At 40.1% G+C, this 121,262-nt stretch overlaps 3 protein-coding genes across 7 annotated transcripts; all 3 read left to right on the plus strand.

Annotated features, from left to right (window-relative positions):
- Positions 1 to 1,346: 1,346 nt before the first annotated feature.
- Cenpe (centromere protein E) lies at positions 1,347 to 61,425 on the plus strand. 2 transcript variants are annotated; one of them, XM_048333597.1, is made up of 49 exons: positions 1,347 to 1,425; positions 2,615 to 2,706; positions 4,899 to 4,988; positions 5,109 to 5,227; positions 6,176 to 6,295; positions 6,710 to 6,791; positions 7,433 to 7,500; positions 7,579 to 7,644; positions 8,784 to 8,835; positions 10,587 to 10,674; positions 10,993 to 11,122; positions 12,002 to 12,121; positions 14,056 to 14,214; positions 15,749 to 15,896; positions 16,512 to 16,600; positions 17,801 to 17,968; positions 21,118 to 21,192; positions 21,388 to 21,507; positions 23,232 to 23,354; positions 23,487 to 23,652; positions 24,193 to 24,347; positions 26,525 to 26,818; positions 27,737 to 28,009; positions 28,144 to 28,299; positions 30,535 to 30,741; positions 31,440 to 31,598; positions 33,044 to 33,334; positions 33,441 to 33,596; positions 34,444 to 34,731; positions 35,826 to 36,113; positions 36,247 to 36,405; positions 36,821 to 37,108; positions 38,097 to 38,384; positions 39,364 to 39,522; positions 39,715 to 39,996; positions 41,084 to 41,242; positions 41,880 to 42,140; positions 42,937 to 43,089; positions 44,532 to 44,636; positions 46,898 to 47,116; positions 49,135 to 49,332; positions 50,625 to 50,828; positions 52,917 to 53,135; positions 53,979 to 54,164; positions 54,744 to 54,856; positions 55,992 to 56,089; positions 57,385 to 57,568; positions 58,705 to 58,991; positions 60,925 to 61,425. In XM_048333597.1, the coding sequence occupies exons 1-49, from the start codon at positions 1,370 to 1,372 to the stop codon at positions 61,014 to 61,016; spliced, it is 8,052 nt and encodes a 2,683-aa protein (XP_048189554.1). In that variant the 5' UTR covers positions 1,347 to 1,369; the 3' UTR covers positions 61,017 to 61,425. The 2 variants fall into 2 exon arrangements, with proteins under 2 accessions (XP_048189554.1, XP_048189555.1); XM_048333598.1 differs by having other exon boundaries at positions 58,708 to 58,991.
- Positions 61,426 to 65,205: 3,780 nt separating this feature from the next.
- Bdh2 (3-hydroxybutyrate dehydrogenase 2) lies at positions 65,206 to 89,795 on the plus strand. 2 transcript variants are annotated; one of them, XM_048333501.1, is made up of 10 exons: positions 65,206 to 65,290; positions 69,808 to 69,899; positions 70,982 to 71,060; positions 73,806 to 73,902; positions 75,721 to 75,829; positions 80,232 to 80,292; positions 81,385 to 81,498; positions 85,194 to 85,246; positions 86,204 to 86,296; positions 89,555 to 89,795. In XM_048333501.1, the coding sequence occupies exons 2-10, from the start codon at positions 69,828 to 69,830 to the stop codon at positions 89,606 to 89,608; spliced, it is 732 nt and encodes a 243-aa protein (XP_048189458.1). In that variant the 5' UTR covers positions 65,206 to 65,290; positions 69,808 to 69,827; the 3' UTR covers positions 89,609 to 89,795. The 2 variants fall into 2 exon arrangements, with proteins under 2 accessions (XP_048189458.1, XP_048189457.1); XM_048333500.1 differs by having other exon boundaries at positions 65,209 to 65,290; positions 85,188 to 85,246.
- Positions 89,796 to 91,686: 1,891 nt separating this feature from the next.
- Slc9b2 (solute carrier family 9 member B2) lies at positions 91,687 to 119,471 on the plus strand. 3 transcript variants are annotated; one of them, XM_048333497.1, is made up of 12 exons: positions 91,687 to 92,011; positions 96,324 to 96,458; positions 97,248 to 97,428; positions 102,688 to 102,858; positions 104,810 to 104,952; positions 106,506 to 106,633; positions 108,513 to 108,688; positions 112,807 to 112,913; positions 113,922 to 114,071; positions 115,889 to 115,997; positions 117,196 to 117,332; positions 119,185 to 119,471. In XM_048333497.1, exons 2-12 carry the CDS (start codon positions 96,369 to 96,371, stop codon positions 119,401 to 119,403), a joined length of 1,611 nt encoding a protein of 536 aa, XP_048189454.1. In that variant the 5' UTR covers positions 91,687 to 92,011; positions 96,324 to 96,368; the 3' UTR covers positions 119,404 to 119,471. The 3 variants fall into 3 exon arrangements, with proteins under 3 accessions (XP_048189454.1, XP_048189456.1, XP_048189455.1); XM_048333499.1 differs by having other exon boundaries at positions 115,934 to 115,997; XM_048333498.1 differs by having other exon boundaries at positions 97,251 to 97,428.
- The last annotated feature ends 1,791 nt before the right edge of the window (positions 119,472 to 121,262 follow it).

Below are 121,262 nucleotides of genomic sequence, written 5' to 3' on the forward strand. Positions count from 1 at the left end.
CAGGGGAACAAAACATCAATTAGCATGCCTCCCATGTTTACTTTCCCTTCTTGAATGGAATAAAAATACCTACACAAGTAATACACTTTATGTGGCTTACATCGTAATCCTAGCTACTCAAAAGGCTGAGAGCAGAGGATCATAGGGTTCGAAGCCAGCTCAGACTGAAAAGTTAATGAGACTCATCTCTAATTAACCAGCAAAAAGCAGGAACTAAATGAAAAAAAACGTGATAGTTGGAGACCCTAAGTTCAAGTCCTAATGCCACTACAAAATAATTGTAATTAGTTAAAAAAAAAATGAGTGACTGCAGTCATATGTCAGTTAGGGAATGTGGACAATTCTTGCTACTTTTTTCTTTAAAAAAACAGGACAATTCTTGCTGCTTCTTTAATAATCAATCAACAAACAGGGTAAAAGCAGTACTAAGAAGGCCATTACAGTTTTAGGGCAAAGAAAAAAAGGAAGCATACTTAGGGCAAAGGAAAAACTAAGCACTATTTTGTTGAAATATTAGAATCACTTTCCCTCTTCTGCTAACAGAAATTCTAACATGTTATTAAACAAGTTTTCCCAGCCTTCAGTGATTCTCTTCCCTGTGTCAGCCTCTAAGGAACACGGAGGCAATCGAAACAGAAATTAAATGGGGTTAGGGTGGGACACTAAAGCCAGAATTTCTAAGGGGTGCGGCAGGCTCCTTAGGTGTCTGGGTTTGGCAGTGAGTTTCTAAGTACTCTGAGGCTTTGTCTGGGGAGCATTGGTAGGGTTTTGTTTTGTGTTTTCTGCTAATGTGTCTTATTTTGTTTTGTTAAGTTTAATTTTCCATTTATCAAGACGCATTCATAATCTAACATGTCAAAGAAAAGACAAACTGCACAGATACACAACACACACACACACACACACACACACACACACACACACACACACACACATTCTCCTTTGTTAGCAAACCTCTCTCCACCTAGTTTCTTCTACAGAATGCCAAGTCTTCAAGGATAGGCTGGGGAGAAAGTTGGCATTTGCGATGGCTTCCAGCAGATAATAGCTACTATACCGCTATGCAGGGTCACAAACAGCTGGGAACCAACTCCAAACACCTTCTCTGAGCTCAGGTCTGAAAACCAAACCTTCCAAATCCCTGGACACCTCTCCCCGCCCCCTTCTCCCCCCCGCTCTAGAGCAGTGGTCTCGTCTCTAGTCTCCCTCCTCCCCCTCCCATGTGCCGTGGGTGGACTGTTCCGTGACGTCACGAACCCCTGGTCCAATTAAAAGCGGCGTAGGGGAAATTTTAAATTTAAAGGCGGGGCGGCTGGCAAGTGTTAGGAGTCGCTGCCGGCCGCCGGGCCTTCACCCTCCACCAGACGCCATGGCTGAGGAGGCGGCGGTGGCGGTGTGCGTGCGAGTGCGGCCGCTCAACCCCAGGTCGGTGGACCGATGGCGGCCCGGCGCCCGGGGAGCCCTGCGTACGGCGCGGCCTGGGTGGAGGGGCGTCCACGGCTGGTTCCGGTACCTGGGCGGCTTCCCCGCCGGTTGGCTTGGCTTTGGTTTCCTAACCCCGACTCCCTAGATTCGAATCCCGGTTCACCGACGGGGACGCCTCCCCCCACCCTTTCCCGGGGCCTCCGCCCTGCTCGCCCCGGAGGTGTTGGTGCCGTCCGTTAAACCCGAGGGAGAGCGGCAGCGTACGCGGCAGGCCCGCCTGGCCGGGCCTGTCTGCTCACCCCGGCAGGGCGGCCTGCAGCGGGATTGGTTTTTATGTTTCCTCGCCGTGTCTGCGCGGAGCAGACGCCGCCGCCCTCTCCTGGGGGGGGGCGGGGGGGGGACACGACGTGAACACCCAGGAAAATCCAGGACGAGGGGAATAAGCGAGCTCTGTGAGCCTGGCCACCCTCTGGGCTTCCAGTTTATGTGTCTGAGAAATTGTCATTGAACACGAACTTGGCGTTTAGACCATGGGTTTATGCACATCTGGAAATCTCCTATTAATTAAACAAAGAAGCACCTGTCTCTCGTTTGTGAAAAGCTAGCTACAGTTAGGTAGTCATTGTATTGAACCCTTACTATCCTGGGAAGTGTTACCAGGGGCTGTAGACTGCTTGCCAGAGGGACTGTCGAGAGAGGTGACAGTTTGGGGTGGGAGGGGCCAGAGTCTGGAAGATTCTGACACTTTCTGTGAATGAAAGAATTGGTAGGCTGTGTAGGGTGTCCGGGTATTAAGAAGATTTGCCCTTTAAAGACCTTTAAGTTGGTTGATGGATGTAGTTGTTAGGGGTGCACATAGATGTGGTTGAGCAGAGAAGTGACGTGTCAGTTGTGTATGTCATGCTTAGTACTTTAGAAGGTTGGGTTTTTTTTGTTTTGTTTTTTTTTAAGTGGGAAGGACATAATCAGAGATGTATTTTGAGTCTCTTTAGTTGCTGGAACTGGGTACAATAAGGGGGCGTAGGACTTGATAAGAAACCAATGAGGAGAGGTCACAGAACCCCTTTTTAGTCCTGTGGAGATCGAATCCTTCGGATACAACTTTGTTTACATGTTATCCCATCTTCTTATAGCATAATTTCTGTGATCAGTTGTACCATACTAAAATGCAGTGTTTTTATTGTTTTAGGGAAGAAGAACTTGGAGAAGCTACCCAAGTTTACTGGAAAACTGGCAATAATGTCATTTATCAGGTTGATGGGAGTAAATCCTTCAATTTTGGTAAGCCTATCATAGCATTAGAGTTAGCTTGTGCCTGGTGTGGTCTGTAAACCCAGTATTTGGGAGGCTGAGGCAGGCAACCAAAAGTTCAAGGTTCTGTCCAAGGAAAACTTTTTTTTTTTTAAGTTAGCTTATATCTCTTAACTATTCAAGAAGACAGAAGGCAAATCAATCATTTCAGCTGTGTCATTAACGTTCTGTAGTTTTACTAGAAATAAAAATTGTTTATAAGTGTATATGGTAAAATAATTGATATTTATATTTAGAACACAATGATAGCTCTAATACCTTATTACTGAAACAAATATTTTATTATTTATTAGATTACTTGTAACCTAAAGCTCCATGAACCCAAATATGTTGTATAACATATAACAAATCATTTAAGACTCTTCAATTTAGTATACCCTTTTCAAGTTCTTTCATTTATTTTTACTTATTACTATATGATGTACAGAAGGGTTTTAGTGTGGCATTTCTATATTTTCATACAATGTACTTCAATCATTTATTATTTTCATTCAAACTCTTTAAAAAATAAATGAAGACATTAGTGCCCATCTGTTGCCTTTTTTGAGCTTATCATATGATGAGCATTAAATTTGTGATGATATAAACTTGGTGAGGTTGGTAGTAAGAGATCTAATTATTCCCAGTGTCCAAAAAGCCATTGACCCTGAGACTGAAAACTATCCTAAAGGATTTTAAGGTCCTGGGAGGTAACTAGATTGATTTCTTTATTGATCTAACATGTGTCAGACACTGTTCTAAGCGTTTCCTGTCTTAACCTCTTTGATCTTTCTAACAAGGCTGTGCAGTAGGTATGATTGCTTTCCTCATGTTAATGAGGGATCGAAACCAGAGGCTAAGGTTGCCCAGCAATGTGTAGAAGAATCGGGCTTCAATCCAAGTTATCACCACACCATGTAATTTGCTGTTAAGGCTGCACAAAACAATGTACCCACTCAACAACCTTAGGAATAGCAGTTAGTTTGTCACCTTATTGTTAGTCCAGAAAATCAATAACATTTGAGTGGCAAGAGGTATCAGAGTTACAGTGATTCTCTCGGAAGGACTATTTGCTAATATACACATGTTTTCTTCAAAGGTGACACTGTACGTTAGAGATTACAAACTCAATTTTATGAGATGACCAAGTATCTGGGGTGGTGCCACAGCTCGTTAGCCATACATGCATGTCAAAGATTTGGACTCATTCACCTGCTTGAGATAAATGACATTAGTCTAAATTAAATTTGGTTTATGTACCAACTCCTCACTCTAAAACCATGAATCCTGAACTGCCTTCCACTGGCACTTGGGTTTCTTGTGGACTTCTGCCTACAAGGCAGATACATGGTTACGTGCCTGAAATATGATACTGAATTTCTCCTTGTGGATGAGTGCATTTCCCTCATTTACAAACCTGTTTCCTATGAGCATTTTCACATGAGGTCACTATTGGAAGGACAGCCTGGTTTTGGTGTACTAACACAAACATCATAGAATGACAGATTCATCAAAACAGTGCTCCACTAAATACAGCCATCCGCAGCCAGAAAACTGCTCATCTTTTGTAACATTTGGATCTGGTTCAGGGCCATTCTTCCAAATTTCTGCATTTCTTGGCTGAACTTGAGCTAGGCCTTTTGGCCAGCTACATTACAAAACTTAAAAGTTTCTCAAAGAATAATAATGGTTCACATTTCATTAGAATTAATTATGTGTTTGCAATAATTCTGTAGGGATGACAATACATGCCAATTTTATAGATCAAAAGAAGAAACACACCGTTTATAAAGGATTGACATCTGGACAGTCAGACTCTAGAGTCCTATAGGCAATCATTGTGCTCATCTGCCTTTGGAAGACACATATAGGATAGTTGACTTGTTTTTGTTTATTTATTTATGTTTGTGGTATTAGGGATAAAACCCAGAGCATTGTACCCGCTATGTAAGCACTTTGTCACTGAGCTACATTCTAGCCCTGACGGGGTTTTTATTTGTCAAGAACAACACATTTTACCTTTGGGAAGGATATTTTCAGGAGATAAAAAAGTTGAAGAAAATATTGCTTTAAGTATCTTCTCACTCAAGATCCTGACATTCTTAGTTATTTGGGTAACTACTCAGCTGTGTAAAAATACAGTTGATTTGTTTGATTGAGTTTCTGTGTTCTTGTCTTTTTAGATCGTGTCTTTCACAGTAATGAAACTACTAAAAATGTGTATGAAGAAATAGCAGTACCTATCATCGATTCTGCTATCCAAGGCTACAATGGTTTGTGTTCCCCTCCATGCTGCAGAAGCATTTTAGTCTTAAGTGTCTGTCTGAATAGCTGAATAGCTGAATATTCACTGTAGACTCATGGTTCATCTTTGCCTGTGTTTGTTTTTGTAGGTACCATCTTTGCCTATGGGCAGACTGCTTCAGGGAAAACACACACTATGATGGGTTCAGAAGATTGTTTAGGAGTTATACCCAGGGCAATTCATGACATTTTCCAGAAAATGAAAAAGGTAATTGCGTGGTTCACAAGTAGGTATAGGTAAAAGTAGTGATAATTAGAAGTCTTGGTGTTTCTCTCATGAAAATGAAAAGAAATGGGCTGGGGTGCTTCTCAAGTAGTAGGGCACTTGCCTAATGAGCAGCAAGGCCCTGAGTTCAAAAACAGATGAAACTATATATATACTTTCCCACCACAGACTTTATAGAACTTAACATTCTTTCATTCTTTTTTCTTCTAACAGCTAGTAGGCTAAATTAACTAGTAGGAAAAGCTTATTTGAATGGTTAGCTCCATGTCACTTTAGTTTTTGGTAGAAGTAAAAGAGGGGAAGAAGAAGCCCAAACAATGCAATGTGAGAGTTGGTTTCAAATTAGCATTTTCATTGAAGCAAAGGCATATATTGGGTTTGAAATCCACATTCTCATTGAAGTAAAGGCATCTATTTTGGAGTTTTATTTTGAAACTACATTAGTAGATTAGGTGTTCTTTTTATGGTAAGATACTTTTATTATGTCTGAAATATGTTTTTGTATTTTTATGTTTATTGTTGCCAACATTGATCCATAGGATTTGTTCAGTTTAATAAATAACTTTCTTAGCCAGGTATCAGTTGCTCATGTCTGTACCCTAGCTATTTGAGAAATTGAGATTTATACTAGCAAGACTCAAAAACAGTCCAAGCAGAAAAGTCCACAAAACTCTTATCTCCAATTAACCAGCCAAAAGCTAGTCTGGAGGCTTGGCTCAAGTTAAAGAGTGCTAGCCTTGAGGGGAAAAAAACCTGGTTTTGTTTTTTTTTTTCTAGAGTTTAAGTCCCCTTAATTCAAGCCTCAGTACTGACCAATCAATGAGCCAATCAATAGTTGTCTTTAATTCTAATATTTACAGATAAACATTCAAACATTAGTTTTTATACTGAGTGCTTCCTGATGTTTTATCCTTTTCCTTTTTCTTTTAGTTTCCTGACAGAGAATTTCTCCTACGGGTGTCTTACATGGAGATATACAATGAAACCATTACAGACTTACTCTGCAACACTGAAAAAATGAAACCTTTGATAATTCGGGAGGACATCAATGTGAGTAATAGGATTAAGATGACTTTAAAACACACTTACTGAATTATTCTGAATATTTTAAAGTGTGTTCTGTTTCTGTGTTTGTCTTTCTGGTTTCAATTTATTTAAAATGTTTAGTGATCAGTTTTTTAAGCAACGAATATAGTTTTAAAATACTGGCAGCCATAATATTTTGGTATAAGTTCCTAAAAGTTGCAAGATGTAAACATCAAGGTAAAATTTGGTATTTTTGGTGTGTGCAATAAACTGAATATTCATAAGTGTGTTTGCTGTCCCTCTTCCAAATAATAGGTTTGTTTTTCTAACTTCTACAAATGAACTCAGCAATTGATCTCACTTTTGTTTTTTGTGGATTTTTTTTAAAAGCAAACTTTAACTGTTTCTCTAATCTTTCCCTAATTAAAATGGTTTCAGAGGAATGTATATGTTGCTGATCTCACAGAAGAAGTGGTTTACACATCAGAAATGGCTCTGAAATGGATCACAAAAGGAGAAAGTAAGACTATGCTGTTTTTATTTTTGCTTTTGTTTTTGTTTTGGTGCCAGTATTGGGACAGGAACCTAGAGCTTTACATACTTCCTTAGCTGTTTTACTCAAGGCTGTTGCTCTGCCACTTGAACCACAACTCCACATCCAGCTTTTCGCTGGTTAATTGGAGATAAGAGTCTCAGATTTGTCTACCAGGGCTGGCCTCAAACCAAGATCTTAAGATCTCAGTCTCCCAAGTGCCTAGGATTACAGGTATGAGCCACTAGCAGCTGGCATTGTCTTATGTTTAGACTACTTATAAAAACTAGTTTAAAAATGAATCACAGTGGCTGGGAATATGGCCTAATGGTGGTAGAGTGCTAACCTCACATACATGAAGCCCTCCCTGGGTTCGATTCCTCAGAAAAAGCCAGAAGTGGCTCAAGTGGTAGAGTGCTAGCCTTGAGCAAAAGGAAACCAGGGACAGTGCTCAGGCCCTGAGTTTGAGTTCAAGCCCCAAGAGTGGCAAAAAAAAAAAAAAAATTGAATCACACTTTTTATTGTTATGCTGAACAGGATTTGACTTGTTCTTACTAGCCTAAAATAAAAAACACTGTTTTTCTTGGACTGTAACATATATGTCACTGAAATATAACTTGTGTTTTCAGAAAACAGACACTATGGAACAACAAAAATGAACCAAAGAAGCAGCCGTTCTCACACCATCTTCAGGATGGTATGTATTCTCCTTGCCTGAGGTTGGTCTTTCCAATAGGATTGCACTCATTTCCTACAAGTTGCTTTTCCTTTCCAGATTTTAGAAAGTAGAGAGAAAGGTGAGCCTTCTAACTGTGATGGATCCATCAAGGTTTCTCACTTGGTGAGTGTTAATCATAAGAATATACCATATGGAGGGAGGCGGGGAAAAATGAGGGAGGAGGTAACAAGTTGGATAAGAAATGTACTCACTGCCTACACATAAAACTATAATCCCTCTATACATCACTTTGACAATAAAGAAATGAAAACAAAATGTACCATACAGTCCCAATAAAACTGAACTCAGCTTAGTAAGAACTGTTAACTAAATATGGCAGGGGGGAAAAAGAGTATAGGTTGGCAGTTAGCCTGACCTCAGTGTATCAGATTTCTAGCTGAAATGGTATAAGAATAATTTAAAGGCACTTTATTCTCAATACATCCTGGCCACCATCTCCTAAAACTTAGGTGGGAAGCTTCAGGAGTTGGGGGCTTTTCCTAACCCACAATGGAGTCAGGATTTTTCTGTACTCATCTTTTTCTGTATTTCCCCTTGTCCAGTTATCCCATTATTTATTGAATCCATCTTTATCTATGTCACCTGAATTACTACTTTGGTCTTCTGGAACCTGACCTCCAGGATCTGGCCTTCCTTTCTCTGGTCCATCCTATAGACTTCCAAGATCACAGAGCATTACTTTTGCTATCTCATTTCTTGGACAAAATCTAACCCCTCTTAACCAGTGTGACTTTCTTCCACCCCATCAGGTCTTCTCTTGTACATAGGACTTTTTGATGTCCCAAACTTTACTATGAGGAACATGAGCAGTGGTTTTACTTCTTCCCTCTTTGTTATTTCTAATGTTCTATTCTATCCTTGCTCTTGATATTCAAGAACCAGGGCAAACATTGTCTTCTTAGTGTAGCTTTGCCACCTTTATCCTTCCCCCATACCATGTGTGAATGGCTCCTTTACCCATGAAAGTTCTGTGTAGCTATGATGCTGACAGTTATGTGGAGTGTTGTGTATTGTGAGAAAGAAAACAGGTAAAGAGACCAGTTTGACTCAGAGAGAAAGGGGAAAGCCTGAACAGTGAAAGGAGACAAGGATCCAGATGGGATATTCAGAAATGCCATGATTTTAAGATGTTCTTTCAGTAATTTGGGCTATATTTCAAATTCTACCTCTAAAGATTTCTTTTGATCTTTTTCAAATTGCTGCTTCTAAAGTGTTCCCCTCCCCCTCCCCCTATCCTACAGAATTTGGTGGATCTGGCAGGCAGTGAGAGAGCTGCTCAAACAGGAGCTGAAGGTAATGAGAATGTGTGAAATACCAAGGCTTAATGTCTTCTATTGCTACTAGATATTCTCAGAAATAAATTAGTACTGATGCCTCACACCTGTAATCCTAACAACTCAGAAGTCTGCTTAAATGTGAGATCTGAGGATTGTGGTTCAAAGCCATCCCAGTTAGGAAAGTCTGTGAGACTCTCCAATTAACCACCAAAAAGCTGGAAATAGAGGTGTGGCTCAAGTGGTAAAGCTCTAGCCTTGAGGACAAAAGCCCTATGACAGTGCCCAAACCCTGAGTCCAAGCCCCAGAACCAGCACTAAGTACGTACGTACATACATACATACATACATACATACATACATACATACATAAAGTGAATAAAGTAATCATAAAAAATCTGATAAAAGGGTATAACATAAAAATAAATAATGGTGTCTGGTTATATAATTACTTTGAGTTACTATAGCATCCATTAAAATATTAAAATATGCAGTTGATGGAGTCATGTAACTGGAAAGTCTGTACCAAGTACCATGAAAACCATTGAAAGTTTCTTACTTAGTTAAGGAATTAGGAAAGGTAGTGGAAGGTACTATTCCAGTACTAACTTTCTGATTTTGAGATTCTTAGATATTTATTTACACATGTACAAGTTTTTTCTTGTTAGCACCTCTGTCCTTTCAAACTTTATGTAGATTGATATCAGTTAGAGACCATGGTTAGCAATGAGAAAAAAAAAACAGTAGCTGAAACCACTCTGAAAATTTTCTTTTCCTAGTATTTGAGAAATAATATATATCGTCCAAATATATATTTTTTATTTTAAAAAAGTTCAAATATTTTGTAAATAAAATCACTCCATTTATAAAACCTCAGAGACATGATATCTAGAAAGAAGTTAAACTCCGCATTGGACAAAACTGACTTAAAGAAAACTCTAAATCCACAATTTAGATATAAAACATTCTTGAAAAAAGGAAAAATATTATTAGATAGAAAATTTTAACATCAGGCTTCTTCTCTAAAGAAATTTCTAGATTTAACAATCGTAATAAGAATAGCAAAAGTACATTTTTGTGCTGTTAGTAAACTACATGCTACAGCCTAACTAGAGTCACCCAGCTAAGAGTAGCCCATCCTCAAACCTGTGAACAAGGAATGAATATTTGTTTTAAGCTATTGCGATAGGTAGCAATATTCAGTGATAACTGAAAAATGTCCCTTTGAAATAAATTTGTTCAAAATCTTATGTAGAAATATTTTTTGTAAAAGGAATAGATAGGAAACCTACATGTCTTTTAGTAGCACACAGGTAATTATATTCTGATGCATTCTTGCAGATTTTATTATGTAAAAAGACTGAGCTGGGCATGGGTAGCTCATACCTATAGTCGTAGTTACTCAGAAGACCGAGAGGCTGAGGATCACGGTTTGAAGCCAGCCCAAGCAGAAAAGTCCATGAGACTCTTAGCTCCAATAAACTACTCAAAAACAAGCCAGAAGTAGCATTGTGGTTCAAGTGGTAGAACACTAGCCTTGAGCAAAAGAAGCTTAGGGACAGCGGCAGACCCTGAGTTCAAGCCCCAGAAATGGTTAAAGAAAAAAAAGGGAGAGAGAGAGAAACCAAAGGAAATTTTTTGTTTGAACTTCAGGCCTCATGCTTTGCTGGCTAGCTGGCTGGTTGTCTGGCTGGCAGGCTCGCATTCTATGATTTGAGTCGTGCCTTTAGTTACTGGGAGTCAATTTGCGTATTTGTTTAATAAATCCAGGAATGCGACTGAAGGAAGGCTGTAACATTAATCGGAGCTTATTTATTTTGGGACAAGTGATCAAGAAACTTAGTGATGGACAAATTGGGTAAGTTTATTACATTGTGCACTCACTTATGGCTTATGATTTTATTAGGTTCAAATCTGTAATACCTCAATAATCAGGAATATTGACATCTTTCTTTGAGGATTCTGTATATATATAATATATACAGAATTTGTATTAATTTGGTTATTCCATTAGTTTTGATCTGCCTCATATACTTTATATGATTGCCTCATAATTTTCTAAAGAATTAATTTTTAATGTTGTGGCTACTTTTCAATATTCTATGTTAAAAAATATAGAACACTTTGTATAAAAATTCTCAATATTTTTCTCTCCCAAACTCACTTCTTGCTTAAGTGGTTACATAAATTATCGAGATAGCAAATTAACACGAATTCTTCAGAACTCCTTGGGAGGAAATGCGAAGACACGTATTATCTGCACAGTTACTCCAGTGTCTTTTGAAGAAACCCTTAGTACTCTCCAAGTAAGTTTGAGTTGTTTTTTTTTTCCTCTACTTAGTATTAAGAGAAGATTAACTTTAAAGGGAAAAGAAAATGCTTACTAAATTGACATGTTAGAATATAAATAATATGTTATCTAAATAACATTCCTTAATTTTCCCAGACTTAAATGAATAATTTCTTTAATGGTTTTATAACTTTTGCCACGTAAAACACCATTTTAACTGAAATTGAGTGAATATTTTCTTATAAGAAACTCAATTTCTATACTTAATTTACCATAAAAAGAAATTCACCACACAAGTAGAAAATAACTTCAATAATTCTTGAATTTTTGCTTACTGTGGCCTGCTTTACTCTGAGCCAGAGGCCTGCAATTTCAATAGATAAAATAGCTGTTTCAGTGGAGTATTCAATCTTATTTAATGGTAATCTTCATTTCCTCACTTAAAGTTTTTAGTAGTCATATATAACAACATTGCTTTAAATACCTCTTGAGTAGAAAATAAAAATTCCTGGCCTCACAGGATTTATAGAGTAGGTAAATAGTACCAAGCCATGGTTTAATTATTAAGTGTCTAATAAGTAATCTAGCATTCAAAGGAAAAGGGGATAACTTTGGATTAGAAGTAATCTCCAGAGTAGAGCAAGCAATTCCAGAAAGCCATTGCTTGTTGGATTTCTGTTGGTGTGTATCTTCAAGATATTTCTTCAACTTCTATGAAGACTATACATTACAACGTTGTTAGAAGGATATAGAATATTCCCTGTATGTGCCCAAAAGTATTAAGCCAACAGGGAAAAATTGTTTTGTTTTACTTCCAGATTAATTAAAAGAAATCTAAACATCTTTATAAATTGTTTTACTCTTGAACAATTGCACTTTTCTCTTTTTTCCCTAGTTTGCCAGCACTGCTAAGTATATGAAAAATACCCCTTATGTCAATGAGGTATCAAATGATGAAGCTCTTCTGAAAAGATACAGGAAAGAAATCATGGATCTTAAAAAACAGTTAGAAGAGGTATGTGTCCATCATTTCACTAAAGACTGGAATGAACTAGAATAATGGAGATCTACCCAAGAGATTAGGTTTATAAATATCAAGACTTGCTACAACTTAAGTTTAAGTACAATCAGCATTTTTTTAATGGAGAGGAAACCAACTCCTGAAAATTTAACTTAAGGGAAAAGTTTAGTTTAATAATGGAGTGTTTGCCCTAACACCTTTAAAGCCCTAAACTTAATCTCTAGCAACTCAAAAACTTATTTTTTACTTGAATATGCTGTAAACTGAAAAATTGTTTCTTGAGATCTAGATTTTTATTTTTCATTTTCAATAGTCAAGGTTTTACATGAAATTGTTTTTGTTTTTCAAATGAACCAAGTTAAAATATTTCTAAAAACAAATATTAACAGATTAAAAAGACAGATCATGTGTACTTCTTTTTTAATTAGCATGTATTAATTTTACAAAATAATGAGTTTGATCTATTTTGATAGATATCTATAAAGTACTTCGATGATATTCATCACTCATTATCCTCTCTTGTCCCCCCAGCCCTCTCCTGGGAACCTTCCTCTTCCCAAATAGTTGCCTCTCTTTGAGGGGGGTCTTGAACTCAGGTCCTGAGTGATGTCCCTGAGCTCTTTCGCTCAAGGCTACTGCTCTGTCACTTAGAGCCACTTTGGAGATAAAGAGTCTCGTGGGGACTTTTCTGCCTGGGCTGGCTTCAAACCACAACCCTCAGATCTCAGCCTCCTGAGTAGCTATGATGACAGGCAAGAGCCACTGACATCTGACAATTTTAGTGATCTTTTACAAAGTAATCTAAATTATCAGGTGGCATTCTTAATAAGATAGCATCTCTATTGCCAATATTCAAGTCTCAGCTTTTGTGAATTCTCTGCCTGTTCATAAATCCACAATTAGTAGAATAAGCATACCTTAATTTTAATTGAACTTGCTCTATATTCCCTAGTTTGTCAGTTGATTACAAAATAAACTACAATAAATCACTGACAGTTATTTTTATTATTTCAATTAGGTCTTATTTTATAGTATTATGTGCTGTGCTTTATATGTGTGTGTCTGGTATGTATGTCATCCAAGATGGAATTAAGGTCTGTGATAGATATGGCATTTTATTTTTATTAGATTTAATTCAAGACAAATGAAAGTTAGAATTCCACAAAAAAGGAGCTGTATTCTCCTTCATGTCAAATGTCAGACTTTTTGATACAGTTTATAATGTAATATGTTCTGAAGTAATATGTTCTGAATACTTGGATTCTGAAGAGAATTTCAGGGAATCTCATTAGTAGTTATTAATATTATTGTTAATCTTAAAGAGCTACTATGAATTTCTAATTTTTTTTTGCTTAGTTACAGTTTAAAATGTTTAATGTTTTGGCTGTGAGTGAATTTTAAATAAATACAATACTATCTTTTTTATTTGTTAAAAATGAAATTGGGTCAGGCCCCAATGGTTCACGCCTGTAATCCTAGCTGCTCAGGGGGAGCTGAAAACTGAGGACCATGGTTCAAAGCTGTCCCAGGCAGGAAAGTCCATAAGACTTATCTCCCAGTAACCACCAGAAAAACCAGAAGTGGTGCTGTGGCTCAAAGTGGTAGAGTGCTAGCCTTGAGCGAAGGAGCTCAGGGACAGTGCCCAAGCCCTGAGCTCAGCCCCATGACCAAATAAATAAATAAATAAATAATACAATTATTTAGCAACATTGTTATCTTTTACACTGTATATAGAATAATGACATGAGAAGAAATGTACCCTTTGCCTTCTTTTATGTTTGAGAAATTCTTGATTATGGAAATTGTATATTATGGGTTCTGCATGTAGGTAAATTTTATTGCAATTAAAATTGTCATCGATGACATGAAAATTTGGTATTCTGTTGTTTAAGCTTCTTTTAGGGGTTTAACATAATCTAATCCTGTAGGTAAACATAAGGACTCGAGCCCAGGAAATGGAAAAAGACCAATTGGCCCAACTTTTGGATGAAAAAGACTTGCTACAAAAAGTGCAGGATAAGAAAATTGAGAACCTAACACAGATGCTGGTGACCTCGTCTTCTCACACATCTCAGCATGAACTGAGGGTAACATTTGAAGCCAATAGCTTGAAAGAGAAATAGGGAATGAGGGCAGAAGGATAGATTAAGAATTTCTACATAGTTAATGTAGTTAAGAAACCCAGAACATGGGCTGGGAATATGGCTTAGTGGTAGAGTGCTTGTCTAGCATGCATGAAGCCCTGGTTTAGATTCCTCAGTACCATATGCACAGAAAAAGCCAGAAGTGGGCACTGTGGCTCATGTGGCAGATTGCTAGCCTTGAGGAAAAACAAGACAGGGACAGTGCTCAGGCCCTGAGTCCAAGCCTCAGGCAAAAAAAGAAAAAGAAACCCAGGACATTTCATGGATTTGACTATATACATCAATGCTACCTAGAGAGTTCATTAAAAATAACCTATCAGGGGCTGGGGATATGGCCTAGTGGCAAGAGTGCTTGCCTTGTGTACATGAAGCCCTGGGTTCACTTCCCCAGCACCACATCTATAGAAAACGGCCAGAAAGGGCGCTGTGGCTCAAGTGGCAGAGTGCTAGCCTTGAGCAAAAAGAAGCCAGGGACAGTGCTCAGGCCTTGAGTCCAAGACCCAGGACTGGCCAAAAATAAATAAATAACCTATCCCTAATTCTCAGAGGAAGAGATTCTAATTAAAGAAGTTTAGAAAATAGTTATACTATTGGCAATATGTTTCGTAGCAGTCACTAGAAAATCAGAGACTACTTATTTAAAGACATAGAAATATTAATCTCAAGAAAGCTGATCTAGAGCTGACCAGATGGTATGCACCAAAATGTCAGCAGTCAGCAAGCAAAGGCAGAAGGATCTCAAGTTCTAGGCCACATTGAAGTATATAGTGAGACCTTGACGATAAATACATAAATGAATAAGAAAACTGATCTATAATCGATGTCAATGAATGATCAAACTTGGAGCTTCCAGTTTGCACGCTTTTTGTTTTTATTAGCGTATGGGTTCATGGGTAGAAGAAATATTTTGGGGAGTATGATAGTGTCAAATTTAGGAGAGTAGCCTCCGGAGCTAGACCAACTGGATTTGAATTCTACTTCCTTCAGTTTCTAACTTTAGATCTTAGAAAAAAATCTTGAAAGACTGATTTACTAAAGGAAAATCAAATGGCTACCTGTGCTAAAGCCAAACTTTCTGATTCTTATCAATTAGAGCTGGGTACCTGAAGGAGTAACCATGGTAACACCACATTTTTTAATGGGCTGTGAAGCAACACAAGTTCTTTTCAAATAAATCTCAGAAAAACTTTTAGATATACAAAATTGAAATTTAGAGGCTTAAGGATATAGTTCAGTGTTGGAGCAGATGTGTGCTTACCAGCACAAGGCACTGGGTTTAGTTACCACCACCAAAAAAAAAAAAAAAAGAGAGAAAAAAGAAATTTAAACAGTGGTTTTTATCAGATTTATAACCATACACTGATTTGAAAAGTTTAGGAATGTTTTCTTATCTCAAGATATTATTATACTGGTTCCCTTGTTTTATTGTACCTGAAGCCAGATCGATGGGAAATAATTTTCGTTTCTCTTTCTTTAGGCTAAAAAGAAACGAAGAGTTACATGGTGCTATGGAAAACTTAGCAAAATGAAGGACTCAAGCTATGTAAATGAATTTAGTATGCCAGCAAATGTAACAACAAGAACACAGACAAAATCTTTCAGTTTACTGGGAGAAATTGATGAGTGTAAGTACCTTGTTAAGTGGACCATATTTAATTATAAAAGATCCCATTAAGGCTTCCCTATGTACTCAGTTAATGTGGTAAACACATTTAACAAAATGTGGGATTATTAGATGTGATTACAATGGAGATTACAATACAAGTAATTAACTTTAAGAAAGTAACCATTCATGAAATTCTTTGTTAATTTCAAATCTCTCAGGAGTAAAGCACCACAGTTGAAAACATGAGTTAAGTAGTTTTATTTTTATCCCTGTTAGTCAAGTAAATAAGTACAGTAGTCATATAAGATCTGCAATTTTTTTTAAGTGGCATTTATATAGGAATCTGTTTCAAAAGATGCATCCAGTGTTACAACCTATTCTTAGGGACATTGTAAAACCTACTGTCAGTGATCAGATCACACATTCAGAATTTATCCTTTATACCTGTGTTGTATTAAGAATCTGAATTCTTAGCTCTCTGAATTCTTACAGTAATATAACTAACTGGTCATACCTGTAATATGTAGTTAATGTGAACTTTTTATCATTGCCGCTCTGGTCAGAACTGCTTTTGTCTTCTTTTGACTTTTAGAGAATTTATTCATGGACTAATTTCTTTTCCCTCTAACTATAGCTTTCTGCTCTGAGTCTGATTTCTTCAGTAATACTCTTGATCCATTAAATGAGACAGAGTGGAATTCAGCAACGAAGCTGCTAAGTGAGGTAACTTAATGTATTTTACAGGCCATTTTCCATCTATTCTTGAAATTTGCCTGTATCTATATTTTTAAAGTATTACTGTTTTGAATTCAGAAATGCTGTTATGGTCAGACTATTTTAGTAATGCCAAAATTCTTGGGCATATAGTAAAAGAATGACGCACCAGAGAGAGAAAATAATAATTGCCACATTGTAAATGTATGTAGGTCTTATACTTTAAGAATGTGTTTAAGAGTAAACAATAAAGTAACAAGGAGAAGGTCTATAGTTTAAGTACTGGCACAAACTATTGTAGGCTTAATTACCTTTTGAATCTAAGGAAAGATAAGAGATAATCCATGAATAAGGGACCATAGATGGAGGGACTGATGGTGCAGTCTTACCAAAACTCAGTAATAAGGAATAATTGCTAAACACTTTCAATAAACACTTTCCAGATTGCTTATGCCCAAGATATGTAGTATAGTCATATAAGTCTATTTGTTAAAGACATTTCATTTTAACTTTACAATACAATTGCAGTTTTTTCTTCTATTTCTTATTAGCATTAGTGATGACTGGTATCAAAGATGGTATTTTTGTGTTCCTAAGGCATTTTCTAGGACTCTGTTGTTTTAAAAAAAAAAAATCCTCTAGGTTAGCTTTTAAAAAACAACAGTTTATCTTTTTCTTATGATGTGCAAACTAGAAATGGGTTTTCCTTAAAAATGGTGTGGTAAACATTGCCACCATTAGAAATTTAGGTCAATCGGTAATGTTTTTTCCTTTCCTAAATTTAGAGCCATCTAAGAAATAAGAATTATGCAATGAGCATTTGAATAACTAACTTTGCCTTCCCTATATTGACACTACCTTTCCCAGGTTGACTTTTCCTTTCCATTAGGGATATACAGATTGTGATTTATTTATATATTCCTTTCAAAATAAACTTGTGTTTGAAATTAGCAAGTTTGCCAAAATGTAAACCTTTAGAAAGACATAGAAAAAGAATGACTTGAGGGCTGGGATGTAGCTCAGTGAAAGCGCTTGCCTAGCAAGTGCAACATCCTGGGTTCGATCCCTAGTACCAAAAAAAAAAAAGACAAAAAGAATGATTTGAAACCACCAAGTGGTTCAGAGTTAACTTAGTCAAGTTAAATTTTAGTGAAAGAAACAATATATCATTTGAAACCCCGCTAATTAGAAGTTTGTGTTTTATTCCAGGAGAACTTAGAAAGTGAGTTAAACTCACTCCGTGCAAAATATGATGACTTGATATTAGACTATGAACAACTAAGAAGAGAAAATGAAGAAATGAGTTTGAAATTGAAAGAAAAAAGTGATTTGGATGAATTTGAGGCTCTAGAAAAAACAACTGAAAAAGATCAAGAGGTAAGAAAGAAATATGAAGCTCAAAACTATAAATTCTTAAGTGCATTCTCTTAAATATGTTACTTTCTCTAACATTGAAATCTTGAAGATTAACCCATTTTACATATGTATAAAATACTTAGGGAGTTAAGAATCTATATTGTTTTAAAAATAATGAAATTCTTTTTATTTTTATCATGCCTAAATTGGAGGAGAACTGGAAGTATCTAGAGGGTTTAGTGACCTATCTGTTGATAGATTTGTCTTAGGTACATCATTTCCTTATCCTTCATAATTATTAAGATTTAATTTATTTTATCAAGATTTAATTTATTGAAGATACCTTAAATGCTAACCACAGTATCCCCTTTCCTATTGAGAACAACATGAATTTCAATGTCTACTTTGCTGTTTTATGTATAAATGCTACAAACCAATGAATTTCTGTTGTTATTTTTAGAAAATGTATTCCTATGTATATTAAATATTACCAGAATAACTAGAAAAGCTGATTAATGAAATTAACCAAGTCACTTAAATTTTCTAAATATGTAATACTACCCTACATATTAAGAGAATTAATTCAGAAACTATTTATAGGAACACTAAAAAAAGTCCTAAGATTTTAGGGACTCTTTAAATCTTTATTTACAAAAGATTATCTTTAATTGGATCTCACAGATACTATGAAATTATTTTTCAGAATTTTTTAAGGTGTCTTCATTTTTCTGGGACAAGAACTCCATAGCCATTATCACACTTCATGGCCCTTCATGGATCTCCCAAAACTAAGGTGTCCTTTTTCATCTACATTTTTTTATTGACACCATTTAATTGTATAAGGGTCTTTCTTTTTGACATGTCCTTATGTGCATAAAAGACACCTTGATCTGACTCATTCCCTCTTGATACTGTCTAAATAGGAGCAATTTGCAGCTGCATTCCTGATTTTTCTCTGGCTAACCCAAAGGAACATAGACCTGGTGTCATGAAAAGACAGTAGACTTCAGCCAATACGATTGAGGTATAGGCCATGTTGTGTTGTGGGAAGAGCATGGTATCTAAAACAAAACTTTCTGTTTTTAAGCCCTAGTTTGGGAGTGTAAAGCCTCCATTTTGGAGAAAAGCTTAACCAGAGGTCAAATTAAAACCTTGGAATAAATGGTCATTTCTCTTGTTCTCCTAAGAGTTTTGTTGAAATTATAGAGTGTGTCATATGGTAAACTTTAGAAGAAAGGAATAAAATCAAGTATCATCATGCTTAAAGGACAAGAGAAATCTTACCTATTACCTATTTTGTTTTGTCATTTTTACACTTTGTAGAGGTTTATCTTATGAAAGTTAGTATTTCACCTGCTGAAAATTACAGGTGAAATTTCTACTATTTTCTTTTACCACATATACTTCTCTTGATATTAGTCCTCTTAAACCATAAATATCGCCTTTGGATATTTCCCTTTCATCTTTACCTAAGCTAATCTTTTCCAATTTATGAGGAACAAATATAAAATGAAGAATTACTTCAAAGGAGAAGTGGGAAAAGAGTTAAGATTAATTACTCAATTCTCCCTTATTGGTAAATGTGGGGTTTTTTTACACAAAGCTAGAAATAGGCAGGAATGGAAAATAAAAGATGAAGTCCACTTAGTCTAACCAATGCTAATGTCTAAGGCTATACTGCACAGGTGGGTCTTCACAAACTGTGACAAGTGAGTACTTCAGATACCTCATTATAGTTCCTATTTCATCCCTACACAAGTCCTTAAATGGTCACCTTGGCTGTGCAGGATACCTGATAAGGCGAACTTCTTCCCATTCCCCAGGGCTTGGAAATGCCCTCCTGTTTCTTAGAAAGCACCACAATTGTGTATGTATTGCTATTATCTTCGCTAAACCTTATTCATAAAAATACATAAGATCTGGAGGCATTGACCCTTTGGTCAAGCACTTTCTGAGGGCACTATTGCTTTATAATCATTCTCTCTTTACTACAATCTAGCTTTTGCCTAATTAAATGAATTGCTCTATTGAGGACTCCTTTGTCTACCATTGCATTCGTTCTTCCCTGAGACCCTGACAGATGACACTGACCTGCAATAGGATGTCAACTCTCGCAGTCGCCTGAAATCTAAAATTATTCAGGACTGACTTAAGTATCCAGACAATATTATTTCAACAGGATAGCACTTTATTAAGTCCTTTTATTCCATTGGAATTTATTCCTTGAGTGTTCATCTGATTATGAAGAATAAATCCTAGGAGAAAATAGATTCCTCTCATCACTTACAGTCTGTTTCAGACACGACTTTTTATACTCAAAAATTCAGTGTCGGGCTGGGGATATGGCCTAGTGGCAAGAGTGCCTGCCTCGGATACACGAGGCCCTAGGTTCGATTCCCCAGCACCACATATACAGAAAACCGCCAGAAGCGGTGCTGTGGCTCAAGCGGCAGAGTGCTAGCCTTGAGCGAGAAGAAGCCAGGGACAGTGCTCAGGCCCTGAGTCCAAGGCCCAGGACTGGCCAAAAAAAAAAAAATTCAGTGTCAAAGTTATTTTGATAGAAAACAAAGATGAATACTTTTTTAGGAAGCTTAATATAAAGCAATAATCATCTTTCCAATTCTTCCCTGTAGAATAAGTCAGTAAGGGAAGAGTTGATAATCCCATATCACTATAGCTTGATTGGAAAGTAATAATATTTTAAAGGAACAACAACCAAAAAAAACCCTAATCTAAACCTAGATTCCAAATCATCAGTTGTAATTTAGACTCTTAGAAGATGAATATATTTTGTATTTCCATTTCTCCAAGCAAAAATCTATTGAAAATAATGTTTTTAGATTATGATTATACTTTACTGACTCTTCTAATTGGTGCTTCCTAATTTGCCAATGACATTACTGTAGCTTTATTAGCAGATGACAGTTCTTATTGGGGGACTCACACTGATTTTCCTTCCTTTTTTGCTTGTTTCATGAGTTTGATCACATGGTATTTCTTATACTTATAAATAATGAGGTATCTGTTGCAGAAGTTTGAACAATTGATCTCTTGGTTGTTCCTAACCTGGGGTGGTTCTGCAGTGATGAACGTGTACTTTTCTTTAATTTCTTTTTCTTTTCCTTATTAATTATTGGTTTGCTCTGTTGCCTGTTCACATACTCTTACAGATGCAACTAATTCATGAAATTTCCAACTTAAAGAATTTAGTTAAACATGCAGAAGTATATAATCAAGATCTTGAGGTGAGCATTCATCTAAGTACTGTTATTGATAAATTTCAACTATAAAATGCATATCATATAATTTGATATAACTGCATAAAACATAGGAGTTATTTATTAAATATTAATAAATTTGAGTTTTACTATGAATTTAAACTTAAGTTCATTTTTAATTCAAATAGCAAATTGTGTCTTACTCTTCTTTGATTATTTTAGAATGAACTGAGTTCAAAAATAGAGCTGCTTAGAGAAAAAGAAGATCAGATTAAGAATCTGCAGAAATGCTTAGACTCCCAGAAATCAGAAGACATAAAAATGGACTTGTCATACTCATCGGTAAAAATCACCTTATTTTATTCTATGATTGTTGTGATACTGCTAGTAATCTATCACACTCATCACCATAGCCAATGCTTAGATTGAGCTGACTATGTACTGACATAGTTTTTAGTCAATTTCCATGTATTTCCTTAATTTATCAGTACCCTATGATAAAAAGTAAGTATCATTGCCATTTTACAGATAATGAAACATTCAGAGTTGAATATATCATTTGTAAGTGAACTGTAAAAAAGTTAAGGACAAGCTTCCAGTAAAAATCAGTGATTTGGACAGGCCTGGTAGCTCACTCTTCTAATCTCCACTACTGAGGAAGTAGAGCTGAGGAGGATGAGGATTCAAGGCCATCCAGGGCCATCTTAGTAAGCCAAACCAGGCTTGATGGTGCACACTTGTCATCTAGCTAAGCAAGAAGCCATAATAAGATCACTGTCTAAAATGCTATCTGAAAAAATAACCTAAGTGAAAAGGAGGCTAGGGACATGACTGGGGCGATAGAATACCTACTTAGCAACAGTAATGGCCTGAGTTCAAACCCCAACACTGTGATTAAAAAAAAAAAAATTGAAGCCAGGCATCAGTGGTTCATGCCTGTAATACTAGCTACTTGGGAGGCCGAGATCAGGACATCATGAATGAAGGCCAACCTGGGCAATATCTCTTTTCAAAAAATAGCTGGACAAGGTAGTACACAACTGTCATTCTACTTACTGGAAAAGCTGAGCGTGAGGGGATAGCGTAAGACTTAACTAAGCATGCCCTGAGTTCAAAACTCCAGTACCATTTTTTTAAGAACTTTTTTTCAATTATCGTTTTTTTTCCAGTTGTTTTATAGAAATGCTTATGGAATTATATAGTTAAGGCTTAAGATGAGCACTTAATGTTAGAATTACTGTCCCTATAAAATTAATACCATAAGCAGCTGGACATGATTTCATGAAGAATTTCATTCTTTTCATTTAAGTCTCAGAAGGTAATTCTCAGCACGTAAAGTGCCTGTTTTATTAGTTCATAGAGTTTATGAAACCTGCTATTAACCAGTAACAAATTTGCTATTCTTTTTTTTTTTTGGGGGGGGGGGCACTCCTGGGCCTTGAACTCAGGGCCTGAGCACCATCCCTGGCTTCTTCCCGCTCAAGGCTAGCACTCTGCCACCTGAGCCACAGCGCCCCTTCTGGCCGTTTTTCATATATGTGGAGCTGGGGAATTGAACCGAGAACTTCATGTGTAGGAGGCAAGCACTCTTGCCACTAGGCCATATTCCCAGCCCAAATTTTCTATTCTTAAAGTACTTCTGTATATTGCTTTCTTTTTTTGTACCAGTACTGGAACTTGAACAGCAGGCATCTGTTGCTCTTACTCAGCTTTTTCAGTCACTGCTGATACTGTACCACTTCAATCATGCCTCCACTTTCCAGCTTCTTGCTGATTAAATGGAGATAAGAATCTGGACATTGGAGATTTGTCTATCTGGGCTGGCTCTGAACCTCAATTCTCAGAGCGCAGCTTCCTGAATGGCTAGCTAGTACATTGCTTTTGTAGCATACACAAGTAAACCCAGAATGTCTTAATTATGATTTAATGTCTTAATTATTGATTTGTTTGATTCTGTAGTATATTTTCCCCTATTTGATGAGTTAGGAACCACATCTGCCTAAGTTGTCTATAAAGTACTTCCAGATCTACTAGAACAGATCTCATTCCCTGTGTTGTCTGCCTAGGAAAGCACTGAGGACCTAAAGCAAATGAGAAAAACTCTTTGTGATGCTGAAACTGTAGCCCTGGATGCCAAGAAAGAGGCAGCCTTTCTTAGGAGTGAGAATCTGGAACTGAAAGAGAAAATGGTAAGTAATTTTGGAGAAATTTGTAACAAAACAGTTATCATAATCATTACTCTGTGTGTGTGTGTGTGTGTGTGTGTGTGTGTGTGTGTGTGTGTGTTATGTGTGTGTAATTTTCCAGTGTTTCTCCAATAGAAACAACTTGAAAATGCTTGCAAGCAAATGGAAGATGATATTCATTTATACCAACGCCAATTGGAGGCAAAAAAGAAAATTCAAGTTGATCTGGATAAAGAATTACAATCTGCTTTTAATGAAATAACAAAATTAACCTCCCTTATGGATGGCAAAGTTCCAAGAGGTATTTTATCATTCAGGCATCTCTTTGCAAACTGACTTCTTCTAGAAACTTACCTAAATAATTTGACCACTATATCGCAAAGATTTAAAATCTGATTCTTTTAGTAACTTAATATTCAACTTTAACATTGTTTTTAGTGTTATTAATAGTTACAAATATTTCCATAGCTTCAAATCATCAGCATTTAATGTTCATTTTTAAATGGTTTTGAGAAAGATAGTTCAGGAGCTATTGAAAGTTAGATTAGGGCTGGGGATATGGCCTAGTGGCAAGAGTGCTTGCCACTCCTATACATGAAGCCCTGGGTTCGATTCCTCAGCACCACATATACAGAAAATGGCCAGAAGTGGCACTGTGGCTCAAGTGGCAGAGTGCTAACCTTGAGCAAAAAGAAGCCAGGAACAGTGCTCAGACCCTGACTCAGGACTGGCAAAAAAAAAAAAAAAAAACAGTATTCATACCAAATAAAGACTCACACTTAAAAAAAATAAGTTAGATTATATTTGCTAATGTTGGCTTTCTAATTATCAAACTTCCTAGATTTGCTCAATAGTTCAGAACTAGAAAGAAAGATTGCAGATCTCCAGAAAGAATTAAAGAAAGAAGCTGAAGAAAATGAAGTTTTACAGAAAGAAGTTAATTTGCTCTCAGAATTGAAATCTTTGCCTTCAGAAATAGAAATGCTGAAGAAAGAGGTGAGAAGACTTTTAAACATTTTGCCCTACTTTTGAAATTAAATGCTTGTATAATGCCTTAAATATTTGGTAGTGTTTTTAAGTAGCAGGTAAGAGACACTAAATGTTTGGTTCAACTTGTTATCAATAGAAATTAATGCAGCTCATTTTCTAATTTGTGCTTATGTTACTAGATAGAGGAACATGTTTTCAGTATATTTAATTGTGTATGAGTGTGCGCACAAGAATGTGTGTGTGCGTGTGCACACAAGTGTTGGTAATGGAGCTTATCAGGGCCTCTCACTCTCACCTGGCTTTTTTGCTCTTAAGTGCTCTTCCACTTGAGCCATGCCTTTATTTCCAGCTTTTTTGCTGGTTAATTGGAAAAAATCAGTTTCGGGACTTTTCTGCCTACACTGGCTTTGAACCTAGATATTCAGATCTCAGTCTCCTGAATAGCTAGAGTTACACGGATGAGTCACTAGGGCCCAGCAAACAGTATTCTTAATAGCATAATACATGTGGCAACTATTTCCATAATCTTGAAATATATTCAGCTAGGTGTATGGCCTACCATTAGTATATACTTTTTTTTAACAAAGTAAAGGAGCGACAGCCAAGATAGGCTTTGAAACCAATGTAAATCTTCCAGACAACTGAGTCTATCCATCTATATCCCACTAGCTTTTCCTTTCTCTCTACCTGACTAAAAGAAAAGTTGAAGAATTTGAGTAGTAACTAAACGTCTTTCCAATAACTGCAGAAACAGTATTTTTTTTAGTTATCTTATAACCTTTAAAAAGTAAGTAAGTCTTTTCTCAGTTTTTGGGCTAAGACCAAATACAAAATTAAGTTTTTATTATTTTAGCAGAATTACTGAACTAATAGTTGATCCTCCAGAGCTGCCTCCTTGGCCCATAGCTGTAACCTCCATGCCATGTGGCCTCTTGCTTTTCACTTCATTAGTTCTCCAGTTTCCTCATCTTTCTCTTCCCTTATGGTTCACAGTGATTAAACTGTCCACAAACCATATATGGTTTATTTAAATATTAATTTTAAATAAGCATTACTTAAGTTACTCTTGGATTTATTAAGTCTTTGAAAATCTAAGCTGTATTCAGAAACATTAGTTTATGAAAAAGAAGGCAAGATAACTTAAATTCTGAGAATATCATAAAGTGCCTGTATATGATTTTATGATTTTATTTATATGACTCACAAAAGAGGGCTTTCTCCAGTCTCCATTCACTCCTTATGTGAACCCAAAGATTAGAAAAGATAGCATGCGGGCTGGGGATATAGCCTAGTGGCAAGAGTGCCTGCCTCGGATACACGAGGCCCTAGGTTCGATTCCCCAGCACCACATATACAGAAAACGGCCAGAAGCGGCGCTGTGGCTCAAGTGGCAGAGTGCTAGCCTTGAGCGGGAAGAAGCCAGGGACAGTGCTCAGGCCCTGAGTCCAAGGCCCAGGACTGGCCAAAAAAAAAAAAAAAAGAAAAAAGAAAAGAAAAGATAGCATGGAAGATGACATTTCACAGCTAAATTAGAGAACTGTGACAGTAAGGAAAGTTCCTGGGATTGGAGGTAGCTCAGTGGTAGAGGACATGCCTGGTATAAACAGGGCCCTGAACTCCTTCCCACACTGCAAATAAGTAAACAGAGCTAATGTGTGGATTTTTTAGGGACATGAAAAGAAACAAGTATCTGAATTGGACAGCACTGACGGCACAAAGGATGCTTCAAACAAGTCCAGCTTGCCACTTGTAAATGAGCTAATAAGGGTTAAGCAGTGTTGGATGACTAGGGACCACTGTGTGCACACTGCTTTATATAGATTGCTCTAAATCCACTGTGCTAGTAGAATTGATGCAGACCAGGGCACAGTGCGCCACCTAGTGTTAAGACTGCGGGCTCACCTAACATAAAGCTGACTGTGTGCCCTTTGACCTTTCCCTTGTCAGGGATTCTTCTAGTATCAGCAAACACTGTCAGATTGTGGGAAGGTGGCTTTTTTCCTGCAGTGGGGCACACAGCCTTGATGTACAGAAAACTTGCGTGGTAGGGTAAATGGCCGGGATACCCTACAGATAGTTGCCTTTCTTCATTCAAATCTACCTAATTTAGATGACTTTTCTGAAAATTTCTTCATGGTATTCTATTGCTTATATTCCTAAATGTTAATTCTTTCTTTCCATAGATACATGAGAAATCTGAAGAGCTGTATATAATAACTTCAGAAAAGGACAAGTTATTTTCTGAAGTGGCTCTTAAGGAGAGTACAATTCAAGGTTTACTTGAAGAAATTGAGAAAACGAAAGATGGCCCAGCAACTTCTGATAAAGAATTTCATGACTTTAAAGTCCTTCATGTGGAATTGGAGCAAAAATATAAAATGGTCCTTGAGGAGAATAAAAGAATGAATGAGGAAGTGGGAACTCTGTCTAAGGAAGCAGAGAGCCTTGGCTTAAGTTTGGATGCTTTGAAGACTGAGGTTGGTGCAAAGGAACCATCTTAAGCTTTCTTTAGTTTACTGTAGAGTGCTCTACTTTTTGTTTGGTGGTGGTTGTTTTGTTGTTGCTGTTCCATTACTGAGGCTTGAATTCAGGGTGTTGTGCCCTTGCTTAGCTTTTTTCACTCCAGTCTGGTGCTGTACCACTTGAGCCACTACTCCACTTCCAGTTTTCTGTTAGTTAATTGGAGAACATATTCTCCTAGATTTTTCTGCTTAGGCTGCCTTCCAACCTATCTTTAGATCTTAGCCTCCTAAGTAGCTAGGTTAACAGATGTGAGCCAACAGTGTGCAAACTTTTTTATTGTCAAGGCAGTGTACAGAGGGGCTACAGTTACATACATAAGGCACTGAGTACATTTCTTGTCAAACTTGTTAACTTCCTCTCTTACTTTTCTCCCACCTTCCCTCCTCCCCAATTCCCCCCCACACCCAAAGCTGTACAGTTGGTTTGACAGCATATTGTCTTGTAAACATTGATATTGCATTAGTTCGCCTTTTACCCTTTGTCTCACCATTTTGATGTTCCCTTTCCCTTCCCTAGTTCGGATAAACATATATACAATAGCCAGGGTACCAAAATCAGTTACAATGACATCAGGGGTAAAACCATAGGAAAGAAAAACAAAAAAAGGCATAGTTTCACATAGTACATTGAAAATAACAATGATAAATCACTTATTTCCATAACTTGGAGTTCATTTCACTCAGCATCATCTTATGTGATCATATGTACATAGCTATTGAGTGATCATCTGTTAGGACTATCCTAGAAATTCACTAATTATTACCAATGAGGAAAACTATAGAGTCTATATTTCTTGGAGTCTGGCTCACTTAGTATGATTTTTTTCCAAATATTCAACTTTTACTATGTGACTTGTATTTTTTACTTTGAAGCTTTCTCAGAAGAACCAAGAGCTTCAGCAAAAAGCAACCAAGGATCAAGCAATGTTAAATGACCTAGAACACCTGAAGGAACAAGTAGAAAATAGAGATTTGAGGCTTCAAAATATAGAACAGGAGAATGCACTGATCACTGAGCAACTTCAGCAAACCTTGGAAGAAGTGAGAACATTAACTAAAGAAAAAGCAGACCTAAAGTACCTCCAAGAGAGCCTGCAAACAGAACGGGATCAGCTCAGAAGTGACATCCAGGACACTGTAAACATGGTATGGCTATGATTGATTAAACTTTGAAGAGTCATTACGGGAGTCATTACATCATTTACTAGTCATGATCAAGTAGAAATAGTAAAACTATGTGTTCACATTGTAACAGAAACTGTTTTCTTTCTCTGGCAAAGAATATAGATACTCAAGAACAACTGCGAAACGCTCTAGAGTCTTTGAAACAGCACCAGGAAACAGTTAACCTACTGAAAATGAAAATTTCTGAAGAGACTTCCCGAAATTTACAGATAGAGAACAGAGAAGAAACTACAAGTGAATTTCAGCAAAAGGTAAAGAAAGGGTGTTTCTTCTAAGTTTTTCTATATACCGGTATATCAGTTCAAAGACCAATACTGAAAAAAAATACTTTTAAAACCCTTCTGACTGTTAACAAAATTAGAAAGATTGGTTGCTATTAATTAGAGCTTGCTTCAATAATTACTTTATGTCAGACATCCTATACTAAAGTTGCTTAGCGTTCACAACTCAGTCCAATTTCAGAAGACAATGTTCTTAATTTTATGCAGATGTTATTTCACAGAATTTACTACTTTCTCCAAGTACCTTTAAAATAAATGGATACATGTGTATTTGGGTTTTGGGTAAGGGAGAAGTACTAGGGTGTAAACTTGGATTGCTGCCTGCTAGGCAGGTGCCTTACCACTGAACCACACCTCTAGCCCATTTTGTGCTGGTTCTTTTTAAGGTAGGGTCTCATTTCTTACCTCAGTGCATATATCTGGACTATGACATTGTATTTTTGGCTTCCTACCACAGCGGGTGGTACTGCCATGTTCTCCTTCTCTCCTTCTCCTTCTCCATTGAGATGGCAAGTACTATACCACTGAGCTACATTCCCAGCCCACTCATAACTTGTAATACACAAAAGATTTTTATTCTTCCATCTTTTGTTTTTGTGTATATTATTTTTTGATTGACATGGGATTGCTTATACTTATGAGGTATAGGGCCACATTTCAATGCATGTATATAGTGTGGATTGATTGGATCAAAATAACTGCCATCTTTATCACTTCAGACAAATACATTCATCCTCTGTGTTGGAACATTTAGAGTCCTCTCTAATAGCTATCTGGAAACAGTCACTGTCATACTACTGGCAGTGCTATTGTAGTATAGTAATTGTTAATGCCATAGAAGATTAGGTGGCATTCCCTCCGTCGGCCTGCATGCATTGGCCATCATCTCACCAACCCACTGGACCTCCCTTCTCCCCCTACTCTTTCCATGTCCTGGTAACCACTATTCTCCTAAGAATCTACATTTTTATTTTTGCTTCTTGTACTATGTGGTATCATGTTTATGTTGGAATTGACCATATGAATAAGTGGGTGTTTATGGGTATTCCAGTGGACCCCCCCCCCCCCCAGTCATCTGGGGAACAGAGGGATATATTGGTAGGTGTATGCTGAATGCATTTTGGAGTGCTCACTAAACTGTTAGCTTGGTCTCACATGAAGGACATTTTGCCTTTGTAATTAGAGCTCTTAGATTATACTAGCTCAAATACTTTCTAGACTAAATTCCAATTTGAAATGGTGTCATTACAGAAAACTGTTTCTGACTGGGCTATACTCACGTATTCTATTGCTTTAGATTCTGAATTCTAACATGCTAGAGACCAGTCCCAAACCTGCTCACCACGACCATGCATATTGCAAACAATAAGAATGTAGCTAAATGAAGTATCTTTTACCTACAGTAGAGAGTAAGCAGCTACTAGCAATTATAATTTGAAGAGCATGTAACAGCGTGGAGGATTAGGCTATGTTTTAAATTTTTTTAACGAAGCTAAGCATTGGTGCCTCCCACCTATAATCCTGGCTACTCAGGAAGCTGACATCTGAGGATCACCATTCAATGCTATCTCCACAGAAAGAATCCATGAGACTCTTTATCTCCAGTTAACCAGCAAAACTATAGTATGTTAAAGTGGGAGAGCGCCAGCCATGAGTAGAGTAAGCTAAGCAAAAGTGCAATGGTCTTGAGTTTAAGCTCTGGTAATAGCTCATAAAAACAGGTAAATGTTTGAAGTTGTGAAGTCATAAGGTTATAGTGAAGAATAATTTTGGCTATTTTTTTTTATCATATTAGAGTCGTCATTAACTACTTTACTTTTTCTTTTTTTTTTTTTTTTGGTTTTTTTTTTTGCCAGTCCTGGGGCTTGAACTCAGGGCCTGAGCACTGTCCCTGGCTTCTTTTTGCTCAAGGCTAGCACTCTGCCACTTGAGCCACAGCACCACTTCCTGCTTTTTCTATATATGTGGTGCTGAGAAATTGAACCCAGGGCTTCATGTATATGAGACGAGCACTTTACCACTAGGCCATATTCCCAGCTCTGTCATTAACTACTTTAGAAAGTCTTATTCTATGTACTTTATTTTTATTTTTTATTATTATAAAGGTAATGTACAGAGGAGTTACAGTTACGTAAATCAGGTTATGAGTACATTTCTTTTTGGATGATGTCCCTTCTTCCCTTTCTCTGCTGTATTCTATTTTAGATGGCCAGCATAGATAAAGAGGCAAACTTGGGATCCCAAAGCCCCCAAACACGGATTGCAGATATTAAGGATGAGGAGGTAATTGAGCAACAACAAAGTAAAATACAGTCCTTAATCCAAGAAAAAAATGAACTCCAACAAATGTTGGAAAGAATTACAGCAGAAAAGGAGCAACTGAAGACGGACCTAAAAGAAAATATTGAAATGGTAGGAGTTAACAGTGTATATTTGGCAATGCCTTGTTTTTAAGTTTTCATCAACTTCTTTGAGTACATTTCATGGAAGTACAAGTTTGATAACTTTTAACACATGGCTGCACCTATGTTCTCACCTCAGTGGAACTACTGAGTCCTAAGGAGGCATGCGCATAAGTTGATGAGAATTTGTTAAGGCTGAGCTACAGATTCATTTTTCCATTTACCATTTCCTTTAGTAAATTAAGAGAATTCTGATGGTTCCGTGTCCTCTCTCACCAACACTTTATATTTATTGGGGCTTTTAATTTTAATGAAGATGTACTTTATTTTAATTTGCCTTTCCCTAATGACAGGATGTTGGGATTTTCTTAATACATTTGTTGGCTATTCTGTGTCTTATAATCATGTATTTTGTTGGTGATGTGACACAGATTTTCAGTGTGCAAGCCTTTGTTTTGTTTCTATTCTAACTCTTGTAAGTTTTTCACCTTATTTTTAGTTGTTGGTGTTTCTGAGTACTTGTATACCTAATGTAGTTCTTGTATCTGAAAAGTTCCCTGTGGACCCGCTGTTACTTAAATATTTCCTTAAGAAGCCGTTGTTTCTTGATTTGTGTGCTAAGATAAATGCTGGGGTTTTTTTTTCCCAATTTCATAAATGTAAGTCAATATCTATTTTAATCTTGACCTTTTTTTTTTTTAATTCTAGACCATTGAAAACCAGGAAGAATTAAGAATGCTTGGAGAGGAACTAAAAAAGCAACAAGAAACAGTGGCACAAGAAAAGAACCAAGTCGTAAAGAAAGATGAAGAGCTTGCTAGGACCCATGAGAGATTGAGGGACATTGAAGAAATGCTAGAAGAAAAGGTAAATTTTCAAAATTATCTGCGTGATCATTTTTCCTAGCTAACCTTTCTTTTCTTTTCTTTTCCTTTTTTGGGGGGGGAAGAGGGAGAGATAATTTTAATTACTGTAGACCTAATTCTAGGAATAGCGTATATTTCCAAAATGAACAGATTTCAGACTGTTGAGTTTTTTGGACAATTTCAATTTATACTGAGAACTTAACATTCTTTGTGAGGGTTATATTTTTCTTGCCTCTAGGTAAGAGAAGGCCTTATGTCTTCTACACTAATCATGTAATGTATCATCCATGAAACATTTATTGAGCCCTACTACAAACCAGGCATTGTCCTGAGCACTTGAGATACAGTAGTCAACAAAACAAAGGTTTTGCCTGCATGTAGACATATTGGTGACTTATTAATGTGAGCCTATCACTGTCCCAGAGGCTTTCAGTTCACTGAATCATTCCTTTGTGGAAGTAAGGTGCTCTAGTAATAAATGTCTGAGACCTAAAACTCCTGCATTAACCATAGTCCCCAAGTGATTCTAGCATGCAATCACAGAGCTCCTTTATTTCATCTGAGTTGTGTACTTGCATTCTAGTTAATATATCATTGTGCCAGATCTGTTTTAATTTTAACTGTGATCCTTTTCACTATCTCAAATTAAATTTACTAAAACCTGGAAAAGGTGAAGTCAATAGCCTGTGACAGTTAAAAGCAAATATATTTTTTTAAGTTTTCAAGATGATACAAAATTACAATTATTTGGTAGCCATACACTGTATTTGATTTATCTATTGGCTTATATTTTTATTTTGATCTTCCTTCATCAACCTATATCAGTTTTCTTAAGTAAAATTAAAATTTCCAAGTAACGTGTAAATTTTCTAAGCAAGTCAAGTGAAAATATGGCAAACTAAGTAGCTTACACCAAGAGAAATGGATTTCTTCCACAGTCTACATCGTGTTAAGTCTAACATTGGCATATTTGTAGTACTATGCTCCCTCTGAAGGCTTGGCCAAGAATCTTTCCATTTCTTCCTGCCTCCTGCTTTCTCATGTTTCCCAGTTAAACCACCCTTGCTACTGCTTGACTTATCCTGCACCATTGCCTCTCCCCACCCCAACAGAGCTTGCTTTACTTTCTCCTCATTGTTTGTTTTGTTGTTGTTGTTGTTGTTTATTGTACATAAATTGTATCACAGGGTTTTACCAGGTATTTCTCACTTGCAAATATTCTATTTTAATAAGATTAACTCACTCTGTTTCTCTCCCTTTCCTATCCCTTATTGTTCAACAACATTCATTGAGAGTCTTTATGCCATCTTTACATATGGATGAGTTATTATAAATGCTGCTTGTTTGCTTATCTTGGGGTTATAGGCAGTATTCTATTCATGTTTGTGCATAAAAAATTGGGGAAATACAGTCAAAGTGATAATTATAAAACTTGTACATCTTAAGAGCCAGCAACTCCAAGAAAAACAGAATCAACTTCTTACCATTAAAGAAGAGATGAGTGAGATGCTGAAAAAGATGAATGAAATGGAGAAGCTAAAGAATGAATTAAAGAATCAAGAATTAACTTTGGAACATATGGAAAGAGAGAAGCTGGAATTGGCTCAGAAACTTAATGAAAATTATGAGGAAATTAAATATATAACCAAAGAAAGAAATGACCTAAAGGAATTACAGGGATCATTTGAAATAGAAAGAGACCAGCTTAAAGAATATATAAGAGAAATCGAAACTACAGTAAGTTGTACCCCATTTCCTTCTCTGATAAATGTTCCTTTAAAAACTAAGGCAATTAAAGGAAGGCAATCATGGAATAATTTTTAAATTTCATTTACCAATTCAGAGCCTACAAACAAAGGAAGAATTAAATATTGCTCACATACATCTAAAAGAGCATGAAAACACTATTGATGCACTACGAAAAAGCATTTCTGAGAAAGAAGCTCAAATAGTGAAGACTCAGAACTTGGAAAAGTCAGATAGTGATTTACAAGAAAAGGTTCGTCTTTTCATCTTTCTGTCCCCTGTCACTTCTTCCTTCCTTTCTCTTTTGAATGAAAGGTAAGAAATATATATAGTGACTGAGTTATGCTCGATTCATTGGGTACTCGTTGACTATAATAGCAGGTTCAGTCAGGGTTATAGAAATACAACATGAATGGGTAGAGAGCATCCCTGAAACCCTTAGTCAAATGCAGGAAAGTGAGTGACAAGCAATCAAATGAAAAAGGTAACAGCAAATAATGGTAAACACTGTAGAAGAAATGAAAGATTGGAAAAGTTGGACCAGCCCATGTTAAAAACCTGTGTATCTTTTGAAAGTATGGGTATAAATCAACATTGTTATTATTCATCAGTGTAGATCTTTTTTTAAATCTCACAATTCCAATATAATTTAGCAGAGATACAATACACAAGATTACATGATCAGAGGAAAGAAAAATCAGTGTCCACACATGGGAAAACTGAGAGTAGCTCTCGATCCATCTGAGCCATACATTTGCCGGGATATAGTTCAACTATAATTTTTCTACTGTAGCATTTGGAAACTAGACCCAAAAAAGGCATTTACAACTCACTGAGGTAACAGTTTGTTTGTAATGTGCAAGAATTGGTTCATTTCGCATCTAAGCTGAAAGGAAAGTTTATGTAACTAACAGAAAAGTATGACTAGAGACAGTGCAGTTCAGGAGAAAGGAATAAGTAGGGTTGTAGTCTAAGTCCTTATAATTCAAAGTCATTTTCATTGCTGTGTAAAGTGTCCTGACCTTTTCTCCTTTAAAAAGATGATGATGATGATGATGATTTCTAGATAGTAACATTGGTACTATATGACTATTTACAAGGTATCAGAGCTTCATGAAGAACAAGAGCTTCTTCGAACTGTGCAAGAAGACGAGACTCAGAAAACGGTGAATAAACTCGAGCTACTGGAAAAATACTCCCAAACCACAAATTCAACACTACTGGAAAGCAGTGAGATGGAAATGCTCAAGCTGGCTGAGAAACTTCAAAAAAGTCAGGAAGAGATACAGTCTCTAACCAAGGAAAGAGATTACCTTAAACAGATAAAAGAAACACTTCAAGTTGAATACAACCAGCTGAAAGAAGACATCAAAGAAACATTGGCTAATGTGAGTACTATTTTTTTCCTCCCATTTAATGAGTATTTTATCAGAATCAAGTATTCCGATTTGAATTTTTTATGCCAGTGTTCTTTAAATGCCTTTTAATCATGAAAGAGAATTTAGAAATAAAATAATTCTATGATTGCTGGCAAAAGCTAACTACTATTGAGACTGGGAGGAAAATGTCTCAGAGAAGATGGCTATGAATTGATTTAGGAGCAGCACACCAAATTATTGCGAAGGTAAAGCCCAAAGTGAATGCTCTTATTTAGTTGTTCAAGTTTATTCCTCTACGCTGAGCATGGTGATATGCGCTGTAATGAGGTACTGAGACAGGATGATGATGGGTTCAAGGGCAGCCTGAGCTACAAAGTCCTTGCCTTACGTTTAGAAAGGAAAACTGTTAATACTACAGTCTTTCTTATGGATCCTATCAGAAGCCTGGAAATCATTCCTACTTATATTTTATTCTTCTCTACTCACAATACGTTTACTATCTTACTGCTATTCTTTAAAAAAAGACCAGACTCCTGCACATGGTCTTGGAGAGTCTGGACTCCAGACCTTGCTGTTCTCTAGCCTAGTTCACTCTGCTCTTCCTTGTGTTCCAGCAACACCTACCTGCTTGCACTTTTCATCTCTGGGCTTGCTGGAACTCCTTACTCTTAATGTTCAGTACTTCCACTGTCTCCTTGGTATAATGAATGCTGTCATCCTACACACCTCACCCAAAACTGTCTTATCTCCTAGGGAGTCCCTCCTACTCACTCATGATATCTAGGTGTGACATTGAGACTTGCGAGTTCAATGTCTCTGTAGGGTAGGATTTAGGCATAATGTTAATCTTTACCCCTCAACTGTAAGTCTCAAGAAGGTAAAATCATGTAAATAGTACTATTTTACCTCTGATCTCTTAAGAGAATCATTGACAACAATGATCTTTCAATTTTGAAAAATGTATTAAATGCCTAAATAATGGAAAAATAGAGAGTAGACTCTGTTATTGAGTCATTGAATCTTGTCTAAGTTGTAGAAAATACACTGATTTCCCCCTAAGCTATCTCTAGATGTCATCTGTATTATTTTACATTTCTCTTAAGATCCAAGAAGCTCAAGACCAAAAAGAAGAGTCCTTGAATATGGAAGAAAAAGATCAGACTACTAAAATGATGAGTGAGATGGAGCAGTTGAAGGCACAATTCCATGCCAAAGCTTCCACACTACTCACAGTAGAAATGGAAAAGCTCAACTTGTCTGAGAAACTTGAAGAAAGTCACAAGAAATTGCTGTCACTAGCTAAGGAGAGGGATGACCTACAGCAACTACAGGAAGTTCTTCGGTCAGAATGCAGCAAACTCACAGAACACATAAAAGAAATCACAGCAAAAGTAGGTTTCATCTTTTCACTGTGTATTTTCTAAGCAAATATTTTTTAAGAACTAAACCTTTATGAGGAGTCAGTTTCACTGTCATGATTATAATGTTTCTATAAATTTTTTTAAATTTCCTCTAATACTAAAGCACCTGGAAACAGAGGAAGTACTTAAAGTTACTCAAGGTTGCCTGAAAGAACAAGAGGAAATTGTTGGTTCCCTGAAAATGAACCTGGCAGACAGGGAAACCGAAATATCAAGCATTCAAAAGGAACTAGAGACAGCCCGTGGCAAGTTACAGGAAAAGGTAAATGGGGAACCAGGAAAAGGGGGAGAACACTTGAGCAAGGTAGCTAACTGGGCTACTACTGTTTACATGCCAAAGTAGCTTGGAAAGCAAGCATTTATTTTTCGTTAAATTAATTATGTCTGTGGGCTACTCAGGAGGAGGCTGAGTTCTGAGGATCACAGGTCAAGCTAGCAAGGGCAGGAATGTCTGTGAGACTCCTATCTATAATTAATCACCAAAAAGCTGCAAGTGGAGCTGTAGCTCAACTGATAGAGCATTAGCCTCAAACAAAAGAGCTCAGGGACCTAGGCCCTATGTTCAAGCCCCAGAAATGGCAAAAAGACAATAATAACTAGTGATAATAATAATCAAAATATGTATATGAACATGTGTATTTTTTAACTATTTAACTTATTTCATTATTATTTTTAAGATCCAAGAGCTTTGTGAGAAACAGGAACGACTTATCTATGTAAAAGAAATCAGTGAGACACCAGAAAAACTGAATGAAGACAAAGGATTGAAGGAGCTTCTTGGAACCAAAGATTCAGCCCTCCAAAGTATAGACAGTGACAGGCTCAAGCTGAATACGAAACTTGAAGAAAGTCAAAAAGAAATGAAAGCTCTAACTAAGGAAAGAGATGAACTGATAAGGGTTCAGGAGGCCTTACAGGAGGAGAGAGACCAGCTGAAAGAAAACATGAAAGATCTGATCACCAAAGTAAGTCTTCCTCCTTTAACAGTTCTTAGAAACAAAAATAGGTTAAGGTAGTTGTCATGATAGTGTTTGTTATTAAGTTACTCATTTTTCTCTTAATTACAAAAGAAACAGAAAAGAAACTGAAAATCGCTTGCATATATTCTAGTGAATGCAAAGAAACTGTTAGTACCTGATTGCTTCAGGAAAGACAGAGCCAAAACGTCAAAGGAGTTTAGGAAATTCACATGCTGAATTATAAGAAAAAATAGGTTCTTGGGGCTGGGAATATGGCCTAGTGGCAAGAGTGCTTGCCTCCTACACATGAAGCTCTCAGTTCGATTCCCCAGGACCATATATATGGAAAACGGCCAGAAGGGGCGCTGTGGCTCAGTTGGCAGAGTGCTAGCCTTGAGCGGGAAGAAGCTAGGGACAGTGCTCAGGCCCTGAGTCCAAGGCTCAGGACTGGGCAAAAAAAAAAAAAAAGGTCTTGTTTTGTTAAACTGGAAAGTAGCATCTACTTCAGAAAGTACATACACTAGATTAGATTAAAATGTTTTGGGGAGTGGGCTGGGGATATGGCCTAGTGGCAAGAGTGCCTGCCTCATATACATGAGGCCCTGGGTTCAATTCTCCAGCACCACATATACAGAAAATGGCCAGAAGTAGCGCTGTGGCTCAAGTGGCAGAGTGCTAGCCTTGAGCAAAAAAGAAGCCAGGGACAGTGCTCAGGCCCTGAGTCCAAGCCCCAGGACTGGCAAAAAAAAAAAAAAAAAAGTTTTGGGGAGAATGGTAGAAGGGGTGACATTGAACGGATGTGCTCTACTTATAAACTGACAGGTTGAATCTATACCCCTTTGTACAACTACTTAAAGATAATTTTTTTTTTAATTTGGCCTTAATTTAAGAATCAATCTTGTGGATGAATGGAGAGATAGAGAAGAGGAGAGGGAAGGAGCGAGAGAGACAGTAAATCCTCCTTCCTATTGACCTAACTTCTTTAATTTCTCAGCTCCAAGAACTTCAGGAAAAAGAACACCAGCATCTCATAATGGATGCTACTAATGGAGCTCAGGAAAAGACTTACGAAATGGAACATTTGAAAGAGCAACTTGAGGCTCAGAGGTTAATTCTGGAAAATACAGAAATGGAAAACCTAAAGTTGACTGAGAGACTCCATGAAAACCTGGAAGTAATGAAATCTGTAACCAAAGAAAGAGATGACCTTAGAAACATGGAAAAGACTCTCAGAGTAGAAAGAGAGCAGCTCCAGGAAGACCTTAAAGAAACCAAAACTAAAGTATGTAGCCATTTTTCCCCCATCTAGTAACTCTGCAACCTTGTATCCTAGAAGAACTATGGGCCATGGAGATTATGGATAGAGTATAAAATGAGCCATACCTATCTCTCCTGCAGTGTTTATACAGATATCTGTTACAACAAATTGCAATCATAAAATACAGACAAAGGACTCAGGAAAATTCTGCCTAACCATTAATTAGGAACTAGTTACATAGGCACAAACACAGCATTAATCACTGCTCCATGGGCAAAGAATAAAATAGGTTGGTGGGACATAGGATGAACAAATGCAGCAGTGGAACTCTCTAGACACTATATTGAAAATGAACTATACAATTTGTGGGTAGGGATAAGGGGAAAAACTGGGAAAGAGCACGGGAAGGGGTGACACTGTCCAAGAAGAAATGTACTCATTACCTGACTTATGTAACTGTAACCCCTCTGTACATCACCTTTACAATAACAATAATTTTTTTAAATAATAATAAAGCAGGAACAGATAACTGTAATGACAGGTGTCCTGTTAGAGAAAAGGATAAAGTTGCAGAGTAGTATAACTGGAATATGTCTGAATACATATCTAGACTATGTTTGAAATGCAAAAGTAGCTTAGTGAAAAGTAGAAAGTCTCTCGGAGAAAGGAAATTTTAACTTTGTTGTTGTTGTTGTTGTTGTTGTTGTTGTTGTTGTGGGGCTTGAACTCAGTGCCTGGATGCTGAGCCTGAGCTCTTTTGCTCAAGGCTAGTGCTCTACCACTTTGAGCCACAGCTCTACTCTTTTGAGTGGTTAATTGGGACTAAGAGTCTCACAGGAACTTTTCTGCCCAGGCAGAACTTGAACTGTGATCCTCAGATCTCAGCCTCCTGAGATGAGGCATGAGACAGTGGTGCCCAGCTTAATTTACTTTTTACCATATACTTTTCCATGCTGTTTGAATTATGTTATTCTCCTATATTTATTTTTCTTGAACAATAAAGGATCTGGAAAAACAAGAGCAGCTAAGAATTGCTCATGTGAATCTAAAAGAACACCAAGAAACCATCGATAAACTCAGAGGAATTGTTTCTGAAAAGAGAGATGAAATAGCAAGTATGCAAGAAGACTTAGAAAATGCAAATGTTGCCCTCAGAGCACAGGTAGTATTATTATGTGTTGTTGTTGTTTAGGTAACTGGGAGTTTGAATCAGATCTTCTATGTAATAAACAGTATATAAAGGACTCTAGAATTGAAGGAAGTGGAGATCTGCTTGTTCAATTTAGAAACTGCTATTTGGCTTTCCGTGTGTACCTTTCCATGTATACCTAACTTACTGTCTGCCTATCTCAAGATCCTAGAACTTCAAGAGAAAGAACAGCAACTTTTTAAAGTGAAAAATAATCTCAGGGAAACTGTTGATCAAATGGAACAATTAAAGAAACAGCTAGAAGCCCAGAATTCAGCTCTGGAAAGCATGGAATCAGAAAAGCTCAGGTTGACTCAGAAACTTCAAGAAAACATGGAAGAAATTAGGTTTGTTAATGAGGAAAATGGTTGCCTGAGAACTGTGGAGAAAAGCCTCAAAACAGAGAGGGATCAACTGAGGAACAGCCTTGGGGAAATAGAGGCCAAGGTAAATATACACTCGTTCCTCTTCCTTGTTCTTCAGTATTTTGTTTCCTTACAGCAGTGGCTTACCTTTGAGACATAAGGGATGGTTGGCAAGAGTGAAGAATAATTTTGGATCTTGGCAGATCTTGGTATTCTTCAAAGGTTTGAATTGTACCAGCAGCTGGGGCACAGAATGGAGTCTATCCTACGTATGTCTTAACTCAGATTGTTAAAGAAAACTATACACTTATGTATGCATACATATATATGTACATACATAAACACATATAAATATGCACATGCATACATATACCGCAGAGCTGTTTATTATGATAGTTGTAATAAAAATGAGAAACAATCTATTTGTTCCTTAGAAAGAAGCTGAGTAAATATACGCAATGTTTCCAAATACTCTGCAGACCTTATAAATGCAAAACAGATTTGAATGTCCTATTTCGAAGCCCAGAATAACCCTTAGGAAGGAATAAGACTGCTGAATAGTATGTGTATAAAGAGCTTGCATCTGAAATAGTAGCAGGGTATGAGGAGATGAGGAGAGAAAGAGAAACCACAAAGATGTAGTTTAAAAAGTAAAAGCATAAGAAATGTACTTTCCTTATATCTGAAACTGTAACCCTTCTGTATATCACTTTGACAATAAAGAAGGAAAGAAAAAACAGAAGTAAAAGCAGAGGCACCCTTATAATCCTATAATCCTAGCTACTCAAGAGACTGAGATCTGAGTATTACAGTTCAAATCCAGCCCAAGCAAGAAAGTCCATGAGACTCTTATCTCCAACTAACCACCAAAGAGCCAGAAGTGGAGCTGTGTGGCTCAATTGGTAAAGCACCAACCTTGAGAGAAAAAGCTGAATGGACAATGCCCAGGTCTTGAGTTTAAACTTCAGTATTAGCATACCAAAAAAAAAGAAGCAGCCTAAGGACATAGTTCAGTGGGAAGTAATTGTTCAATGTGCACAAGTCCTTGGGTTCAATCCTCAGTATCACCACCACAACAACAAAAAGTGAAGACATTCTCTTTAATAAGAAAATACATCACATCATTTAAAACCCTGCATAACATAAAATCTGTTCACTGTTCCTGAAAGGAGGTAAAGAAGGAAGAGGAGCTGAGAATTGCACACAGGGATCTGAAAGAGCACCAAGAAACTATTGATAAACTCAAAGTGATTATTTCTGAGAAGACAAAGGAAATAGCAACTATGAAAATGGATTTAGAAAATTTATCCGTCAAATTAAAAGAAAAGGTATTTTTTGTGTGGAAATGGGACTTGTTTGATGCCATACCTGGAGTGTGTGTGCTGAAAACATTTAGGGGGTGCGACCTGGTACATAAACATTAGAAACAGCTGGGATGTTGGCTCCTACTGTTGCTGAAGTTCCTAGCTTGAGGCCCAGCATCTCTAGTCCTCCATATGAACCTACCTAAGAGAAAAGAGTGAAGGACTGTATAAGAATGCTCATAGCAGTTTTATCCCAAATAGTAAAGCAACTCACATACCTACCAGCAGGTGAATAGATAAATACATTGTCCTATATAGGTCCAGAGCAAATGATCCAGGATGATAAGGGGCAGAATATTGGTCATCAGGAGGTACAGAGGAACTTATACAGTACTGGGATTGTTCCCTATTTTGGTGTGAATTAAGCTCTATAGATGTGTGCAGATGTCATAGAAAAGTATACATTATGACATTCATTTCTGGTGGATTTATGCAGACTATTAATGAGAATAACATGGGAAAACTATTTCCTCCATTTAGAAACTGTTCTTTTGTATTTCCCTTGAACATAGGTATGTATATTGTAAATATAACTGTAACAATAACTAGACTAATAAAATTTTAAGTGTTTATGCTAACATTACTCCATGATTATCTTAAGACTCAAGAACTTACAGCAAATGAACATCAACTTTTTAAGTTAAAAGAAGATGTCAGAGAAACACAGAAACAATTCAAGAATCAAAGCTTAGCTCTGGATAAAATGGAAATGGAAAATTTAAGTTTGGTTCAGAAACTTCATGAAAGCCATGAAGAATTGAAATCTGTAATGAAAGAAAGAGATGACATGAGGAGAACAGAGGAGACTCTAAAGCTAGAGAGAGACCAACTCAAGCAAGACCTGCAGATAGCCATAACCAGAGTAAGTTGTGCACTTTTCCTCCTATCCAGTGAACGTTTCTAGTTTTTTATTAGTCTATGTTCATTGTAGAAAGGGATTTTATTTTTATATATCCATACATACATATAGTAAGTATGCTTTATTATTTACTCTCCCCCACTTTTTAAATAATTAGTAATGGATTTCACTTACCCTCTTTGCCTCTTCTTTCTGGTTCTTTCACCCACAGCCAGAATGACATGTCATTCTTTTTTCAGGTCTATATTCCACATCTGAGAGAGAGAGAGAACAGGCCATATTTATTTCTCAGTCTGACTTATTTCACTCAGTGATCCTCAGTTAAAACCATTTACCTTCAGATAACACAATTTTATTTTCTGTGGCTAAATAATTCTCCGCAGGGTTTATATACCACATTTTCTTTACCTATTCATGAGCTGATCATGACACCTAGGCTGATTCTATAGTTTGGCTGAATACAGCTGGTATAAACATGTATATACAGATCTCTATTTTATGCTGACATACATGTATATGCCCAAGAGTAGTATTGCAGGATCATATGGTAGTTCTTTTTAAGGGTTTTTTTGTTGCTTTGTGCTGGTACTGGGGCTTGAACTCTGGAACTTGAGCTTTTGCTTAGCTTTTGCTCACGGCTGCCATTCTACCACTTGAGCTATATACCTCTGCTCTGCTTCAAGCTTTTTGGTAGTTAATTGGAGATAAGAGTCAGGTTTGTCTGCCTGGGCTGCCTTCAAACCAGGATCAAAGGTGATGCTCCATTACATCATTATATTTGTATCTTTTAATAATAAAGGATGTGGAAACACAACAGGAACTGAAAATTGCTCATATGCCTTTGAAAAAACAAGAAACCTTTCAACTCAGTGAGAAAGTTTCAGAAAATACAACTCACATTTCAGATATTCAGAAGAATTTAGATAAATCCAAAGATGAACTACAGAAAAAGGTATATGTTGTTTGTTCTTCTTTGGAAAGTAACTATATCTAAAGCCATTTTGGGATAGGATAATGTAGATACATAGCTAGAAATAACGATCAAACATTCTTAATCCAAAAATCTAAACTCTGAAATGCAACCAGTGTAAAGATCAAAACTTCAAGTGTCAGAGCATTTCAGATATTCTGATTAGGGATTCTCAACCAGTAAAGTTGATATAAATACTCGAAAAACTCGAAGGTTTCTGGATCCAGGCAGAACATTCTGTTCATGTTAGGGATTTTGAGTTTGGGTATGTCTACATGTATAATAGACACTACATTCTTTCTTTGATGGAATTCTGTTAGCATTCTAACTTATAATTATCTCAAGATCAAAGAACTTCCACTTTTTTAAAGTGAAAGATGATGTCAATAATAGTCTCATAAAAATGAATGAAATGGAACAATTGAAGAAGCAGTATGAGTCCTAAAACTGTAGAAAGTATGACTGTGGATCACTTGTACTTAACTAAGAAGTCACCTGAAAACACCGAAGAGATGAAAGTTGTGGCTAAGGGTAATAATGGGCTGAGGATATAAGAATCTCTCAAATTGGAAAGAGACCCCTTCTGAAAAGCCCTACAGATTAATAGTAACTATTGTGTTGGGTTTTGTTTTTCTGGAAATTTCTATGGATAGTAAATGCTGGTTAGAAAACTTGATACATTTTCACACAAATAGGAAACATATATTTAAAGGATTTTTTCAGAAAATTTTGTTTGCTTCATTTTTAAGAAGAGCAATGTAGAAATTGATGGTATGGCTCAGTTGGTAGAGCACTAGCCACGGAGAAAAAGCAGCAAGTACTGAGTATGAGTCCAGTCTCAGACCTAAAACAAAAAAGAAGAGAGATGTAAAGCAGGCTTTTCTTAAGGGAAGAGCAAGTAATAAAAGTGTTTGAAGGGTTAGATTTATTAACATTTTGAAAGGGTTAGATTTGTAGAAGGTTAAATACTTTCTGTATTCTGTACTTCTGTTAGTAAAGTTCTAAGATGATTTAGAAGAATGGGAACCAGAAATAAATCTAAGACCTACTTTGCAGCTATCAAGAATAAATCCTGTTTCCAGAAAAAATAATGTGATTCTCCCAACTTGTCCCCCAGTGAGTTGAGGCCACTCACTGTAAGATTTTTGTGGTACTGTTACTTGTTTTCCTCTCATCATAACATTTTTTAAAATTACAAGTATAATGATTAATTCCATTTTTGAAGCTTTGTATAAAAATATGAGTAAGGTATGGAGGCACAAGCCTGTAATTCCAATACTCGAGTAGCTAAGGCAGGAAGATCACAACTTCAAGGTCAGCCTGAACTATATACGGAGGACCCTATCTCAAAAAAATTAAAAGTTAGAATACATGATTTTTCATTATATGTTAATGTAATTATGCCTGTTTATTTCTTAAACCAGGATCATCAGAATCACCAAGAGGCAGTAAAATGTGAAAGGTTATTATTATGTGATAAAGAACCCCAGCATACAGAAAGCCTGAGAGAAAAGTGCTTCAAGATAAAAGTAAGTATTTCCCGTAGGAACCACCTGTGAATGTGAGCCACCCCTCCAACAGCCTCCTGAAGCCTAAAATGGAATCAGTAGTGTCAAGCACTTTTCTAAACATAGTACCACATGCACGTGTTGGCATAATGCATACACAGATTAAACAATGAGAGCTCATGATTTTCAAATGATATTTGAACAAGCAGCTGCAAAAGGTGAAGGGTTCAGCCAACCAGGTATCTATGGGAAGAGCAATATGCTGGAGAGAGTGGTTCCAGGATGGCAGCATGCCTTGTGAATTCAAGGACAGACGAGGGGAAAGCAAGCTTGTAAGAAGTAAAGCTAGAGTTAACAGGGAAGACTTTGGGTTTTCCTCTGTGGGAGACAGAGATCCACTGGAGAGTTTTGTCCTATGGGAGACCTGATCAGTCTTACATTTCAAAGAGAAAGTTATGGCTTTAGTATTGAAAATTGAATGGGAGCAGAAGAACGATTTGCCATACTGCCAAGAATCAGGTAAAGATGATGGTGGCTTGGCCCAAAGAGGTAGCCATGGTCTAAGCTGTGCTTAGTTTCTAAGCATCCAGTGAAGGTAGTAACAAGTTATTGTCACCCCATCAGAATATGTGATCTCAGGAGGGCACCCGTGGCTCATGCCTGTAATCTTAGCTACTACTCTGGAGGCTGAGCTCTGAAGGACATGATTGGAAGCCAGCCTGGGCAGGAAAGTCTGTAAGACTGTTATCTCAATAAACTACTCACTAAAAGCTGGAAATGGGACTGTGGCTCAAGTAGTAGAGTGCTAGCCTTGAGCAAAAGACACTCAGGGACAGTGCCTGTGCCCAGAGTTCAAGCCTCAGACTAGAAATAATAATGACAACAACATAATACAAGACCCCTCAGAACTCTGCTGCTAGTGTATAGCTATATCATGTAGCACATTCTCCACATACAGTTCAATATGCAGCTCCCTAACTTTGGAAACATGATTATAAGAACATTTTTTACAAATGCAGTTTTATTTCTTTTAAGCTGTGTCTATATCTATTTAACAGATTGGACACATACTTTTTTTTTTACTTGATTTCCTAAAAACCTTGGTGGCACAAATTGTAGTCTCTACATTGTACTTGAGAAAACAGCCCAGTAAATTCCCCAGTCAAAACATGGCACAGTAGCCAGGCATCAGTGAGTGGCTCATGCCTGTAATCCTACTTACTCAGGAAGCTGAGATCTGAGAATCGCGGTTCAAAGCCAGCCTGGGCAGGAATGTCCATGAGATTCTTATGTCCAATAAACTATTCAGAAAAAGTTGTAAATGGTTCCTGTGGCTCAAGTAGTAGAGCACTAGCCTTAAGCAAAAGAAGCTCAGGGACAGTACCCAGGCCCTGAGTTCAACTTTGGGACTGGCAAAAGAAAAACAAAAACCAAAAAAAGAAGACAGATGGAGAACCTGAACTCTGGGAAAGGATCCGCAGATTTTTGGCTGGTGCTAGTGATGTATGAAATAAGGATACCACACTGCTAACTGGGCAATATGAACCTTAGTCACTTGTTTTGTATGCTCTGTCTCACTATAGCTTTTAGCTACAATACATACTACATTGAGTTCACTCAGGATTTTCACTTTGCCATTGCTTGTTCAGTGGCTCACACCTATAATCCTACCTGTGTGGGAGACAGATCAGCAGTATCATAGTTCAAGTCCAACCTAGACATTACACCCAAAACCCATCTCTTCAACTAGCTGGACCCTACATGAGAGGCTAAAATTGGGAAGATCCCAGTTCCAAGGTAAGTAGGCAAAAAAAAATAAAGTGTGAGAGACCCCATGTCAATAGAATAAATTGGGCATAGTAGCATGTATCTGTCATTTAGCTATAATAGGAAACAAAATAGGCAGCTCACAATCCAAGAGTGGATCCTCGACATAAAATGAGACCTTTTCTCAAAATAACCAGTTCAGAAGACTGAGCTGGAGGCATGGCTCAGCACTTGAGCACCTGCCTTGCAAGCACTGGGCCCTGAGTTTAAAACCCTAATGCTTCCCTTCCCCCAAAACACCATTTAACAGAAAATACATCACAATAATAGTGAACATGGTTTTCCACAATGAGTGCATATCATTTCTGTGATCTAAAACAAATAATGTGTTTTGTTTTTGCTTTTGAAACACCTTTTAGTACCTTTAAATTAAACGCATTAAGGCATTATTTGTGTTACAATTCTAGTATTAGAGCTACTTGGTGTTAAATTGCATGCATCGTTATTTCCTTTAGGAGCTTCTAAAGAGATACTCAGAGATGGGTAATGATTATGAGTGCTTGGACAGATTGTCTCTTGACTTGGAGAAGGAAATTGAGACCCAAAAGGAGCTTTCAGTCCGAGTAAAAGCAAACCTCTCACGTGCACACCCACAAACCAGAGAGATTCAAAAACTTCTTTCTGCAAACCAGAGATGTTCCATGGAATTCCACCGAATCTTAAAGAAACTTAAGGTATCACCCTCTTCAGTTATGTCCTTGTGAAATTTCACCTACAAATTTGCAAGTGTTTAAGTCCTGCTTTGGGAGTTGACATATATACTGTTTGGCATACTTAATACCAAATAGAAGAGTGTGTGCATCTATGGATAGTATGTACAGCATTCTCCATGCACTTAGTACTTTCTCATCCAATGAAACCTGAGCTCAGCATTAAGATGAGACACTGTGTAAACTTTTTAGGTACTAAAGTCAGTGTTAGGGATATGTATGGGCTATATGGCATACCATATATAAGAAATCACAGGAAATGAAACAATAGTAAACATTTGGCTGGGATCCCAGGATTTATGCCCAGCCAAGTCTGTGGATAGTGATACTAATTGAAGTAAAGAAAGAAGGAAGAGGAAGAAGGGTGGGTGTAGCCAGAGAAATCATGTGTACAATTCTTTATAACAGATGGTTCTTGAAGAGAAACCAAATTGGCATTCAGCTGTAGTAAGTTGAGATTTTTTTTTAATTTCATTTTATTGTCAAGGTGATGTACAGAGGGGTTACAGATACATACGTAAGGTAGTGAGTACATTTTTTGTCAAACTTGTTACCTCCTCCTTTATTTTTCTCCAACCTTCCCTCCTCCCCAACCCTCCCCTGAGTTGTACAGTTAATTTCCAACATATTGTCTTGTGAGTATCACTATTCCATTGGTTGGCTTCTATCCTTTATCTTGCCATTTTGATGTTCCCCTTCTCTTCCCTAATTCAGATACGTATATGCAATACCCAGGGTGCCAAAATCAAATACAGGATAAGCCATAGGGAAGCAAAATGAAAGAAAAAAGAAATAACTTCACAGAGTACATTAAAAATAACAATATCTTAGAGTTCACGTTACAGCATCATCTTATATGATCATATGTACATAGCTATTGAGCTATTGTGGTCCTATGCTAGGACTATCCTAGACACATACTAATTATTACCAATGAGGGAAACCATAAAATCTGTGTCTGGGTCTGTCTCACTTCGTGTGAGTTGAGATTTGACAAGAGAAAATGAAGACAAAGATTTGGGTTCATAGGGTAACTGGTAGTAAATACAGCATATGTGTGTGAGGTCATATAGAATGCATAGGAGAAGAAGAACAGCATTAGGATGAGAACTCTGGAAAAGATGAATGTCTGAGACATAGTAGTGAGTTCCATACTAAAAAAAAAAATGCAAACATAGAGAAAAGAACCAAGCAAAAGTGTTATCACTCAAGTATATGTAGGAGAGTGTATCCATTACAAAGACACTCAGAGCAGCAAATACTTCTGAGCATTACAACATAGAATAGTGATGACTCCTTAGTTCAGGATAATGGAATCCTTGGCCATTGTTAGAGCAATTTTACTTAAGTAGTGATCATGGAAGAGGTCATATTGTAAGGGCTAATGAGTGGTAGAAGTTAAGGAATTAAGAAGCAGTTGCTGCCTTGCCTTGATAGGTTATTCTTGAGATCTTGATAACCCTTCCCAAAATCCTGGCAATCAGATATCCAGCATTTATTCTTGAGGCTTATGGAACATATGGCATTAATATCATTACTTTAAGCCAGACATCAAAGTATGTTTGACAAGAAATTCTCAAAGCTACTGGTATCCAAGGTGGGCAGAAGAGCATATTGAAAATAGATCTCAAATGTCTTAACTGGAAAATCTAGGTGATTGGCAATTTCACTAACAATGAGACAGTATGTATATTGAGATGGATGGATGGCTAGATGGAGGGAGGGAGAGAGAGAAAGATCTAGATATCTAAGCCAGGAAATCAGAACAATGGAAATTCAGAAGTAGCTTCTGCAAGTTAACTCTCTTAAGATACAAAGAGGAAAAATTAAAGGATGATGAGTAGCTAGTTTCTTCTTCATGTTCCAGAAGAGATAAATAATAAATGATTTTCCTACCTCACAGTTTCAGGGAGTTAATGTCTTCTAAATGCAATTAAAAAAAAATTCACTTTACTATTTATTTGTTTGCTTGCTTCTATAAGTATGTGTTAAGCCATGTTGCAAAAGTAAAGGAAGAACAGCATGATTCCATCAATAGATTTGAAATGGATTATGTCAATGAAATGGAAAAGCAAAGTGAATTGCAAGAAAAAATACAGAACCTCCAACTGAATTCTGACGTGCCATCCCAAGAATTAAAGCTCCAAAAATTAAACCAGAACATGGATCAACACATTGAGGTATAATTTATTTTAGGATTTGAGTCCAGTTAAGCCTTCTTATCAAGTTAAAAAGGTCCCTTTTCATGTGTTTAAAATCATATTTATGGACCAGAAATTTAAAATGATCTTCAGAATAACAGCTGATCAGACATAAAGATTTAGCCTCCTTTCAGAACTCCATAGACACAGGGAAAACACTTCCAAGTAGGAACTAATGGCTTTCCAGATGCTTTCTGTAAGGTCTTACATCTGTGCAAGGATCTTCCACTCATTCTATGACTGGAAGTCAAAAACCTTATTGCTGTAGGTGTCTAGTCAGCAGCATTGTATGGCTGGCACCCAGCTCCTAGTGCACAAGTAAGACCTGCCCTATGCACAAAAAAGCAGCATCTGGGAGACTTCACTGTGTGATAACTACTCACAGGGTTGTCATTCTGATCGACTTTCATCCCAACAGGCAGAGTTTGAAGGTTTGCCTCTATCTCTAATCCAATATAAGACTAAAGTAGAATTATACTTTTTTTTTTTTTTTTTTTTTGGCCAGTCCTGGGGCTTGGACTCAGGGCCTGAGCACTGTCCCTGGCTTCTTTTTTTGCTCAAGGCTAGCACTCTGCCACTTGAGCCACAGCGCCGCTTCTGGACGTTTTCTGTATACGTGGTGCTGGGGAATTGAACCCAGGGCTTCATGTATAGGAGGCAAGCACTCTTGCCACTAGGCCATATCCCCAGCCCAGAATTATACTTCTTAACTTCATTTTCTTTTAATTTCTAGACAAGAGCTCTACCAGGAAAGCCCCACCCCCAGCCCTTTTTTTGTACTGGCTATTTTTGAGACAGTCTTACTTTTTGCCTAGACCCATGCTCAGACTATACTCTGCCTATTTTAAGCTTCCTGTTATCACTGGAATGCTAGGTATGTGCCACCATGTACAGCTTCTTTCCATTGAGATGAGATCTCTCAAACTTTTCTGTCTGGGCTGGCCTCGAACTACAGTTCTCCCAATCTTAGCCCTTTCCAGCAGCTAGAATATCAGATACACACCACTGTGCCTAGCTGCTGGTTGAAAAGTGGTCTCTTGTATATATACCTAGGCTGGCCTCAAATGGCAATCCTACCAATCTCAGCCTCCCAAGTAGCTTGTATTACAGTTGTGAGCCATTGGTGCCTGACATACTTGAAAATATTAAGAATAAGATTCCAATGTGATTTTCATATATTCCATGTCTATAATGATATTTTTGCTTTTCATATAAGTTATATAACATCTTACCTAATGTTCAATCAATTTTAACTTTTGGTTTTCACACAGGAAATTCTCAAAGATTTCTCAGAAAATGACTTCACCAGCATGAAGACAGAATTGCAACAGGTGCTAAGTAACAGGAAAGAAATGACTCAGTTTTTGGAAGAGTGTTCAAAAACTGCGTTTGATATGCAGAAGCTTAAATGTGGCATCCAGGAAGAAAACACCAGCATTTGTCAAGGGAATAACTTTTATAATAACAAGATAAATGTAAGTAACTTTTATGATCCTGCTTCATTTTTCCTGTTATTTGCTTTAGTTTTTCTACTTCATTCCTGACAGGCTTAAAATGAGGTAATTTTTAAGTCTGTTTAATTTATTTGTATATGCCTTTAAGAAAAATTGGTTTGGGCCAGGTGCTGGTGATTCACACCCATAGTCCTAAGTGCTCAGAAGGCTGAGATCTGAGTGTTACAGTTCAAAGCCATCCTAGGCAGTAGTGTCTGTGAGATTCTTATCTCCAATTAGCTACCAAAAAGCCAGAAATGGAGTTGTGGCTCAAGTGGTAATGCTAACTTTGAGCACAAAAGCTGAGGGAGAACCAGGGGGTGTGGCTTAAGTAGTATGCCACCTGCCTAGAAAGCATGAAACCTTGAGTTCAAACCCTGTCCTGCCTCTCTCCCCCCACCCCCCACCCCGGAAAAAAAGTTAAATTCTTGATATGTGATACTGAGTTTCCACTTGACTTATGGTTCTCACCTTTGCCTTCTTCTCACTGCTTCTCAAGGAATTGATCTTTTCCCCAAGTAGTCCTCAGACAGAATGAGATATGACTTTATTTCAGGGCTAAGAGCAGCAATTGTTGTCAAGCTATATTTAATATAGCCTCACCAGCTACATTTTTAGTAAGGCCTCTTGTACATTTCAGCTCATGTTGATCCTGAATTTGAGGTGCAGAAATGTAGAGGTTCTGTGTTAATATAATTTAATCTTGCTGAGAATGATGATGCACCTTTGTAGTCCCAGCACTTAGGAGTCTGAGACAGGGAGATCAAGAGTTCGAAGTTAGCCTTGACTCCATAGTGGTTTCCGGGCCAGCCTGAACAGGTAAACTAATACAGTCAGAATAAATAGATAAACAGGGCATGGGGCCACACTGCTATAATCCCAGCTACTCTGGAGGCTGAAGTAGGAGAGTTATCTCTAGGGAGAATTATCTCTAAGGCCACAGTTCAGGTGGTAAAACACTGGCCTAATGTGTGTGAAGCCCTAGGTTCAACCTCAGCCAGTATAGCTCGGTAGGGAGGGAGGGAGGAAGTTTTTTTTTAAGAGTAATTTTAGTTTCTTAGTAAAAGTGAGCAGAAAATACAGCAAACTGTCAGGTACCTCATCTCCACAAACACAATCTTCTCTTATCATATACACTCAGCACAAGTGACCCATTTTGACAAAGTAAACCTGAATTAACACCTCATGATCGCCAGAGTCCACACTTGACACAAGCGTTTGCACTTGGTGTTGCATATTCCATGTTAGATAACACATAATGACTTCATTCCAAGATCACAAGGAATCGTTTTACTGCCTGAGAACATTCCGAGGGTGCCTCTCAACCCTGCTTCCCTACTCACCCCTGGGAGCTGTTGGCTTTTATTCTTTCTATGGCATCACTGCCTTTTCTAGAATGTTACATGTTGTAGTAACACTGGATAGTTTCTCCACATTATTTTCTCTCATTTAGTAATATGCATTTTACTTTCCTCTGTCTTTTCCTGGCCTGATAGCTCCTTTTCAAAGCTGTTGCATTATGTGAACGGACCCATTTGTCTAGTAGTACACATGATAAAATGACATATTTTGACTACCAAGTCTGGACAGGAATACAGCTGCTCTAAGCACACATGTGCAGTCTTTCTTCAAACAAACGTTTCAGCTCGTTTTGAGAAATCCCATGGACTGCAGGGGCTGGTCCTCTGGGGAAGGATGCTCATTTTTGTAAGACGCTGATAAACTGTCTTCCACAAGAGACTGTGTTGTAGGTATTTGTTGTAGGTATTTGTGATGCCGACAGGATATGTATTCCATGGGAATTAGGAAGTGTAAGTGGCCATGAGTGATTTCAGAATTAGTAGCCTTCAATGTAAAAGATAGCCTTGATGATGATTCTCTGTGATGATTCCAGATTGGTTACCAATCATCAGTGAGTTATATTCCCTATAAACATTAAGGTATGGAAAATAGCTCATAGTACTAGGTCTGCTGTGCTATTAGGATCAGTTAACATTCCTTGTCAGCCATAGTCTGTATCACACTCCGGTAAACTACTTTAGATCGTAAAGGTGTTTTGCTGTTCAACAGGCCACAATAAATGAATTATCAGAGTTTGAAGAACGAAGTGCAGCCAGATGCAAAGAATGGGAGCATGACCTGGAATCAGTGAGAGAGAAAAGTCAAAAACTACTTAACGACTACCAAATGTTGACAGTCTTCCAGGTGCCTGCAGCCCACGTTACCCCTCCCACCCAAGACAGTGCAAATCCTCATGGTACAGCGAGAGCTGTGCAGCTAGCCACAGAGGTATGTGAGTCCTGGCATAGTCAGCTTCAGGGCAAAGCTCCTTGCTGGAGTTCCTGATCACCTCTCATCACATGTATTTGAGTTTTTAACATGTATTTTCACTTTCAATCTCCAAACTAATTAATAAAAATAAAAGGCTAGGAACCATGTGTGAGCCTATAATCTAAGCTACTCAGGCCTCAATTCCAAGGCCAGCTCAGGAAAAAGCATTAGGCCCTATTGGAAAAATGAATTGAAGCAAAACACTTGGCACAATTCAATGGTAAAGCACATGCAAGCACAAAGCCCTGAGTTCTTTCTTCAGTTCTATGCATGCATACATACATAAATACATTCATACATAGATGAAGAGATACATTGTATGTGTGTGTGTGTGTGTGTGTGTGTGCATACGCTGCTTTACAAGCTCTACTTAATGGGTTCCATGCAGATTCAGTTAATTTCTCTCTGAAGGGCATGTCTTATATTTCCAGTAGGCTATATTAACGACACTCAATAAATGATTACTCATTTTAAAAAAGAAAAGAAAAAGGTCAGTGAATAAGTGCCCTTTTTAAAAGCATTAATTTAATATTGGAATGCCTATTTAATAATGCTGAGCACTAACCAAGAAGTCACATAACCATTGTACCATTTGCATAGCTTGATAAAAATATAAAATGTTAGCATTTCTTAGTCTAAAAGTCATGTTCTAAATAAGAGAAATATCATGTTTCCTTTTCCTTTGTTATTATAGCCTGGAAAAAATTAGCAATACCCAAATGTGATCATCTTTTTCTCAAATCTATACACAGTGATTCTGCCGTTAGGGTAGTTCTAAGGAGTTTTTGTTTTCTCTCACAGAAAATTCAGGAGCTGGAAGCTTCCCTCTGTGAAGCTAAAGAAAGTGCTATCCAGAAGGAAAACAAGATCATAAAGATGCAGAAAGAACTAGAAATGACCAATGACATGATAGCACAGCTTCAGGCCAGAGTTGATGAATCAAACAAATGCCTTGAAAAACACAAAGAAACAATCCATACGCTTCAGGTAAATAGAAATACGTTGAATTTAGGGGCTGGGAAAATGGCTTAGTGGTAGAGTGCTCATCTAGCATGCATGAAGCCCTGGGTTCGATTCCTCAGTACCACATGCACAGAAAAAGCTGGAAGTGGGCACTGTGGCTCAAGTGGTAGAGTGCTAGCCTTGAGCACAAAGAAGCCAAGAACAGTGCTCAGGCCCTGAGTCCAAGTCCTAGGACTGGCAAAAAAAAAAAAAAAAAAAAAAAAAGAATTACGTTGAATTTGAAAAATTATTTGGTTCTGTCCCCTTTCTCACCAAAACTTCCTGTTGCCTGTCATATTTGAAGTTTATTTATTCAGGCTCACAAAAAAGCAAGCAACTTAGAGGAAATACAAAATATTTTTCATATCCAATGTCAATCATTTTTTACTATGCTAGAAAAAGGAATTTTTTAACTCATTAATATTCTTCATACGTGGAAAGTCCTTTTTTACATTTCAAAAAAATTTTAACTGTTTTTACAGTCTTTCATTGAGTCTCTTTTTTTTTTAAACTGATGAACTTGAAGGTAATTTTTGTCTATGTTCCTTCTCTCTACAAAACCAGGACAAAGTTGCTCTAGGTGCTCAGCCCTATAAAGAAGAAATTGAAGATCTCAAAATGAGGCTGGTAGAGGTTGACCTTGAGAAAATGAAAACCACCAAGGAATTTGAGAAGGAGTAAGTCTTTGCCTTCACTGAACACATACTAACTGGCTTAACTGTCTGCTTCCTAAATTACATAAATAACCAAGTGATCTATGAAAATGCTGCTTGTTGTATATATACACAACAGCAGATTTTAAATTATTAAATTCTCTTTGTATATGCAAGTTAAGCACAGTTTTGATCAATTAACTCCCTGTCTTTCAGCGCATCCTCAGCCATATAAAGCAATGGAAAAATAGCCTTCCATGCTTATAAGTGAACGTTAGGACACTTCTGTGTCTAAGTGGGGGAGAACAATCGAGTATATATTCATTTAGCAGTTTGAGGATTCTTTTAGTTCTCTTTATGTTTTTTTCCTATTGTGTTTCTGTAAGGATTATGCTTTCTTACTGGACATAATAATGCACACCTGTAATCCCAGCACTCAGGATACTGATCTAAAAGATCATGAGTTCAAGGCTAGACTGGGCTACTTAGCTTTAAAAAAAAAAAAAGATGATTCTGCTCTAGACTAAGAACTTATGTTTTATTGAAATTGACACTATTGGATTCTTAATTGTAAAGGACATTTTTACTTAGAAAATGGAGTCAACAGATATTCTCATAGTTATTAATAAAAGCAAAAAAAAACTTATAATTTGACATTGCAGATTAATGCTTGAAATGTAACAATTTATAAAATGTATGGAATTTGACCTGGGGCTTTTTCACCTTGGACCTCAGTTTGCTAACATCAAGGTTTGCCTTACTGACATTATAGAAGGAAAAAAAGCTTTTCTTTTTCATGCTCTGGTAATTCTACATGGTAACAGCCCAATGGCTTGTTTTATAGTGCCTCCAGATATAATTGTGTTCAGTATTCACTTAATAGCTGTTGAGCTTCCAGAACTTTTCAAAGAATTGGTTTTTCAATATTGAGGAAACTAGACTATCCCCCCCCACAAATGAACAGAATCTTCCACCTGGATGGGGTTATAGCTATAAAGACCATCCACTGCTATAAAAGCTCATCTATTGCTGCTTATGGGAATTATGTCAGTATAATGTGCTGAAAAATTCTTCACCACAGTTCTATTTGCTCCTCTATAAAACTGGTTACTAGACTTTTACATATTGTTACTATGATTGTTGTTATTGTTCTTATTAGAATTCATTCTACCAAAGCCACTGTGGACTATCAGAAAGAAGTAATAAGGGTGTTGAGAGAAAACCTTAGGAGAAATCAACAGGACCAGAATACTTCAAGTAAGTAGAAAATGAAGAAATTTTCAGATCCTTCCCATTTTGCTTCAGCATGCCTGTAGACTGAAAACTCCAATGGTATGTGACATTTTAAGCTAAACTTAATTGAACTACCACATTTAAAATGAATACATTGCAGTATTTTTCTTTTGACATCTCTTTTAAGTTTGCTGTAACTTTACCTGCTTATCCACTGTAAATTCTTTTTAAACCATGAATTTTATTTTCTGCGTTATCAGATCCTTGCAGATTACTGAGATACCTTTGCTAGTGTAGATGAATGATTTCACTATCAAGGTAGAACTGCCCTTCCCCAATAGAAATCAAACACATCTTTTAATAGGATTTAACAGTATGTAACTAGTCAAGGTAATTGGAGCATAGTACATAAACCTTATAATTTATCAACCTATCTGCTCTTACAACTGAAAATGTGTTGATAATTGCTTAGAAAAGTCTTTGAGAATTATTTAGATGCAGTTTTAATTTTTCATAGTCTAATTTCAGCATATGCAGTCCTCGAGATTACTGAGTAGTGTTTGGCGGCACTATTCTAGCCACCCAAGATAAAGTCCTAAGTTTCCCACTTGTATCATCTTTGCTCAAAACCTTCTTGATATCTGAGCATTTCAGATTTATAAGTATTGTACCTGAATCCGACCCCTCTCTCATGAACTGCTGGTGTGGTTGACCCAATGCATTATTCCACTAACAACTCACATTTTTATGCAGTTTTGCCTGCAGTTTGCAGAACATAGTCTCTTACATCACATTCATGCAAGAGTACTTAGTAACGCGTGCCTTCCCCTCATTCAGAGGTGTATATTGAGTACTTGGAACTCACATGTGCACTGTAGAAGCTGGGCTGTGGAGCAGAGACCACCCAGATTGCTCTCCCTGGGGTGACTGCTATTGTTGTGGACAGGGTGAAAGGTTGTGAACCAGATAGGCTAATGGAATTGGTTAAGGCACATTCCAAAGATGCTTGGAGAAGCCGAGCATTAACTACACCTTGTATTACTTACCCCTGTATTCCCAGCTACCACAGAGGCTAAGATCTGAGAATCAAGGGTTAAAGCCAATTCTTCAAGACTATGAGCTCTAATTAACCAGCAAAAAGCTGGAACCGGAGACCTGGTTCAAGTGGTTGAGTGTTAACCCTGAGTGAACATTTTCATGGAGAGTTCAAGGCCCTGAGTTCAAATCAGGAATAATACTAGAGGAAAAGTGTGGCTCTTATTTTGACCTTGGAGGCTTGGAAGTAATGAGGTTCTCATGAGTGCATTTGCCTCCCACAGTGGTATCAGAACACAGTCACTTTCAGCTCCCAAGTAAACCATTGACCTGTGGAGGCGGCAGCGGCATTGTACAAAGCACCAAAGCTCTTATTTTGAAAAGCGAATATATAAGACTAGAAAAGGAAATTTCTAAGCTAAAGCAGCAAAATGAGCAGCTGACAAAGCAAAACAGAGAGCTGTTAAGGTAAGACCTGCCCCCTCGCCTTGTACAGGTGCTGTGTACCCCTCCCCTCCCCCAGCCCAGTGCTGCCCCTCCTGTTCCAGTGCTGGGCTTGTGGCTGCTTCTGAGGGTGGGGTTGTATGGACGTACTTTGTGGGCCTGGAAATTCATCGCTATTGTGGGGCAAGCCATTTTTAGAGGTCATGTGATAAGTGTCTTTTTAAAAAGACTAATAATATGAGAACACCACTCCAGATATTTGCTGTTTATTAGCTGACCTATTTTTTAATGGAGTTATTAACCAGGAAATAGAGACTTTTGGGAGCGCAAGTGAGATAAACCACAAGTCCAGGTGCACTGGCAATGAGGCTCTTACTCAGTGGACAGCTAACTCCTCGGTCCATTAGCTGTAGCCTATTTACTTTATAAACAAATGTAACAAATTTACTTATGTGGCTTCTTACACCATGGAGGACTAGAGTATCTGAAAACAATGTAAGAAAAGAAAACCAGGCAGTAAACAATTTTCAAATAAATAGTTCTTTACAAAATCAAAAAGCCAGGCATACAGACTTGTACCTATCATCCTAGTACTCACATGGTCGAAGGAAGAGGATCAAACGTTCGAGGCCAGCCTGGACTGTTTAGTGAGACTATCTCAGAAAGAGGCAGGGGAGGGAGGAAGACAGACGAGAGAAAGCTAGGCTATGAAAAAGAAGGCTGACCTTACATGGGAGTTGGGCAAGAGTAATAACGAAACAATAAAATACGGTACACCTGGAAAGTGATTAGAAATTAAGCTCGATGAAGAAGTATAATACACTTTGTAAAGGTTCATAAGAGACTCAATTAAGTTGTTGCAGCAAAGTATCAATACATAAACTATTCTGGATAATGAAAGTTCACCTGAAAATCCAGTGTCACAATTTCACGTCCGCAGCATTTTAAGTTATTCCATTTAAATAGACCCATCTCACTTTCTGAACTATAAAAATAGCACAACCAGAAGGCATTACATTGAAATTAAAATGTAATGTGAGGAAGTGGCATGTTTCGTGTTCTGTATATCTTAGGAAAGCTTTTTTTAAAAAACATATTTTTATGTGACTACATTTAAGGATTGAGCAGTCTAATAATATCCTTTTTCCTCTACCCTGAAGCAGTAATCATCATCTTTCCAGCGAGGTCAAAACTAGGAAGGAAATAACCCCCAAGAGAGAGGCTCAGCAAGAAGTACCATGTGAGAGCTCTTCAGAGTCCCCTAAAGTGAGGGGACCACACTCGAAGAGGAGGCAGAACACGTCATCTCATTGCAAGGAGCTGCAAGTGCAAGACACTATGCCAAAAGACTCACCAAAATCGTGGTTCTTCGATAATCGGTCCAAGTCTTTTCCAGCACCGCATCCAGTTCGCTATTTTGATAACTCCAGCTTAGGCCTTTGCCCAGGTGTGTGATTGTACAGGTTACTTGGAAATACGAGGTTAGCAACTGGTACTTCTCTTAAATATTTGATACCAAAGAGTCAGCTCTTCCTAGGAGCAGGACTGAAGAGCTGTCAGGTTTCACCCCATGTGAATCTTATGTTCTGGCGCTTAAACCTTCAGTGTCATAAAAACTTGCTCCTATTGTTAAATGGTTACCTTTTACAGTGGGTAACATTTTCAAATTTTATAATTCAATATCTTCCTTTAGCCCAGCTTAAAATCTCTCAAAGTCTTCCTCTATCTGCTCACAGGACAAGGCACAGTTCATTTATACAATTTAAAAAGTCCCATGTGGGCTGGGAATATGGCCTAATGGTCGAGTGCTTGCCTTGGATTCATGAAGCCCTGGGTTCGATTCCTTAGCACCACATAAACAAAAAAGGCCAGAAGTGACACTGTGGCTCAAGTGGTAGAGTGCTAGCCTTGAGCCAAAAGAAGCCAGGGACAGTGCTCGGGCCCTGAGTTCAAGCCCCAGGACTGGCAAAAAAAAAAAAAAATCCATGTACCTAACTCTTCTCCCACCCATGCAAATCTGTACTTCAAAAAGTTCTTGAAGATAACTTGCATATTCACTACAGTACATACTGCGGTAGCCCACCTTTAACCGTGGGCTTTCGTCCCAAGGCCTGCAAGGATGCCTGAAATCCTGGATAGTACAGGATTCTCTATGTACTATTTTTTTTTCCTATGCATACTTACTTCCAATCAGTTTGACCTTTTCCATGTGAAAGGAGCAGTTCATGGCATCTCTTTGGCACATCCAAGTGGCCAACATGCCTGCTCTTACGGCCGTGGTGCCGTTACTAAGTAAGACACGGTAAGTAAGACATGGTTGCCTCAACACAAGCACTGCAGTGCTGGATGGCCATTTGGATGCTGAGATGCTGCTAATGCGCACGTCCAGTGTGAGTACAATGGACCAAGCTGTGACGCGTGTCCAGGGCAGGACAGAGTAAGATTCCATCACTATTCATGGTGACACCATTTAAAACTCGTTAATTTTTATTTCTTGGAGTTTCTAGTAAATACATTTGGACTGTAGTTGTCCACGGTAACTGAAACTGAGGAGAGTAAACCTTGGATAACAGGGGATTACTATGTTTGTCTGGCATAGCACACCATTTTTTTTCCTAAAAAATAGACTAGTCAGAAATCAAACTTAATTCATGTTTAATTCTCTCACATTAATGTAATCTAGATAAAACTTGCTCACTTCTTGGCTTTATGTATACTACAGTTTTCCTAACAGTTCTCTTCATGACACGGTGAAGAACTAGTTTCTTTAGTAAGGGAATTACGCGCGCGCGCGCGCGTGTGTGTGTGTGTGTGTGTGTGTGTGTGTGTATGTATGTGTGTATGTGTGCTGGAGCTTGAACTCGGGGCCTGGAAGATGTCCCTGAGCTTTTTGGTTGAAGGCTAGCATTCTACCACTTGAGCTACAGCTCCACTTCTGGCTCTTTGGGTGCTTAGTTAGAAATAAGAGTATGTGGACTTCCCTGCCTGGCCTGGCTTCAGCTGTGATCCTCAGGTCTCAGCCTCCTGAGAATTCAGGTGTATTGCAGCCACCTGTGCCTGGCCACCTTTTCAATTACCAAATGCAGTGGACTACATTGCCATTTCCCAATTCTGTGTCCCAGGCCAGAAGTGGCGCTGTGGCTCAAGAGGTAGAGTGCTAGCCTTGAGCAAAAAGAAGCCAGGGACAGTGCTCAGGCCCTGAGTCCAAGCCCCAGGACTGGCAAAAAAAGAAAAAAAAAAAGACCAATTCTATGTCCCAAGCCCCAGGACTGGCAAAAAAAAAAAAGACCAATTCTATGTCCCTTCTGTGCCCATGAACTTTCTGTTTCCAAATGTGATTGGTTTCTTTTTAATAGGGTTTGATTTTTTTTTTTTCTCAGAAGAACAAACTGCAGGAGCAGAGAATGTGGACCCTAAGTGGCTCAGACACACCTCTTCAGGGAAAGATGAGCCTGAATGCAAAATCCAGTAGGCCCCGCCCTCGTTCTCCTGCCTCCGGAGCCTGGTGCACCTCCTTGGGAAAGGACTTTCTGTGCCTCCCCAGTACAACTCAATTTTAGTTGAATTTTCACTTTGCCTCTCACAGAAAGATGAAGGAACAAGATAGTAATTTATTTTAGTAATTTTCAGTGGTGATAGCAGTGCCTTCTTCATGTGGTAATACTTTTAAAAGTTGGACTTTATATTTATTTATATGTATAATAAAGAAGAAACTTACTGAAGGAAATTTCCTGTCTTTCCATGTTGTCATAAAATCTATATTTTTATTAATTTGGAATTATCTATGTAGGATTTAGAAATAATTCTAAAACATGGCACGTAAGTCAATAACATTGACAAAATTGTAACTACGGTTTTAGTACCTTGAACACTCAATAAATGTTAACTTACTTCTGAGTTGCAGCTCTGTGTCATATTGATTGGGGGGGGGGCGGTTGATGAGCATTCTTTTCAGGACTTGGCTGTGAAAAATACACACACTACTTTCTGGGTTTCAGTACTGGCTTTTGTTTTTGTTTTGTTTTGTTTTTCCCAGTCCTGAGGGCTTAGAAATCAGGGCCTGAGCACTGTCCCTGGCTTCTTTTGCTCAAGGCTAGCACTCTACCACTTGAGCCACAGTGCCACTTCTGGCTTTTTCTGTTTATGTGGTGCTGAGGAATCGAACCCAGGGCTTCATGCATGCAAGGCAAGCATTCTACCGCTAAGCCACATTCTCAGTCCTTGTTTTTGTTTTTTTACCAGGTATTTCAGGAGGAGAGGAAAAAATATTCCAGAAAGTTGTACTTTTCATTTTCATTAGATTCTAAGAACTTTTGGATTTCCTTCCTATTTCTTCAATGACCCATTCATCATTCAACAGTGTGTTGTTCAGTCTCCATGTATTTGAATATTTTCCATAGTTTCTTTTGCTGATGAGTTCTAGTTTTATTCCATATGGTCTGATAAAATACAGGGAAGTATTCCAATTTGTTTATATTTCAAGATCTTATGTTCAAGATCTTTTTTAGATCCTTTTGGATGCAATAGATTACCAATATGATGGATTTTAAGAGAAACTTCCACAACAGTTAAGAAGAAAGAGTATGGTGTCTTGTGCAGTGGTGTCAAATGATTAGAGTGTTTGGGTGGGGGACTGTCTCCCCCCGACCCCTAGCACATGGAGCCAGACTCGGGCCCTGAAGACTGAGTACTTAGCTTACAGCACTCAAATTTTGTTGCCACCCTAACCTTAGGCAACGGAGTCACTTCTGACCTAGTAGGGTAGAACCCGGGGTAGCTCTACACTTCTCTGTGGGGCCCTGTTGGGACCTGATGGATCCCATCTCCTCACTTCGGAGGAGATGCCCAAATGTTGGAGTCTCTAGGACCCTCTTCCCCCTATCTCCCCGGGGAATGCCTGAACCCAAATTATGAAAGACACTCAGCCCTACCCCTCCCACCGGCAGAAGGAATAAGGCGTATCTTCATGGGTTATGCTAAGTTGAGGAAAGGTCGCTGATGTCTCCCCTCCCCCGTCCCCTCACGTTTCAGGAGCGGGCGCCGCCTGGGTGTTTGAATGGGTCTCAAAGGATTTAGTTGGGAGGGGGTTTATATAGCGGTAATGGCGGGAAAGGAGGGGAGCTGGCCAAAGGGCCACTCATAGGCTAAAGACCGTGTCCATCAGGTGAGGTCATGAAACTTCCTTTGTGGGCTGGACAATCCCTATCATGGTGGCACACACGTGTTTGCCTCCCCCAGGGGCGGGGTCTTCCCGTTGAGGCCGGAAGGTGGGAGTGGCTAGCCCCAACACAGTCCCAGGGCTGGAGGAAGGACAGCGTCTTGGGAGCTCTTGTCGCCCTTCCCCCATTAAGGCCAAAACTGAGTCCCCAACAGGGCCCAGTGGGCTCTCTCCCTCCCCTCACCAATCAGTGCACATATTCCAGAGCAAGGTGTCCTGTGACTCCCTGAGCTGTGATTGAGGCCTATTCTCAGGCCTCCTAAAGCATTAGGCCCTCCGTCAAGATGGCCTCTTATTATTGCCTCTGAAGTAAGAGGAGCAGTAGAAGTCCTCTCTCTTTGCCAGAGGAAGCCTTCCTCCCCAGATTAGTTGCTGTCTCAGTTGAAGATATATGAGGTATCTGGGCTTTTCCTGAAGCTAGAATTTGGCACCTATTGCCTCCCCTGCCCTCCCCTGCCTCCATCATGGAGAGCCAGGGACTGGCCCTGAGCTCCCACTGCTCTTATGTCTTCTTCCTAATTCCTAGATCTCTCTCCTGAGCTTAGTCCTTCCTGTATCACCATGGGCTTCTGACTCACAAGAGTAAGAATTGCCAATCTTGTCCTGCCATCTTGCCCAGTCATCCGGATTTAAGTTGTTAAGGCATGGAGGCTACATCCTCTTCCTAGCCCCAATCTTCTTTTTGCTTTTGTAATTACAGGAATTCTTTTTCACTTTTCTGTTCACCTGTTCATCCTATTTCCTATACAAACACTCAAAAATGGCTTATTATCAGACTGTTTTTCTCCTCAACTCTCTTCCCACTGGAACAACCTCATAAATCAAATGATCCTGTGTGTGTGTGTGTGTGTGTGTGTGTGTGTGTGTGTGTGTGTGTGTCAGTCCTAGGACTTGAACTCAGAGCCTGAGAGCTGTCCCTGAGCTTTTTTGTTCAATGCTAGCACTCTGCCACTTGAGCCACAGCTCTACTTCCAGCTTTTTAGTGGTTAGTTGGTGATGAGAATCTCATAAAATTTCCATTGGCTTTGAACCATGATTCTCCAATCCCAGCTTCCTGAGTAGTTAGGACTATGGGCATGAGCTACCTATGCCTGCCTCAAATGATCTTTTCTATTCAACCTCTTCATTGTAGAAATAGAGTTCCTATCCAAATAAAGTTTTCTCAATCTGAGGTTCCTACTTGTATATAACGTATACCCGGATGAGTTTTATGTCATCTTAAGAACTTAAGAGTTGGGGCAGGGAATGTGGCTTAGTGGTAGATTGCTTGCCTCATATGCACAAAGCCCTGGGTTCGATTCCTCAGCACCACATAAACAAAAAAGGCCAGAAGTCACACTGTGGCTCAAGTGGTAGAGTGCTAGCTAGCCTTGCGCAAAAAGAAGCCAGAGACAGTGCCCAGGCCCTAAGGCCAAGCCCCAGGACTGGCAAAACAAACAAACAAAAACTACGTGAGCTCTTGTATGTGACTTAGTTTTCTGAGATGCTATGGCTTTATAAAAACTAAAGAACTAAGACAGGTTCGTTGGCTCATGCCTGTAATCCAAACTACTCAGGAGAGATGGGTAGGATCATGCTTCAAGACATGCCTGCCATCCCAGCTACACAGGAAGCATAAATACGAAGATCACACACCAGGCTAATCTAGGCATCAATTCAAGACCTTATTCATGGAATAATGAACGTGAAAGGAACTGGGGATGTAGTTTACATGTAGAGCATTTGCCTGGCAAGTGCAAATTCCTGGGTTAAACACAAGTAACACATGCACAAGTTGAAAGCTATGGTGTTGGGAAGGACCTAATGTCACTGCCCAACAGTCCCTATGAGTTTATTTTCTTTTCTTTAATGCACTGTTACTCTGATAAAGGCCCTTCTCTCTTTGGAGAAGGCTGGGAGAAAAATACAAGTTTTTCATACTGTACTGTTTTCCTTCCTCAAGTTTGGGGCTTATTAAATGACTGGAGTCTGGGAATTCATTAAGAGGCTATGCTTCTCTTTTTATTATTTGGGTTCTATTTTTTCTCAGCTGGAAGTTTTTCTCTGTATACAATTCAAATTACAATTTAGTAGGCATCCTATGGATTTCATTTGTAGAAAATACGATGATGAGATTAGTCAATGACAAGGCAGGTTTACAGAAGTCAGTTTATGGGGGACTATTGATTTCTGCACCAAGATGTGCTGCCAACCATGGCATAGTTTAACTCCAGGACCGTGGTAGAGCAGGTGTTTAGAAGAGTGGACACAGATACGGTGATAAACCCGTTCTCAAAGTGCCTACCACGTATGACTTGTAGCTAACAGTTCCACTGAGTTCCACTAGAGGGCAGCACATACATATCCAAAGCATGTGACTGAAGCCACTTATTTAAAAAAAAAAAAAAAAAAAACTGAAGAAATACTACACAACAAATCTGAACTACAATCCCAGCATGCACTGCGGAGAGCCTGACTTGCTTCTGCACAAAGATCTAAGTCTGTTTCTCCTGCGGAGACCCGAGGACACCATTACTCTCTACTCCAAAGTAAGATTTCCTGGTAGTTTGTTTTTCCAAAAGTTGGATTGGGGGAAAAGGAGGCTTAATGTTTAAGATGTTATGTGTTCTGCACTTTGCTTATTTCAAGATGAATTTAAACAGTTAGATGATGATGTAACAGGTTTTGGCTTTGGGTTTTTCCACAAGTCTTTCTTTCAGAGTAGCCAAAGTAAAAGCAGTTTAACAGTGTCTCTGTTGAGTAAACATTTGCCTTTCTAGTTCATGAAGATATTTAGAGCTCCTGCAAATGTTGTGCTGTTGTCTCTTTCACTGGAACACTTTTAAAGGAACAAAGTCAACATGTTCAATGTCCATCTTGGATTTACTGAGAATTGGCTTAAATATGCCATTTCTGGTCATCTTTGCATAAATTTACCCCCAAGAAATCTGGGTTTGAGGATACAGCGTATCCCCGCTGATCCCAGAACAACCGATGGCCAGCTAAAAGCAGGTTTTCCAAGTGAGCCAATGGGGTGCTTTGTGCTTCCACAGATTTTCAGTAGATGCAACTGGGCAGCTCGTCCATTCTTTTTGCTGGCACTGGGGCTTGGATTCAGAGCTAAGGTGCCTTCTCTAGGCTGTTTCACTCAAGGCTGTTGCTCTACCACCTGAACCGTATCTCCACTTCCAGCTTTTGGCTGGCTAATTGGAGATGAGTTTCATAGAATTTTCTGCCCAGGCTGGCTTTAAACCTTGCTCCTTAGAGCTCAGCCTTCTAGGCAGCTAGGATTACAGGTGTGAGCCACTGCCACAGCTGGGCCATCATTTTTTTTTTTTTTTTTTGCCAGTCCCAGGGCTTGAACATAGGACCTGGGCACTGTCCTAAGTTTATTTTGCTCAAAGATAGCATTCTACCACTTGAGCCTCAACACCACTTCTGACTTTTTCTGTTTATGTGGGACCAAGGAATTGAACCCAGGGCTTCATGCATGCTAGGCAAGCATTCTATCACTAAGCCACATTCCCATCCCCCTAGGTCAGTAATTTTTTTCCAGTCCTGGGGCTTGGGACTCAGGGCCTGTGTACTGACCCTGGCTTCTTTTTGCTTAAGGCTAACACTCTATCACTTGAGCCACAGCACCACTTGCGGCCTTTTCTGTTTATGTAGTGCTGAGGAATGGAACCCAGGGCTTTGTGCATGCTAGGCAAGCACTCTACCATGAAGCTACATTCCCAGCCCTGAGTCATCAATCCTTAAAGAAACCTTTGACATACACCGTTACAGGAGCATGAATCTCTATGGCCTATACAGGTGCTGTAAAAACAGTCTCTCTTAATAGGTCACACTTGGTACTAGGGGAGAGCAAAGCTGATAGGAGTGTTCTTCTAAAGTATAAGTTGACTTTTACCACATCTGAAGTGAAGTTTTGTGTAAGAGGAAAGAAAAGAACACTTAGCATTGGTTTTATCAGACACTATAGAATGTAGAAGCTAGTTCCCTTTGGGAGTGTAGTGCCTGCTAAGCAGAGCTCTACCCCTTGAGCCGATCCCTGCAAGCCTTTTTACTTTGCTTCATTTTCCAGATGGGGTCTATAGATTATTGCCCAAGCTGGCCTCAGGCTTCGATCCTCCCACCTCTGCCTCCTGTATAGCTGGGCTTCCAGTTGTACAGCACTGTGCTTTAACTAGTTCTTAGTGTTATTCTGTCCTAAAAGAAGCAGACACAAAGGTATTAGGGGGAAATGCTGGTGTGGGAGAAAATGCATATGAAACTACAAACAGCTGGGAGAACCATCAGCATGTGAAGGGGAGAGAGAGAGAGAGAACAAGTGGGTGGAAGCTATTCCTGCCTGTTGTGCAGCCTAGCAAGGTAGCAGATTTCTGTAAGAGTCAGCCCTAGAGCTGCTGCGTGTCTGCCTTAGTCTCTTTGGTATTCTTCAGAGCAAACGCCTGACTTCATAATCAGTTACCTCCATGAGTCCAAGGCTTTGAGGTGCAGGCTCTGGTGCATGACGCGGGAACTGAGAGGTCTGCCAGGAGTGGAGCCCCAGTCCTCATCCGATGGCCTAGTTGGGAAACCTACTGCGAAACCCAGGAGGGCACAGCCTCTCAAGAGCCTTGCTGATGACCCAACTCACCTGGGAAACACTGCTCCTGCGTTGGAGCAAGCTGTGGAGGGTTGGATGGACTGGTGCACTGGGTAAAAGAAAGGAGAGGGAGAGAAGAAAGAAGGGAAGGAGGGAGGGAGGGAGGGAAGGAGGAAGGAAGGAAGGAAGGAAGGAAGGAAGGAAGGAAGGAAGGAAGGAAGGAAGGAAGGAAGGAGAGTTTTCCTGGCTGAAGAGAACAGAGATAAGTTCAAGAAGGAAGGAGCAGACACAAGCCTGAAGGCGAGGCTCCTTTTCTTTTATCCTACTCAGACATGTCCTGCAGGAAGGCTCACTGGACATCTTCTCCTCCCCCACCACCACCCCACCCCCACCATTCCAGCTACACAGGAAGCATAAATACGAAGATCACACACCAGGCTAATCTAGGCATCAATTCAAGACCCTATTCATGGAATAATGAACGTGAAAGGAACTGGGGATGCAGTTTACATGTAGAGCATTTGCCTGGCAAGTGCAAATTCCTGGGTTAAACACAAGTAACACATGCACAAGTTGAAAACTATGGTGTTGGGAAGGACCTAATGTCACTGCCCAACAGTCCCTATGAGTTTATTTTCTTTTCTTTAATGCACTGTTACTCTGATAAAGGCCCTTCTCTCTTAGGAGAAGGCTGGGAGAAAAATATAATTTTTTTTATTTATACTGTACTGGTTTCCTTCCTCAAGTTTGGTGCTTATAAAATGACTGGAGTCTGGGAATTCACTAAGGGGCTATGATTCTGTTTTTATTATTTGGGTTCTACTTTTGCTCAGCTGGAAGTTTTCTCTATGTATAGCTCAAATTACAACTCAGTAGGCCTTCTATGGATTTCATTTCTAGAAAACACCATGATGAGATTAGTCAATGACAAGAAGTGGAGATTTGGGGCTGGGAATATGGCCTAGTGGCAAGAGCGCTTGCCTCCTACACATGAAGCTCTCGGTTCGATTCCCCAGCACCACATATATGGAAAACGGCCAGCAGGGGTGCTGAGTGGTGCAGGTGGCAGAGTGCTAGCCTTGAACAGGAAGAAGCCAGGGACAGTGCTCAGGCCCTGAGTCCAAGGCCCAGGACTGACCAAAAAAAAAAAGAGATTTGACTTAAATGGTAGAGCACCAATCAAGGACAGAATGAAGGCTGAAGGACAGCCAGCACAAGATCCTGAGTTCAAGCCCCAATACGGACTATAAATAAATAAATAATAACTTCATTCTTCTGTGGGTTAAAGTATTACTGCTGCATGCTTAAACTTTAAAAGAGGATCAGTAGCAATGTCGGGCAGACTGCTCTCATACAAGAGGAAATTCTTATCTCTAATAAATTACACAAAAAAAAAAAAGCTGGAAAGGGTGCTGTGATTCAAGTGGTAGAGCACTAGCCTTGAGAAAAATAGCTCAGGGACAGCACCCAGGCCCTGAGTTCAAGCTCCAGTATGGGGGGGGGGGGGCTCTGACACTGTCTCTATGACCTTGAGCAACAAGTTTCCTCATCTGGAAAATGGAGATATTGGACATGATTTGATTTTTCCAGCGCTATTGTTCAACAAATCTTGGAGGCCAGCTATGAAATATTTTCAAAGGACAAGAAAAACTGATCATGCAAAACTCACCAAAAGCTGACAGAAGAGAAAGCAAGAAGCAGGGCAGTAGGAAGGACACGCGATGGGGGGGCGGGGGGGCGGGGGACAAGGCATCTGGACTCTTCGAGTGCGCTTCGTCACCTGAGGCTGACAAGGAGGATAAAGTCCAATGTCAGGCTCCCGTCTCCACCTCAGGGGCTTCCGCTGCGGACTGCTGATAAGTTATACAGGTCTCTAGACATCCACACCGTGGGAACAAAGGAGGGGTGGATCACAAAGGCTCTATAGCTAGGTGCATATGATCCTATAAAATAATGTTTTATGAAATGAGCTCCAAGAAATGGAGAGGAGAGAGTTTGTTGTTGTTGTTGTTGCTTCTGCTTTTTGTTGTCTTTTTCTTTTGTCCTGTTTGCTCATTTGTCTTTGGGAGAGGGTAAGGGGACGCAGAAATAGAAGGATAAAGGAGAAATAAACATAGCAGTGGTACTCACCAGACACTATGTAGAAACTGAACTCTACAATTTGTGGGGTGGGCATGAGAGGGAAAAACTGGGAGAAAAACTGTCCAAAGAGAAATGTGCTCATTGCATGACTTATGTCACTGCAACTCCTGTACACATCACCTCCACAATAACAATAAAATATACATGTTAAAGAAGTTTCTGATATATAAAAACTAGGTGCCTAGAGTAAGCACCCCTCCACAATCCAGTGGAAGGCCTGTTCTTATAGTGAGGAAGTCTACACATTCTTAAAGGAGCGCATTGAGCTGTCCATTCCAGATGTCACAAGGCTGTATTCTAGTTACAGTGGAAAGCATTAACTGCACGTGTCTTTAGCTTTCCCTGCAGGTTCGCTCATGGGTCGACTAGACGGGAAAGTTATCATCCTCACTGCTGCTGCTCAGGGGATTGGCCGGGCAGCTGCCTTAGTAAGTTCTTGTCTCTTGTGGTTTGGTTACTTACTCATTTTGGACCCCCTGGTTTTCTGAATTCTATACCTCTTTCCCTCTCTGTCCATCTCACCTCCTCCTTTTTGATGCTGAGGTTGAACCCAGGGCCTCAAACATGCTAGGCATATACTTTGAACCCCCAACATGCTTCTGTTGTCTTCAGTTACATAGGAAAACTTGCTATTCCTGATGCCGACAAAGGAATTGATGGCTCACTCGGTGTTCTGTGGCATCCAAGATAACCTTTGGCTTCCGGAAACACATTTCTGCCCCAGTTTCTCCACACTGTAATACATTTATTGTACAGGCCTTAAAAAGGATACATAGCTTTCTGGAATGAGGTCAGCTCAGAAGAAGGATCCCAGAGTTACTTCAACTTCTCCCACATCTTGCCCCCACCTAAGTTACTAATGCACCTTAAAATAATGGCAGCACAATTGTAGCAATAGTAGTATAATCCTGACAGGGAAAGGCCCCACCTTTCTCTTGTTATTTGAAGTTATTCCCCTTGCCCAAATGAAATCCAGACTCCCATCCCAAAATAGCAGCATTTTGAGTCACAACAGTTATTTGTTTGTTTGTTTATTGGTGCCAATACTGGGCCTTGAACTCAGAGTCTAGGTACTTGTCTCTTAGCTATTTGTCTCAGTCTGGTGTTCTGCCACTGGAGCATGTTGGGGCTTCATTGGTGATGACATCTTCCTAGCCCTTTTTATGCCCTGGCTGACTTCAAACCGTGATGTTTAGATTTCAGCCTCCTGAGGAGCTAGGATTCCAAGCATGACCCCGGGCACCTGACTACATTCGAGGTTTAAAAAAACACTGTTTGGTTTGATATTAAAAAGACAAAGATGCCAAGCACAATCTCTGTCACGTTCTAAAAAAGATGATCATAGTAATAATAACAGGAGGAAGGGGGGAGTGAGCCCAGAATGTATGAAATTCCACCACTTTCTCTGCAAAACTACAATGAAAATAAGGTAAAAGAAAAAGAGACCGAACGCTTCCCATTCATGCCGGCCATTTGCTCGTTTACACAAAGGGCTTGTTTGTGTCTGCAGGCTTTTGCTAAAGAAGGAGCCAAAGTCATAGCAACAGATATCAATGAGGCCAAACTTCAGGAGCTGGAAAAGTACCCGGGTAAGCAGCGAGCCGCCTGAGCCGGGGTCAGAGTCTGGCGAGTGTTAGAAAGGAGCGATACGCACGTGCTGAAAGAAAACCCTCTAGCCGCTCGGCCGCACAGACCTGCTTTTCTTCATTTTTGACTCTGATATTAAATCCACGGTTCCGGGAGGAACCCACAGACAAAAATGTGTGCTTCAATGTCTGAGAAATCTAAGAGATGTATTATCAAAATTGCACACTGGACAATTTGTTGAGAGATTTCGTTGCTAGTTACGAAGTCATGAGTGAAAATTATCAGCTGTTCTGTTAACTATTAATGAGGGTTTTTTTTTTTAATGTTTTATTTTGTGTATGTGCGTGTTCCTTCTGGGACTTGAACTCAGGGCCTGGGTGCTGTCCTTGAGTTCTTCTGCTCAAGGCTAGTTCGTGCTCTACCACTTGATCCACAGCTCCACTTTTTCAGTGCGGTTTTTCTTTCCTGTCTGCTCTGTTCCTCCCTCTCCAGGAGCAGCATTGTTCCATAGTCACATGATACACATCACGTATGTATTCGTAAGTCATGTGACAAGGTAAAATACAGGTGGAAATTAATTTAAATAATATATTTATATAATGCAGTATATATAATATTGCAGCATGTATTCAATATTTAAAATGATGAATGGAATGTTTTTTTAATTTATATTTGTTTGATTTTTTTTTTTTTGAGATAAGATCTTACTTTATACCCCCAGCTAGCCTGAATTTACAACTCTCCTCTCTCGGCTCCCCGAGTGCTGGAATTCCAGGCCTTCACCACCGCACCTCGAACTTGTCTGATGGCTTTGTTTGGGATCTGCCAATTTTTGTATTTGGGTTCACATTCCCAGCTTCAGCATGGTGGATGAGTTTGTTTTCTTTTTTTTTTTTTTCCAGAAGTAGAACTTGAACTCACGAGCATGAACTTGCTAGGGCAATTTCCCAGCTACGTCCCAGCCCCTTTCTGATTTAATTTTTTTGTTTTTCAGATGACATCTCCTGTTTTTGCCTAGGGCTGGCCTCAAGGCTTTTACCCACCTGCTTGTGCCTCAAAAGTAGCTGAGATGACAGCAGGTGTTACTATGCAAAACCCCAACATGAGGATTAAGTTGTGAAATTCTCACCCTGGTCAACCTAATGAACAAAGGCCCCACCTCATGTAGTTATCTAAGTGCTGTGTTGAGAATACCTAAAAGCTGCAGTTAGCTTGTGGCAAGCGTACCATACAACATTACTAACCATAGCTCATTGGGCTGTACAATCGTCTTCAAAACTTACACATAAGGACAAGATTGTACCCTCTTGATAACTAACTCCTCCAAATTCTCATAAGTCTTTTGCTAAAGGCTAGCACTCTACCACTTGAGCCATAGCTTCACTTCTAGATTTTTTTTTTTTTTTTGCCAGTCCTGGGGCTTGGACTCGGGGCCTGAGCACTGTCCCTGGCTTCTTTTTGCTCAAGGCTAACACTCTGCCACTTGAGCCACAGCGCCACCTCTGGCCGTTTTCTGTATATGTGGTGCTGGGGAATTGAACCCAGGGCCTCATGTATACGAGGCAAGCGCTCTTGCCACTAGGCCATATCCCCAGCCCCTCACTTCTAGATTTTTTTAAGTGGTTAATTGGAGATGAGTCTTCCCAGGCTGACCTTGAACCATGGTCCTCAGAATCTCCACTTCCTGAGTAGCTAGGATTATAGGGTCTAAGCCACTGGCACCCAGCTCACTAGCTGTGTTTTCAATGCTCATCTGCCCCCTGTGGTTGAGCTTAGCCCTGAAATCACTCACCACGATGGGAAACCTGTGATCTGCCAGGTTACCTAAGGGCCCCTCCATGCCCCATGCCACATTAGACCTCACCGTAGCACTGAGGACTTCAGCCACGGGATGCTGGAAGAAACCAGAGCAGAGCAAACCTGCTTCAAAGTTATCTGGCCTTGGCCTGGGAATATGGCCCAGTGTAGAGTGCTTGCCTTGCATGCACAAAGCCCTGGCTTCAGTTCCTCAGCACCACATAAACAGAAAAAGCCAGAAATGACACTGTGGCTCAAGAGGTAGAGTGCTAGCGTTGAGCAAAAGGAAGCCAGGGACAGTGCTCAGGCCCTGAGTCCAAGCCCCAGGACTGTCAAAGAAAAAAAAAAAAGAAAGTTTTCTGGCCCAGCAAAGTAGGACAAGTTACGTGATCAAACAAGCCTTAGTCCCTTGAGTGAACCAACAGATGTAGAATATGGTGAATCACAATTCCAAGAAATTGAAAGAAAGTTATTCTACTGGAAAAAAACACAAAGGAAAGGAATCCAAAATAAAATTTCAGCTGGGCACTAGTACCTTACTTCTATAATCTTAGCTACTCATTAGGCTGAGATCTGATGATTGAGGTTCAAAGCCAGCCCAAGAAAGAAGGAAGACGAATCTTCCGTTAACCAGCAAAAATCCAGAAGCAGAGCTGTGGCTCAAGTGGTAGAGCACCAGTCTTGAACAAAAATTCTAAGAGACAGCACCTGAGCCCGGTGTTCAAGCCCCTGTACTAGCATGAATGCACGCACGCGCACACATGCGCACACACACACACACACACACACACACACACAATCTAGAAGACTGAAAACCCTAAAGATAGTCAGCAGTGTTAAAAATCCCTGCTAGTTTCATTTTCTCCATGTGATGAATCTCAAAACAACGAAATCTTCAAAGGGAAATGTGTTTTGATAGCTATAAATTAATAGTGTCTTTTATTCTTTAGGTATTCAAATCCGTGTGCTGGATGTCACAAAGAAGAAACAAATTGACCAGTTTGCCAGTGAAGTTGAAAGAGTTGATGTTCTCTTTAACGTTGCTGGGTAACTGATGACCTTCTATTTCTCTTTACTTCAGAAGGTTTTCTATGACTTTGTGAAAAGAGCTTTGAGTCAGGTGCCAGTGGCTCACACCTGTAATTCTAGCTACTCAGGAGGCTGAGATCTGAGGATTGAGGTTTGAAGCCAGCCCAGGAAGAAGAGTCCATTAGAATCTTAGCTCCAATATACTACCCAAAAAAGCCAGAAATGGAGCTTTGGCTCAAGTGGTACAGTGTCCATTGTGAGCCAAAAAGCTAAGGGAGAGCACTAAGCCCTGAATTCTAATGTTAGTATCAATACAAAAAGAGAACTTTGACATTATGGCAACATTATTCATTGTGGAGCATGACATATCCCTTGAGACATAGGCTAGGTAAGTGATGCAGCAAAGAGACTGACAGGAGCTTGAAGCCTGCGGGCAGCCCGTAACTGCAGAAGACACTGGGCATTGATCCAAGCCGGGTCGTGTGTGCCACTGTATGGAAATTCAAGCACAGCAGGGACTTCTGACTCTGTTTCATAATCTGATTATTCATGCAGAAGAATATCTATAGAGATGACAAAACCATTGAATCTTTCCTTTCCCTTAGCCTCTATTAAGTCTGCGGTGAAGATATAAAAATATAGCATGCGCTTGTTAATGGCAGGAAGCTGACATTCTGATTGTAGCAACCAACCATACTTGGTTGGTTGTTGCTGTCTAGGAAGCTTGCTGATAGACGTGTGACTTGAAAACAGACACACTTGCGGGGGGAGGGGTGTTGGGGGGGTGCCAATACTGGGGCTTGAACTCTGTGCCTCATGCTCTTGCTTCGTTTTTTTTCTTCTCAGTGCTAGTACTCTACCACACCTCCACTTCTGGCTTTTTTGCTGGTTAACTAGAAATAAAAGGCTCTAAGATTTGTCTGCCTAGGCCAGCCTTGACTCCTGATCCTCAGATCTCAGCCTTCAGAGTAGCTAGAATTACAAGAGTGAGCCTCTGGCGCCCGGCCGAGAACTTCTCTTCTGTCTTGCCTTGTTTATTCAACTCTTCAAAGTAGACATGAGCTGCATAACTTTGCGATCCTCTGATACCCAGAACATTAGGGTGTATTTGTTGTTTGCCATTTTTATTTTCTCAGAGATTGCCACCAGAGGGCAGTGTTGCTCTTGAAATAAGAGTCACTTGCTGGTGGCTTTTCATGCATGGCATTGATGTTTCCAGTGTACTTGGTGTATAGCGCTACCCACATCTGGCCACCCCAAACTCACACCTTCTTTGTTTAAAAATATATATTATTATCTTTAAATAGCTGTACAAAACAATAGCCCTTCACCAAATTCATTTATGAATACAATGTCACACCTTTCAATATTCTCACCCGCCCCTCTCAGCCCACCCCATCCCCCACTTTTCTTAATTTTTAGGATATGTATTGATTTTTTGCCATTTAACAAAGCAAGTTACATATACAATGTATCTTTGTCTGTGTCACACCTTAAATCTTTTAAAAGAATGATGCTGTCTTTGGATAACAAATGGGCTCAGTTAAGTCGAGACTCTTATTAACATAGGGTGTGTGCTTACTATATTTGAGCTATTTAGTCTTGATGCAGGACATAGACAATGCCTGTGGTCACTAAGTGACAATAGATAGAATCATGAATGGATTATAAAAATAATAAGTGTGTGTGTATGTGTGGTGTGTGTGTGTATGTGTGTGTGTGTTGCTAGATATTGAACCCAGAACCACATGCATGCTAGGCAAGCACTTCCCAGTGTGTTGTACCACCATTCCTTGAATAGCAATTTTGTTGACTCCTGTTCAATGCTTCTCCCAGGTTCGTCCATCATGGGACCATCCTGGACTGCGAGGAAACGGACTGGGATTTCTCTATGAGTCTCAACGTCCGCAGCATGTACCTGATGATCAAGGCGTTTCTTCCTAAAGTAAGACCACTGCCACCACCAGAACGAGGGCAGTGGGCATGCGCGAAGGGAGACAGGGGCTGACAGAACGCATTCCATGCACGGAGCATCTGATCAGCATCCTGATCGTTCATTTAATTCCAGTTCTTAACAGTTGAGAAATTGAAGTATTCCTGTGTGTCAAGCTCCGTGCTAGGCACACAAGACTCCTCAGTGAACTCAACAAAGTCCTTTCCATAAGGAGTTGCCCTTCTTGAGGAAGGGAACATAATGATGGGTGATCAAATAGACATATTATATGTAGGGCAGTTATAGGCACCATGAAGACAAAGGGGAAAGGTGTCAGCAAGGCCCTCCTGTATGTCACTAATAGTGGGATTTTTCAGAGGCCCAGGAGAAGTAAGGGAGTAAGCCTGGAGGCAGGGGACCCAGCAGAGTGACTGTCACTAAGACACACAAGAATGAATTAGCCGGGCGCCACTAACTCATACCCGTCATTCTTCCCAGTCAGGGCACTGAGCTCTGAGGATCACTGTATGAAGCCAGCCCAAGCAGGAAAGTCTGGGAGACTCTTATTTCCAGTTAACTAGTGAAAAGCTAGAAGTGTGGCTGTGAGGTAAAGCACCAGCCTTGAGCGAAAAAGCTAAGGAACAGATCCCAGGCTTGGAGTTCAAGCCCCAGTACTGGATACACACACACACACACACACACACACACACACATATATATATATATATACATGAAATAGTCCTATGAAGTAGGCACTCCTTTTTCACAATCACTGATGATACATGGTAAATCTGAGAGATTAGGTGAGTTGTCCAAGTTCCTAACTAACAAATGGTTACAACCAAAATTTGAAGCCTTGGAATTCAGCCTTTTCTGTAGACTACAGAAGGAGCGACAGCGGGGCCTTGCTGATCCGCCTCCGTGGAGTTCTCCAGCCTTCACCCAGGCGAATAGTATGTCAATCTTGTTTTCAAACAAGCATTATACACCTGTCTAGGTGCTGATGGAGAAGAGGAGGAAATCTAGGAAGGATGACAACCCTGACTTTGATTGCACCTACAAACCAGGAGCTACAGACAAGGAAAGGAAATGACTGAGTCCAGAACCAGCCCAGGTCAAGGTTGTAAACGGAGTTCCCGTGAATGCAGAAGGAGCCCTTTGGTCTTTCCACTCAGCTGGATTGGATGATCCACTGATGATTCTGAACACTGTCCAAGCCAGGCCAGGGAAAGAGCACAGCAAGGCTGACACTTTGCTCTGAGTATTTAATCAGAATGTCAAGAAGGATCCAGGAGGGCTGGGAAGATGGCCTAGTGGCAAGAGTGCTTGCCTGTACACATGAAGCTCTCGGTTCGATTCCCCAGCACCACAGATATGGAAAACGGCCAGAAGGGGCGCTGTGGCTCACGTGGCAGAGTGCTAGCCTTGAGCAAAAAGAGCCAGGGACAGTGCTCGGGCCCTGAGTCCAAGGCCCAGGACTGGCCAAAAAAAAAAAGAAGAAGGATCCAGGAGAACACAAGCAGGATCATTAGAGACACCAGCCTGAGAGTGAAGAAAATGTTTGAGTGTTTATTCAGTACCTCAGAGGGATCTTAGAGTAAACTTTCAGAATGTTCAACTAGCAAAAGTTATCTTTTTGGTTGTGCAGAGTTTATTTTTCAAATCTGTGATTTGAGACTTCGATGGATTTTCACAGACAGATACTTAGCACAGGATTTGAGGTGGAAAAGGAACCGCCAAGAATGAAAAGCTTGGGGGCTGGGGATATAGCCTAGTGGCAAGAGTGCCTGCCTCGGATAAACGAGGCCCTAGGTTCGATTCCCCAGCACCACATATACAGAAAATGGCCAGAAGCGGCGCTGTGGCTCAAGTGGAAGAGTGCTAGCCTTGAGCGGGAAGAAGCCAGGGACGGTGCTCAGGCCCTGAGTCCAAGGCCCAGGACTGGCCAAAAAAAAAAAAAAAAAAAAAAAGAATGAAAAGCTTAGTTCCCAGAGGGTGGAGAGCTACACGTGTATGGAACTTATTTGCAAAAGGAGCTACTACAGATCTGAAGGCTTTAGAAATTCAAGTTAAACAGTAGGTATGGGATCCGTAGAGCTGGAATTTAAGCTTCTAAGTACATACGAACATTTCCAATATGCAAATGCCAACTTGTAAATTAGTACACTTATTTTTTTAAGATCCAAGAGATGTGAATGACTTGGATATAGAATCCAAATAATTCAGTGCAACTTGTTCAGTGATCCCAATCACAGTGTGGGGGCACCTGCCTGTAATCCTGAGATAGGAAAATCACAAGTTCAAGGCCAGTGTGGGCTAGATGCGGGGGAGAGGGGAAGAGGAAACAAGCAAAGTGACCTTGGCCAACTCAGCTCCTCATGTAGAACACTAATATCAGAGATGTCTGCAGGCAGAGTCTGAGCTCTGCCCCTACAAGGCCATGATGAGCAGTGGTGCTTACATCCTCTAGTGTCTATGTCTTCTGCTGGAAAATGACAGTAAATGGCACCATCTTTTCCAGTCCTGACTGTCTAGGGTCTTTTGTGTCATGAAGTATGATACACAAATACCAGCATAGAATTTTCCAGGGGAAGCTATGATTTGGAGTCTACACATACCTGAAAGGTTGGGTATCCAACATCTAGGAAGACTTGTAGAAAGCTTTCATTCCTGGACAGATGCACCAAACACCATCCTGAGATTTTGAGACAAGCCAAAAGGCAGAGACACAATTAGAACATATTGTAAGAAGGCCCACAAGAACGGGAGATCAGTTGAGAGCAAAGATTTGGCAATGTCTTTGTCATTTGGGCTTATATGTTTGCTTGCTTTTTTCCTCTTATGGTATCTTAGGAGAGTCACTAGGACATAGAGCTGTTCAACAAACATATGTTGAATGACTAATGAATCAAAATTATCAATCCAGGTGAAGGTCAAGCATTGCATTTGGAGACTTCAGTGAACAAGCTATACCAGAAGTTAGGAGCTGAGCTCTGGCCAGTTGAGATAGATCAGACTAAGATGCAGCCAGAAGGACTTGTCTAGGATAGGCTAGAAGAAACCTACTCTTGAATTTCTAGCCAATCAGTTGTGAGCCCCGTATATACCATGGTGTAGGAAGGGACATGACAGCAGGTACAGAGTTTGTGTTACAAGAAGACAGCCTGGATGGGGGCAAGGACGCTGGGCCCTAGAATCTTGGTTGAAGTCAATCTTAGTTGAATAGATAATCCAATGGTAGGGAAAGTACCAGCATCTTAAGGGTACTATAAGGTTGTCCCTGAAGCATGATTGACTTTCAGAAGACTAAAGATGGAGCCTCCATAATAAATAGCTCATCTTTATATACTAAAGGGAACTGGATGCATTCTCCATGTCCATTGTTCATCACTAATGTGAATGAGGGGAAGAAAGAAACAAGTTTAAGGCTTTGTCTTCAACAGTGCTTTTTACACTGCTAACATTCTTGCTCCTCTTCTGAAGCCTGTATTTCATTATGATCTCCTTGTTCTGAAAGCTTCTTGCTTAGGTTCTTCTTCTTAGAACTCTTGTCTTTACTTAGGTTTTATCACCAACATGTGCCAAAGGTTTCCATCTTTTGTCTAATTTTCTTTTAATTCCCCCGACAGTTATTTTAACTCTTCCAGCCCCTTGAATTCTACCATCTCCACTTCTTTCTACCTCCCCAGTGATTTCACTGAGAATTTAGTGCCCAACATCCAGGAATCATGGGGGGAGGGGAGAGGAAGAGGGGGAGGGGAGGAGGAGGAGGAGGAGGAGGAGGAGGAGGAGGAGGAGGGGGAGGAGGAGGAGGAGGGGGAGGAGGAGGAGGAGGGGGAGGAGGAGGAGGAGGGGGAGGAGGAGGAGGAGGGGGAGGAGGAGGAGGAGGGGGGGAGGAGGAGGAGGAGGAGGAGGAGGAGGAGGAGGAGGAGGAGGAGGAGGAGGAGGAGAGAGGAGGAGGAGGAGGAGGAGGAGGAGGAGGAGGAGGAGGAAAAGATCACTAGCCTTGAGCACAAAAGCTCAGAGACAGTGCCCAGGCCCCTGGAGCTCAAGCTCCATGACCACCAAGAAGGAGGAAGTGAGAGGGGAGGGAGAAGGGGAGGGGAGTGGAATGGGATTGGGGAGGAGGAAGTCTTCCCACACCTGGAACACACAGTGACGCTTATGCATGTTCCATTTAGCTCATTCTTGTACTACAGGGAGGTGGTATAGCGCACCCTTCAGAAGTGCCACTTAGGCTATAGTTCCTAGCAAGGTCTGGGTGAGGGGATATCTGGTAATAGTCCTTAATGAAGCTCAACATTAACAAGGTGAAATTGGTGCTGCAACCATAAATAAGTGCATGTGTATTTTAAAAGCAGGGTTGGAGACACACCGGGTGGTATTTGGTTTTGCCCATGTTTTGTTTCGGCAGATGCTCGCTCAGGGGTCAGGCAACATCATCAACATGTCATCCGTGGCCTCCAGCATGAAAGGTAGGAAGGCCTTCTTCCGACATGGCGATGATCACACGCGCCTTCCCGAGCTGGGGGCGTGAGAAGGAGCATCAACAAGATCATTAAACCCAGGCAGAGCTTCGAAACTCCTGTTCTAAAAAGTCAGTTGTAGGTTGCTTAACCATCAGACTCATTGCCATAGACCAATGCCAGTCATAACTTTTTTCTTAATTTATGTGACACTATTAAGATAAATTTTAGGTGTTTTTTGCCTTCCCTTTTATTCCTTCTTATGAATGTGGAAGTGAATATTGATTTAAGGGAAAAAGCATTTGCCACTGAGTTACCCAAAATAATGTATGGAACATGTACTGTATGCCCCTACCCCCCCAAAACTTCATGGTTCCAAAGTGGGGGAGAGACAGGCCAATTCCATTTCCTGGGGGAAAGCCATGGTGCACCGATTTGCACAAAGTGCAGTAGCAATACACAGAGCGCCTGTGGAGTGAAGAATGCTCACAAACAGCTCCCCCGGGCCCTGAACGAGAGAGCCGTCAAGTCAAAGGGCCAGGAAGACTGGGCAACGGGGAAGGCCACGAGATAATGCTGCAGCCTGATCCCCATGGATTTGTGGAACCCAAATGAAATCGCTGCTGAAACCTTGCTTTGCAAGAATACACAGGGGAGGCCTGCAAAGTGCCAAGGCCTCTTGTTTGATTGTGCAGGTTGATCCCAAAAGAAAACACTATTTCCTGTTCTATTCTTTTAAAGCCTGCTTATATACAACTGGTACAAGCAGATTTCGGCTTTTTCTGTTTATGTGATGCTGAGGAATCGAACCCAGGGCTTCGTGCATGCAAGGCAAGCACTCTACCGCTAAGCCATTCCCAGCCCTCATGTGATTTTTTTTCTACCCAGGCTTTCTTCACGCCACAAGCCTCAGATCTCAGCCTCCTGAGGAGCTAGGATCACAGGCGTGAGCCACAGGCGACCATCAATGTCTGTGTTTTCCTTTTAGAGCAGAGCAGGCTGGGACAAAGCTTAGAAATGGTCAGTAGGGAACCCCACTGTGTTCCTTTACAAAGGAGACGATTTCTAATTGCTCCCATTGTTGCCCCTTGCCCGCCGCAGGAGTGGTGAATCGCTGTGTGTACAGCACAAGCAAGGCGGCTGTGATTGGCCTCACGAAGTCGGTGGCTGCGGACTTCATCCAGCAGGGAATCCGGTGCAACTGCGTGTGCCCAGGTGAGTCAGGAGCCCAGCCTGCCCTTTCCGACATGCGCGTGCCACTGTGAGCCAGAGCTACCCACGCTTGTCTACCACGGGACACGGTAGCCTATAATCTGGAGAAGGTCAAAATAAAGGGTCTGGCCTCCTAAAACAGCACCACAGTGATGGCCCCCCTGGGGGAAGGGGACTGCAGTTGAGAAGGATTTAAAATACACCACGGTGTGAGGGACAGCTCCGAATCCAAAGGCTGGAGTTTGTGTTTTGAAAGGAGACCAGGTGACTTTGTCATAAGAAAGGTGTGGTGCTTACCTATAATTCCAGCACTTGAGAGGCTGGGCAGGAGGACGAAAAGTTTGAGAACAACATGGGCTACATAGTAAGTCATTGTCAAAAGAAGCAAGGAAGGAAGGAAGGAAGGAAGGAAGGAAGGAAGGAAGGAAGGAAGGAAGGAAGGAAGGAAGGAAGGAAATAAATCAAACAGAGAATGAACCTCTCTTTACACTGTCAGTAGGGTCATCAAACTATGGCTTGCTGACCAAATTTGGTCTACCAGATAGTATAGCTAAAGTTTTACGTGTAGGAAGACAGGCACGTTTTCTTTGCTTGTGCATTGGCCATGGCTATTTTTCACACTACAAGGAAAAGGCACAATTGAGCTGTGGCTACAAATCAACTGGAGCTAAAGCCAAGTGTGTTTGCTCTCAGGTTCTTTATCAAAAAAAAAAAAAAAAGTGGGGGGGCCCTTTCAGTAAAGGCCTTTGCAAAACTGGGTGTGGCTTGTTGTCTTGGTAACCATGGGAGCATGTTAAATAAGTAGACCTTATTACCTGGCTCTCCCAACCCAACATAAATACACAGTGCCTAATAAGGATTCTTCATGTCCCCTGAAAGATACTGCCTGTCTAGGATTAAGGCATTCTAGCAATTCACAGCTGGCTGAAGAACTGTTTTCGTTAATTACCTGAAGGACATTTCCATGCCTGAAGGGCTTGGTAGAAACTGAGGAAACAGAGGGAAGAAAAGTGTGTCATTTATAAAGTCCTACAGGGGATTTCTGACTGAACCTTGGGTAGAAAACCCTTGAAATACAGAGAAGTAGTTAAGAACCCATTGGCCACAGGCATGCAGCCATTGGCGTGTTCTGCTTCCATTCTCTTAGAGTAGAATGTAGGCACAGGCAGCATTAAGACAGGAGAAAGAGTTCACTGGGTTCCAGTACCCACTCCGGTGTTCATTTGAGTCCAGCTCCTCTGGGTGCCATTTGTCATATGGAGTACATGTCACGATGACTTGGAAAATACGACGTTTGCCACCCCTGGAGTACTCATGAGATTGGAAAATATGTTATCCAACACTTAGGGACAAGGAAGTAGCTGTGATTCACTGAGTCTACCATGGAAGGAAATGAGGGATGTGGGCACTGCAGGTGAGTGTACAATGCACTGCTGGAGGTGAGCCTCACGGTCCCAGCCTCCAATGGGGTGTGTGCAGATGATGACTGGGGGTGGGGGGGGCATGGTAGAGGCCAATGACACCAGAATTCATCCGAGGCCTAAGTTTGCTCTGCAGTTCATTTAATGGCTGTTGTACGTGACGTTGGAGTTTTAGGTCTCAGGACCAGATTTCTGGGGTACCACTGGTCAGGTCTCCCATGTACCCCAACACGGCCACATGCTGGTGGCTCATGCCTGTAATCCTAGTTGTTCAGGAGGCTGAGATCTGAGGATCGCAGTTTGAAGCCAGCCAGGACAGGAAAGTCTGTGAGGCTCTTATCTCCAATGAACCACAGCAAAAGCCCGAAGTGGTGCTGTGGCTCAGAGACAGTGCCCAGGCCCAGAGTTCAAGCCACAGAGCCCAGGAGAAAAGACAGACGGACAGACATTGTGAAAGGCAGAGAGATCGAGAGATAGATAGAGAGAGAGAGAGAGAGAGAGAGAGAGAGGAAATGTATCTATTGCTGTGCCTGTAGTGGAACAAGGCAAAGTAAGCACTTCCAGTCATCTCAGTCACGTTCAGGTTGTAGACGTGAGCGTCAGATTGAAATGGGCAAAGATAATTTGGAGCAGAGAGCAAATGATGGGTAAACTGTTATGGCCACAGTCTGAGCTAGTGGATAATTACAGAGGAGGAATTGTTATAGCTGTGACCACTGAGGAGAGTAATCTGGTGGTGATAAACCTTGTTGCTGGCGGCGATGGGTCCTGAGGAGCCTCTGCTGCTCCCTTCCTTCAAGGGTGGCCGATTCCTCCACTCCCCCTTGTAAAGATACCAAGTCTCTGTCCTGGTCCTTAGAGTCCAAGGTGATTGAAGAAAACAGTTCAGAAGAAAGAACACCAACAGGAAAAAGAGACCGAAATGCCAGGCTTTTTTCCCCCTGCTTTTAGTTACTTCATGGGCTCACATACGAAATCAATGCTTTTCAGCAAAAGCAGGTTTAAGCATCTGTACCAGCCTTAGGTAAGATGTGGCATTCACTACATCAGTTTGATTTTGACATGAATAGAGGATTTAGAGCTCTTGTCTTTATCTTGATTGTAATCCAGTGATAGGTTAAATTGATTCTCAGGGTGAAAAGAAAAAAATATTTTATGAGAACTACTTGTTTTGGGATACTTCATCTAGAACAGGTTTTACTTAATCTTGGCTCTCCTATGTGTGTGTGGTCATAGTTGAGTGCTGAGAAAAAGGAAGTAAAATGGTAGAAATTTATTTTTTCTTGTGATTTCTAACTATAGTTAGCATCCTGTACATACAGCATCTTGTAAATACAGTTTATTGTCTTGAGATATCTATTGAAGATGCTATATTTTTCTGTCCTGAAGAATGATTTTGTCATTTAAAATCATTCAGTGAAAAAAAGATGATCAGCCATATTGAAGAAAGTGCATTTCCCATGCAAAAATTAATCATTAATCATTTTTAAAGGCTTTTTACTGTATTAGGTAACACAATATACAATGATTATTTCTAGGCAAGAAGCTCAGCTTTTTTTCCATGAAAATATTTTTGCTTCAGTAGTAATTTGTTTTTTATCTTATTAAGTGGAGTTGTTACCAGTGTGTTAACCTTACTGAACTAGGAGGAAGGTGCATACTGTACTATGCATTCATATTTATCATTGTTTTTCTTATGGAATTTCCCCTTGTCCTGGCCAGTGTGATTTGCAAATGGATGCAATTTATGCATAGTATTAAGAAATACAGTAATGGAGAAGCCAAAAAATTGAAAGTTTGGGTTTTCACTGCATACTCTTAATGTGAGTCCAGTTAATCTGCAAATATGTTGCAGTCTTAAATCACTATAGACATTTACATTTTTATTTTGCCAGTTACTTCCAAAATGTATTGCTATACATATGTCATTTTTGTTCTAAGATAACATTGATTGTAGGAGAATCTTGTTCCTCTCAAAATAGTCATGAAAGTGTACAAGAAAGTATTTTAAAAGAATAAATTTCTTTAACTAAAAAAAAAAAGATGTGGCATTCACTCACCTTGATAGGAGGAAGCCATGGGGAGACTTTAGGAGACACTGTCAGTGGGACCTTCAGGTGCTGGTCAAAATGGAGGCATTGAGGACTTAAAGAAAATACTGGAATAGGAATAAGATAGAGCCTTTGACTACAGTAATGTATATATACATATATACACACATATACATATTCCCCCTTTAGTAACCAAGCTGTATGTCCACCTTTGTTTTAGGAACAGTTGATACCCCATCTTTGCAAGAAAGAATACAGGCCAGAGAAAATCCTGAAGAGGTATATATGGTTTTAAATATATTCTTCCCTTTTGGCTAAAAGAGTTTCCTTCTTTCTTCCCTAGAGCAGACTGATTCTTAATAGCCAGGAGAGGGGGAAGATTCAAATCATTGTCTAGTAAATATAAAGTGTGTGTGTGTGCTCTTGCTCTTTGTTTTTTTCAGGCATGGGTCTTGAACTCAGGGCCCAGGCACTGTCTATTTGTTAAAGACTAGTTCTCTACCACTTAGAACCACAGTACCGCTTCCCATTTTCTAGTGATTCATTGGAGATAAAAGTCTCACGGGGACTTTTCTGCCCCAGGCTGGCTTCAAACCACAATCCTCAGATCTCAGCCTTCTAAGTAGCTAGGATTACAGGTGTGAGCCACTGGCACCGGCCCTCCTCTTGGTCTTGCTCAGATGTTCTTCATTCGTGGTGGCACGCTACCACTTGAGGCATGCCTCGACTTCCATTTTGTTACAGATGCCTTGGAGATAAGAGTCTTGGGGATTTGTCCTTGAGGGTTAGGAGCATGAACCACCAATGCGCAGCAGAGATTTCATCTTTCTAGGAGCTTTAGAGGTGGATGATGGTGAAGTGGCTCACATGTACATATGCTTAATACTATGGAGCTAGGCACTGAAAATTATGTTCCACGTATTTTATGTTAAACGTGGTTCATGGTAACTGTTTAACTCAAGTGCTGAGATGAACAGGCATGCTCCACTATGTCACCCAATTAAAGAAAAAGAAGACAAAAACCTTCTTTCATATCACCTATCTTCTTTCTGCTGTATGACAATATCTATGGCTGCTTGTTTTCCAGTCATAGTAACCCTAACAGGTGACATGAGGAAGCCCAGGTTCCCGGGGGGAGTGGGGGGGGGTTCATCTTCCCTTTAGCCCTTAAGGAAGCTACAGGAAAACATACATGTCTTCTGGTATCACTGACTTCCCAGTGGTCTCTGTTCACAGGCCCTGAATGATTTTCTGAAGAGACAAAAGACAGGAAGATTCGCCACCGCTGAAGAAGTGGCCCTGCTCTGCGTGTATTTGGCTTCAGATGAAGTAAGCACTGTTCTCCCAGAGTTCACCACCCTGGCTTACCTGTGGTTGGACTTGCCTAGCAGTCAAGTAGCATTGTAGAGTCTCAGCCACATACAGGCTAGGATGCTGCATTTACAAGGCAGGGACAACTTCCAATAAGAGCCACTGACTCTTCATTCATTCAACTTTACATGTCACAAAATCTTACTGCAGGGGCTGGGAATATGGCCTAGTGGTAAAGTGCTCACCTCGTATACATGAAGCCCTGGGTTGGATTCCCCAGCACCACATTTATAGAAAAAGCCAGAAGTGGCGCTGTGGCTCAAGTGGTAGAGTGCTAGCCTTGAGCAAAAAAAAGCTCAGGGACAGTGCTCGAGCCTGAGTTCAAGCCCCAAGACTGGCAAAAACAAAATAAAACAAAACAAAATCTCACCGCAAATGAAATGGAGAGTAGGAAACAACATGAAAGTGCTCAATTTTCATTCTGTGTGTGTGTGTGCGCGCGCGCGTGTGTATGTGTGTGTGTGTGTGTGTGTGTGTATGTAGGGGTACTGGTACTGGTACTGGGGCATGAACTCAAGGCCTGGGCACAGTCCCTGAGCCTTTTTTTGCTCAAGGCTAGGGCTCTACCACTTGAGCCACAGCTCACTTCTGGTTGTTTCCTGATTAATTAGAGATAAGAATTGCACACACTTTCCTGCCTAGGCTGTTTTTGAACTGTGAACCTCAGCTATCAAGCTCCTGAGTAGCGCAGATAACAGGCATAAGTCACCAGCATCTAGAAAAGTACTCAATTTTCTCAGAGACAGTTTCTTTCAATCTTGATTAAATGTAAGTTGAACAAATGCAGATCTGAGCTGTGAGAGTTTCTGGTGAAATGGAAAGGGTTAACCAGATTGCCTTTATTTAGAGTTGGCTTGCAGTGTCTAATTTTACTGGAGACTTGCCTAGGAGAATTCCACTGGCTATGTTTTCCTATTCTTACTTGTTTGTCTGCAGGTGTGAAAATTCCTAGTTCAATCTCTTCTGCTTTGCATCTGTTTAGTAACCAGTTGCTTCTTTAATGACGTGTGTGTGTATGTGTGTGTGTGTGTGTGTGTTTATACTCAAGGCTAGTGCCCTACCATTTGAGCCACAGCCCCACCTCCAGTTTTTTGGTGGCTACCTGGAGATAAGAGTTTCATTCTCTTTTCTGCCTGGGCTGGCTTTGAACCATGATCCTCAGATTTTAGCCTCTTGAGTAGCTAGGATTATAGGAATGAGCCATCCGTGGCTGTCTTATTGTATATTTTAATGACACACAGCTGGGAAAACAAAAACTGATACAAGGTGCAGAGGATAAGAGCATCCTCTTCCGTATGTCTTCGAATGTCACATAGGTTACACAAACAAGAAACTTTATGAATGGTAAGAGAGGAGGATGGGAGGGGGGTAGGGTGAAGAGGAGCTATGGAACTTACCAGTTATTTTGTCTTAAAAAAAAAAAAAAAACAACAACTTGGTACAGACCAGATAATTTGGTGAAGATGACACACAGAAGAATTGAAATGTGTGCGTAATAAAGTAGCCACCATTTCTCCAAATATTAGCTATACTTGTATAGCCAAGGAGAATGCTAGTTATGAGAGAAGCAGGCACGTAGGCTTGATAAGTAACTGTCTCCAGAGGAGCTCATTTGATGTGAAAGTACTGCTGATAAACTGAATGATCCTTAAGCTGACAAGTGTGCAAATATTGTGTCTTGAAATGTGAACCAAAAAGGTCTTTGGCGCTGTAGTGGGGAAAAGAGCATTTCATATTAAAGTTCAGCCTGCTTCTGAAAGAACTTGAAAGAACTCCTTTTGTTCAAGTGACGACTTACCCCCCTCCTTTTCCTAATTTATATAATCAGTTTTTCAATTTTTCTACGCTCAAACTATGATGTCTTTCCTTCTCCTCCATCCATTCTTTCAAGCTTTAGAGGTCAGTTTAAAATTAAGACCACAAATCAAGATGCTTGTCCATTTTAAATTAAAAGGTTTTCCAACTTCTACTACCAGTACGTTTTCAGCTTTAGTTCTTTGGAAAAATCATATGTTTTATGAGCATAAACCAATGATTATATTTAATTTAGTTTTATACAGATTTTTTTCTGTTTTCTTTTGTTGGTCCTGAGGCTTGAACTCTGGGCTTGGGCGCTGTCCCTAAAGCTCTTCAGCTCAAGGTTAGCATTCTACCATTTTGAGCCACAGTACCACTTCTGGTTTTCTGGTGGTTAATTGGAGATGAGAGTCTCAGGGACTTTCCTGTTCCAGCAGGCTTTGAACCATGATCCTCAGATCTCAGCCTCCTGAATAACTAGTATTATAGGCATGAGCCACTGGCACCTGGCTACAGACTCTGTTATCTGGACCTTGTGTAGAATATGATTTCATGGTTTAATAAATTACATAGCTCACATAAAATTTTAAGGCAGTGTACTTGATCCAACTTCTGTGGTTGTTTTGTTGGGGTTTTTTCCCCCTGTGGTCCTGGGGCATGGACTCAGGGCCTGGATGCTATCATTGCACTTTTTTGATCAAGACTAGCACTCTACCATTGAGCCACATTTCAACTTCAGGCATTTTTGGTAGTTGATTGGGGATAGGAATCTCACTGACTTTCCTGCCCACGCTGGCTTCAAACCTTGACCTTCAGATCTCAGCTTCTTGAATAGCTAGGGTTACAAGTGTGAGCTACCACTGCCCAGATACACTGGATTGTTTGTTTAACTGTTTGGTTATTGACATGGCCACTTCCTTATTGACACACTTCACCTTTTAAAGGGTTTTTTCCTCTCTTTTCTGTTTTCTTTTTTTGTTGTTGAAAAGTTTTCAGTATCCTGCAACTCAGCTAGTTTTGAGTAGTTCTGAGCTTCAGGATGAAAGCGTGCTATGGGAGCCTACCCTTTCTTCTCATTTGGGACGTGGCTACAGGCCACCACTGCTTAATTTTGTGATTCTGAAACCAAACACCCATCTGACTCTGCCCAGAGCATGACGGAGCTGGGCATGTACGGGCATGCCCCCCAGAGGCCATGCAGCTCTAGCTCACAGGAACAGCGGGCGGTTCTAAAGCATTCACAGGGAAATCCAAATTTTCTCCAATTCACTTTGTAAGCAGAGGTTTCTTATTTGTCTGAGAACCCACTGGTTATTTTAATAATAAAATAATAAGCAACTGGTTATTTTGTTGTTGTTGAAAACATAGCCTGTGACCTGCTTGGTTAATTGCTGTGTTACCTCACCCTTGTCCCTGCAGTCGGCCTACGTCACCGGCAACCCTGTGGTCATTGATGGAGGTTGGAGCCTGTGACGCAAGCAAACCCACAGCAGACCTGCTGGGCAAGAAACTCACTGACAGCGCTCTCCCAATGAAAGCAAGACCTTTCAAATGACAGCAGCCAAGGGTCTGGCTCTCTAAACATATTCAAGTCATTCTAATCGCTCTTGAAATGATTAAGTAAAATCCAATTAAAAATATGCAACTTGTTGAAAAAGAATCTTTTCTTCTGTGTATTTTTATTTTTACTGCCTACTCTATAGATGTTTTTATCCTAAACTAGGACATCCAACTTACCTTTGGTTTTAGTTTTCTGCATTATGAAATAAGGAAATGAGGCTATGTGGTTTGGGTGGCTTTTGCATATTGTTATCAAAATGATAGAACTCCTTATGAAGTGAATTAGTGAAACAATGACACTTATAAGAATATCATGGCAGCTGGGTACCAATAGTATATTCCTAAATACTCAGACAGCTGAGATTTGAGGATTGTACTTCAAAGCCATCCAGCAAAGTCCATGAGACTTTTATCTCCAATTTACCACCAAAAAGCCAGAAGTGGGGCTACTGCTCAAGTGGTAGAGTGCTAGCACTGAGTGAAAAATCTAAGGGAAAGTGCCCAAGCCCTGAGTTCAAGACCCAAGACTGGTACACACATGCACAAAATGAATATAGAATAATTCTATTCAGTGAGCAAGCATACATATATATGTATAGTTATAAATGAATGAATTCAAATGAATGCATTCTGTAAGTCAGATGCTAATACCACCAGATGCTCAGAGTTAGCTCCCTCCACCAATGGTAAAGCACTGTGAAAATTACAATGGAAAAGTGAAATTTAGCCCCCAAAATCCAATATTTTTCAATCACATACATAGGTTTATTTATGTGTACACAGAGAGAGTTTATTTTGTGTACACACAGAAAATTTATTTACTTATTTATATAGGTGCATACAGTGTGTGTGTGTGTGTGTGTGTGTAGAGAGATAATTATTTATTTACTTATTTATTTAGCAATACTGAGATTATGTCCAGCCCTTTTTTGCACTGGTGATTTTTTTTTTTTTTTTTTTTTTTTTTTTTTTGCCAGTGCTAGTGCTTGAACTCCCGGGCTTTTGCTCAAGGCTAGTGCTGTGAACCACAGTGCCATTTTCTGTCTTTTTCGGTTTATGTGGCACTGAGGAATCGAACCCAAGGCTTCATGCATGCTAGGCAAGCACTCTACTACTGAGCCACCTTCCCAGCCTGCACTGGGGATTTTTGAGGTGGGATCTCTGCTCCCTGGGCTTTGTTTCCCCGTGGCGGGGCGGGCAGGCCCACTCCGTTTCCCTGTAGTTGAGTTAGCAACCCCTGGCCACCAGGCCCATCTGTGGGTTAAGATGGAGTCGTCTTGCAGGGACTGGCCGGATGTCCGTCTCTGCCTCCCAAGTAGCTAGGATTACAGGTTTGAACCACCCTACCTTACCGTCCCAGGCTCAAACGATGTACTAATGAAAGTCATATGACTGAAAGAAAAGGAAAAAACACATTTCAGCCCAGCCGTAAGAGGAAGCTTGAGAATTTTTTTTTTTTTTCTCTCCAAACTTTGGAAGGGGGAAGAGTTCAGTTTAGGAAAATAATCATTTTGGAAGCTGTATTGGACGGGACGTCGTCTGATCTCAGAGGCGGCCCTCCCTGAGAGACAAGGTGGGATATCTGGCAGAGAAACTTGAAGAGTGAAAAGCAAGATTAAAATTGGGTTTTGCTTAAGACGTGAAAAACAGGTAAGGGATACTGCGGGGGCGGAACACACACACACACACACACACACACACACACACACACACACACACACACACACCCCTCTCCACCCGAGAATTCCATGAACAGGAATGGACCTGCTTGCTGATGGCAGGGTTTTCCGTCTAGGAGGGCCCTCACTACGAACGAGGCGACGAACGCCACCGTGGGAAAACACTCCTGGAGGAGTAGAAATGAGGGGTTTCCAGGAGGCAGCGAGTGGCTGCCCGGGAGCCGGCGCTGGGCGGGCCGGGGGGCGGGGTGACTCGCCCTGCCCCTCCCTTCCCGGGGAGTCCGCCACCCGGCGGGCGGGGTCCCCCGATGGAAAGCAGCCACCGAAAGGCCTGGGTGCCTCTGGCCGGAGCCGGGAGCCGCCGCCGCCCTCCATAGCCGCGCGCCCGAGCGTCCCGGACGGCTGGTTCCCCGGGGGCTCCCCGAGGGGCCGGCGGGCGAGTGGGCGCCGGAGGCGGAGACACCCGGTGGGGTGAGCGTGCGCCCCGTTATCTGCGGAGATCCCGGCGCGGGGCGAGGCGCGTGAGCGGCACGCGCGTCCTGAACCCCCGGCGTGGGTGTGGAGACCCGGCTGGACCGCAGCCGCCGCCCGGATGCTCCCCAGTGGCCCACCCGACCCGGAGCACCGCACGCCCCGGGTAAACACCGCGCCCTGGGCCCGCGGGAGCCCTGTGGCCCCGCGTGGGCCGCAGACTCCACGGATCCCGGCGCAGGACTCCCCATGGCCCCCCTCCTCTCCCCGGGTTCCCCTCCGATCCTCCCCCCCCCCCCTCCTCCTGGGCTCTCCTCGGCGTGCTCGGTGGAGGCTGGTGCCGGGGAATTTTCCTTTTTTTAGCTCAGCTTAGGTGCAGCTTACGCTGCTCCGCGTGCAAAGGAGCGGTGGCTTTTTACCATTTTTATCCGATCTGCTTGTTATCTCACCTCATTACCTTATCTAGACGATAAGCAAATCGAAAGGCTAATGCCTGTGGCTTCAGGCCGGAAGGAGCCCCCTGGCCCCGTGGAGACCGGGGAAGTCTTGGGCACATCCCCGCTGGTGACGGAAAGCCTGGTTAGTGCGCCTTTGCGGCAAACATGGAGCCCACGCTGGATTCTGATTCTCTCCAAGCCACAGTGGAGGCTCATCCGTGCCAGCAAATACCTGAATATCCTCTCGGTGCCGAGCAGACATTAGGAGTAAACGTAATGTCTGCCCTAATGGAGCTCACAGAAACAGTGGGATGAGACTTGTGTCTTCACGTGTCCTTAGGCAGTTCTGGCTCAAGGCAATACTAGAGATGTAAACGACGTGATTGATTCATACAGGACCTCTCAGGCACGAGAGGGCCCTTAGTGTTGACTATTTTCATCACTTAGGGGGCTTCCGGAGAAGGCAGTGTAGAATAAATTGAGCCAGGCGTGGGTGGCTCACACCTGTAATCCTAGCTACTCAAGAGAATGAGATCCAAGGTTTACCAAGCAAGCCCAGGCAGAAAAGTTTCTGTAAGACTCTTAAAACCAGTCAACCACCTAAAAACCGGAGGTGGAGCTCTGCTCAAAGTGGTGGAGTGCTCGCCTTGAACAAAAGGGCTCAGAGACAGTGCCCAGGCCCTGAGTTCAAGCCCCCCCCCCCACCCCACACGACTATGATATTGTATTGCAGTTTTGCAAGATGTTAAGCCCCACAACTGACCACTAAAAAAAAAAAAAGAAGAAATTGATTAGAGTTGGTGGCCCAGGCCCAAGTCCTGAGGGCTATTTTCAAAGTGGGTGGGTAATGTGGGGGTTAGACTCCTCTGTTCCACCTGCCACTAGAGTTTCTTCTTTTTTTTTTTTTTTTTTTTTTGGCCAGTGCTGGGCTTGGACTCAGGGCCTGAGCACTGTCCCTGGCTTCTTTTTGCTCAAGGCTAGCACTCTGCCACTTGAGCCACAGCGCCACTTCTGGCCACTTTCTGTATATGTGGTGCTGGGGAATCCAACCCAGGACCTCATGTATATGAGGCAGGCACTCTTGCCACTAGGCCATATCCCCAGCCCTAGAGTTTCTTCTTATACACGCAGGAGAACGTGGGCAGCCACAAGCATTCCCACGGACTCCCTTCCAGTTCAGTTGTAAAGGTCACCTATGGTTGGTCCAGCAAGGAGAAGCCGATGCCAAGCATCAGCCATGAGGATTTGTTGGGTGTGGAAAGCCTCACAGCTGTGAGCCCTCCAGAGTGAATCACCAGCAGCCCTGTGGCTGTCAGAGCCCTGGAGGGCTGGGATGTGGTAGAGCATACCCGAAATCACAGCTGTAGGAGGCTAAGACAGGAGGTTTGTTAGCGCAAGGCCAATCCTGTCTATATAGTTGGCTCAAAAAGAAATTACCACGCTTTGAAGCAAATACAGCACAGTACACACAAAGACCCTGGCATAGGACAGGGAAGGTTCTTTATATTTTAGGAGGTGTTTGCTGTAGAAACAAATACCACAGGGCAACCTTCCCATTCTGGTATAATGGTGTAGCCCTCTTTCTCTGGACTTGACCCCTGTGTAAGAGTGATTAGGGCTGCATAATCCCCTCTCTTGGCTTTGACTATGTGGTGCACATACAGAACTGCATAAGTTAGTAAAATGTTTGTGTTTGTATGTAATCATCTGCTATTACTACATTTTTGAGGTTTTGTAAACCTTTTTTTTCCCACAATGCAGAACTGAAGGTCAATAGATTATTACAGATTTTTCTCAAAAGGAAAAATTGGTTTTTCAGAGTTGGCAGATCCAAAGTTTTCTAGGTGACAACTACTGTGGTGTTCTACAGCTTAAACTTGGTTGGCTAGCTTGAGTTTCTTTTTTAAAAAACATTTTCTGTGTATGTGGTACTGAGGAATCGAACCCAGGACCTCATGCATGGTAGGCAACACTCTACCAAGAAACCACATTCCCAGCCCCTTGAGTTTCTTTTTTGTTTGTTTACTTTGCCTATTTTTGTTGTTGTTGTTGGTTGTGGGGCTTGAACTCAGGGCCTGGATATTGTTCCTGAGTTCTTTTGTGCTCAAGGCTAACACTCCATGACTTTTCTATAGAGCTACTTCCCTTTGCCTTTTTTAAAATACACTTTTATGGTTCTTCTTTTTTTCATGTAGGATCTTGTGATGTAGCCCAGGCTGACATAGAACATGTCTTACATGACCCTCAGCCTTTTAAGTACTGGTATTACAAGTGTATAACATCGCATTGGTTCAGAGTCTTTTTGTCATGGAAAAAATAGTACAGTTTTTGATGGCTCCATTACTAGTGCTCTCAAAGTCATTCTTGTGAACCCAACCTAGACTCTCCATTTAAAAAATTATTTTAAATCAAGTCATTAATTTTGGTTTGAGCTCATGCTTGCTAGGCAAGCCCTTTACCACAGAGCCATGTCTCAACCCTTTTCCACACTCATTATTTTCAGATAGCATCTCAGGTTTTTATTCTGGCTGGGCTAGACAACATCACTTTATTTTAAACTTTCTGCCATAGCTAGGAAGAAAGCTGTATACCGCCTTGCTCAGCTTTCTTCTGTGGAGATGGGGTCTCATGAACATTTTTGCCTGGCCCTGTGGAGACCTGCCTGGAACCTTGATCCACCTGTTTTCAACCTCTGGTATCATTAAGATGAGACACTCTACCATGCCCAGTTATTGGTTGAGAAGGGTTCTCATAAACTCTTTGCCCAAATCTGTCTCAAACTATGACCCTCCTGTTCTCAATCTCTTAAGTAGCTAGGATTACAGATGAGAACATCTCTTGCCTGGCTTGACCCTCTGCTTTCCATACTTCAACACCTCATAAACACTCAATTCCTGTTATAAATCTCTTTATCACACCTGCCTGGCCCTTGCAGGCATTTGTTTGTTACCTGTAGACTAGGTCTCTCAAGTCCCTGGCTCTACAAGTATAATGGGAGACATTTCTTCATTGAAAAATATTTACAGAGCATGTTCTGTAATGAGAGATCATCCAATATCTGGCCCGGGAGTAGCTATGACTCTGTTGGTAATTGGTATGTGGCTGATTCTTGGTCAGTATACAAACTCTAATGACAGTTATGGGGGAATATTTGCAACTTTTCACACAAAGCCTGGGAACATAGTATGTCTAGAGCTATTGGGTATGTCAGCCTTGCTTCCCTGTCACATGCCACATAAAAGAAATAACAACAAGGATAGCTGGAACTCTCATGCTTCATTGAGTTGGTCCAGGAGAACTCAGGAGATTTTAGTTGTGGTATTGCTCCAAATATTTTGAAGTGTTAACACAAAACAGGGTGGGAAAGAAGAATGTGATTGGTCAAACAGGAGCTTTTTTTGGAAAGCAGTAAAACACACACACATACACACACGCGCGCACACACACACATAGACACACATATCAATAAAATTAAAGGGGCTGGGAATGTGGTTTAGTGGTAGAGAGCTTGCATGAAGCCCTGGGTTCAATTCCTCAATAATACATACACAGAAAAAGCTGGAACTCAAGTGGTAGAGTGCTAGCTTTGAGCAAAAGAAGCTCAGGGACAGTGCTCAGGCCCTGAGTCCAAGTCCCAGTACTGGCAAAAAAAAAAGGGGGGGGGGGCTGGGAATATGGCCTAGTGGCAAGAGTGCTTGACTCGTGTACAGGAAGCCCTGGGTTTCGATTCCCTAGCACCACATATGTAGAAAACGGCCAGAAGTGGTGCTGTGGCTCAAGTGGCAGAGTGCTAGCCTTGAGCAAAAAGAAGCCAGGGACAGTGCTCAGGCCCTGAGTTCAAGGCCCAGGACTGGCCAAAAAAAAAAAAAAAGACTGAGGGTAATATAGTGGAATCAAACAAAAGGTCAGTCATTGAAAATTTGAAACAATCTAACTTAAACATATTTTTAGCCATTCAGAGTTCTAAGGAAAGAAATGAGTGTAACTCACACGGATTTTCAAATCACTGCTATTGTCTGTGCTGTTTCTCCTTCAAAACAGATCTCATTCCTCTCCACTGTATCATCTTCTCTGTCATTGTAAGTCATGGCAGATGAAGATAAAGCAATCCAATGTCAACATCTGGAAGCATCCACAGAGATGAATCACCGAGCTTCTGAGCTTGGGGAAACACAGGTAAACATCTGTGATCAAATGTAGACAGTCCCAGCTATTACTTTAAGGAAGTCATGTATTATTTATTACACTGATAGAATTATGGTCTCCTCCTTCTCTACTTCTCACTTAAGCAATTTTCCAGGACTGTAATCCCAGCACTCAGGAACTGGAGCTAGGAAGGAGGGGAGTTTGAGACCAGCCTGGGCTACATAGTAAGATCTTGTCTCATAAAAACAAAAGTAATAACAATAAACCTTACACTTCTCCCCATTCTTAATTCCCACACTCAGTAAAGTTCAGAGTAAATGTGACTACCAGTTTTCCCAGCGACCCCTGCCTGAGACTGGCAAAATGAAGAGCCTATAGAATGCTTTGGGTCCCTGGCCTAACCCTTAGAAGAATTTTGGCTACCTTCCTTCCCTCTCTGTCATTGCTCAATTCAAGTACATGATTGAATGTGAATTGGTTTTCTTCACACATCATTATCTTTCTCTGAACCCTTTTGATATATGTATCGCCTTTGGCTCTGAATTATATCTTAACTACTCCAATTTTTAAACTGGGTATTGTGAAACAATGTTTTATGTGACTCAAGCATTTATAATTCTAAAAAGAATAACAATGCTACATATTTCTAACACAGTTCTTCTAAGAAGTAGCTAGTTGGTTGGCAATCACGTTGTGGGTTTTCCTTATAAAGTGTTATCTTTGATTCTAGTCATAGCAATTTAATTTATAATGTGAAAAACCAGTAACTACCAAAGAAAATATGCCATTGTAAGAATTTTTTTTTTGCTTTAAATACAGGCAGAGACAATAATGAATTCCAAAGGTGTAGAAGGAAATGAACCAACAGAAGGAAGTAACCTACTGAGTAGCAGTGAGAAAAAGTTACAGGAAACACCAACAGAATCGAATTGTTTGCAAAGACTGAGATCAGCGTGGACTTGCCCTCCGCATGGGCTACTGGACAGAGTAATAACAAATGGTATGTATGTGGTAAGGAGAAATTCAGAAAGAGGTCAGAGATGAAGTTACAAACCAGATGCCAGTTGCTCATATCTATAATCCTAGCTACTCAGAAGGTTGAGATCTGAGGATCATAGTTGAAAGCCAACCCCAGGCAGTAAAGTCTGTGAGACTCCTATATTCAATTGAGCACAAAGAGCAGGAAGTGGAACTGTGGCTCAAGTGGTAGAGTGCTATCCTTGAGCATAAAAGCTCAAGTATAGAGCCCAGGCCCTGAGTTCAAGCCCCAGGAGCAGTACAAACATTTTTTTTTAATGAAGTTATAATTCATTTTGGAATTATAATTCATCTTGATTTAAAGGACAATAGGAAGTATGCTTCTCTCAGACATAAAAACTAGCAGGTTAACAGTCTCGATTGGTGAATGTTATGGGGTTAGCATTCACAATGCCTGGTTCCCACAGTCAGGCGTTCCAGGTCCCAGATGACAGGGCTCAGCCATAATCAACCCAAGACTTTCCCGGTCACTGCAGGCACCCGCACGTGAATCAGCAGGAAGTGGAAAAAAACAGAGTTCAAGGAACTTCTCCTTTTATACATCTGAGTAATTTTACAAAATTAGTTTACAGCATTAATGAGAAACATACTTGCAAAAATATCTTTTAAACAGAAAAGCATAACCTACATTGGCTGTTATTACTGTAACTGCAAGTAATATGTGAGCAGATACAGCTCAATTTATAAATAAATCTCGTTTTATAAATGATAATCTTGGTTTAGGATTCAATTTATTATAGTAGGGCTGCCATTGCTTCTTAACCACATTGAGGATTTTTTTTTTTTGCAAGGAGGTGTTATCTCCGATAATTCGCGCGGGCGCGCGCGCGCTCGCGCCTGTGTGTGTGTGTGTGTGTGTGTGTGTGTGTGTGTGTGTGTACACACACGCTCATCCTCTGGCTTGAACTCAGGCCCTGGCCCCTGACCCTGAGCTTTTGTGCTCAAGGCTAGTACTCTGCCACTTGAGCCAGTGCTCCATTTTCTGCCCTTTTGGTATTTAGTTGGGGATAAGAGTCTCACAAACATATTTCCTGCCCTACTGGCTTCAAACCATGATCTCAGATCTCAGCCTCATGAGTAGCTAGGATTACAGGCATAAGCCACTAGCATGCACCTCACACAATTTTGAATATATCTAGATGTCTTCTAGGAATGGATTTTGATTTCTGGAGGCAAAGAAAAGTTATTGTATTGTAAGTGTAATGACTATATGGATGTACAGTTTCAATGAGGCCACTTTTGTTTGTAAATTAAGAGTGTATGTACACCTGTGTTGATTCTGTTAGGAAATCCACAATCTAACTGGAAAAAGAGAATTGTTTTGAAGAAGATGTATTTCAAAAATCATGTTGAGGGGCTGGGGATATGGCCTAGAGGCAAGAGTGCTTGCCTCGTATACTTGAGGCCCTGGGTTTGATTCCCCAGCACCACATATACAGAAAATGGCCAGAAGTGGTGCTGTGGATCAAGTGGCAGAGGGCTAGCCTTGAGCAAGAAGAAGCCAGGGACAGTGCTCAGGCCCTGAGTCCAAGCCCCAGGACTGGCAAAATAATAATAATAATAATAATAATAATAAATCATGTTGAGAAACTACAATATCACTGAAGTAAATACATAGTGTCCCATTTAGGATGTTAGTTTACTGAAAAATGAAACTTTTTCCCCCTTAGGGACACAATTTCAATAGTTTAAGTTGGCTTTGAGCTTTTGATCCTCCTACCTCAGCCTCTCATACTCTGAGATTACAAACATGCACCATTATGCCCTTTCCACTGCTCAAACCTTGATAGTTCCACTTCAATTTGGAGCTCTGGAAGATGTTTTTGTGTTTTTTTTTTAAATCTGAGACAATGAAAGCCAAGTATAATATGTTCTACATTAGACTCTAGATATGTTTTTAAATGAAATTAAGTAGGTTTCTGTTCTAGCATGAGAAAAACATCTCAAACTTTTATTTAGAACATGTAGAGAAAACCAGATTCCAAAATACACATTTGCTAATAAGGGCATAGATAATTTGATACCTGTTCTACTTTAAATTTTATTTTTTTTTAACTTTGAGCATTCAAAACATGGCATGTTTCTAGTTGTAACATTTATAATATAACAATTATAGTTTATATAAGAAAAGAGTAAAGTGAATGATGTGATGAGAATTTTTTTTTGTTTTTAACTTTATAATTGTGGCTCACTAAGCTGCCTGAAAAATGAGCTCACACAGAAAGCTCTATTTGTTTCCTATTTTGCAAGAGGACTTGGTTTTCTCTTCCTGAACCATTCAATATATGTGAAAATATGATTTTCCAAAATTATAACTGAAAGTAAATTATTAACTGATTTAAACATGGTTAGAGAATAGGGGTGGGGAAGAGGAAAGAGTTGATGAAATAAAGACAGAATATTCCAGAATTGATTTTTTTAATTTAATGTATTTATTAACTGAACACAAATTTTTTGACAAGGTGTTGTGCAAAAAGGGTACAGTTACATAGTAGGGCAGTGTGTACATTTCTTGTGATATCTTATACCCTGTTTTTCTTTCCCTTCCCTAGGTCAGGTAGACATATATACAATACACAATGTATCAAGAACATAGACAGTATCCATGTGACCAAGCCCAAGAAAATTCGCCTAGGGCTTTAAATGTAATGTCGATATTAGACAATATGTCGACAGTAGTCTTATATGAACTTACATACATAGCTTTTGGGCTATTGTATTCCACTGAGAGGTCATTTTTGACCTTTGTATGTTGAGAGGTGTTTGGTTTTAGTTACATACTGTTGGGTTGCTGCCCCAAACCTGTGGGAAATACCATTTGACAAGCAGTTTTTGGTTTCACAGACCTGGTCTCTACTGTCTCTCCGTCACCCTTTCTTAACAGTCTTATATCAGGGAGATCATGCCCCTTTGTTTTCTGTGTTCTAGGCTTGTCTCTCTCAACATTATTTGTTCAAGTTCTGACCATTTCCCTGTGAATAACAATATTTCACCATTCCTAATCGCTATGTAGTATTCCATTGTGTATAGGTACCATATTTTTTTGTTCCATTCATCTGTGGAGGGGCATCTGGGCTGATTCCATATTTTGGCTATTGTGTGTGAATTGTGCAGCAATAAACATGGAAGTGCAAATGTTTTTTTGATATCTTGGGACCTGCTGTTCAGGATAGATGCCTAGGAGTGGTATGGCTGGGTCATAGGGTAGGTCTATATTGAGCTTTTTGAGAAACCTCCATACTGTTCTCCAAAGTGGTTGTACTAATTTGCACTCCCACCAACAATGGAGAAGGGTTCCTCTTTCCCCGCACCCCCTCCAGCATTTGTTGTTGCCTGAGTTCAGAGTATAGGCCATTCTAACTGGAGTGAGGTGGTATCTCAGGGTTGTTTTTATTTGCATTTCCTTTACTACCAGGGATGTTGAACATTTCCTCATATGTTTCTTTACCATTTTTTCTCTTCTCCTATGAAGTCTCTCTTTAGCTCCTTTGCCCATTTCCTAATTGGTTTACTGGGCTTGGAGGGGCTTAGTTTTTTGAGTTCTCTGTAGATGACAGATATTAGACCTTTGTCTGTTGCTGTGCTGGTAAAGATCCTTTCCCATATGGTTGGCTGTCTTTCTGTTTTGGTGGCTATGTCCTTAGCTGTGCAGAAACTTTTTAATTTGTAGTAGTCCCATTTGTTGAGTCTTTCCCCTATTTGTTGTGCCCCTGGGACTCTCTATTCAGGAAGTTCCTTCCTGTGCCTGTAAGTTCTAGCGTCTTTCCTACTCTGTCCTTCAGTAGTTTCAAGGATTCAGGTCTGATACTGAGGTCCTTGATCCATTTTGAGTTGATCTTGGTGCATGGTGATAGGCTTGGGTCTACTTTTGAGTTTTCTGCATATGGCTGCCCAGTTCTCCCAGCGCCAGTAGTTGAAGAGGCTATGTTTATTCCATTGTATGTCTTTAGCTCCTTTGTCGAATATCAGCTGACTGTAAGAGTGCGGTTTTATTTCTGGATCTTCAATTTTAATCCATTGGTCTTCCGGTCTGTTTTTATACCAATACCAGACTGTTTTTGTTATGATGGCCCTGTAGTAGAGCTTGAAGTCTGGTATTATGATACCTCCTGCACTGCTTTTTTTGCCTAGAATTGCTTTGGCTACAGAATTGATTTTTTTTTTTTAAAAACTTGTCTTAAGCAAATGAAAAAGAAGCCACACCTAAACAGACACATCATTTTGAAGTTGAAGAAAACAGAACATGATCTTCAAAACAGCCAAAGAAAAAGAAAGAAAAGAGCCAAAATTATACTTATAACAAAAATGAAAGCCAGAAATCCAAGGAATAACATTTTCAAGGAACTGAGAAGAAATAAAACACCTTTCATTTTAAAAATGGAGATATACCCGAGTTATACCTAGAAAAGCTATCTTTTGGGCACAAGAAAAAAGTAGTATCAGACAAAAATAATAATTTACTACTAAAGATCTTCATGAGGAATATAGCATGTTCTGACATAGTACTTCTCTATTAGGAATTACACATATAAAATGGTATATAGAGAATTATATTAGTGCCATACAGAATTTGCATGCATTTTTGCATATCATTTTTCTGACATATTACTATTTTTACATTATGTAATATCAATAAGACAAGATGAATCAATAACAGAAAAGCCAGGTGCTGATGGTTCATACCTATCACCCTAGCTACTCAGGAGGCTGAACTCTGAGGATCACAGTTCAAAGCCAGCCTGAGCAGAAATGTCTGTAAGGTTCTTTTCTCCAGTTAACCAGCGAAAATAAATAAATAAGCTGGAAGTGGAGATGTGGCTCAAATGGTAGAATACCAGCCTTGAACACAAAAAGTAAGAGCATGAGGCCCTGAGATCAAGGCCTAGAACAAATAAATAAAACTAAATACTGGAGTTTAAGGATTCTTATCTGCCTATGGAGAGGGTAAAGACAGCAATTGTTCCTTATAACTGCTGATAAAATTCTAATGAAAAATAAGAAGAAGTTCAAGATAGTGGCTTCTTTTGGCAATGTGAAAGATGGGAAACAGAATTGGGAAGAACATAGGGGGAGAAATTCAGAGGTACTGGTAATATCCCATTTCTTTAAAAAGATGGGAATTATCCAGCATGTGTTCTTTGTCATTCATTTATCATTATGGATCATATCAAAACCTGTCTATGACAACTTAACAGAACCAAATTTTCTTGGTTTCTTCCAGTTACCATGGTTGTTCTTCTGTGGGCTGTTGTGTGGTCAATTACAGGCAGTGAATGTCTCCCTGGAGGAAATCTATTTGGAATTCTAATCTTGTTCTATTGTGCTGTCATTGGAGGAAAACTGTTCAGCCTCATTAAGTTACCGACATTACCTCCATTGCCCCCTCTTCTTGGTAAGTGTTGAAGGCTTGTTTTCTTCAGAGTAAATTGTATTTTTTTTATTGTAAGTTTGGAAGGCTATAGGAACTAAAGCAATAAAATATTTCTGTATTTGCTGGGGTAGGGCCAAAAGCCAATTCTTAAATCCTGTGAACCAGTTGTTGAATGTGATAATTTTTAAAAAACTTAACCTATTTCAGGTGCTGGTTTTGGCTCAGACTTTTTGTAATCCTAACTACTCAAGAGGTTGAGAGCTGAGGATCAAGATCCTCAACATTAGCCCAGGAAAGGACATCTATGAAACTCTTATCTCCAATTAACTACCAAAAATAAACCTGGAAATGGAGCTATAGCTCAAAACATTAGAGTGCCAGCTTTGAGCAGAAAAAGCTAAGGAACAGTGGCCTGAGGTGAAACCCCAGTACTGGCACACACACACACACACACACACACACACACACACACACACCAAACTGTGTAAACTTATACTTAAACTGCTAATGGAACAGAACAAGAGCCATTGACACTAAAAATTGGTTGCTTATAATGGAGGACTGCGGCCTGTCTTTTCTCAATGGCACACAGTGACATCATTGTTGTAACATAACTTCCACTGTAGTGGAAGTTTCTGTCACACAGAAATCAGTCAATGCTATAAATCAGAGATCTCTGCAGTGCAAGTCACTCGTGTCACCAACACCAAATGATGCTCGCAAGTGTTTATTTTCATTGTTACATTTCCATTGTACTCCTTACCCTACACTCAGTGACACGAGTGGCTGCTGATTCAAGCATCAGGCCTTCATTCTTAGATTGATTTGATCAAGTCTTGAACTGTGACCATTTTGGGTGGTGACTGCGGGAAGTTTGGCAAGTAACAATGAGTCCCATGACAATCAATTGAGGAACTGATCACATGTAAGGCATCGCATGTACTTGTCATTTACATTTGTCATTCATATGTTAACTTTCCCCTGTGCACACTGCTCTGACCATTATTTAAGCAAAAAGCAGTCATTGAAGACTCATTTATACCATCACCAAATTAACAGTATATAAACAATCAGGACTTAAGAGACTTTGTCCTAGATTAAGTGGCAGTAGCAAAATGTGCCTGGAGGGCTGGGAATGTGGCTTAGTGGCAGACTGCTTGCTTATCAGACATAAAGCCCTGGGTTCGATTCCTTAGTACCACATACACAGAAAATGCCAGAAGTGGCACTGTGGCTCAAGTAGTAGAGTGCTAGCCTTGAGTAAAAGCAGCTCAGGGACAGTGCCTAGGCCCTGAGTTCAAGCCCCAGGACTATCAAAAAATAAAAATAAATAAATGTGCCAGGAAATGCTGTCCTGACTAATGATGCCTTTAACAAGTCATAAGTTATAACCCATAGCTGTTCTCATTAAAAAAATCCTCATTTTGTTTTAGCCATGTGAAGTGGGAGCAGAAAAGGAAATGGAGAAAAAAAGTGCTGGACAAGCTTTAAGGATAGGAACTTGACAGTTTCTGATGGAGGAACTGTTTTTGTGTGTGTGCCAGTACTGGGGATTGAACTCAGAACCTGGGCACTGTCTCTTAGCTGTTGTCATTCAATATTAGCACCTCACCATTTGAGCCACAGCCCCATTTCCAGCTTCTAGCTGCTTAATTGGACATAAGAGTCTCATAGACTTTCCTGCCCAGGCTGGCTTCAAATCTAATCCTCATATCTCAGCTCTCTTGAGTAGTTGGGATTATAGGCATGAGCCACCACATCCAGCTATTCTACTCTTCTATGTCCATATTAAAGTTTATCCTTGCCTCTCTAACTTACATTATTTTTGTTTTTTTAATTAAAACTTTAACTTAATTTAGCCAAGGACTACAATAGGAAGAAATCATGTAGTAGTCTTTTTCACATGTAAAGTAGTAGAAAAGATTTCCTATATTTGAAAACCAACTAGTGCTGTTTGACTTCTCTGTTGAAGGCATGCTGCTTGCTGGCTTTCTCCTCAGAAATATCCCAGTCATCAGTGACCAAGTGCAGATCAAGCACAGATGGTCTTCCTCTTTGAGAAGCATAGCCCTTTCCGTCATACTGGTTCGTGCTGGCCTTGGTCTGGATCCAAAGGTATGAATTACTGGAATATTCTTGAACAGGAAATTCATTCCTCCCAATTTCCAAGTATTTGGAATCACTGAGCCTTAGGACATGGATAGGGAAAAAGGAGGAATTATTCTCTTTCAGTGACAAGAATAAAGACACAAGCTGGAGCCAGTGGCTTACGCCTGTAATTCTAGCTGCAGTTGGAAGCCAGCCCAGGGAAGGAAAGTCTGTGAGACTCTTAACTCTAATAAAGTACTCAGAAAAGGCCAGAGGTGGTACTGTCGCTCAAGTGGTAGAATATTCGACTTGAGCACAGAGAGGCTCAGGGACACTACTCAGGCTCTGAGTTCAAGCTCCAGGACTGGCAAAACAAAAAAAAAATAGAGTAGGGCTGGGGATATGGCCTAGTGGCAAGAGAGCTTGCCTCGTATACATGAGGCCCTGGGTTCGATTCCCCAGCACCACATATACAGAAAACGGCCAGAAGTGGCGCTGTGGCTCAAGTGTCAGAGTGCTAGCCTTGAGCAAAAGGAAGCCAGGGACAGTGCTCAGGCCCTGAGTCCAAGGCCCAGGACTGGCAAAACAAAACAAAACAAAACAAAAAAAATAGAGTAAAGACATAGATTTAGGCCATAGTTACAAATAATGGCTATGGGGAAGGGGGAATGAATATACAATGCCTTTGGTACAAATTCCTGTACTATTGTATAGTCTTACCATAAGGAATGAGTCTTTTTTAAGATGCTTTTTATCCTTTTTGTCTTTGAATGCAGGAATCGTGTGTGTGTGTGTGTGTGTGTGTGTGTGTGTGTGTGTGTGTGTGTTGATACTAGAGCTTGAACTCAGGGCTGTACACTCTCCCTTGGCTTTTTTTTTTCTTCAAGGCCTGTGCCCTACTATTTGAGCCATATCTCCGCTTCTGGTGTGAGTGTTCTTGAGAGCTGAGGTTCGCCATCTTTGCCTCATTCTAGGGCCAAGTTGATTGGCCACATTAATGCTGAGAGGGACCTGAAGTCAGTGGTTAAGAACACAGCCTGGCTGTGAACCTGGCCCACCACTCAGCAATGTTACAACCTTGAGTGAATTATTTTAACTTGTGCCTTGAGGTGAGGGTATCTAAAAATGAGCTGATACTATCACCTTTCTCATTTCAGACCCTCTCTAAAACACTGAAACATTTGTTACGTAAAATGTATTAACTAAGCCGGGTGCTGGTGGTACATGCCTGTAATCGTAGCTACTCAGGAGGCTGAGTGCTGAGGATCACAGTTCGAAGCCAGCCTGGGCAGAAAAGTCTCCAAGAGACTCTTATCTCCTTAACTACTCAAAAACTGGAAGTGGAGCTGTGGCTCAAAGTGGTAGAGCGCTAGCTTTGAACAAGAGCTCAGGGACAGCGCCCAGGCCCCACAACCACACACACACACACACACACACACACACACACACACACACACACACACACAAAGTATTACCTGGAAAAGTCCTTATGACTCAGACTTGGTTTGAATACGGAAGCAAAGGTGTTTAAGGTTATGTCTTCAGAGGGTTCCATTACTAAGTCTACACTTGTATTCCAGGCCCTGAAGAAGCTGAAGGGTGTCTGTGTCCGACTCTCCCTGGGTCCCTGTCTTGTGGAGGCATGTGCAGCAGCTGTTCTCGCTCACTTCCTGATGGAGTTACCATGGCAGTGGGGATTTATACTGGGGTAATGATTTCTTCTTTATCATGTGGAAATAGGTAAGGATACTTAGGACATTCCCAAATTCTATTCAAGAGGAAGCATGGTGGCATTTTCTTAAGGACATGAAAAAATGTAAGGTAAAAAAATCTAGCGTCATCTAAATATTCTAATTTCTCAATAGAGCCATTTTCCCAGTGATTATACTTGTAATCCCAGCTACTCAGGGGGCTGAGATCAGAGGATTGTAGTTCAAGTCCAGCCAAGGCAGGGAAATCCATAAGACCCTCATCTCTAACCACCAAAAAGCCCGAAGTGGCCCTGTGGCTCAAGTGGTAAAGGACTAACTTGGGGCACAAAAGGTCAGGGACAGCACCCAGGAGATAATTTCAAGCCCCCAAACCAGCACCCACATACCAAAAAGGTAGATGGTAAGACTATAATGCTAATATGTAGACAAGAAATAAGAAATTCTTTGTATGGTTAATCATCGTCTGGATTCAAATCCCAGTTCTGTGATTTTTCCCAGTTTGATCTTTGACATGTTATTTCATTTCTGTGTCTCAGTTTCTTCATTTATAAAAATGAAGGGAGTTGTATCTATCTCATGGGGTGGTTGTGAGGATTCAATTGTTTTGTTTTTTGAGGGTAATGGGGCTTCCCCTCAGGGCCTGGGCATTGTCTGTTAGTATTTTCTGCTCAAGGCTGATGTTCAACCATTTGAGCCACAGCTCAAGTACATAAAATGCTTTCTGGTATTATAGCAGCTGCCATCCTTACAATCATGTGCAGTCATTATGTCATTCTTTGGATGTGCACGGTTTTATATATGAAGTCCTAATTGACGGCCCAGCATCACTTGATTCCTGTTCAGAGTGTCCATGTGTTCTTCTGGAAAAGCAGCCTCGGCCCCATTCATTTTATATTTCACTCCTAAAGACAGTTTTATTTGTGTTGTCAGTAGTAGGGCCTGAACTCAGGGACTGACTGAGCTTTGACCCTTAGCTTTTTCACTCAAGGCTGTTGCTCTACCACTTGATCCACTGCTCCACTTCTAGCTTTTTACTGGTTAATTGGAGTTAAGAATCTCATGGATGTTCCTACCCAGGCTGGCTTTGAACTGCAGTCCACGGATCTCAGCCTCTTAAGTAGCTAGGATTACAGATGTAAGCCACTAGTATGCAGAATTTTAAGACATGCATGGTATATGTGTGTGTATATACAGACATATATATATATCAGATATACATGTTAAGATATCATATAAATATAATAAATAAATATATTTACTTTTTTAGATAATCTAATTTTAGACAACCTATGTATGCATATGACTATACATTGAAAAATAGTGCTCTGTTTTTCGAAGTAAAGTATAAAGTGGATAGGTGTTTCTGATTTGGTGTTTCTCTGCCATTTGAAAGACTATAGTTATTTGAAGTCTAACCTTCAAAAAAGTAGAGAAAAAGTAAAGATTGTTATAGGTTTTTTTGGGGTTTGGGTTTTTTGTTTGTTCGTTTGTTGGCTGTGGGTCTTGAATTCAGGGCCTGGGTGCTGTCCCTGAATTCTTTTTGCTCAAGGATAGTGCTCTACCACTTTGAGCTACAGCTCCACTTCTAGTTTTTGTTTGTTTGTTTGTTTTTTGGCCAGTCCTGGGGCTTGGTCTCAGGGCCTGAGCACTGTCCCTGGCTTCTTTTTGCTCAAGGCTAGCACTCTGCCACTTGAGCCACAGCGCCCCTTCTGGCCGTTTCCTGTATATGTGGTGCTGGGGAATCGAACCCAGGGCGTCATGTATACGAGGCGAGCACTCTTGCCACTAGGCCATATCCCCAGCCCTCCACTTCTAGTTTAAGTACTGAGAATCACTAAGACGTTGTCACAGACGTTTCAAGCACTGTGTGCTTAGCTTTGTTTTAGGTGCTGTGTCTCCGGCTGTCGTAGTGCCCTCCATGCTCCTTTTGCAGGGAGGGGGCTACGGTGTTGAAAAGGGGGTCCCTACCTTACTCATGGCTGCTGGCAGCTTCGATGACATTCTGGCCATCACTGGCTTCAACACGTGCCTGGGCATGGCCTTCTCCACAGGTAATAAAAGGACAGCGTGTTCTCTAGGGGGATAGATAGGCTGCAATGGCATAAGCATGGAATATTTGCTCAAGGCAAGTTACAAATAGTAAAGCAAGGGCAGGTGTGTACATAAGGAGGGACAGAGGCTCCTTTTCAGCCTTTCCTCCCTCTAGAGAGAGGCAGCTCAAGTAACATGGAGAAAGTTCAGGAATGGGGATAGAAAGCAGGCGTAAGGGAAGGCAAACAGCTTCTGCTTAGCTGGATCCAGGGAAGTTTTTGGGGGGGTTTGTTTTTTGTTTTTTTTGCCAGTCCTGGGTCCTGAACTCAGGGCCTGAGCACTGTCTCTGGCTTCTTTTTGCTCAAAGCACTCTGCCACTTGAGCCACAGCGCCACTTCTGGCTGTTTTCTATATATGTGGTGCTGGGGAATCGAACCCAGGGCTTCATGTATACCAGGCAAGCGCTCTTGCCACTAGGCCATATTCCCAGCCCCAGGGAAGTTTTTATCTATATAATTCTCTCAGAGAATGGGTACGTTTTACAAAGATGGGTAGGTTTCTCTCAGAGCAGGCTGAGATAAAGGAAGAGCATACTTCTATTTGTGTGTGTGTGTGTGTGTGTACACGCGCATGTGTGTGTTGTACTGGAGCTTAAACTCAAGGCCTTGCACTCTCACTTAGCTCACTCACCGCTGGTACACTTTCACTTGAGCCACAGCTCTACCTCTAGCTTTTTTCTAGTTAACTGGAGATAAGAGTCTCATATACTACCTAGACTGGCTTTTTAAAAATAGTATTTTATTGTTATTGTAGAGGTGATCTACAGAGAGGTTACAGTTACATCAATCAGGTTATGAGTGTGACCCAGTTTCTCCTTCCCTCGCTCTCTCGCAGTTTTTCCCTTCCTGTCCCCACCCACAAGATGTACAGTTCATTTTCCACATAGTATCTAGTGAGTACCACTGTTATATTTGTTCACCCTTTGCTTGACCATTTCTGTGCTCCCTACCCTCCCCCAAACAAACTATGAAATACTACAAAAGGAAAGCAAAAACAGTAACAGCAACTAAAAAAAAAATCTCTCATTTCCTTTTCTTGGAGTTCATTTTATATAATATTATTTTATACAATCATATGCACATTTTATATGATCATATGCACATAGCCTTTGTGATCCATTCCTATGAATATCCTCCGTTAACCTTAATGTGTGAATGTCTAGGAACCTATATAATATATCATGTCCCAGTGTATTTCTTTTGTTCATTCAGTGTGTTTACTTGGAGATTTATAGGCACATTCTAGCTACCACAAATGAGGAGAAGCATGCAATTTCTGTTTCTTTGGATCTGGCTTACTCAATATGATTTTTCCCCAAATCTTTTCATTTCCTTACAAATGATATAATATCATTCTTTCTGATGGATGAGTAGAATTCCATTATATATATATATATATATATATATATATATATATGCCACCTTTACTTGATCCATTCATCCACTAAGGGGCATCTGGGTTGGTTCTGTATATTAGCTGTGGTAAATACTGCTGCAATGCACATAGTTGTACTGATAGCTTTAGTGTGGCCTTGTTTGTGGTCATTTGGGTAAATTCCCAGGAGTGGGATTGCTAGCTCATAGGGGAGCTCTATGTTTACTCTTCTGAGGAAATTCCATACTGCTTTCCAAAGTAGTTGAACAAGTGTACATTCCCACCAACAGTGAAATAGAGTTCTCCTTTGGCCACATCCCCACCTGGGCTGGCTTTGAACCACAATGCTCAGATCTCAGCCTCCTGAGTAGTGAGGATTACAGACGTGAACCACTGGCATCTGGCCTAACATACTTCAAAAATAAGAACCAATTTCTCTTCTCTCATCTTCAGCATTTTATGGGCAGTAACATCAATGATTTTAATGGGTATCTTACTAGTGCTTAATAAGTACCTGAAACAGTCTTATTTTGCTTCACTATTATTTAATACTTTCATTAAACGGATATGAACAAATACTACACCTAATTTAGGCAAAAGGCTAAGAAAGAAGAGTTTCAGTGTCTTTATTGTTCTTTGACACAACTATTACTTCTTGGTCAGGGACAAATTGTTTCCCATGTCCAATTAATTAGGTCCAGTATACCCATACTCTTGTCTTTTATTATAACACTACTATGCCTATGCAAACTTACATTCCCACTGCTTTCCTGAGGTGCATCTTTAAAACCATGGTTCTCAGTCTTAGCTGCACATTTCAAATGCCTGGGGAATATTCTTTCTTCTTCTTTTTAAAAAAATACTCCCATGGGAAACATTACCTTAGACCAATTAAATCAGACCCCTTGGTAATGGAAGCAGTGTAGCCAGGATTAAGAGTCATGGAACAGAGTTGCTTTGAGTTTCATTAACATCATAGGGGGGTGGGAGGAGAGAAAGACAATGGTTGAAGGGAAATATGGATAACCTGAAGAATGTTCCAGGTTCTTCCCCTTCCCCAGGACTTATTCTCAGACCTTTTAGACTTGAGCCCAGTTCGATTCACTGAATTAGAATTTTCAGAGATTGAGCTCCAATGGTATTTTTAGCAGCCTTACCATGCAACAGACTGAAATTATTGAGCCACGTTCTTTAACATAAATGTTCTACAGTAACAGCTTAAGCATGATGCTGCTATAACAGCTAGATGCTTCTGCTTGTGACACCTTTTACCTAACAGCTATCCTAGCTATATAAATTACTTCACAGGCTATTACTTTTAAAATAAGAGATGTGATTACCATAGTAACAGGAAATCACAATTATGAGGGAGCACATTTTTTTCTTCGGATAATCTTGAAAGATTACTTTATGGGTAGAGCAATTTTAATATAATTTTCTATGTGGTGTGCTAACAACTTTTTTAAATTAAAGTTTCCAAACTCATGCTTACTGTGAGAGAAAAAATGTGGGTTCTACTTCCTTCTATATTACAATATTTCACATAATGATTCTTCTAAAAAAATCAAAATTTATTCACTATGATGTTTATTTCTACAATATTTTTCAATAATATTTTATAATAAATACTTGAGAAGAATTAAGAGGATTTTTTCATTTCAATTGCCAGATTCTTTAGTTACTACATATATATACACACATGCATGCACGCACGCGCACGTGCGCACACACACATCAAAGTTACCAAAAGCAACATACATCTATTGTTTTTGAAAAATCAACCTCTTAGGTTATAATCTAATGGGAAAATGAAGGAAGGGTGACAATTGCCCAAAAAGAAATGTACTCATTACCTGACTTATGAAATGGTAACCTTCTGTACAACACCTAAATAACTATAAAATTATATTTAAAATTATTAATCTGACAAATTATCTACTGAACCTATACATACAGCAGAACTGTCTGGATCATGAATTTTCTCTCTTATAAGTTGTTGGGTCTTTTAAATTAGATGTAAACCTATAAAAAGTTTATAAATTATTTCTGATATTTATTTCGGAACTTGTCTCCAACAGTATGGATGCTCTTCTTATAAGATAGGCCCATTTTTTTTAAACATGTTCATTTATTTTTTCAGTGCATCTTCATCAGAGCCAGCCACCCATCCATCCATCATTCTCCTCATCCCAGTTGCTTCTCCCCCATTCATTTCACATCTCCTGCTTCCTTGATCATATGTGTACATTGCGGATTCTGACTGTATTTGTCTCATTCTCTTCCAATTACTTCCCCTCCCCCTTTACAATCCATTTCAGCTTCCTGATACCCATTTAAAAAAAAAAAAAACGTCCTGTTAATTGTTCAAAAGATTTACTCTATGGTGTTTCTCTCCTACATATACCATTCGTTAGCCAACTTAAACAAACAAACAAGCCAACCTACGCCTCTGTGTATGTTTCCCATGTGGGGTTGTATTCTGGGTCTAAGATCCACATATGAGAGCAAACACACATCCTTTCCCTTCCTGAGTGATAGACTCATTTTATCGGTCATTTTAAGTCACATATTTTTAAGATTGTAGAGAGTAGGAAATTCCCTAAAGAAACTCCTTCCAGGGACTTGATGACTATAAATTAAAGCCTATAAAGCCTGTGTATTGATGGATTTCTGTCTGAAGTTTGTCTTTTTATGTATTTTTCAGGCTCCACGGTGTTCAATGTCCTCCGGGGTATTTTGGAGGTGGTAATTGGTGTGGCAACTGGGGTTTTTCTTGGATTTTTCATTCAATTCTTCCCAAGCACTGACCAGGTGAAAGACCTAATCTGATAAACCGCTTGTCTCCATATCTTGGGGTTCATTTCGCTTAGCATCATCATATGTGATCATATGCACATAGATATTGAGCTGGAAGTGGTGCTGTGGCTCAAGTAGTAGAGTACTAGCCTTGAGCACAGAGAGGCTCAGGGATAGAGCCCAGGCCCTGAGTTCAAGCCCCAGGACCAGTTAAAAAAAAACAAAACAGTAAGCAGAGTTACTTAGAAGGCTAAGATCTGAGGATTGGGATTTGAAGCTTGGACAGGAAAGACAGTCAGACTCTTATCTCCAATCAAGCACCAAAACAACCAGAAGCAGAGCTGTAGCTCAAGCAGTAGAATGCTAGCCTTGAGCAAGAAAGCTTAGATGTTTATAAATTAGACATGTAACTGAAACAAACAGCTACATAGAACAGTTCTGTTTTGCTGTAGTAGAATAATGATATTGTGATGTAAACTGTTTTAAGAGAAAATAGATTGCTTCACAATATATGTAAGTAATTCTGAATAATACAAAGAAATGCTGAGTAATTGGCCAAGATGAATATATTTTGAGGTATATTAGTAAGAGCTATCTGCTTATCTATAAGACTTTTGTCCCCATAATAGTAATATACTTTTATTTACCTCAAAAAAAAAAAAAAAGCTTAGGAGTGGTGCTTAGGCCCCAAGTTCAAGCCCCAGGACTGGAATATGCACACACATACACATACACACACATACACACACACACACACACACACACACACACACACACACAGAGCTGCCTGACTGGAGTCAGACAGACCTTTTCTCTACTATTCTAAATTTTCATGAATCCTACAGGTGCAGGGAATTGGTGTTTCTAAAACTGAATCGTGCATTTGTAATTCTGCTGTGTTAAGAAAGAAAGAGTAGGTGTTGCTGTGCAGTGACACAGACGTTGTTACTTCCCTCTCAATCCTGGCATTGGGAAGATCAGTTACTCGGAAGCGTTGAATGGATCGCCTCGCTTCTCTTTCAGGACAAGCTTGTGTGGAAAAGAGCTTTCCTGCTCTTGGGGTTCTCTGTGCTGGCCGTGTTCAGCAGTGTGCACTTTGGCTTCCCTGGATCTGGAGGGCTGTGTACCTTGGTCATGGCTTTCCTTGCAGGCCTGAGATGGGGCGACACAAAGGTGAATTGCATTTTTAAGTTCGTCTGCTCACAACTCTTTTGATCAGATTGATTGGGTGGGTGGGGGGCACCTTCTTAACATTAAATGAGTAACATTATTACTTACAGAAGCTATTTCCTGTCTATATAGAAATGTAAACCCCAATACACACATCGAAATCACTGTTTTACCTTTTATACAAGTCTGTAACTTCATGTCTTTACTTAGCATATACCCTACGTGCTGGGCACCAGTGGCTCACACCTGTCATCCTAACTACTCAGGAGACAGATCTGAGTGCTGGGGTTCTAAGTGAGCACGGGTTACTGAGAGACTCTTACCTCTCATCCATCACCAGAAATCCAAAAGTGGAGCTATGGTTCAAGTGGTACAGTGCAATCTTTGAATGAATAAAGCTAAGGAACAGTGTTTAGGCCCCAGTACCAGCACAAAAAAGAGATAGATAGGTGCGTAAATAAGGAAAGAAAGAACCTGATCATGTTATTCTGAGGCATCCTTGTTCCTTTAATACTTAATTTAACAAGTCTCCTACTAACAGTGGTATTGTTCTAGTTGGTTGGGTTTTTTTGTTGTTGTTGTTTTTGTTGTTTTGCCAGTCCTGTGCTTGAACTCAGGGCCTGAGCACTGTCCCTGGCTTCTTTTTGCTCAAGGCTAACATTCTACCTTTTGAGCCACAGCATCACTTCTGGCCTTTTCTATTTATGTGGTGCTGAGGAATGGAACCCAGGGCTTCAAGCATGCTAGGCAAGCATTCTACTGCTAAGCCACATTTCCAGCCCCATTGTTCTAGTTTTATGCCAAGACAAACAGTGCTTTAGTGAAATATTTTTACGCAAACTATAGTTCGTCAACTGTAAGACATTTCAATTCTAAAACCACAGTCACTGTATATGCCACCAAGAAGAAAAGAATTCTTCCAATTAAACTAATTGACACATCCTAATTTCAGAAGTGTTAAAATTAAAAAAAACAACATTAAAAATCAACAAAATGGTGCATAACTTTTAACTCCTCCATGGTATGAATTTCTAGAAATAGGATTGCTTAAGGAATGTGTGATCTGGAAGTGGCGCTGTGGCTCAAGTGGTTGAGTGTTAGCGTTGAGCAAAAAGAGCTCAGTGACAGTGCCGAGGCCCTGAGTTCAAGCCCCATGACCGACAAAAAAAAAAGGCATGTGTGATCACATTTACCTTTGGTTGTATTAATTTACTCCTATAAAAGGCTGTGTCAGTTTACATTTCAATAAAGTTTATGAGAAGATCTATTCTTCTGATTTGAGTACTTAGTATTCATACATTTTGACAAGTGAATAGAAAACAATGTATTATTTCTGATCCAAATTGCATTTTTACAAGTTCAAAATTCTTGGAATGAAGCCAGTCATCTTAACTACTATTAATTACAGTACAACTTGTTCTAAAGCCTTGACCACTTTTATAAAGTTATTTGGGTTTTTCTTATTGATTTTCAAGAAAATTAAGAACACTAAAAATATTCATTTTCTCAGTATGCATTATATTTTCTCAATATGTACTATGGAAATTACCTTGTTGCTATTTATTTACTAACACATTTTATACAGTTGAACTTGACAAGATCATATGCAGTTCTCCTTAATGAAGAGAATAGATATTGGTGACCCAAACTAAATGTACCTAGATCATTTTGCAGTAATCTTATGAACTAGACGGCAACTATTTAAAATATTTTAGTTTATACAAAGTTTTTAGTGTATGTAACCACTGCATTTGCAATCTTCTTGGCATATGCAACTTCATACAATAAAATTACTATGTATGTTTTATTTTTGTTTTTAGTCAGAGGTTGAAAAGATAATTGCAGTTGCCTGGAATATTTTTCAGCCCCTTCTTTTTGGACTGATTGGAGCAGAGGTATTTGTTGCATCTCTCAGACCAGAAACTGTCGGTAAGAATTTCAAAGTACTTGGGCTAAAGTGAAATCTCTTTTCATTCAGTTGAAATAGCCTCAGTAGGAATGGGCTCAGCCATACCCATGGTCACAATTATATGAAAACTTAACTCTGATCTATCGTTTAGAGAAGTTGGCTAAAAAAAATGATGCTTTGTAATCTAGGACCATAGTATGTTAAAAGATGAATGGATGGGTGGATGGATGGATGGATGGGTGGATGGGTGGATGGGTGGGTGGGTGGGTGAATGTATAGATGGGTGGGTGGGTGGGTGGATGGATGGATGGGGTGGGTAGATGGGTGGATGGATGGGTGGGTGGGTAGATGGATGGGTGGATTGATGGATGGACAATATTTCCCTCAAGGATAAGAATGTTCATACAGTCTTGTTCTGATCAAGGACCAGAATTTTGAAGTTAGTTTTGTGTGTGTGTGTGTGTGTGTGTGTGTGTGTGTGTGTGTGTGTGTGTGTGTGTGTTGTATATGCCAGTCCTTAAGTCCAGGGTTTTGTCACTGAGCTTTTTTGCTGAAGACTAGTGCTCTATCACTTGAGGCACAGTTCCACTGCCAGTTTTTTGGTGGTTAATAGGAGGTAAGCTATTTTAGTACTTAAAATTAAGAATGTCTGGGGTAGACAATTGAAGAGAAGAAGTTAGGGGAGAATGCAGTCAAAAATTTAACGTTGCTGGGTGGTCGTGGCTCATGCCTATAATCCTAGCTACTCAGGAGGCTGAGATCTGAGGATCGCTGTTAAAAGCCAGCCAGGGAAGGAAAGTTTTGTGATACTCTTATCTCCAATTAACCACCAGAAAACCAGAAGTGCCACTGTGGCTCAAAGTGGTAGAGTGGTAGCCTTGAGCAAAAGAGCTCAGGGGCAGTGGCCAAGTCCTGAATTCAAGCCCCACAGCCAACAGGGGGAAAAAAGTATATGCTACAAAATTAAGAAAAGTGAGGAAATCGGTGTTTTGGGAGGTCTAGGTGAGATTTTGAAGGGGGTAACATCGATCAAGATGCATTTAATTTATAAACTGCATTGTTGAATAACAACTCCCTTGTACAACTACTTAAAATAATAAACAAAATTATGAATGTTTTGGTATTATTCTTATTTGTAGTATGTGAATCAATAACTATATATGATGTAATTTCTCCACTAATATTTCATTGTTTCTAAAATCTTGGTGTTTCTTACAGGCCTTTCTGTTGCCACCTTGGGCATTGCAGTATTGATACGAATTCTGACTACATTTTTGATGGTGTGTTTTGCTGGTTTTAACTTAAAGGAAAAGATATTTATTTCTTTTGCATGGCTTCCAAAGGCGACAGTCCAGGTAATGATGACTAGGATAGCTAAGCATTTTAACTGTTAACTCTGGATGGCACCTTGAAATATTGACTAAGAAGGCTTACCCTACATTTGGTAAAAGTAACTATCTAAGTTGAATTTTTTTTTTGGAAGAGTTGATATTAATATCCTCTTGGTTTTTTTTTCTTGTCGGTTATGGGGCTTGAACTTAGGGCCTGGGCACTGTCCCTAATACTCTTTGCGCTCAAGGCTAGTGCTCTACCACTTGACCACAGCACCACTTCTTGTTTTTGAGCAGTTTATTGGAAATAAGAGTCTTATGGCAACTTTTCTTCCCAGACTGGCTTCAAACCACAATCCTTAGATCTCAGCCTCCTAAGTAGCTAGGAGTATAGGCATGAGCCCCTGGAGCCTGGTTCTAATTTACTCTTTAAATTTTGTTTGTTTGTTTGTTTTGACCAGTCCTGGGGCTTGGACTCAGGGCCTGAGCACTGTCCCTGGCTTCCTTTTGCTCAAGGCTAGCACTCTGCCACAAGAGCCACAGCGCCACTTCTGGCCATTTTCTGTATATGTGGTGCTGGGGAATCAAACCCAGGGCCTCATGTATATGAGGCAGGCACTCTTGCCACTAGGCCATATCCCCAGCCCTACTCTTTAAATTATTATATTCTGAAGAAAGAGTTATGAACCCTTTATTTCAGGATCTTCCAAAAAGAGAGTAAAACAAATAGCTTGACCCATTTTCATGTTTGGGAATACTTTGATGTTGTAGGATGAATGGGTGATCAATTATACTTGAACAGAGTCTTTCTACATAATAAAGAAAGCATGTATAGAAATTTAAAAAAAAAACCCTCCAGTAATGCTTTACCATTATCCCTCTATCCATGCTTCGTGGTCAGTGGCTTTCATTGCCTCTACCAATCACAGTCCAAAAAGTATTAAGTGGAAAGTTCCAGAAACCTGTCTTAAATTGCATGTTTTTTTGATAAAATGTGGCACTTTCAGCCATCCTACTTCGGTCTGCCTGGGGACACACGTCACTTGTCTCAAGTGTCCACATTGTTCACACCTTTAGTCCTTTAGCAGTCCTTTTAATTATCACATGGATGTCATATCACACTTGTTATGTTCCAAGAGATTCTTACTTTCTCAGTCAGGCCCCAAAGCACAACAATTATCATGCTATTAATTCTCAGAGATGCCAATGAGAAGCTATAAAGTGTTTCCTTTAGGGGAAAAGCAAAGTTCTTGACTTAATAAGGAGAAAACATTTATATAGGGTTTGATACTATCCTAGATTTCATAAATCCACTGGGGATCTTGAAACCAAAGATAAGGAGGAGATACAGTGCTGTTTCACTAGGTTTTTCATTGATATTATTCACAACAAACTTAACTTCCTGACACGTGTCTTAATCCCTTGACCGAAAACCTGTGCACTCTAGTGGTAAAGGGATAAAGAAAAACCTTATAGATGAGTGCTTGAGATTGTTTACCATGTATTTGTTAGAATGCCTATAGCTACTAATTAAAGAGCAATCATATAGTTTTATTTATTTATTTTTTTTTTGCCAGTCCTGGGCCTTGGACTCAGGGCCTGAGCACTGTCCCTGGCTTCTTCCCGCTCAAGGCTAGCACTCTGCCACTTGAGCCACAGCGCCGCTTCTGGCCGTTTTCTGTATATGTGGTGCTGGGGAATCGAACCTAGGGCCTCGTGTATCCGAGGCAGGCACTCTTGCCACTAGGCTATATCCCCAGCCCCCAATCATATAGTTTTGATTGTATGATATGTTTTGGACAAATGATGTCAAACAAGATTTAACTGTTGTGTTCCTGATATTTTGCAACTGTTGAAACATGAAAACTATTTTCAGGCTGCAATAGGGTCTGTGGCTTTGGACACAGCAAGAGTTCATGGAGAGAAGAAGTTGGAAGAGCATGGAATGGATGTGTTGACAGTGGCGTTTTTGGCCATTCTCCTCACAGCTCCAATTGGAAGTCTGCTTATTGGTTTACTGGGCCCTAAGCTTCTCCAGAAACTGCAACACCAAAATGAACATGGAGATCAAGGAGAGGCTTCTGTACACATTTAGAGGTGCAAAGAGAAACAATACATTCGTGTTCAAACATGCTTTAAAAAATTTATCATGTATACCTGCAATGTCTCTTCTTATTTCTATTATTTTTGTTTGTTTGGTTTGCCAGGATGGGGGCTGGAATTCAGAGCCTCTCATTCACTTGCTTTGCTTGCTCATAGCTGGTGCTTTACCACTCAAGCCATGCCTCCAGTCTTCGGGTATTTTTCTTCCTTGTCATCTCCCAACTAAACCTTTTCACAAGGAATTCAAAGTACAATCTAATCTGGAATCAGATATAAAATATATGCTGATTGAATGAATTATGGGAATTTTAATCCTACAAAAGTCATCCACAAAAAAAAAAATTGTACTGTACTCTTTTCAGCAGAATACCATACCAGACCTTTGCACCATAATAGACCCTTTTGAAACTCATTTAATGTTTTCTTCTAACTAGACTTCATGTTTTACGTGAATCTAACTCTGCTTATTCTGAAGGTAAGGAATAAGGAGATAAATTCTTGTTGTGACTTAAGAAAGTTTCCATTTGAATCAGGCTCTGTGTTAGTCACCTTTCTGATGCAGTAACAACACACTTGAGACAATCAGCTTATAAGGAGGAAATATTTACCTTGGCTCATGTTCAGAGTTTTCAAGCTATGATCAGTTGGTTTCACTGCTTGTGAGCTTGAGGCACAGCAGAACATCACAGCAGGGAGCATGTGATGGAAAAAAGCTGCTTACCCAACAGCCAGAAATCAAAACCAGAGCCAGAGAAAACGGGCCTGAGTGTCAGCTGCCCCATCAAGGGCATCTCCATGACCTCATGTCCATCCACTAAACCCTGCCTTTTAATCGTTCCCTCACCCCCAGCAGCACCACAGGCTGAAATCAAGTACAGGGCCTTTGGGCAACACTGACAGTATGAACCATGACAGACCTTAAATGATGAATAAGAGAAAGAACATTTTCAGTAGACACAATAACATTAGAAAATACTTTGGTGCAAAACAAAATAGGATACATTGAAGCTGCCAGCACACCCATGTTGCTAGCAGCACCATAGCCTAGGTAGGGAAGCAGCCCACATGCCCCTCAATGGATGAATGGATCAAGAAAATATGGCATATATATATACAGTGGAGTTTTATTGATCCATTAGAAAGAATGATATTGTTCAAAATGCTCAACATCAGACCTGAAGCCTTGAAACTACTGAAGGACAGAGAGATACTAGAACTTATAGGCACAGGTAGGAACTTCCTGAATAGAGTCCCAGGGGCACAACAGATAGGGGAGAGTCTTGACAAATGGGACTACTACAAAATAAAAAGTTTCTGCACAGCTAAAGACATAGCCACTAAACTAGAAAGACAGCCAACCATATGGGGAAGAATCTTCACCAGCACAGCAACAAACAAAGGCCTAATATCCGTCATCTACAGAGAACTCAAAAAACCCAGTAAACCAATTAGGAAATGGGCAAAGGAGCTAAAGAGAGACTTCATAGGAGAAGAGATAAAAATGGTAAAGAAACATATGAGGAAATGTTCAACATCCCTGGCAGTAAAGGAAATACAAATAAAAACAACCCTGAGATACCACCTCACTCCAGTTAAAATGGCCTATACTCTGAACTCAGGCAACAACAAATGTTGGAGGGGGTGCGAGGAAAGAGGAACCCTTCTCCACTGTTGGTGGGAGTGCAAAATAGTACAACCACTTTGGAGAACAGTATGGAGGTTCCTTAAAAAGCTCAGCATAGACCTACCCTATGACCCATCCATACCACTCCTAGGCATCTATCCTGAACAACAGGTCTCAGGATATCAAAAAGACATCTGCACATCCATGTTTTATCACTGCACAATTCA

Source organism: Perognathus longimembris, chromosome 24 (genome assembly GCF_023159225.1).
Source record: "Perognathus longimembris pacificus isolate PPM17 chromosome 24, ASM2315922v1, whole genome shotgun sequence".
In the NCBI taxonomy this organism is placed as follows: Eukaryota; Metazoa; Chordata; class Mammalia; order Rodentia; family Heteromyidae; genus Perognathus; species Perognathus longimembris.

Coding starts and splice junctions, on each gene's coding strand:
- Cenpe (XM_048333597.1), top strand. CDS start 1,370: ATGGCTGAGGAGGCGGCGGTGGCGGTGTGCGTGCGAGTGCGGCCGCTC. Junction 7,645..8,783: donor CCATCAAGGTTTCTCACTTG/GTGAGTGTTAAT, acceptor CCTATCCTACAG/AATTTGGTGGATCTGGCAGG. Junction 16,601..17,800: donor CAACGAAGCTGCTAAGTGAG/GTAACTTAATGT, acceptor GTTTTATTCCAG/GAGAACTTAGAAAGTGAGTT.
- Slc9b2 (XM_048333497.1), top strand. CDS start 96,369: ATGGCAGATGAAGATAAAGCAATCCAATGTCAACATCTGGAAGCATCC. Junction 102,859..104,809: donor TCCATTGCCCCCTCTTCTTG/GTAAGTGTTGAA, acceptor TCTCTGTTGAAG/GCATGCTGCTTGCTGGCTTT. Junction 112,914..113,921: donor TCTTCCCAAGCACTGACCAG/GTGAAAGACCTA, acceptor CTTCTCTTTCAG/GACAAGCTTGTGTGGAAAAG.
- Bdh2 (XM_048333500.1), top strand. CDS start 69,828: ATGGGTCGACTAGACGGGAAAGTTATCATCCTCACTGCTGCTGCTCAG. Junction 75,830..80,231: donor TCAAGGCGTTTCTTCCTAAA/GTAAGACCACTG, acceptor TTGTTTCGGCAG/ATGCTCGCTCAGGGGTCAGG. Junction 86,297..89,554: donor TGTATTTGGCTTCAGATGAA/GTAAGCACTGTT, acceptor TTGTCCCTGCAG/TCGGCCTACGTCACCGGCAA.